Here is a 123,835-nt window from a genome sequence, read left to right as displayed (position 1 = left end):
ACCTCTACAGCCAAACCCAGACCCAAAAGCTCTCTAGCTTTTTCCAAGGTCACCCTGTGCTCACAGACTACCGCGTGTCTCTTGCTTTTTTTCTCTTGCAGTCTTGTCTGTTCCTAGTTTTTTTCTGTGTTCTCTCACACCCACACATACACCCACTTGGTCATAACACCCAGTCAATCCGTCAACCCCCTTGGTACTAGTTTCTGGGCAGACTCTGAGGCATGGCCCCTTAACTGTCTCTTACAACTATCTTAAATGTAGGATTTGTTTATGCATCAACTTGGAGGTTTAAACTCAGCTCATAACATGGTTTCATCCAGCTAATAAAGCTATGTCTCGTCTTTTAAAAATTGTAATTAGATTAACTCAGATTGCACTTTAGGTTTCCCTAACTTTATATTGAATCTGCAAATTTACCCAGAAAAAATGTTTACAACCCCAGTTCATTGAGGCTCCAATACTACAAAAACTTAGCATGTGAGAAGTCCTACTGAAGCCAAAGTTACACATATGCTTAATTCTAAAGGCCTAAATTTGGCACTTGCTGGCCATTTAAGATGATTTAATTTTGTTCCTCTCCCTACAACTTACAAAAACAAAAGTAATTTAGAATACCATACAAGGAAACTAAGAATACAAGCTGATTTTCTTTTTAAACTTTATTCAGTTAGGCAGTGAAGAACCCATCTCCACACAAGCGTTTCATTTCTGGATAGCAGAGGTATAATACATGAGCCACAGGTGAGTGCATTAACCCTCCCCTCCCCCAGCTTCCAAGAAATAAAACAGCATGTATAATACAGTCTTATTACTATGGTGCTCCAATACAGATTGTTTGTAAGGTTATTTGAAAGTGGCGAAAAAGTAAAATGGACTAACAGTGTGAGTGTCTGGTTAGGCATATGAATTTTCTTTGCTTGCAACATTCAAACACTGTATTTCTTGCAATACATGTCATGGCAGAGGGTTTCGAAAGCATTGATATTGGAATGCATTTGTCATGAGTATCAATAAACATATAGCCTGTGACTTCCCTACACCTAGTCAGGCAATCAGAATGCAAAAAAGGCCATAGTTTTGCTGGAATCTCTTACACTTAAAGCGTATGTCCATGAAAGATTGGCAAAAGGAGAGTGAACGCAGGACCTACTGAGAAGGCAGAACAGGTAACACAGGTAAATATGTAAAATAATGTATGTTCTTCTGTTACTAATGCCTGTTGTTAATTTGTGTTATTTGATAATCACTACTCTAGCTAAAGGCCAAGCTCTCCATTCACATAAGTGCACCTCTAGTAACATCAATGAAAATTGTGTCAGCTCATGCAAGTGGTGAACTTGGCCCAAGATATTTAATTATGATTAAGTTCTGATTTAAAAAAAATATTTTGGGTAGCTCAGTATTTAAAGTGTGTTTTTACTCTGAAAAGTGGCTAAAATGGCACAAGTTCTAAGTGGCTAAAATGGAATTCCAAGTTTATCATCTTTCAATGGCTTTTATACCAAATTTGCTAAGTTTACAAATAGAGAAATGATTTTTACACCTGCCCGCCCTGCAAATTCATCTGGGATCAGAGAGTCAAGCAATGTGCTTTCTGTCTTGGACATCACCACTAGTAATAGATTCTGTAATTGGAACAGAATTGTGCTAATGAGCCACAAAGAGAACCAGCTCATCTCTTCCATAGTATGGCACAGTCCATATAGTCTAAAGAATAAAACAGTGGAAAAAATATTTTAGTCAACAGGCAGATATGAGACAGTACAAACTGGAAGTAGATTTGTTAAGTAGATGCCATTTTTATAGAAACTTTTCTGATCATAACCACACTGAGTGCAAAGCTGAATTTAAGAAAATCTTGATGGTAAGAAATTAACTATCAATGCATTATTGAACAACCATCTACTGAAGTCATATGGCAAAGCAAAAATTACTTTGCACAAATCTTTTCAAATGAGTTGAACAAAAATTGGATAGTCCTTCATTTTAATATTATATGTATAGGTCCTGAAAACCCCAGTAAACTGAAGCACAATAATTTACAAGTGTAAATTAAAGTATTAAGAACGTGAATTAAAAAGCATATCACTCTACCTCCACCAGAATATCACTTTATTGTTTATCTGTCATCAACAATGTAAAACTCTACTAGATACTCTATCCTGGTTTTAAAAAAGGTAAAGATTACATTGGATTAGCTACATTTTACCAAAGAAACTACAGCAATCACAGTAGAATGAGATTTGAGGGACAATTCTGAATTACAAAAAAGTGTACACTGCAAGCAGAGGGAAGTGCACATTAAATCAAATGCCTGCTAGATTCATTACTTTTAAATGCACAGTGACAATCTTGAGAAACTGTACATGATAAAAATCACAGAAATGATTTTAAAGTAACCAAAATTACATTTTGCATTTGATCACCCAACTCAGAAATAATCAATGAATGTTCAATATTTTCAGTGCTTTTGGAAAATTTCCTGTTTACCAAACAAAAATTATGTTGTTAATTTGACTAAACTGTGAAATACAAGGATTGAAATAAAAAGTATATTGGAAGTACACCTAAACTACAAGAATAAGCCAAGGGGATGGGACAAGGGGGGGAAAAAGGGGAAGACACAAAGGCTTTTTCTTCTATCTCAGAAGTTCTTCCAATGTAGTGTGTATCTGATACAGCTCTTTGTTTTCAGTCCATTTCTGAAGTTCATATCTTGTAGCCTTTTTTATACTAACTGGTCAACTCAACCAGCACTGTTGCCAACCAACAAGAGTAACAAGAATCTAAATGCATCAAATCTCCCTTTGCTGTGATTTCTTCTCGGCCCCATTTTTCTGTTTTTCTTTGAACAGGGTTTGATGTTTCCTGAATTGTTCACAGGGTCAGGTGGAATTGAGTCCCAATCACTCTGCGGTTTGTAGCATTCCGATTTCTTTTCTGCAGCTAACCCCCTGACACGTTTGCAGTTCTTCTGTAGCAGAAAGACAACCGTGTTGTTCAGGCGGTGAGCTTTCACCCTTGACCCTGGGGGGTTGCAGACCATTGTGTTTAGCATATCCCTGAGTGCAGCTATCCTGCAGGATTCACTTCCCAGTGCACCGAGATTTCCTAGGTTTCCTCAGATTAAGCCCCAGTATGCATCACCACCGGCTGTGGTGCAGCTATGGATGCCTGAGGCCGAGTTGATTCTGGTGGATGTCTGACCTTGCTGAACCAGACTGATCTGCTTTCTTCCTATTCATACCCAGGCTGTCCAACCTTCATACAGCTGAGCCAAGTTATCTAGATTAGTTGCTTCCTTAATCACAAAGTCAACCTATTAAAGAGACAAATAAATAAAAGCTATTAAAACTAGCGCAACTGAATGCATTTTCAAATCATAGTTAACTGATAAAAGTACTTGCTGACATTTAGAAACTTTTGTAGTGAATTTCTAAGTAAAAGTTAAATATTCAATTAATTTATTCATACAAATCTACATAAGAACAGCCATACAGGGTCAGACCAATGCTCCATCTAGCCCACTATCTTGTCTTCCGACAGTAGCCAATGCCAGATGCTTCGGAAGGAATTAACAGAACAGTCAATCATTGAATGATCCATCCTCTGTCGTTCACTCCCAGCTTACGGCAGTCAGAGGCTAGGGACACTCAGAGCGTGGTGTTGCATCCCTGACCACCTTGGCTAATAGTCATTGATGGACCGATCCTCCATGAACTTATCTAATTCTGTTTTGAACCCTGCTATAGCTTTGGCCTTCACAACATCCCCTGGAAACAAGTTCCTCAGATTGACTGTGTTGTGTGAAGTACTTCCTTTTGTTTGTTTTAAACCTGCTGCCTATTAAACAGTTTCAGAAAAGGAAAGACCAAGTATTCTCTTTAAAGCCCCAGTGCTGCAAACATTTAAGAACATGTTCAGCCTTTCATACATACATAAATTATATAGCCAGAAATGATCATTACAAGTATCTAGCACCTCCTGCATAGCAGGCCATAGGACTTCCTTGAATTCCTGTTTGAACTAGATAGGTGCCATTGACTTACGTGTGTAAAATTAAGCATTTCTTTGTAATGCTGAAATTCACAGGGAAATTATGCCCTTTATGTTACTTATTAAAGACAGGGAGTTGCAAAGGTATGCACAAAAGGCAACAATTCTGATGCATGAAAAAAGGAATACAATATAGTTCACACTTAGTTGTGTTGGCTCTGCAGAGCTAACAAGAATGAGAACTTTGGGTCACTAAAGTGTGTGTGTATATATATATATTTTATATATATATATATAAAATCATAGTTTTTACTGAACACCCTGCTGCCTAAATAGAATATTACAGATGCACTTTACACCAGAGCCTCCCTACTCTGCAGTGACTCTCTGCATATGTAGCTTAAATTTGCACTGGGTGCTTTTGCTCCCACATTGTCTTGCAAAGGCACGTCTAATTTGTTGTTCACTATCACATGCCCCTCTTCCTGCTCTCCCAACTAGCTCTAGTGTAGCAAAACTGCTTCCCATTCTATCCCTCCCACTGACCCTCTTTTCCATAAAACAACCAGGACCGAGCACAATATTCCAATGCGGATTAACCAATTCTGAGACCACTCACTGTAGGTTTCAGTTTTGCAATCAAGCTTTAACAAAAGATAAACAAGGAAATTGATAATTTATTGACAAGTATTGTTAACAAGGACTGTTACTTAAACTTTTACCAAGTTCAACTCACCTGTTCAGCAACAGACATTCTCCTGTTGGGATCCACATCTCGGCCCTCTAACTTGGCTTTGACTCGCTTCCACACACTAACTGCATATGAATTCCTTTCTTGCACAGCTAAAAATGCAAATTCAAACAATCAGCTACATGTAACAGTACATACAGAAGCACATTAACACATTTTACAATAATTTTTACTTCACTATTTACCCTTTCCTGTTTTAGGGTCCCTGACGGCCTTTTTAGGACTACAGGCGACACTTTTGCCAGTTCCTGGAACTGTGCTCGGAGGCGTATCTGCTGACGTAGCAAGATTTTTCTGAATTGGCTTTCTTGCATTCTGCGACATGACCTCTGGCTGGGTCTTCTGTCCTGTATTGCTACGCACTGCTGTAAAGATAATGTTTAATCATTTGAGCAACAGAATGGAGAAAAGTATTACTAAAACTGATTTGTTTTTACATTCAAATTTAAATGTAAAAATTAACATTCTAAATAAGAGGAAATATATATAAACAGGTCATTAACTTCCTAGTTCTCTAAAACAAGTTCCTGGGAGATGATTAGCAGCCAAGGTATTCCCATTAGTAACTACCATATGAATGAATAAGCAAATTCAACTCCATGGTCCTGGGATTTGGATTCCTGACATGAAATAGATTTTTTTTTTTTTTTTTTTAATTTGTACATTGGCCTTCTCATCCCACCCACAAATCCTGTCCAACTACTGAACAGCTGCATTAGCCTCGGCATATTGCTCTCTTCTGCCCCTTAAACCTCTGATTTTGCCTTCTTCATCTCCTCTCTCCAGCTACTCTGACCTTTCCCTCCTCCCCTTCTTTCTTCTGCACCCAGCCTGCAGCTACCTGTCTCTCAAGGCAGCTTCACTTTTACTAGCTAACAGAGTAGCAGCCGTGTTAGTCTGTATCCGCAAAAATAACAGGAGTACTTGTGGCACCTTAGAGACTAACAAATTTATTAGAGCATAAGCTTTCGTGGGCTACAACCCACTTCTTCGGATGCATATAGAGTGAACCATATATTGAGGAGATATATATACACACACATACAGAGAGCATGAACAGGTGGGAGTTGTCTTACCAACTCTGAGAGGCCAATTAAGTAAGAGAAAAAAAACTTTTGAAGTGATAATCAAGATGGCTCAGTACAGACAGTTTGATAAGAAGCTTCTTATCAAACTGTCTGTACTGAGCCATCTTGATTATCACTTCAAAAGTTTTTTTTCTCTTACTTAATTGGCCTCTCAGAGTTGGTAAGACAACTCCCACCTGTTCATGCTCTCTGTATGTGTGTGTATATATATCTCCTCAATATATGGTTCACTCTATATGCATCCGAAGAAGTGGGTTGTAGCCCACGAAAGCTTATGCTCTAATAAATTTGTTAGTCTCTAAGGTGCCACAAGTACTCCTGTTATTTTTACTAGCTAAGTAGATTACTGGCCTTTTGGTTTTCCATCCACCTTTTCTCCATATGCTCCTCTACCCCACAGGCCTGAGGAGAACGTGGCACTCCAGAAACTTTTCTTAACCGGACCATTTGTGTGACAGCCTGGTCTGAGTTGCTTGAGGTCACCTCCATATGCCTACAGCACACACACATGCTGTGCATGTACGTTACTATTGAACTGTGTGCGCAGAATGGACTGAAGGAAGCTATATGGTTTACAAGGCAGATCAATGTTAATGTTCAAAAAACACATCCTTTAGTATAGAATTTGTCATGCTTATTTTCAGCCCTGACTAAAATTTGGAAAGTCTGAATGAAAATTCCATCAGGTATTTTAAAAGTGTCCTTTCAGACTAACAGTTCAAACTGAGTTTGGAGACAACTAATATTTTTAATTAAAACTTGGTATATACGCACACATGTAGTCTGTGAAAAATACCTGTTTCACCAAGTTTGATTTTTTTCTCTTTGAGAAATAGGTGTAGTAAGTGTGCCAAAACAGTACACTGTAGAGATTTCATCCTTTATTTTTCTATATATGCACACACATATCTGAGAGCCACACTCAGCATTTCAATACATACACAAATGCATGATCCTACCACAGCTCTTTTCTCTTCTGCTCCCCAGACTTCCTCATTTCTGCTCCCATTTTACTTCCCCACCTCACAAAACTAAGCCAGAATATTTTTTTGTTTTGTAAACCATGTATTTATACGAAGTTAAAAGATTCCACTGCCTCAACTGTTGTGAGGAACTTATGCAAGCTATTCCTATTATCAACAGGAGTTAGAATGTAAACTCGCCCCAAGTACTGATTTTACAATAAACCCCTACATGGGAATTTGAGCTTATATGGAGAGCAATTATGGTCTCTGGGTAACTGCATTTTTACAAAGTAAGTCTTGTTGACATTTATAAATTCAGATGTTTTAAAATTAATCTCAACCCATTAAAAATTGGATTGATGAATTCAGATGTGAGGCTATTTAACAAAGCAAAGCAAAGCACCACTAACTCATTCTTTGTTCATAAGGTATCCGGAGGGTTCCAAACTAACAGGTTCTGGAGCATATACAGTATATATTTGATATGGAGCATGAAGCACAACAAGGAGTATAAAAAAAATTAATACATTTTCTGGGATTTGTGGTTTGAAGTAGAGGCTACTTTAGGTTTATATCAATTTTTCAATTTTACAGTATATTTTTATTTAAGGGACACGCTCACAAACTAACTCACTGGTTACATTTGCAGTAAATTTTATAAAGCAATTTGTGTTTTTTGCTAAAAAAAAAAAAAAAAAAGTTGCTAAAAAATCCATCATGTTTGATTTGATACTTTCCCAAATGTTACCTGCAGCAAAGGTTGGCTGATATGTAGCAGTTGATGTTGGGCTTGAACATTCATTTGATGTATCCGTGACTAAGGGTGATGCAAAACTCACTAGATTATTGTAGACACTAGGAAACATAATAAAGTCCATAAATAATTTATACATTCAGCTATAGTATGTTACTTGAAAATCCCAAATGAAAACCTGAGTAAAAATGAAGTGAAATTCTGCAAATAGATTGGAAAAGAATTAGAATGGTATGTAGGGTTACCATATTTTAGTTTTAAAAAAGGAGGACACTCCACGGGGCCCTGGCCCCGCCCCAACTCCGCCCCTTCCCCAAAGTCCCCGCCCCAACTCTGTCCCCTCCCCTGAACGCTCCGCCCCTGCTCCTCCCCCTCCCCTGCTTCCCACGAATCAAATGTTCGCGGGAAGCCTGAAACAGGGAGGCAGCAGGTAAGCTGGGGCTGGGTGCGGCGCGGCCCAGTCCGGCCCCCCTGGCCGAGCGGCTCCCTCCGGCGGCCGGCCGGCCCAGGCCAAGAGGCTCTGGCCCCGGCGTCTCCCGCCCGGCTCGGCTCGGGCCCTGGGGCGCCGGCCCCTGGCCCCGCACCGCCGGGCCCTCCCTCCCTATTTTCCCCGCACATGTCCAGCTTTTTGGGATTTCCTCCCGGACGGGGATTTGAGGCCCAAAAATCCGGACATGTCCGGGAAAATCCGGACATATGGTAACCCTAATGGTATGTGCATCTGGTTTTATTTACATATGTAAACAGAAAAGAAAATTCTCTACAACCATACAGAAGATATAGCTTTACCTTTGACTCTGTGTTTTGAGTTCTTTCAGGGTGGGAGTTATTTCCTGCAGCATTTCAACATGCTCCTGATTGCGGACCTGACCCATAGCTTGAACTAATGTAAACAAAACTGTCTGAATATTGTCTTGCCATGATTTATATTCACCCAAGAACTGCCTAACACTATTCTCATAGGGAACATCTTCACCGTCTGCAAGAGCGGCTTCTTCATCCTATAAACAAAGAAACTAGGTGTTAAGATTCATGTTTGCTTTGTTCTGTATCATAGAAAAGCTTAGCAGTTGCCCTGCTTCTACGGCCTTTGATGGGTTTTCCTATGAACACCACTTACATAAGTGACTGTAATTTCAATAGAAGAAAAATTTTCTTCGGATTTATCTAACTTGAAAAGGAAATGTCAGACATGTACAAAATTTGTAAAAGGTTTGTGTGCGCGTGTGGATTAAAACAGAAACAGAGACATGCGTACAAGAAAGGCAAGCCTTAGGTCTACCAATATCTGATCAACCTGTATCACTCGGACCTGATACCTGCACAATGTTCCAGAACCCCTTTACTCAATATACCCTTGCGTAAAATTTCTTTGATCTCAAAGTGTTAGTCAGTTCAACCCTATGTACATGAGCAGGAATCACCATTATTAAATATTTAAATTTAGGGAATACCATGAGGTAGCCTGACATGAATACCCTGGTAATTTTTTTTTTTCCTTGAACACTCGGTAGGTCTTCTATAACAAAACAATGGAAGTTTTGGGCATTACCTTTGCCATGGCTTTCAGCAGATGTTTGACGTCTCCAAGTTGTCTGTTGTGACCAGTGAGCACAGTTTTAATACTATCAACCAGATTCTGAATTGTTTCACAAACTGTTTCTATCTGTTGTTCTTTCTCTGTTTGCACGGCCCTCTGGGTAGACATGTCCTGGGTTAGTTGTTTGTGAGCTGAAAGAAGCCATTCAGAGCTACCAATAGGATGTTCAAGATTGGTGCCCTGAAAAAAGAAAATTTTAAGCTCTATCTAGATACAATAATTTACTATACAAGTACTTCCATTTTATGTTTACTGCTAAACGGATTTAACCCAATACGCTTTCCTTGCTAAAACAAGCACACAAAACTAATAAGAAGTGAAAATAAAGTGGAGAAGCCATTCATAAGTTTGGTAATTATGTTGTATTTTACAATCCATCTCCCCCATCAACTTTACTCACCACTCTCTGAAGTAAACGTAGCTCCAGGTCAGAGACTGAACTGTTAAACTGTGATGCAAATGAACACATTTGTTGACAACGTTTGATAAGTTCAAATAACGCAGTATCAAGACTCAAGGCTTCTGCTGTTCTAGTGCGTAAACTTTCAAAATGAATTATGTTACTGCAGAGGAAAGTAACCTACAAAGCAGAAAAAGTGAGAACCACCCCAATTAAATTGCATATTACATCAAATAAAAACACAATGATGCTTCTAGGCTTTTATCTGCAAGTCTACTTCTAGACAAGAGCACTCAAAGCAGGCAGTAGTAACAACTGTGTCAATTCACGGGCAATAACATTATATAAATTTTTCTAATTTAAAAGCAGTTGAGATTATTTTTGGGAATTCCAGAGCTTGTCAACTGCCCTTCCTGGCACCAGAGATTTTCCAAACCCTACCTTAGTAGGGCTGAACCAACTTTCCTAAATTCTCAAATAAACCAACACTAATCAATGAAATAGCTTTAGTACCTGACTTGCTCTTTGACTTTCTTTAAGGACAAGGTTTCTTCTTTCAGCAATAGTGGCATCAAAATCTTGTAGGACTGGGGCCAATGCAGGATTGGCACCTCCTGCCCATTTCAAACGCTGCTCAATGCTGGCTTCAAGTGCTGCTAGCTTCTCCTATATTGAGAAAATGATGCTGAATCAAAAAACTGCAAAAATCAAAGACTTTTTTTTTTTTAAACCACTCTACCCATGGGACTATCCTTCCTCTTGAAGGATAAGTGTCTCAGCCTTCAGGAGAAGGATTCTTTGTATATCTGGGTATTTAGTCATGGAGCAAATTTTCTGCCATCCCAAGCAGAGAATGCTGTGTCTGCTGAGGCAGAGGGATGAAGTAATGGAATACTACGCAAAAGGTGGGACAAAGAAAGGCAACTCAGACTAACAACTCCACATAAAAGATGTTAGCTCACAATGGCTAATATCCAGAATCATGGTGAGCAAGAGGTGGACACTTTTGGAATGTGTGGACTGCGTTAGTACAATGAGAAAGAATTCACATTTATGCATGCTGCAAAAACACACCCAAAACAAGAAAATACCTGAACTGTTCCAATTGAAGCTTCGATCTGGCTGAGCGTATGAAGTTTCTTTTTCATGCTGGCTAAAATTGCAGAACGGGGTGGAGGAGTAATGGACATGGCTTGTGGGCGACTGATAAGGAGATCTTCATGCTGCCACTTTTTCAGAAAAATATTTGTATTGAAGTTTATCATTTCTTTCAAAAATGTTAAACTTTTATAAGAAGACATTAATTCTAACATTATGGTTACATTTTATATCAAGGGTATATTTATAAAGGGTTAAACCATTAATAAATGGCAAATATGTTACAGATATAAGCAGCAGGCATCATAGATAGTTATAAACATTAGTAGAAGGTGATACAGATGGTTATAAGCCATGGATATAAATAATGTACTGCCCTGTTGGACTAAATTGATTAACCATTTATTATTAACCCTTCAGAAAATATGTATATATGTACCCTTAATCTAAAGGAAAAGGGATTACACTTTATACTTGATTTTTAACCTATCACAGGTTAACAAACAGAATATTTGAGAAGACATCTATGAAACAGTTTAGCAATTAACATTTTAATTGTTAAAAGCAACAGAGGGTCCTGTGGCACCTTTGAGACTAACAGAAGTATTGGGAGCATAAGCTTTCGTGGGTAAGAACCTCACTTCTTCAGATGCAAACTGACCCTCTGTTGCTTTTTACAGATTTAGACTAACACGGCTACCCCTCTGATATTTTAATTGTTATTGCTGATTTTTAAAAACAATTCAGTCACATTTAAAATAAAAAACAATTTCCAGCTCCACTTTTCTAAAACATACAAAACATTCCAGAAGGAAGACTTATCACAATACTACACTCAACCAAATATCTACATAGCAGAAATCATTAAGGGCTTGTCTTCACATACAGCGGTGCAGGTGTGCCATTTTAGCACTTTAGTGAAGATGCTACTATGCTGATGGGAGAGCTTCACCCATTGGCAGAGTTAATCCACCTCCCCAAGAGATGGTAGCTATGTCGATGGGAGATGCTCTCTTGTCAAGATACCGCTGTCTACACTGAGGATTGGGTTGGTATGTCACTCAGGGATGTGGATTTTTCACTGTGGGCATTGCACTAGTTCCTCCTTTCTCAGGGGGCTGGAACGGAATTTTTCCCTCATCACCAGATTGGACAAGTGGTTTTTTTCCTACCTTCCACACAGCTGGTTTGGGGTGGGGAGAGGCTTAGTTGGGCAAACAGGAAAAGGAATTAGACTATGATGTTGCAACTCATTATGGGAGCATGGGGCGGATGTCCAGTGCAGGTACTCCGTAGGGAAGGGATAGAGAGATCCGATAAAATGGATTAGTAAAGGATTTAAAGGAGATATCCTTTAAAGGAGTGGGAAAGGTGGGGGTTTGGGGCTCCCACGACTGGTACGGCAGGGAACCAAATCCCCTCCCTTTATAGCCCTCTCTTACCCCTATTCAGAGGGGGAGGTCCAAGCTGCGGGTTGGCTGAGGACCACAATGGGTAAGGGAGAGGGCTGACTGAAGCCCCCCAGGTACACACTGAAATGATTACGGCATTACCTGCACCATACACTTGTATCTGCCATGTACATTTACATAAGAATACATTTATGGCCTAATTAAACACATCCAGTGTCTCCGGTCCTCCTGGTTTATATATGTTTAGTTCCAAAACTTAAATTATAAATGGTCATGTTTGCACTCTTGAGAGCAGCTAGCTCCACAAGCTACCAGCATGCTATGCTATTCTTCCATATCTATGTATTAAATAAAATTTAAAAACTGAAAACTAAATTAAGTCTAGTAAAAACTATCAACGTTCATTATACACTCCACAAGCAATATGCATTTTATGTGCCTGCATGACACAACTGAAGCATATTTTTAGATGAACAATTTTGGAAAGAGTTTACATATGGTTTACCTGGAACATGGCAATATGCAATTGCACCCTCTGAAGGCTAGTCTTGCAAGAAGAAATACTGGTTTCAAGTCTGCGCACTAAATCATGTTTCTTCCATGCTGTGTCATATGAACTGGCCAATACTGTTGCCCTGTTCATGACCAACTGTGAGAACTTGCCAATTTGGATATTGTGTTCTACAGCTTTCTTACACAGGTCATCCACAGAAACTTTGCTTTCTGCTCCAAAGTCCTTAGCTTCTACTTGAGCAATGATATCCACACCCAGAGCACTGATGAAACTGCACAGAGTAAGCCCCAAGGCTTGATTTGGAAGGCCAATTAAAAGCTGTCTCACAAAATCTGCTGTAAATGCCTTTATAGGTTTGGCCATTTGGTCTTCACTAAAACAAGAATTTCTATAAAGGGCTTTCACATTGACAATTTGCACAGGTCCATTTACTGTGTTCTGATCTTCAAGTGAACTTGCTCCTATAAAAAATAAACAATATTTCATATAAACATTTGTATATCTAGAAAAATTTCATTTATTTTCTGTACAGACAGCAATGTTATTACATGACAGAATTTACATTTATTTTCTCGGCACTAGCATCTTAAAATATGTAAGTTACAGAAATACAGATTAGTTTCATTCTGTACTTATATCACAGGTAAAGTGGTGGAGAGCAGGGAGGTTTCCTATTGCTATGAAACAAAAATGGTTTCTTTTACATTAATGCATATTTACCTGACAAAGTTTTAGAAAATGTACCACAGAGTCTGAAAAATTCTTTAATTGTCTGTAGTCTCTTTAGAAAGAAAATCTCCTCTAGAACTTGTCGATTATCATCATCATCAAAGAAATTAACTTGAGTGCTCCGGGCTTCCCTGATTATATCAATCTTACGCCAAGCGACAGGTATTTCCATCTTGTTTAGCTGAATGAAAGTAAGGAAAGAATTATTTTCTTGTTTTATAAACATCTTATGCCTCAAAGATATTTTGAAATATAAAGCCATACCTTTTCAATTAACAAGCCAAATGCAGTTTCTACTTGGGCAAACATTCCATCAAATGCAACCAAAAGCATCTGACCAGCTGACATTTTTGGAGTTTCATCAACTGAACCATTTCTTGGCTGAATTAGTTCACCATACTGAGCATGAAGCATTCTAGGAAAAAAGATAAGGGGGGTAAAATATTTTTGGTACCAAAAATACCTATGGCCACTGGTGATTCTATCTGATCAGGAAGTCTTTTGCAGAAAACTCATTCAAACCGTGGCTGCTGCAGGAACTGCAAAAATTATGAATTCCTCACTCCAGTTCACAGCCTTCTCAGATTTTAGAGACACTTGCTCTCCTGAAATCTCCTCTCTCCATATTTTCCTAAGCTTTTCTTTTAAAATTTCTGGCTAAAAGAATGGTCTTGTGTTGCCTATAAACTTTGGGAAATACCCCAAACATCAAATGCATCGTAAGGTCTAATTTATGATGATTAAAATATAAAAGTTTTCATAATCTCACATTTATACTCATTTTACTATTAAAAACTAAGTATTATCCATTGTTAGGTGACATATGTAACAAATAATCAAATTAAAGACAAACCAAGAATTGGATACGGTGGGTTAGAATATGGCAAAACATATTGACTTTGAACTAAAGGAAACACACACAAAACTATTTACCTTGCAACATCAATGTAATGAGTATGCGTTTCTTCTTCTAGCCCCATAGCTGCATTTCTTAAATAGGCTTGAAGAGATTCAACCAGCGTTTGCAAAGGGACTCCATCAGTTGTTTGTTCAATAAGATTGTCCAGTTCATGAAGCATACTTTCTAAAGTGTACTCTCCTTTCATTAAACACCTAAGAGCTTCTGGAAAAATGATCTGCCTGAAGTTTGAGTTCAATTCCTGTCAGAAGTATGAAAGAATAAGAAAAAAAATAGCTTCCTCCCTTTTTAGGTGTCATATGCAATGCCTTATTTATGTTATTATTATGCCACCTACAGTAAAGGTTGTTTGAAGACAATAGACTATTGGCTAGCAAAAGGATCAGAAACTTGCTTAAAATATTTTATCGTATAAATTGAAAATAGGAAGCCCTTAAACTTTGAGTGTAGCTGTTTTAAACCTAAACCAATGGCATTTTACATAAACCAAAGGGTTTTAAAACATTAAGTAGTGAAGGCAGTATCTTAGAGAAAGTGTCTTGTTGCCCACCTTGTCACCTTTTCATGACTTATGCAGATTACCTAGTCTCCCACTGATGAGTGAACCACCACCCTGTAGCAAATAACCATTTTTTATATGGAAAAATAATTGGAAAACATTTAAAGTAGACTTAGATTATCTGACTGCTGTTTAGCAACTAGAAATGAGTTAAAGCACCGCAAGGACTAACTGCAAGTGCTCTGCAGATGATTGGTGGTACAGAGACTTCATTTTGAGAACCGCTATTTTCACTAAGCAGAATGCATCAGAGGGCTAAAGCAGGTTGTCCAAGGTATCAGCCAGTGCCCTCCATCTCCAAAACTAGACAAGATGCACCAAAAGGAAGGTTAGTTAGCTTAGTTTAGTAAGATTTTCAAGTCTCATCCAAGAACTCAAAAGGAAATATGGCCTTATTTGTGTGCAGTGCAATTAAGTTATATACATGCTTCTGAAACACAGGTTAATAATATAATAGCACCTTTCTCCACAGACTCTCAAAGCCCTTTATAAAGATGGGTAAAGAGTGCTTTTGAAAAGTGACTCAGGAGCACGAAAATCCTCAAAAATATAACAGTCACACCTGTCATAGTCAAATGGATGGCTGGTGAAAACCAAGTAATTGGTCCATATGATTCAGAGTTGCCTTTAAAGTCAAAAGTTTCTATCAGTGAGCACTCTTCTGTGGGTAAAATTAAGATAGTTCATTTCCCCCCTCCCATGTCTGGGAACTGAGGCCTGTAAAGTATTCCTTTCGCGTGTTTCAAACAGCTTTTTTTTTTTTTGGGGGGGGGGGGGGAATAAATTGTAGCTAGAAATAAATAGAAACGAAAAATTTTAAACACTATTTGGAAACCTTTTTGGACTCCCAGTGATAGGGAATAATATGAAATAACACCAAGACATGGAGCTGTTATTTTGACTAATTTGTTACTATCTCCATCTTCTATATCTCATTAATAAATAGTAACTTTTTTCAAAATTCTGGGTTGCATTAATAGTTTGTTTTAGTCATTTAAATATTAAGTAATTATAGTAAACGTAATAGGTTGAGAGTCAGGGAATAAATGGGATATTTAAGACCAATTCCTGATAAAAGACTTCTGGTAATAATGTAAAATAATTATAAATACTTTTTTAGGAGAATTTCTGGAACACAACAAACTATATGGCTTCACCGATGTCTTTGGAAAAAACCAATGGCATAAAAGTACACTTCACCTGAAGTGAGATGTAAACTCCATTAGCTAAGTGAACTGCTTCTGATGCTTCAATTGGGTTTGGAATGTCCAAGTCCTGTGGGACCAGATGACATTGCTTCAATAACTGCACGAGGCATGTAACATTCCCACTCATGCTACATAGCTCCTCCAAGAACCAGGCTCCATCCCTTGAAGTCAAATCGACCAGTTGCTCTCCAGCACTAGATGCGGCACCTTCCATCATTAGATTACGTCTAAATGAAGCAATATTTTTGTTAGACAAGTAAAAGCACATGTGCTAATGCATATTAAGTTTACTTTGCTACCACTTAAATTGATAAGCTAGCCATAAAAACATGGAATGGAACAGATCTTAAAAAAGGCAACATATTTTATAGTATATTCTAGGCAATATGATAATTTAGATTTCTAATACTAGTATTAAATTGACTTTAATTAGAAAATCATATTAAATTTACATATTAATATCAATAACTCAAGTGTAAAAAAATTACCTTTTTTTGGCCAAAAAATGAATATAAAGTCATCTGTGATGACCTGGGAAAATGTCTGTTATATTTCTTATGAATACTGTGTGACTGTTTCCCTGTTGTGTGACTGTTTCCCAGCAACTGTGTATTGCTGCCTGCCTAAATGCATAGAGTGAAATCAAAGGAGGCTGTAAAAGGATTTCTGAGGAGTCAGGTAAGAAAGGGAAAACAATGACACAGATAAGACAGTCTCTTAGGTAGGCAGCTGCAAGGGAATTAAGCTAACAGTGGCTGGGCCATCAAGTGTGGTGGTGTGGGGAAGGACCACCTAGCTGGATCCATCCAGGCTAGGATGTTTTACTCTTCCAAAGTTAAACGGGGATCAAAGGAGAACCTGAAAGATCAGAAAATCCTGACCAGTTTAAAAGGTGTTTCTGGCAGGAAAGTAGGGGAAGTGGTCAGAGAGGCTGGTCAGGATGTGACAGTGAAAAGGCTGACAGTGACTGACATTCAGGGACTGGGGGGAAAAGCTGCAAGCTGGACAGACTTTTCACCCAACTCAGAGATGGGGAATAAGCCAGACTCACCTGAGCCATGGATAAAGAGGTTAAACGCTTAGGGAAGGAAATATGCATGTAGGTTTCTTATTTTAAATCCACTTCTCTAAGTACTGGGTATCGCTGGGGAAAATAAATCATGCTCTTTTTTAATCAGCTGTTTCTGCATCACTGCATCACACACACACAGTCACAGGCTCCCAAAAGGGAAACCTTGCAGTATCCAACCCCAGCTGGCTCTCCTGAATTAGTCACAGTTGGTAGCCAGGGGGCTGTAACCCAGAGACAGTGGTTGGATCACAAGACCCGACCACAAAAAGAAGTAGAGGCACAGGCCTGGAACTTGAAAGGGTACACTAAGGGGGCTGGAAAAGGGTCTCATAGGGGGCACCCTATCCAGGGACCATGAGATCAACTACCTATAGTATATTTTATAACAGACTGCTCACCTTGTAAGGGTGCAAAGAGCAGATATAATAACACTTGCTAGGCTCAATGACCCCTCCTCTCCATTTTCATGTAGGAAAACCTTAATACAACGTTCAATTTCTTTCAACTGTTCCTCACAAACTGGCACAGTGACTGCTTCTTGTTTCAAACGTTCCACCTGTCTGATTAGTCTGCTGTTTATATCTGCTGCATATCTTTGAAGAGTCATTTCTGTAGCAGTTATGAATTGACACACAGTTGGAGGTGGCTGAGGAGCATACTGCATTTCATACCTGTAAAATGACAGCAAAATGACAAGTTCTCCTTTCTGAAGCTTTAACAAGCTGCATTCCATTCCCTAGGAAGAGTACTCCATATTTAAACACGAATCATCAAATATTTTGGGCCAAATTCTAGATGTGAACAAAGTGGAGGATGGCCACCCTACTTTGGCTCTTCTGTCAAATCATGGACTGATAACTCATTCAATGGCTCCTGACATGGAGTACAATAGTGCATGGATAGCTCCTGTGCAGATCATGTCTCTTGGTCAAAAAAATGATGGCAAAACATTCACAGGATTCCCCTTCCCCACCCCTTTCTGAAAATTTTAGTTCTTTCCAACCAGTTTTAGTCTGCTGATACACAAGTGCCTGGCCCAAGTCATGATGTCCATCCAAATTTCCCCTGGCACACAAAAAAATCATGAGAGTTGATCTAAGCCAGGATACAAATGCAAATTAACACTGCTTTTGTTTTGAATACATCTCCTTTTATTGAGGTGGAGAGTTTAAGTTCACTTCCCCTTCATTAGCCAGAATTCGATCCTTTGTTTCCAGAACATCTCTAATACTGTAGATACATTTGGCTAGATCAATATACTCAATGCTTATTTTAACTCAAAAGGAAAAAAAGTCTTCCTTCTTTAATGTCACCTTTCAACATTCTTTAGGGAATGAGTTGGCAATAAATTTAGAACAGCACTGATGTAAGTCAATGGACTTCCTACCTTTCTTGCCTTTTGATTATAATCCAGCATTAACACTAAAATCTATTCTCAGGATCAATTGGTGGACAACAAGCCAGGAGTCTCCTAATTTCAGAAGTACAATTAACGTTAAAAACCACTAACCATGCTAAAATATCAGTTCACTGTGCGTTAGTGTTTTTCTACCGCCCATCGTTGTAGTATTTGAGAACAATACCAAAATCCCTATTGGACCTCATGGAGTCTCTGGCACTTCTTTTTCATGACCAAAACTCCGCTTGGTGTGGTGTAGGGTTTTGTTTTGTTTTAAGCCATGAAAATCACTTTCCTAGAGCTGTGCACAGCCATTAATCACAAAATAAAGCAACAATATTTATAGTTCTGTTTTGTCACTACATGGATGAAGCTGTGAGACCACACTTTAAAAGATGTTCTCTATTTTCTTTTTAAAACGCTGCAATAGCACCTTAAAAGGAAACACTCCTTGGAAAGACTATGGCATTTTAACATAAAACAAAACTTTAGTGTTTTACATTTCCTGCTTAAAATAAAAGTATCTTGAAAGTAGCAAGGATTAAATTACTAGGGAAATCCATTGTGCTGTCAACTTACTTCCCGTAGAGATCCTGACAACGTTCTATTGTCATGTTACAGATGAGTTCTTCCATCCACGTCTTCCACTGCTCAATTCGGTGTTTCTGAAACACAGCTTTGGGATACTGAAGAGCTACTGTTGCATAGTTATGCAACTGTTCAAGACAGCCACGTAAAACAGACCGCCTCTGCTGAAGAAGAGCACCAACCTCTCCCTCTAGCTGTTCACACTGACTGATCAAATGTGCCTGGCCAGCATTCTGCAGAAAGGCTGTTGCTGGTACATAACTTGGGGGACCTTTCAAGAAAGAGATTAAATTTTAACTATTTTCCTGTAACTATTGGTGATCACATATGTAATATGACCATAATTTAAAATCACATCTTTATATGTATAAAACCAGAGTATTACACACATACTTTAAAGTCATTTGTTAAGAAAACATTTGGTTTTAAATACTAGTTCAATTACTTTTTCATGGATAAAAATACCAAGAGAAGGATACAATACTATTTATTTCATACCAAGGTCCATTTGGGTGCTAATTTCTTGAAGAAGACTTGCAAGTTGCGTTGCCTCTAAATTATTAAAGGCAGCTTGGTAATGTGTTATCCACTGCTCAAATTCATTCAGCTTCACTTGGATTGCTTCCTGAACAGCTCTTTGCTGTGATTGCAGCTGGGTGTGTTCAGAATACCTGAGTTATAGAAGTCACAGAATCTATTAACCGCCCTATGAGAAATATTTAATTACACTGATCAAAGCCGTACTAACTCAATTGATCTGAAAATCTATTTTATAATTTTCACAGATTACACATTATAAAAAGTTTAAAACGACTATATTAAACACTTCTGTAAATTGTATTTGAACTGTGAGAAGAAGTTTCTCACTGCTGTCAATCTCTGGTCCGAAGTAACCATTATAAAATTAACCAATGTGCATACAGCATCTAATTCATAAAAAGCTGCAATGTGCTAACAGTGCAATATTAAACAAAGTTTTAAGATCCTCAAATAAAAGCACTGTAGAAGCACAGGTATTTCTATACCTGTGCTGCAATGTATGAGATGGGTGATCCGCTTCTTCTGCTCCTTCTAGAAATTCAGTCTCTTCTAGTAATTTGCCTTGCAATTTTTCAATGTCCGTCAACTGTTCTTGCAAGCTTAGATACTCTTCTAAACTACTGTCCAGCTTAGGAAGCACAACCAGCATTTCATCTCTGTTCTTAAACCAGTTTACCTATAAATCAAGATATAGAAATTAGAACAATAGATGTGCTACTTATTCAAATGGATAGAGGAGGGAGTGCTTCATTTCTGTGCTGCTGCTCAGCTGTAATCCATGGGTACAGGTTTCCTCAACTCTCACAGGTTTTAAGCTTTTAAGATTGATCAAAATATCGATCTATGTCTCTAGGCTTCAGCAGGGCCGGCTCCAGCATTTCTGCCGCCCCAAGCAAAAAAAAAAAAAAGCCGCGATTGGCGGCGGCAGTTCAGCGGCAGGCCCTTCGCTCCTAGAGGGAGTGAGGGACCTGCCGCCCCCGAATTGCCGCAGGTGCCGCCCCTCTCCCTTGGCCGCCCCAAGCACCTGCTTGTTAAGCTGCTGCCTGGAGCCGGCCCTGGGCTTCAGATTTCAACCCTGTGGCACAATGCAGGAAATTACTTTAGCACATACTTAACCTTCATGTTCTTAAAAGTTAATTGTGTTCTTAAGTGTCCTCCCTAAACAGTGCTACTTTCCTAAATCTGGGCCTGAATTAGCTCAATAAAAGCTGTAAGTGTTATGCTCTTAGCAAATACTATTTTCTAACATGCAAAAACTACTTTCAAATGTGAAGAATTTCTATTCATGACATGTCTAGCATTTTAAAAATGTTTTATCTGATAGTATAATGTGACATTTTACTGTAGTGACTACTTCACCTTTATCTCAGCTACTCTTGAAGAGAAGAGGCTACGAGTGATGTCTCTTTCCATCTCTCTTTTGCTCTGTTTGTTTTCAGCCTGCTGGCCACCACCACCATACACAGCCCCAGCAAATCCTGCTTCCCCTCCTGCTGTCCAGTCCACAAGAGGATCATAAACGAAAGCCTCAAGCAACGTAAGCAAAGTCTCTCTCCCACGTCGCATAATATGTAGAACCTGCATTTTAATAAATTTAGTCAGGTTAAGCTATCCTCATAAAATAGGACAGTTTTTAAATACAATATAGACATTAATATTTGAATAGCTAAATAAAGCAATCCATAACTTTCCTGAAGGTGGATATACTGAACTATAGCTGCAAGTTCAAATAGCGCTTTCTTGAGTTACAGCTGCACCAGAGTTTGCATTCTAACCTTTCTTCACAAGCTCCTAACTCTTTGAAAAGATTTACTTTGGGGCTGAATTTTCCTATATTTGTCTCTGCCCAAAGCTGATTTTTCTTTTCTTATTTGTGCATAAAGGGTGCAGAGGTGGCAAGACAGAGAGAAGAAAAGTAGTAGCGAAAGAAGAGGAAAGATAATGACAACTAAGCAAAATCCCTTCAGTCATTAGAATTATGGTTGAGTAAAAAAATTCCCACTTCCCCCTTGTGTAACATATATATAAATAAATAAAAATCTCACCACTTTAAAAAAAAAAAAACCAAAAAACACAACAGTACACCAAAAAAAAGCTGAAGTCTGAAATGTAAGTTTGACATACATATAGTCTTCCTGGAGGGCTACTTCATTTGTTTGGTATGCAGTAATAAAGAAAAAGGTTCTTAGCGGCTGAAAGAAGTCTCTGAACATGCTCAGTAGTAAGTTACGATTTCAGTGAAACTTAATGCCTTCTTTGTCACATCACCACAAATTCTCCAGAAACACCCCCTCAATTTACTATTAGAATACAAAAACTTTTCAGGTATTAAATTCTCTAACCATCTTTTATATCCCCATAAGACATAATAGCTTCATAGAGCTTAAGGCCAGAAGATATAATCAGATCATCTAGTCTGACCTCCTGTATATCACAGGCCAGTACATTTCACACAGTTACTCCAGTACTGTGCTCAAAAACCTGTGTTTGGTCAAAGCATATCTTCTAGAAAGGCATCCAAGTCTTGATTTGAGGACATCAAGAGATGGAGAATCCACCACTTCCCTTGGTAGTCTGTTCCAATAGTTAATCACACTCATGGTTAAAGGTGTGCCTTATTTCTAATTTTAGCAGGTATGATGGGCTATGCGCTTCTTACATTGCATTTATCTCAAATTTTAAACATAGTATTCTAAACATAATACTTTATATTTCTGATCTGGAGAGCCTAATTTTTAGAAGTCAGTTAAACCTGCCAAACAATGGATCATTGTGATCATGCCAACATCTGGAGCTAAATTTTATATACTTGCACGCTTTCCCCCCCCCCCCCCCCAAAATATAAAATGTCCCCAAAATAATACTCTTATTTCCTCCATATCAAACAACATTTAAAGAATAAGAATAGAATAAGACTTTGAAAAGGCAGTAAGGAGAAGGGAAGCATTTCCAAAACAAACAACAGATGAGAGTTCCCCACACTTCTAGAAGTGTCACAGCCTACCTGTTCACAAGAAAGCCTGAAAACCCCTTCTACTCCTGTTACTCCAAGTGCTGTTTCAATATTGTGTGTCATCCGGAACGGAACTTTTTCTGGTACTCTAAGGCTTTTTCCTTCAAGAGAAAGATTCAGATTTTTAATTATTAAGAAAAAGGTTATATTTGAACATGTACAAAACAAAAAATTTTTTTTTTACCTTTTTCAAAACAAACATTGTAATCTATATGTACAACTTCTCCTGTAGTCATGTCGATAAGAACATTATCCAGATGTCTGTCTCCAAGACCAATTATATAGCCAACCATGGACATAACTGCAGTGGATCTCGCGTATGACTTTAAAGAAAATTTCAGAATCATGTTTTTGGTTTTAGGAATCTTAAAAAAAATCACTTAATTATTTTATTATTATTATTCTTTTTAGGATAATTCACAGCAGTCAGTTGCAAGTTCTCCTTTACTGATTGTCTCAGGACATCTACCAACAGAGCACTCATTTTTTTAAGAACTTCAATTAATAGGCTAATTAAGATACAGGTAATCAGGTTTTCCACTTCTTTCTAGGGCACCATTTTTTCTGCTTTTACGCCCAATCTCTCGCTCTCCCTTCTTCCAACTATCCATATTAAAGCACACACTTCTGCTAAGTGATGATTCAATAGTACTAGCTCACCTGTCCCTACAAGAGTGCCATTGCTATAAGCATCCCAAGCATCTGCTGCCCCTCCCCCAAGCCAAAAATATGGTTTTAAAAAGGAAAATAATATATGTTATAGCTTACCTGTGTAACTCTCCACCACTCATCAGGTGTAGCACATGATGACCAAAGTTCTTTAGCTAGAAGATTTGGTGGAGTTGCTTCCATAAGCTCCTCTAGAACAGCCTTCATTACGTTCAAAGGCCAGTCACGACGAGATACATCTAGACTAAGCCCAACTGCCTTCAATGCAGGTCCAATTTTACTGTAGTAAAGTTCACTGGGTCTAGGTACTATTCCAGGATTTTGAGGGGTCTGGTAAGAATCCTGAGCCTACAAGAAATTGCATTATAAAGCTCTCTTATTTATTCTAACTACAATACTGAGTTACGAAGTTATCCTGAAGTCAGTTCAGACTAAAAAAAATTGGAATCTAAATAATCCTCTCTCCGGATTATGACTTGCAGCGCCTGGACTAACTATTTCAAATTCAGGAGGGTTTTTTTTGTTTTTGTTTTTTAATTTAGGACAGTGATTTTCAAAGCACTCAGCACTATCCTACCTCAACTTCTACTGAAGTCCATGGGACTTTTACAACTGAATTCAGTAGCAGCAGGGTTAGGACAACATTTAGCACTTTTGAAAATCCCATTCTAAAGCTACAGAAGGTAAAGTGACAAAAGGAGTTAAGAATCGGAAAAGAAACTGAAATGGTTTAGAGTAACTTTAACTTTAGCCATACAAAAATGCTCCTCCCCTTGAAGTATCACACAAGAATTAAAGATATACCTAAGAAATGTTCCTCTCTCTAAAAGACAAAATTTGACTATACAGTTTTGCCTGATATCTGATCAAACCCCATGAGAGATGAACATACAGATCTACTCAGCATGAATGCATGTACAGATAAAAATCATGAAAAATATTGTAATATTTGCTTTAGGTTTTAAAGCAACTTATGAAATATTCCACTTCTGAGAGGTGCTAATTAGTTTAAAATACATTAGTTACCTTTTGTGCTTGTAAAGCAGCTTCTCGCTGCTGCCACCGCTTGTAAAGGCCAAATAAAGGAGTGGCTCCATCCACCCACTGAATTAGGCCTGATCTCGTTCCCAGTGGTGTCACAGAATAGTGCCTAGCATGAAACCGTGGTGTCTCTTGACGATTAATTGTAGCAAACATGGTGTTCACAATTGATAAAAACTGCATGATTCTCTCATCTAGATGTAAATCTTCTAAACCTGTATTATAAAATTTAAGAAAGTATTCTGTTTAAAATTTAGCTTCTACAACAAACTATAAAAGCTCTTTCCCCTTAAATGAATCCCCCAAAATAGCATTTCTGAAGTGCACATTTCATTTTAGACTTAAAACAGCTACATATCTATCCAGGCCCAGAGTGGGTTCCTAAGCAATGGGGTATTTGCTAATGGAACAGTCCTTGGGCTTGGGCTGCTGTTCTAACTCCATGGGAGAAGCATGCAAGTGGAGTGCCAGCTCTGCAGAGCACTTCCCTACCGTTCACAGGAATGTGTGAAGCCTCAGGCTGACGCTCTCTCTTCCGGCTACTGCATGAGTTTTGTGAGAGAGTTCAGCTGATAAGGAAGATCAAAACAGGCTGCAGCTGGAACTGTTTTCTGTTGCAACAACCACACGGACCCACTAGGGTTACCATACTCAAAAAATAAAAAAAAGAAGAGGACACTCCATGGGGCCCTGGCCCCACCCCTTCCCCAAAGTCCCCGCCCTAACTCCCCCTCCTCCCTCCCAGCCACGCGAAAAGGGCTGCCCGAGTGCTACCGGGTTCACGGTTTGCCAGGCAGCCCCCAGACCCTGCGCCCCTGGCCGGCGCTTCCCCAGCGCAGCTGGAGCCCGGGAGGGGAAGCGCCCAGCCGGGGGCGCAGGGTCTGGAGGCTGCCCGGCAAACCGTGAAGCCGGTAGCGCTCGGGCTTCGGGCAGCCCCCATGCCTCCGGACCCTGTGCCCCCGGCCGGGCACTTCCCCTCCCGGGCTCCGGCTGCTGTGCTCCTCCACTGACTCTTTGGCTCTGTTTAAGAGCCAAGCTGCCCGAGCGCTACCGGCTTCGGGCAGCCCCCTTGCCTCCGGACCCTGCGCTGCCAGAGCAGAGCAGCTGGAGCCCGGGAGGGGAAGTGCCCGGCCGGCGGCTGGGGTCCGGAGGCAAGGGGGCTGCCCGAAGCCGGAGCGCTCGGGCAGCTCGGCTCTTAAACAGAGCCGAAGAGTCAGGGGAGGAGCAGAGCAGCCGCGGGAGGGGAAGTGCCCGGCCGGCGGTATTTTTCCCGGACATGTTCGGCTTTTTTGGTAATTCCCCCCGGACGGGGGTTTGATTACCAAAAAGCCGGACATGTCCGGGAAAAACCGGACGTATGGTAACCCTAGGACCCACAGGCCTCTTCTTCTGCAGCTTATGTGAGTCAAAGAATTTTACAGCATTTGTGGAAAGAAAAGCCGATGGATGATCAACACTAATACATATGGACACCTACAATGTCTCTCATCCACTGTTCAGGTATAATTTTAAGGGCTGCCTGAAAGGTTTTTTGGCCAGGCTGACTATCACAATCCACACTCAATGTTCACAATACGTCTTTCCAACTTTAGAGGTGCTACTCTCTAACTTAAAGTGAGTGTAAGCCTGAATAATATACATATAAAACATGCATCTGCCCAATATTTTAGCAACCCCCCCCATACACACACAATCCTGAGGAAATTTCCAGGTCTTACCTTTGAAAAGGTATGGGTAGTTCTTCCCATCTGAACCCAGGAAAAGGAGTTTTTTGGGTTTGGTTTTAGTAGGCAGAATTGTGATAGTGCTCCCCACGCTTTGAATCGTGACTGTGTCTCTAGCGGACACTTCTCCGGGGAGTGCTATTTCAGTGTTCATCGTGGCAGCCAACCAAGGACTAATTTCTTCAAGGCGTAAGAGGTAACTGGCACGTTTCTGTGCTCTTTGTTGCAAACTTAGCATAACCTTTTAAAGAAATTGTTAAAAAGCTGAAGTTCAAGCTGATGTAGTGGTAAACATTTACAAAAACAAATAGATCTTCTACTTTTGGGGGGGAAGGAAGGAATTGCTTTCTTAAGCCATGTATTCTTCCATTTTATTGATGTACTAATCTATATTTATAATTATTGGTGACAAAACCATATCAAAGACAGTAACATTTTCACCATTTTTAATTAACAAAAGAAAAGGTTTTGGCTTAGAGAACTGTATTTACAGTAAGGGAACGCTCTTAAAAGGGGCTAGGTTCCTGTATTTTTTAAGATCTGGTACTAGGTCTGTCTTGGGAACAGAAAAAAGGGCAAAGCAGGGCACTAGAGAGTTACTTGCTACCAAGAAATCTGCACATTTCCTCACTTCTGTTTTGCAGAAAAGGCTAACTTCAAGAAAACCAATTTACATATTAAATAGCATCCATTTACCAATCCAGTTCAATTACCAGGTTGGCTCTGGCCATTTAACAGTTGGACAACGTCATTTACAACCTCTCTCTCTTTAGGCATGTCTACTCTTAAAACTCTGCCACGATTCAGTATAGACACTACCTACACTCACGGGAGGGATTCTCCTGCCAGTATATGTAAATCCACCTCTCTGAGAGGCGGCAGATTGGAAGAATTCTTCCACTGACCTCGTGCTGTCTACACTGAGGGGGTTAGGTTGGTATAGCTATGTGCTTGCCTTCACGTACAGCACTATAGTGGCACTGCTGCAGTGCTTTAGTGAAGATGCTACTACACTGACCTGAGAGCTTCTTTCATCAGCGCAGTTAATCTACCTCCCCGAGAGATGGTAGCTATGTCAACAGAAGCTCTCCTGTCGACACAGCGCTGTCTACACATGGGGATAGTTATTCTGACCTATGTTGCTCAGGCATATGGATTTTTCATACCCCTGAGCGACGTAGTTATACCGTAATAGGTCTGTAGTATAGACTTGGCCTATGTCTCTAAACTTTTCACACCCATGAGAGACATAGCTACACCAATGTAAGATCTTAGTATAGACCAGGTTTCAGTTCCCTTTTCCAGCCTGTAAGAGTATTTTTGTTGCTACAACCTTCTAAAGCATCAGCAATAAAACAGGATAGGAGATGACCAAAAAAGAGTCACAAGACATATCCTAAGACTTAGCAGGTATGAAGTGAGAGATATGTAGGTGTCAGAGCGTAGTTAGCCCCCTGAAGGAGTCAGGGGCACAGCCTACCTCTGAGAGGCTCCACAAGGGGGAATGAGACAGCTCAGGTTCACCTAGGAGAAGTTAACTCATGGAGTAACTGGGAGGCAGTTAATTTGACAGTTTAGCACCTGGACATGATAAAATGTACCTCAGTTAGAGGGTGTCAAGTATCGGGGGTAGCCGTGTTAGTCTGTATCTACAAAAACAACAAGGAGTCTGGTGGCACCTTAAAGACTAACAGATTTATTTGGGCATAAGCTTTCGTAGGTAAAAACCTCACTTCTTCAGATGCATAGAGTGAAAGTTACAGATGCAGGCATTATATACTGACACATGGAGAGCAGGGAGTTACTTCGCAAGTGGAGAACCAGTGTTGACAGGGCCAATTCAATCAGGGTGGATGTAGTCCACTCCCAATAATAGATGAGGAGGTGTCAATTCCAGGAGAGGAAAAGCTGCTTCTGTAATGAGCCAGCCACTCCCAGTCCCTATTCAAGCCCAGATTAATGGTGTTAAATTTGCAAATGAATTTTAGTTCCGCTGTTTCTCTTTGAAGTCTGTTTCTGAAGTTTGTTTGTTCAATGATAGTGACTTTTAAATCTGTAATAGAATGACCAGGGAGAATGAAGTGTTCACTTACTGGCTTTTGTATGTTACCATTCCTGATGTCCGATTTGTGTCCATTTATTCTTTTGCGGAGGGAAAAGAATAAATTATTATTGGGAGTGGACTACATCCACCCTGATTGAATTGGCCCTGTCAACACTGGTTCTCCACTTGCGAAGTAACTCCCTGCTCTCCATGTGTCAGTATATAATGCCTGCATCTGTAACTTTCACTCTATGCATCTGAAGAAGTGAGGTTTTTACCCACGAAAGCTTATGCCCAAATAAAATCTGTTAGTCTTTAAGGTGCCACCAGATTCCTTGTTGTTTCAGTTAGAGGGGGAACTCCTGAGGGAAAAGGCAGCTGCCAGAGAGCCAGAACTGCAGAGAGGATCCCAGGAAACTGGTGAGAAGCCAACGCTCCAAAAAGGGAGAAGCAGGGCAAGCCTATAGAGGAAAAAGGTAGGAGGCAGCAGGGAGCAGCAAGGGACTAAGAAGGATTGGTTCTGGATGTTCCAAACAAGGGCCCTGAGCTGGAACTCAGTGGCATAAGGGGGATGGAGTCAGGTGGTGTAGCTCCCCATCCTGCCACAAGGGACAGCTAACAGATAAAGGCCCCATATTACAGTAGGTGACCAAGATGTTCTGCCAGGTCCAGAGCTGCCAACATTGAAGACTGTCTCTACACAGTGCTGGGGTTGAGACCTTTAATGAAACCATCTAAAACAACTCCAGGATGGTAGTTCATGGAACTTGTTGAAGCTCCAAACGCAGGCTTCAACCAGTAGAAAAATATCAGCCAAATGCACTGGTGGAAGGATTATAAAAGTCTCATTACTTCATAACCCCAAAGTCACACCAAAGAAACCTTCAGAAGAGAGCTGTATTTCTTCCCTTGATCTAGCAGCCCAAGTCTTCCAGTACTTGAGATGACAAAGCCAGTACCTGGAGGAACTAGGAGAGACTGCAAGAATTGTGAGATTTTTAAGAAAGGGTGTCAGGTGCTAGAAAGCAGGTCATGTAAAGAGAACTGGAGAAGTTGAGAACTGCTGTTAAAACTGACTGGAGCACTGCTGGACTTCCAAGGGAGGGAATGTGTTCGGTAGCAGAGTCTGAGCGGACTAGGCTCATGGGGAGGGAGATGGGGAGAAGTTTGAAGAGATAGGATGGGAAAAAACAGGAAAGGAATAGCTGCTTGCTCCTATCATTTTCCAGGATCCCACAGACTAGAAGGTAGGAGGTTAAAAAAGGAAAGTACTACCAATGGCTGGAAGGTTAGTAATGGAGAGGGTAAAGATATAAGCTGTATTTGTGGCAGAGGCAAAATACTAGGATTTGGTGATCGCAGAGCTCCTATAAGGCTTGGAGAGGGCATAAAAAAAATGTGCATATGGAACATTACCCAAATTGCAAGGGATGAAGCCAACCTATAGTCGGAGGATACTGGAGGACAGATGCTTATTGATGCAGTGGTAGCTCTCACATTGCTTCAGTCTGCAGTCTACTTAATCCATGAGAAGATATTTCCTTTGTCCTAACGCACCTCTGCCTGGTTCCTGAGCATGTCATTCTGCAAACTATAATTTGAGCACCATTGCCCTAATTTGGCCCTATTATGATTTTAAACAAGTTCCCAATGTTAGCTTCCCCTCTTGAGACAAAAATATTTGCCTGTGCAATGACGACACAAAATCTGTTCTTATTAATCTTCCCAGATTCAACCAGGTATGATCTAGCCCTAAAATAATGTGACATTCAAACTCATGAAACAGAGGAAGAAACTAACAGGTACATTAGTCATTCCACTAATAAGTAAGAAATCAGTTTAATCATATGTAGCAGAAGTAGTAATCAGATTGTATATATAATTTTCTTTATTAGCATGTTGAAGATACAGTACCTCTTTAAACGGGATCCAGCTGCTTCCAGGTTTAGCAGGATTAGAAGGGTTCTTAAGTTTTTCCAAAGCATTTTCAATTGCATCTCCATAGTTGTCCTGAAACCATTTTTCATGAGGAGTTTCTGCAGGAGCTGCAGTGATGCTTTGTACATGTTCCAAAGCAAATACAATGGGCTTCATTAGAGCTGTATGCTTTTCACGCATGATTGCTATCTTTTCCTCTCTATGTAGGAAGGAGAGAAAAAATAATTCTAGATCAGCTTTAAAAATGAAGTATTTTAAAACAAAAGGCATATTTATTATAGGATACATCACACTGACTGTTACCCAGTTAAACAGAAAGACTGAAATTAAGATACCAATCTTTCAGGATAAATATAAAATAGAAGAAAATAGGTATTTTAACACCAGCAAGCAATATTTAAAAACCCACAAGTGAGCCAACCAGACGTTAATACCAGGAAGAAAAAAAAAGCTACTTATGTATGCCCAAAACACTTAACAGCATTTCTATATTATATTATAAATGTAGAAATAATTGTCAAAGAACAACCACCATAATTGTTTTAAGCTCCTGTCTTCTTCATAAAAAAAACACTGCAACACAAACCATTTGTGATGCCTTTCAGAAGAGGAGGCAATACACACTGGGAACTTGTCAATGGTTGATGTTTCAGGACAGGAGACAGATCAGTAGTACCAGAAATACTTATATCTAACATTTCAAAAATGGATACATTAGTATTGGGTACAAAATTATACCAAATAAAATGTCTTAGAATTGAAAAGACTGAATTACAGAATTGTTAATAGTTAAATTTGAGTATATTTTGCCACCTTCAATCTTGCCTACCAGTGAAGAACTTAGAATCAAACAGATATATGATAAAGGTGATCTCATACATTAATAAGAGACAACAAACTAAAAGCAGTTAAGACAGGGATATCCAATCTTTGGTCCTCAGTTCTTTTAACTGTGGCCTTTGAGGGTGGCTATGTTAAGATGAAAATTTGTATATGGGTACATATTGAAAATATGGTCCCCTGAGCTTTGGCTTCTAATTTTCTAAATGGAAGCCTCTGAATCAGCCCCATCACTATGGGGAATAAAGGCACAGCCTGTCACTTCTTCCTCTCCAGTCACAGGAGCTGCTCTGGGGTGAGCAGGGAGGGCTCTGCGCAGCTGCATGCAGCGCTGCATATGAGGAAGCAGTAATAATTTTGGCTTCTTTATTGTCTGCTTCCATGCTAGACTGCAGTAAATTACAGGGAGAGCAGGATTGAAGCTCATCTGATTCTGCCTGAGGCTAGACAAGTGCTTCAAAAGGCATCATTTCCCTCCTCCACACAGCTATCCAGGAAAACCCAGGAATGGAAAAAAGACAAGCTGAAAACTGAAAATCGATTAAAGCTTCCTGTACAAGCCTAACATGAGCTGTTAACTGTCCCTCTGCCACTGTACGCCAGAGGTGAATAGCTGGAGTATTGTGTACACAAGCCACTCCCATCTCTGCCCCTGACAAACCTCTACACAGCTGACATGAGCCTGTACTGGGGCTGTGAGAAGGGAAGAAGGAGTAGGATATGAATACCGTAGCTCTATGCCCACAGGTGTCTGCTCCATACTGAAGGAATCCACAGCAAAGAACGTGTTGGTGTATTTTGCCCCCCTTGCACCCGTTATGTGGTGCAAATGGAATGCACCAAAGTACCAGCTGTGACACCCTGACCTCTGATACAGATTTAATAGGAAAAGCATGACTGGTCAATTTAATAATTCTAGTGCACAGTGACAATCTGTCTTTTCTCACCAATTTTTACTTAGGAGTTATTCATGAAAACCTACTTCCGTAGAGTGTTGTTGTTTTGAACCCTCTTGACTTCATCTTCCAGTTGTTGAATCCGTCTGAGGACATACATGTGCTGCTGCAACAGCACTCCCAACCAAAGTTCATCCCAAAGAACTGTAACTCGGCGCAGCTCTGCTACTAGCATCTGAACCTGTATAAAATAAATTAAAATGCCCTTATTTTTAAAGTTCAAGAATTTTTTTTCTAGTTCATCTATTTAATAGCAGCTTGAATGTCTTGAAAGAATGACATCCTTACAGTAAGATTAAAGTTACACTGAAAACTTTAACAACCCTCCACCCAAAAAAAACAGTTACTAACCTTTCTGTAACTGTTGTTCTTAGAGATGTATTGCACATGTCCTTTCCAATGTAGGTGTGAGAGTGCCCAGAGCACATCTGCTGGAATTGTTTCCATTGGATCGGCTCCTGCACCCCCTGGTGCTGCATGCTAATAGCACCAGTATAAGGGTCCCCACTGTCCCCGCCCCCCTTCAGGTTCTTCTTACCGATCGCTTCAGGAGAGGGAACGGCGGGCAGGTCTTGGAATGGATATGTGCAACACATCTCGAAGAACAAGAGTTATAGAAAAGTTAGCAAACATTGGTTCTTCGAGTGCTTGCACATGTCCATTCCAATGTAGGTGACTCTCAAGCAGTTGCACAGGAGGTGGGCTCAGAGTTCAAGGACACACTGACTGCAACACTGCGCAGCCGAAGTTGGCATAGTCTCTGGCTTGTTGGGTAATGGCATAGTGCGCTGAGAATGTGTGCACCGAGGACGAGGTTGCTGCCCTGCAGATATCTTAAATAGGGACTTGAGCTAGGAAAGCGGCTGAAGAGGCCTGAGATCTTGTGGAGTGAGCAGTCAGGTTAGGTGGAGGAGGGACTCCCGCAAAGTCGTAACATGCCGATACATGAAGTAATCCAAGACTAAATCCTCTGGGCAGAGATGGGGAGCCCCTTCATTCTCACAGCTATCGCCATGAACAGTTGATCTGCGGAACGTTTTGGTCCTTTGAATATAAAATGCCAGGGCCCATCTAATATCCAAGGAGTGCAGACGCTGTTCTTCCCCATCTGCATGCAGCTTAGGGTAGAATACTGTTAGAAAAACTGCTTGGCTGCAATGGAATTGTGAAACCAATTTTGGGAGGAACTTTGGATGCAGGCACAGCTGTACTTTCTCTCTGAAGAACATCATATACAGGAGTTCCAATGTGAGGCCTCAGATTTCTGAAACTCTTCTGGCTGAAGTGAGGGCCACTTTCCAGGAGAGGTGCAACAGCGAGCCTGTTGCTAGCGGCTCGAAGGGTGGGCCTGTCAGCTTTGACAGGACAAGGTTTAGGTCCCAACGAGAGATCGGTTTCTTTACCTGAGGAAACAGCCTCTCCAGGTCTTTGAGAAAACGGATTACCATTTTGTGTGAAAAGACCAATCCGTTGTCAACTTTAGGATAGAAAGATGAAATGGCCAATTTCTTGTTTCAAGAGCAGAAGGTACTCCAAAATAAGTTGCAATGAGGACTGTATAGGTGGAACCCTGCATTGGGAAGACCAGATGGAGAATCGTTTCCATTTTGCCAGGTAAGTTGCCATGGTGGAAGATTTTCTACTGCCTAGTAGGACTCTATGAACCTGCTCCGAGCTAGCTTGCTCTTCAGGATTCAGCCATGAAGATCCCGGGCCGTCAGATGAAGAGCACTGAGGTTCAGGTGGAGCAGCTGACCATGGTCCTGGGTGATCGAGTCCAGGTGCAGTGGGAGCCGGATTGGGGGCTCCACCGAAAGGCTTAAGAGGATGGTGAACCAGTGCTATCTGAGCCATGCCAGGGCTATAAGGATGACCCGTGATCAGTCCTGCTTGATCCTCGACAGAGCCTTGTGAATTAATGGAAGGGGGGGGGACGCGCGGGGGAGTGTAATACAGGTAAGTTGTCCATGCCAACAGGAAGGCACCCATAAGAGACACAAGGCTGTGGCCCCTCAGGGAGCAAAACTGATGGCATTTCCTGTTGTCGCGGGTAGCGAACAGGTCTATAAAGGTAGTCCCCCACCTCTGGAAGATGTCCCTTGCCATGTCTGGATGAAGGGACCACTTGTGGCGAGTGGAGATGGACTTGCTGAGGTGATCTGCGAATTGGTTCTGTGTACCTGGCAGGTAAGATGCTTCTAGGTAGATTGAGTGTGTAATGCAGAACTCCCACAGCCGGATTACCTCCTGGCATAGGGAGGAAGAGAGCACTCCACCCTGCCCGTTGATGTAGTTAATGCAGTGGTGGCGATTTAGCGGGTCTGGTGAAGATGCAATTAGTTGACTTGCCACAGGAAGAGCAGGGCTTAAAGTCCGGTGACAGAGGCATGCCCTGGCACTGGCGAGCGGACAAGCCTCTCCAACTAAGTACAGAGGCATCCAAAACACACTAACTACTAAAAGTACTACTACTACTACTACCACCACCACCACCACCACCACCACCACCACCAAACTAGCTAAACTACAAGAACTATACACACAAAGAAAAGGGAGAAGGAAACCACTGGAAGAGATTGCCTGAGCAAAGAGGGAAGTTCCAGCATCCGTCATGGGTGGTAAGAAGGAACTAAAGGGATGCAGGCTCAGCAGGGCTTCATACCAGCGCTATGAGCGTGCGGCACCAGGGGGCACTGGAGCCGACCCAACAGATACCACTAAGGGAAAAAATTCTGGCAACTGTGCTCAGGGCGCATGCACACCTACATTGGAATGGACACGTGCAAGCACTCAAAGAAGAATACATAATTTCACAAACTGTATGTCTGGTTACAAGTCAGCCTGAATAAATTACAAAAAACAATTTATTTTACCTGCAACACCATGGTTGGATTTGCAGTAGACAGTTTTTCTACAATTTTGCTGTAGCAGTCCTGCATCATTGCTTGGTCTTCATTTAATCCATTTTTTGGTTCATCCTTATTACTTTCTTGAGAAGCCGGGGGACTTCCTCCTTCACATTCACCACCTAATAATTCTTCACCTTGAATGTTACCTAGCAAAGTAGGGATTGCAGAGGGCAACTTGTTCCCTACATTAGAAAAAGTGTATTGAATAATATACATATTGCACTAGCATACCAAGGCCAAATTTTGAATCTGGGCCCCATTATGCTAGGTACTGCACAAACTTATGGACATATAAAAGGCTTAGATATAATATATGAAATCATAATGAAAAAATTATGGTGTGCCAAAGGGGTCTCCATATAAGGTACTTGAATTTTAGACAGTTCACAGGTGTAGTCCATAATACTTCACGCCTTAAGGAGTGTTTTATCAAAAGATATTACCGAAGTGATGAAACTAATCAGAACAATTTTACTGTAATGGCATTTTACTGGATAAACAGTAAAAGTTCAAACATACTGCAGTCTAGCTAGCAGCACACATACATAGACTTGCTGTATTTCTCAGCAAATTGTTTAAAATGGACCTTCTGAACATTATTTCACTTTGCATTTATCAACTATTTGGCATTCAGTAATAACCCCAACGACAACAAAAAGAATCCTTCCATACCTGAAGACTGGGATTCACTGCTAAGTGAAATGGTACCCACTATTGCAGGATACAATATAAGATGAGGAGAATCTTGAGCTACTCGACACAGTAAATTGCAAATACTTTGACGAACATATACTTCAGGGTGGTTCAGGCGGGAGAAGAGCTGAGGAATAATACCTTTATAAAAAGAAGCAGAAAAGGGGCTACATTGATTTTTGTACACTCAAGCCACAGAAAGATGTTTTCAGTGGTGTGTAATTTTTGTACCAAGAAACTGAACAGTCACATTCTCATGTTATTTAAACCACAGCAAGATCTCTACCTTTTACTGTATGGGTACTAGATTATTTCCCCCCCACCATTCAAGGAGCGGAGTCAATTATATTTAGTACATAAATCTTGCAATAGAGCACTAGGAATTGAGTCCTGCACATTGGGTCTGTTAGAGTCATATAGTTTTTACGGATTGCATCACTAGAAGCTCCAAAAACAAATGTGATTTTGTGACAGTGTGGAAGGTGGAATAAGAAGAGACCCATTTCCACTCAGTATCACTCTTTTATGGTCAGGTCACTGCATCTTGCTGACTAATCCTAGCACTTGAAAGAAGGGGTAGGAATTCACCCATTCCTGGAAGGGCTGCCACTGTCCAGCAGTTACCACTGTAATTCAGGGATATATGGTCCATCCCTCTGGCCCAGCTGGGAAGGGGTCATTCACCTTCCTACAAGAAACTTAAAATAGTCTTTCAAATTTGAATACAGGTTAGTCTTTGCAAAAGTCTTGGGAAATACCAAAAACTTTTTAGAAGTGAAGTTTTGTTAGATGAAGAGTACACAATAATCTGCTTATTAGGTGGGAGACAAACTATTGTGTATAATTAGAGTTTACAAGGGTTGAAAGACAAAGGTTTGGAAAGACAAGTTTCATAAGAAGTTTTCTGTTTATTTATATTTAGCAAAAAAGTTTGTCAAAATTCAGTTTAATAATTCAGCTAAAACCATCTTACCTCTCCATGGAGCAGTAGGGGTTGTTTCTAGTCCCTGCTCTAGATATTGTCGAAGTTCTCCAGCATGTTTCACAAGTAACCTCAACAATCTCAAGGTTGCCATCACAATAACATCATCAGTACTTTGTTCAGAAGTGTTTCTTAACAGTAGTCTGGGATCATCTTCATCAAGAGGAACCTACATATTATACAAAGAAATAGCACTCTCAACTGACCATACTGTTTTTGTCATGGGTCTTGAGCTTTAAAAATGTTTAGGAACTAGCTTTCATCACCACAGCAGACAGTAATGCATACCTGACCAGCATTGAGTTTAAGGAAGGTAAAATATGCACTGCAGGACAGTTTATAGAGACTGAAGATTCTGTCTACTACTTTTCTCCACACTTTAATTAACCCCTCTGTTGCATTTTCATCAAGATCTGAAAGCCAGGGGCAACTAGTCAACAACTGACGCCATATAACATCCACCATGTCATCTTCTTCATTGTCTTCATTTTCTGTGATCTGTAGGGTCATGTCTTCATCCTAAACTCAGATTATGCAAGAATATTAAGAGGAAAGAATGAGATAATTGTTTTGAACAAGACCACAAAACTTTTCCACAATGTATATTAATTGCTGATCCTGGAAAGGGTAGCCAGGAATTTGAAATGTGTACACACACAGTTTTCCGTTGCCTCATTCCATAACATAGCCATAATCTCCCAGAGCAGACATAATGCCATACACGTATAATCACTAACATAGCTTATTTCTTTGGGAATTTCTGCATTTTTTGTGCAGAATGCTCTTTTGGTAGAAGTTTGATTTAAGGCATTATATAAATATTGTAGTCCGCTACACAATCAGGGAGGAAAGCTAAAGTGGCAAACTGAATGAATTGGAACATTTTTCAAGAATGCAAGTTTCCACTTACCTGAATTCCAGCTGGACGACATACTGCCTGTCCAAGAATGCCATAGATTTTCTCTCTGTCTTCCTCTGCAATGTTGTCAGGAAGCAAGCTTTGAACCTCAGATTTCTCTTTTGGCAGAAGACGGACACCTCCCTGACTGTAACATTTAATAAGTCATCAACCCCAAAACCACAATTAATGTAAATATTTAAAGAGCTACTTACCTTTTTAAATACTGTATATTTAAGGCTTCATCTTAGGGTGAAATTCACCCCTATTCGGAGGGCCAGCAATCAAAACAGAACACAAGTGGCACATCCCTCTTGTTTTGTCTCTGCACCGCACAGGGGTGAATTACACTTATTGAGAGCTAAGATATACTCAACAAATGTGAAATTAAAAATTTTTTTTAATAAGGATAATAGATTTACCTGGCATTATCAACTACCTTCCGGCCCCATCTGTAAGCCCAACTAGCCAGTGCTGCCCATGACTTGGCTACTTCAGGTGCCTGTACTGAAGACAGGTGATACAGCTGCCCCAAAATGAAGTCAGGTTCTCCAACGCCAATATTTACTGTGGTGGTGGAAATAGAGCAACAGAGGTTTACACACAAAAATAAACACATCTGATTCACATTTATGAGAATCCAGATCTCCAAAATACCAGAATACTGTGCTTCAGAGACTGAGACTTCTATATATCACTTTAAAGAGAGTGGAGATATAGGAAGGGTAAAGAGAAGAGAATATAGATTCAAGTCAGGTAGAGAGCATGTGCTGAACAGGCCTAAATTAGATAGGAAGTCCAGATTCAAACAAAGAAAAATTTAATTGTGACACTTGGAGAAGTCTCCTAAAAACAAACAACTTTACTAACTGCAAAACACATCACAATTGTAAGAGAAATAAAAGTTGTTTAGAAAGAAGATCAGTTACCCCTCGAGGAAAAAAACTTTAAACACAGTTATAAGTTTTATTAAAAATATTTAAATATAGATCTTTTATATTCACAGTCTGGGTGCTAGATCTTAAGTGAGAGTTTAAAGTTATCACAAAAGCATAACAAAGCATAGTGCTGCCCTTAGAGAATTCATTCCAAGTTCCTGTATTTCCCATTAGTATTTAAATTCTACAAAACACCGAAATATGAATGTTATGTAAAATCTTACCCTAAGTCTGAAAATCATTTTTTTTTTAAATAGCAAAGCAGTTGTACCACATTAAACTTTACCAGTGCAACTGGCTCCGCCCCTTATTGGAACCATCACATGTGAGTAACCATATAGCCCGGCAAAGCATAAACTAGAAGGAGGAACTTTTACCTGTAGATTCACTTTCAATCCTAGGATATTCCTCTTCTATTGTATTAACAGCCGGCAGGTCAATCAAAGTATATACGTTTTTAGACAATGTAGAAAGGCCAGTGAGATTCTGTTGCTGTCGTGCTCTGTATACTTGCTTTAGTTGTCCTGAAATCTCTTTCCATTCAGCTTGAATCCATTTAGCCAGTGTAAGAATAGACTTAGCTACTGCATATTCGGCTTTGGCAGATTTGCAGAAGGATATGGCACAAGAACTCAGCATTTCCATAGCGTGTGTTGACTGACCTATATATCAAGACACACAGTAAATTTTTACTAGAGATGTTAGTTTTATTCAAAGCACTTCCCTGTAATCTCAAATTCCACAAATTTCAGATGCAGCTTTAACAAATTATGAACAGAAATGAGAGACTGCCTTTTTCTATCTGCTAATGTTACTGGGGTATTATAAGTCTATACTACCGGGCCAAATATTTGTAAGAGTTAAACTTATAATATAGAAACAATTATATACTCTCAGCAATTTGTAATAAAGGGAGTTTCTCCTCCTTCAAATCTAAACAGCTGAAGAGAAAACTCAGACATTAGTTACTGGGCTGAAAGCAATTTCTAGCTTTACTGTACCATTATGATTTTTTGGAAAACACAACCTGGCAAGAAGTACCATAAGCCATAGTATCTGTGTGAGGTTATCAAACACTAACCAGCTGTGTATAACAATTTTGTTTTCTCAATATCAAGTTCAGGACTCCATTTTTCATCTATTTGACCTGGTGCTGACAATTTTTTGAAGTGCTGAACTAAATCTTGAGCAGTAGTGGTTTTTCCCAGCTGAACTTCACTGCATTGAGCAAGCAATCGTGTGGCTAGGGCCACATTCCCCCGTTTTCTAGCAAATTTTGCTGCCGTTAGACCCAGTTCCATTAGATGACTTCTAACAGAGACAGTTTGTTCTGAAAAAGAAAGCAAATTTTTGTTAACAAAACTTTGTTTTAAAGCAATAATTGCATTTGGAACACATAGTAGATGATTGCCTCACCATGCCAGCCATACACAGAATGCAATTACCAACAGAGGAAAAAAACTGCACTCACTCTTGGTCTTTTCTTAGTCCATATAAATTCTAATATTCGCTGTATGCCTGCTAGAGTTTTATCTGGAATGATTATAGAAAGATTTTGAAGCAAGATAGATATCCTGGGCAACAATATTAATTTTGATCATGGCTATTCTTACCAACCAAGAAATTGCATACTTCCCCCAGCACCCCAAATGTTTTTTCATCTGCTAAAATAATAGTTTGAAATTTAAATCATATAGCTCTTGGCTGTTTTGAGATTTTAATTCCCCAGTATCTTACAGAATTTGTTGCCTATTTGAACCCAAATGTTTTCTGGAGGGATAACTTCTCAAAGTCTAGCAAATTTATAGCTAGTATTACAGATTTATAATTGCACACAAAAACACTATAATTTGTTTCAAGCCTCATGTTTTCCTGACATCATGGATTTCTTTAGATACTAATTTTAAGGAAATGTTCAGGTTAGATACTATTACATCATTAGCATATAAAGCTATTTTCTGAGGTGTTGTCGTTCTTACTGTGATAAATTTGTTATTCTTTATCCTCTGTATAAAGGCCATGGAAATGTAAAAAGTAAAGGAAACAATGGATATCCTTGCCTAGCTCCCCTGTGTAATTTAAACAGGGGAGCTTTAACTCCAAAAGGCACAGCTGCTTTTGGGCCAGTATAAAGAGCAGTTATCCATTTAAGGAATTGGGGGTCAAAGTCAATATGATAGGACTACATAGACAGAAAGTTCCACTCTATTCTACCAAAAGCTTTCTCTGTATCAAATTCTAACAAAAGAAATGGCCCTCTTTTGGATTTGGCACCTGGGAAAACTTCCTAAATAAGTATTTTAAAAAACTGGTATGCTGGCTTAAGTCTATGTATACTACTTGCTTTCTCTTCAAAGAAATGAGAGCTGCTCAAATATTTCTAATTGGTTTGCCAGAACCCACATTTGTACTGAGCTTCAGATCATACTAAACCTTCATTATTCTCCCAGGCACTTTTTTTTTTTTTTAAATGACCATTAAGTGGGAGTTTTCTTTTCTGAAGATAGAAGAATGACTTAAGGGTTTTTAGATTCTCGACAATGGTCCAAATTCATTATTGTGCGATTTTACTGATACATGTTTTTTTCAGAAGACAGATAAAATCCAGAGTATTAGATGGGTGATTCACAGCAAAAAAAAAAAATATCACTGACAACTAGTGAAGAGTCTGTTAGGTCAAGTGATATATGAGATGGCTTTGGAGCAGAAGGTTGTGGGCTCTCTCCCCTCTAATATGCATGCAATTTAACAGATGGCTGATGTCAGAGGCCACAAAACTAGTTACATAAGCAAAGCAATATTTTTGCAATTTGTTTTTCCATTTTACGATTCTATTAGACAATATAAAAGTAAAAAACACCTGTTTGGAGCCAATTTAAAAAACATTAATCACTCTTCCATAGTACGCTCTCGTCTCATGTAGCTACTTTTAATTCCAGTTTGACATTTAAAATTTGAGACTCATGGATTACCAAAAGAAGAAAAAAAATAGGGCAGAGATTTTACCCGTACCCTGCTTCTTTACACACCACAAGCATACTTGAATGACTGTAAAGGAGCTTGTTTTTGAAAACACACTAATGACAGTACAAGATATGTCTAAGAATACAATGGACATGTTTAAAAACTTGAGGATGAGTGAATTGCATTATAGCAACGTTTCCTGAATATTTTATAACATACATAAGCATTTGCCAAATAAAACATGTTTATTTCATATTTCTAAGCAAATTATTTGAACCATGAAAATGCAGGTGCTTCTACCAAAACAAAGATCTAAGTTACTAATTCTGTATAGACACTTCAGAACGTTAAAGTAAAATTTAGATACCTTTAAGTTTTTCCAGCAATTGATTCTGGTACACAGTATATCTTAGGGCATGTATCCATGGTCTTACATCATGCTGTTTGCATGACCGTAAAGCATCACTAAAAAGAGGGATAAGACAGTCCTGCGGAAGGCATAAAAAATTTCATGTTTGTCATGGAATAATGTAGAGCCTGTAGTTTTCAATACCTAAAGAATATTTTAGAGTGGAGTAAGCTGTAATTTACTAATTTAAGTTTATATAGCAAAATAACACCAAAAATATTTGGTTAGTTGGACTGTTTGAGTAGGAATGTTACTGCATGAGACAGGTGTCTAAAGTAAGGTCTGAAGAGTCCTGCAATGAAGCCCTTTTTACTGTGGGATTACAAAGGTGCAGATGGAAGTGGTGTTAAATAGTCAGAAATTTTACTAACAGATTAAAAACAATTATTTTCAAGTGCAACTATGTTAGGAAATTCAACATGTTCTCAACTTAGTTTGAATAAGAATGAGCCCATCTCTGCAACAGTGTTCGTGCAATAACAGTTCAGTAGAAAGATATTATTTAAAAAATGTATACACAAGAAAATATACCTCTGATGAAAGCCTGCTTGATACTGTATTTTCCAAAGCAGATGAACAATATAACTGCAGAGTGCTCAACACTGGCAATGACTGAGACACAGTCAACGTGGAAAGTCTTAAAGGTCCAACGGCTATTCGTGACGTCTGCTTCAGGTATTTTACAACATTTCTGAAATAAAGATTTAGTGTTAGAAACTAGAACAGTCCATTCTATTAGCTACTAATTGTCCTTGTCTTAATTAATAGATATTGATATTTATTAACATAAAAAAATTATGAACAGGCAACAGGCAGCAAAATTCAGCCTCTTCATATGGAAGAAAGGTTATGCAAGATCTGATCCTATCATTTATCATGCACAGTAAATTCCACAGATTGTCTGTTTCAAAGCATTGTTTACTGTCAACTGCCCAGGTGAACAAAGCATTAGATCTCTAAAATTAAAATCCCTCCTCATTCTTTCTCCTAGCGGTTTATACTCCTAATCCATGAAACACAACTTCATGTACTCTCAGAAAGGCAGCCAAACAAAAGCTTGATACTTAAACACAACGAAGACTACAGTTACTAGAAAGTGGTATTTAACGGGTTACAACTTCTCACACACACAAATTATACAAGGTCACTGTATTCACTCAAAGGTTCTTTAAACTTACTCAGTTATCAATTGCCACTTTTGTTCCTGTTCTGTGTGGTTTATAGCTGTTGCCAGACATACTGAACTTCTCAACAACTGTACTTCAATTGCTTTCTGAAATTCTCTTGGATCAGGACTTAGCATGTTAGGAAGCAGCTTCTTCATGTCTACAAAGATTATACATACATTCCACAAATGGTTAAAAATTACCAACCATTACCATAATTCTTTTAATGAGAAAATTACATATCTAAGTCCAAATTCTTTTCTCAAAACACACACACACACACACACACGCACACACGCACACACGCACACACACAAATATAAAAAAAAATACAACAGCATTTAGGATTATGATTGCCAATTATTTCTCAACTTGGTAAATAAAGTTACAGTCGTTCTGCTGAACTCTGGAATCCATATCCAGAAAGTCTCCAAGTATCATTTCTATATTGATCTGGTACAGTATTTTAAGCTTATAATACGTGTTTAGGAATTACTTTGTTTATTATGAATTTTGATTTTATTTTTACCTATTTTTTCTTTGGATCCTCCAGTAAGTAGGTTGATGTTTTCTCCAGGTAGCAGTTCTAGCTGTTCTGTACAGTCAGTAAGTTCTCCACATTCAAAGCTGCTTAAAGATCTGCAATTCAATTTTTATAGTTTTATTTCCATACTTCTACTTCACCCTAGTTGGTGAATATCCTACAACTTAACAGCAATGAAAAGCCAGAAGGAGCACTACTAATAAACCAATTTTCTTTTAACACGTTTCTTCCATGTAGCCTTACGATATGTCTACACTTCGAGCAGGGGGTGTGATTCCCAGTTTGAAGAGATATTCACGCTAGCTCTGACTGGCTATATTCTATTGTTAACATGCTAGCTCACAGCAGCACAAGCATCATGAAGGGCTAGCCACCCAGAATGTGTGTCAAAAACATTCGACAGGCAATCAGGGCAGCTAGCCCACTTGCGCTGCTGCAACTACATTCCATTTTTCGCATGCTTGCTCAGTCAGAGCTACTGTAGGTCTCCTCCAGCTGTGAATTATGCCACCAGCTTCAAGTGCAGACATACCTTTAATTCAAAGCCCTGAGGTTTTTACACAGCACTTTAGAAGGTGGAATTCAGAGCACATTCACATAACTTTAAAACAAAGATTTCAATCTTAATATACAATCATAATTTGTAAAATGAAGGTAACGTAGCAGAAAACAGTTAATTCAATTTCTGCCATTCATGACAATTTAGAAGCTATCAGACTATCAAAATTAAAGAATAAACATTTCAAAGTTTCATATTTATAGAAAAATCAGCAATTAGTGCAAACACTTAGTGCTCTTCCACTAGGTGTAGGGATGAAGGAAGAAAAAGAATAAGTACTGGCAAATTAAAGTACGATCCTTTCAGGGGAACAAAATTAAAAAGAGCTTTCCTTTATGTCCAAGGGGGGGAATCCTGGTTCCATCCAGGCCAATGAGAGTTTTACCATTGACTTGTATAGGGCCAACAAAGAGGCCCCAATTTTTTTTGAAATTGAACTGCTTGGTGCACATGGCAAGAGACATAGGGCTTGTCTACACAGGGACACTCAGAAAAAATAATCCAAATTAAATTTTAAAGGGGATTAGTTAAACTGCATTAAACCACTACATGAACCTTCTTATTCAGAATTAAAGTGAATTAAGGCCACTTTAATAATAGTAGCATCCACAAAGGGGTTTAAACTTGATTTAACTAATCCACTTTAAATTTACACCTTCAGTTAATTTTCTTGAGTGTCCTTCCATAGACAAGCTCCGAGAGCAGTGGCTCTCAACCTATTTACCATTATGGGCCACAATGTGTTATGTGGGCCACATCCAATACTACCTGTATATGGCCCTGAGGATGTCACATGGGTTGCAGCTGTGTCCTGATTGGGCCGCAAGCGGCCCATGAGCCGCAGGTTGAGAACCACTGCCCTAGAGTCCTGTGTAGGGCCTTGTTTACACAGGAGTATGCCGATAGCCTGCAACAACCAAAATCTAACTCCTCACCCAACCCTTCTACCCTGTTGACAGCATATCAGTTGAGCATTTCAGGAGACTAGATTCTTCTAGAACAGTATCAGTCAGCCAACTGAGATAAGACATTGAAGATTGAGCCCACAAGCCCCTTAACAGAGAATGTCATGATTCAAATGTTCAAGTGTTCTGTTACCATCTGCTGGCAGAAAGGAAATATGAAGTGTCTGGACTGACAAAGAAAAAAAAAATCCATGTTCACTATGAAAATGTTTATATTCCCATTACTACTGCAGATTTGTTTGATTAAAAATTTCTCTCTAAATACAGAGTTTCTCCCTTTTGCTTGATTCTGCAGTGAAGTCATAATCTTAAATGGGTATAGAGCAACCCTAAAAAGCTTTTTAGAGGGTGTACAAATTTGGTGCCTAAAAACCAGGAAAATATGTAGATTTGACAGACTATCTGGATAAAACTACACCTGCCCCACACAACTCAAAATGATCAAATCTCTGCACCTGCAAACAAACTATTTGTGGATGCTGAACATTGAAAATCTCTGCCTGCACAGACAAATGTATCTAAAAAGGATAAGGATATGAAGTATTCATAACTATTTCTAAACAAAATATTTTCAGACACATCGTAAAGACTTGCCCACATTATGGATTAACTACATGGCAACTTTTAAAAACAAACCATTTGTTATGTTTATATGAGGAAGGCCACCAGTTTTACTAACAGAAAAAAAAGGCACACACTATCCTTAGAAACTCAAACTTCTTGACAGACTATATTTAAACTTTTCCCCCCAAGAATTTATTTTTAGGCCAAGTCTGCATGTGAGAAACTTCAGTCAAAAGATTTTTTTTATGAAGTTTACTGGATCTTCAAAAATAGATCTTCAAATGGAATGGCTACAGAAGTCTTATCTATTGCAATTCCAACTTAATTTTAATTAGAGCAGTGGTTTTGGACCCCTAGACCACAGATGACGTCTAAGGTGTTCGTAAAAGACTGTCATGACCGTAGAACAGTGGTTTTCAACCTGTGGTCCTGGGTGTCCACAGACTATGTGTAATATTTCCAAAGGGGTCTGCACCTCCATTTGAAAATTTTTAGGGGTTCACAAATGAAAAAAGGCTGAAACCCACTTGAGTAACAAGTCAAGTGTCTGCTAGAATCCTAGGTGCGCTTTTTTTATATTTAGTTCAAAAAACCTAAAGACTATCATGATTCATTAGATATATGCAGGGTTGTTGTAGCTGTGTTGGCCCTAGGACATTAGAGACACAAGTTGGTGAAGGTGAAAACATTATCTTTTATTGCACCAACTTCTGTTGATGAGAGAGACAAGCTTTCAAATTTACACAGAGATCCTGAAGAACACCACTGTGTAAGCTTGAAAGTTTCTCTCTTGTCAACAGATGGTGATTCAATAAAATATATTACCTCACGATCACCTTGTATCTCTAACGAATCATTAGATATCAACCAACATAATCTTCTTTAATTTCTGAAGAAAGCTTTAGAGTCAAAATATTTTAATTCACAAATCTAAAGAATAAAAAAAGATACAAGTGAAAGACAAGATATTTTAAAAATTATTCTAATTGAGAGAATGGATGAATCCCCTTACAATTAAAAAAATAACAAACAAATCCATTATCTTCTGCAGCCAAATAAACAATTTAAGAGGCCTTACCTAATCTTAAGAATCATGAAAGCCCCAAAGGCTTATTTAGGATGGTGTCAATTCACTACTTATCTGTTATAGCTACTATACATCAAGGAGGTTTTCCTACTAAATCATTATAGATTTTGCATCACAGAAGATAAAGATCTTGGAAACCACATGGTACTGATATGATGAGACTAAGAGAAGCTTTCATGTAACAGTTTACTGCTTTCAGAGATATTATTGAATAAATTAATGAGAACCTTACTTTATGTAGTTAAAGTCTGCTTTTAAATTGACTGAGGTATTACTTGTGCTTTTTTTCAAGTCATGGACAGCATTCTGCCATTCTTGTACAGCAGACCAATCAGCAATTGCAATGTAACATTCACATGCTTTGTTACCCAAGTAATTTATAACTTCAGGTGAAGAATCACTTGGTTTAGTCAGAACAGTTTTTCTAGCTTCACCTGTGAAATTAAGGAAATCAATATTTAAGAAAAATAAGTCTCATTACTTGACAAAACATTTGGAAATTATGTTTAAGGCAAAAAGTTTCATCTGCTTTAGATAAAATTAGTTACACAATATTTACAGTGCCTAACTTCTCATCTATAGCATATTTTATCACCTGTAAAACTGAAATACTTATGCAAGAGGCTTTGGAAGAATTTAGTTAATATTTATAAAGAAACTGGAAGATAGAAAATTATCTGATCCGTATAGAAGAACTAAACTAATATGTGCACCTGATAATACACACAAAAAAAGTGTACAAAATACTCCTTCCCACTTCTCAAGATTTTAATAGAGTGCTGTGGCAAGGTCTCATTTAAGGCTTCTTTTTATACTATAGTACATTCATGAAGTATACAAATAACTGGAAGTAATGGCGTATTATTCAAGTCTAAATAATTAGAACTGAACTGCTTAAAATACAAAGTACATTTTACTGTGTGTTATCCTTGCTTTTAACCATCTCTTCACTAGGCCCCAAATCTGCAAACATCTATGCATGTGCTTATCTTTACATATGTGAGTAGCCCCAATATCTTCAACTGGATTTTTCACTTAAACTTGTACGTAAGTGTTTACAATGTAAATTACTAAGGTAATTTAACAAAGCTTTACTGTTGACTATATTACCTGTAAACCACAACAATGTATGTACATATTCAGTACATGGAGTTTGTGGCCATTTAAAAAAGCAATTAATAATACTTACCATTCAAAGAATGCTTTGGGCTGGCATTATTGCCACTATTTGAATTGGCCAACTTCAGGACAGATTTATCAAAACCAGCTATGGAGCAATCCACTCCTGTCATGGAACTCAAGTGCTCCTGGTATTCAACAGTTGCTTTTTCAAACCTTAAATATTTAAGATTTAATGTTTAGTCAACATTTCACAGCAATGATTTTCTACTTTTTGTATATGGAGTTTGTATTAAAATTTCCTATAAAAGAAAATGAATGATCCCTGCAATGCTACAAGAATAAAACAAAGAAAGACTACAGAGGATTTCTCCCTATGGTAAAACGTGGAAAACAGAAGTGGTGGGGGGAAAAGCTACTGAAGGTGGGTGATGTAGTTACTGATCTCTTTTATTCTTGGAACTTTCTTTATCCTTCAATCCAAAACATCAAACTGGGATCTTTAAAAAATAAGGTTGAATAAGATGGAAATCAATTAAGGTTGTCAGTTAATAGTTTCATATATGTGAAATTATCTCTATGTATCAGCTTTTCATGCCAACTTCAAATTACTATGAACTGAAGCAAAATTTACTTGCTGGCACTGTTCTAGATGAATAGCTTTAATATGATTTTCACGTGAGACGTCTGCCAGAAACTTCCCTCCCTCACAGGAGACAGAAGCAACAACACAGCAGGGTGAGGACGAGCAGAGCTCCCTCAGCTATGTTGGTTTGGGGAGACAGAACGGAAGCCATGGTTAGTGGAACAAGCTTCACAGCCTCTAGGCCTAGTGATGTCAGCAGCTGGCATTTTACAATTTGAATTCTAGACTTGTTTTTTTGCTGACTGTTTGCTCCCCCTAACCTCATTCTCACCCCTCCATTGCCAGTGTCACTCTTCCTGAACTCCTGCCTCTCAATGACCTTCCCTCAACCCTTGTTCCTCATATCTCCCTTGCTCCCCTGCCACTGTCCCCATAACAAAATGTTTTTTTAAAACAAAGGAAAAACAGAACACACGCTAACTGCCATGGCCTCTTTGCTTGTATGTGTACCTCTTTCCCAGCCTGATGTTTTCTCCATTTTTGACTCTAAAGCCCTTGCAACAAGGCTCTCTCTCTCTCGCCTGTTTGGAAAGCACTTAGCATACTGGGAGTACTTCCACAGATGAAAGATGACTAGACGAACAGCTTTGTTATATTCACATAGGTTTGCTACTCATGACTAACTGAGAAAGGCAAATATTGGATTCTTTCTTTCTCTGCTTACAGGAACCACAAGCAGGAGACAGGGAGCTGTAATCTGGCAAGGTTACCTAACTGAGGCTGGTATGGTAGGAGTGCTTATCAGACACTGCTGGTCTTGTGGAGGAAGCTGAAGTTGTTTGAAGGAGAAGAGCCATGAAGTTCCCATTTCCCTCACTCAATAGAGCAGGAGAAGAGAAGATCACCGGTGTGATCTGCAGGCCTGATTTGCATCCACTCTGCCACTGACTCTTCATGCCTCTGACCAGATCCTATTTAAGGTATGTCGACACTTCAGGCAGCGTGTCTATGAGCCCTGACTGGTGGCAGAGGAAGGAAGTGGTAAAATGTTGGAGGTAGAGAGACAAAGAAGCTAGTCCTGCAAGAAGATGCTTCAACACAGGCCAAACCAAGCAGTTAAGAAAGGGGGGACAGGAAGCACCTGTGACAGAGGCAGAGGTGGGAAGAGAGATTAGGAGTGTTGTTTCTTTCAGTATGCCAGCAGGATGAGATGTATACATGTATACAGAATGTGTGTGTGTATGTTTTTCCCTCAGGTGAATTTTAGTCTAATATGTAAGACAAAAGTACTTTGGTATGGGTGGAAAGGGTGCTTTTCCCTATGTGTTCAAAAATCAGAAGACTGCCCACATTAAAACTATACAACATAATCTCTCTTCTATAAAATTATTAGCTCTGTGGGTTGGCAGTAGTGCTAAGTATATAACCCATGAGGACCTTTAAAAAAAACCAGTGTTTTATTTTAGTTTATTGTATACAGCTAACAGCACAAATCCCAAATTTAGGTGTCTTTGCCCTAAATTAAAACACAGTCAAACAAAACTAGTCACTTTTCAACATCCCGAAGAGCATATAATGACGGCTAGTTTAAGTAGCAGTTGGGAATAATTCTTACTTTATTCATATCAAAAAATGTAAAGGTGTATATATACATATATATATATATATATATATATACATATACATATACATATACATATATATATAAAAAAATAATAATTGTATCTGACTTTTTCCTTCTACCCGCTAGTCTTTGTATATTGCATATTTTCTTAGACTGTAAGACGGGGCAGGGACTGTCATCCTATGCCTTTGTGCAGCACTTAACAGAATGAGATCACCATCATCATGATAGAGAGGCTCTGAGTACTACTGCAAAACAAATGTTAAACCAAACAATGTAAACCAACATTTCCCTTTTCACTGCTAATCTTCCTTTCAGAAATGTCCCATTAATTTCCTTTTTCACTGTGGCCTGTTGTACTAGTCATATCCCAACATCTCATTAATCTGAAAGGATGTTGCATAACAACAGATTTGCAAGCTTTGACTATTCAAATAGTTGAATAATATATCAAATATTATTTTGCTTATTCAGTCACACATGTAATAACTGTCTCGACACAGTGCCACTGGATGTCCATTAGCTAAACAATGTTTAGTACAGTGGATTTTAGGACTGAAGGTTTTCTGTAAGTCTTGGTACAGCAACAGTTCACATTACTAACAAAGTATTTCTGAAGAACGCTCTTTGTATCTTACAAAGATATGCATTATTTGAAGGACCTAACAAAAGAAAACAGACATCACTAATCCTTATAAAAATTCTATAGATTTTTTGCCTAAGTTTTGTTTGTCCGCACATGTACCTAAGAATTAACAGGGTATATCTCCGCTTTCCTTTCTGGGATTCAGTAAGTGCCTTCCACAGTGAAAAGGTGAGTTGTTTCCCCAAAAGTGGATGAAAAATTCAGTATGTTTCAATGTATTTTGACCCACTTTTTAAAATCTACCACACTGACCTACAGATTCTTAGGGCATGTCTAAACTATAAACAAGTCGACCTATGTTAGGTTGACTTACAGCCACAGCAGTAATTACTGCAGTAGTTCAGGTCCACTCTGTCCTTCATCTGTTGGTGGTGTGTGTCCTCACCAGGAGCGCTTCCACTCACTTAAGAGGGGCAGTGTTGGGGGTTGAGAGCCAGGGCTCTAAGCTCTGTGCACAGCTCCCTGCCAATAACCCAGCTCCCCACTGGGAACCCAGGTGCCCCTCCCCACCTTGGCTCCACACCAGGAACGGGGCAGTCACACTGGGCTTCTCAGATCCCCGCTCCCCCCCGGGAATGGAGCAGCCAACCAAACTGTGGGTGCGGAGCTGCCCGCCAGGCGCAGAGCTGCCTGCCAGGCGCAGCCGTGCTCCGAGTTGCAAGCAGAGAGCACCGGGGGGGAGTGGGGGGGGGGGAGGAAACACGACAGCTGGGCTCCTGGTGGGGAGTCTGGGGGAGATTGGAGCAGGGTGGCAGCTCAGCTGGGAGCAGAGATCAAGCAGTAGCTCAGCTGGGGAGCTGTGAACCAGCTTTCTTGTAAATTTCACAGCTTCAGCACAGCCGTGAAACTGACAAGAATGACAGCCAATAGATGTAAGTAACACAATGTCTACAGGGACACTGTGTCGTCCTAATTACACCGACACAAGCACTACGCCTCTCAAGGAGGTGAAGTTATGTCAGTGTTGTAGGGCACTTACATCGGTGAGAGCAAAGCTGTAGTGTGCACACTGACATAATTAGATCGACATAAGATGCTTTATGTCAACCTAACACTGTAGTGTAGACCAGTGTTTATCTGCAATTTAAGATACTACCTCAGTGGTGATCAACACTCATAACACAAAAAAAGGGTTAAAAGCCAGGTCTGAAAAGTACATCTGGATATCCTTAAAGAACCTTCAGATTACTACCTCTGGCCAGGAAACCGGGTAAAAAAAATTCAGATTAAACAATAATTTGCAACATAAACCTGGCTAAATAATGCTGCTACACTACAGAGAATTTTTGAAAATGTAACACAGCACAGCTGATCCTGGAACACTGACAACTTAGTGATGTCCTTATGCATCTGTTTTTAAAAAATTCTAGGACATGCTAACCATCTCCCAAAGACATGTTAAAAGTGAACTTCTTGTTCAGATAAGGAAACCAGAAGAGCAGCTTTGATCCATGAAGCAACTTACATTAATTGAGATAAAAATATTGGCCCTTCATGTATTTAGAAAATAAGCTCACATTTAGACCAGTTCTCCAGTCATTTGTGCCAACTTACCGTCCTTCTGCTTGCTGAGCTACAGAATTAATCCAAGACAGACTCTTCCCAACTATAGCAGAAGACCAGACAGCTAGTCCTTGTATAGCTTCAGGGCAATGAAGCTCACATAGCGCTTCCACCAACATCATAATTGTCACTTCTAGTTCACTTCCCTAGAAATGAAGTTTAAGCTTAATTTAACAGATCTTGTTTGAAGAGAAAAGCTACGTGCATTGTTAAATGTTTTAAATATGTTATGCAATATTTCATGTTTATATTTAATAAAGTATTCTCAATGGTCACAGTTACCCCACTCCCACAAAGAGTAGAGCAAAGAATCTTTGAAAACCAGACGCTGTACACTACCCTCTGAAAAACACATCCAGCTCATGGCCTATACTTATGTAAAGACATTACTTTTTCACAAATCCCCAGAAATTCATCAGCAGACAAAATTACTACCTAGGCATAAATCTAGAAAGCCTTCTCTGCTAAAACACACACATTTTAAGAAGGTCAAATAACATTATTGAACAAGTTATCAGTACCCTTCAGCTTTTATACAAAGTGTTCTAAACACAGTGGTTTTTCCAACTCATTGTGCCAACATTTCGTAGAAAGATCCTCTCCTGGACCACATCCTCTTCCAGTCCTCATCCCAGACCTTGGTCAGAAAAGGGTTGCTTTTCACAATACCAGGAAGGGCTCCACAGACAAAGTTTGAAAAATACTGGTCTAGTGGAAGTTTTTGATACTTTTGCAAGTTTTAAACAGAGGCTCCTTACTTAAACAGTGGGAATTATATAGTTCAAAATATGAGCTAGCTCCAGCATCTGTTTACTATTAAATCTTTGACTAAATGTGTAACACACAGCATTTCCAAATTTTAAATTATTTTGCTAGAAAAAACTCCACCCCCGCAAAAATAGATAAGTAAAAGTTCAAAACTGTTGCTCGAGAATACAGTTTTTAACAGGCCTATTGCTTTTAGTTTACATACAATACTATGGAAATGTTTTTTTCTACAGCCTACTAAATTTTGAAAAACACAGTACCTGAGAGATATTATTGGTCTTCATTTCTGTGAGTAAATCAAAACCATGTCTGACTGTCACAGCAGGTTGACCAGCCAACAATCCAACCCGCATGATAGAAAGTCTAATCCGAGTTAGCCAATCTTGGCAGGTCTGGCGGTTAGTATAGAAGAATGTCCTGATAACCTTTACAATAGGAAAAAAAAAATAAAGAGAGAGATCCTGAGTTTTATAAAACAATACTTTTAATTTTTGTATAAATTAAAATAGATGCATTATAATATTTAATAATATGTAGAACAGCATAATCTTTATCGGGAAGGGTTCCCCTCTCTGACTAAATTTTCAAGTGGTGTAATTTAACTATAGAATGATTAAAAATGTAACAACATCGTCGTGGGAAGATTTCTGTCAGCAAGTCCATTACAAGAAGTTAGATTTAAATGTGTTTTAACTTGTCCTTTCAAATTTTCTTTCCCCCATACCTAAGAAGCCCTACTTACAATGGATGCTTTCTTAGAAATATTTTTGCTTTATTCAACCCTCTGTCAATACCTGCCTCTTGGAGGACCACATTTCCATGTGAAAGAGGCTGGAAGTTGGGGGAAAAGAAGGGATGAAAAGAGAGAAATTCTGCCTCATCAGTGACTTGCTGCTTCTTGCCAGCCTGGGAGAAAAGAATTCAGCTTGATCCTTAAAATTTGATCCCCTGCACAGTAGCAAAATACACTAATTCTAGACTACTTCCAAATTCAGTTTGACCTGACATTGGGAAATTACAACATACATTATAATTATAGAGATTCTGAGGCAAACACACAAGTGGTGCAATAACTTTCTACCAAATATTATAATCAATCAGATTTGGATGGATTTGTTCTCAACAAACAGAAATGGTTTCTTTGGAACCCTTCCAATTACATATCTGGACAGGCAAAATAGCAAACAAATAAATAATTCTTGCAAAAACTCATTGCAATTACGACATGATTTACAATGTTAACAGCTTGGCCATTTTACAGATTGTTTAAGCAGAAATGGGAAAATAGCAAAGTGGTCCTTTCAAATTTTTAAAGCTATTTGCTTCTATGAAGGCCAATACTTCATAGATTCAACTGTAAATACATCAATTTTTATTTCATATCCAACAAATGGCACCTTGAACCCATCACAACTGAATACATTTCGTAAGTAATGTTGATAACAGCTTAACAGAGCAGTGGCTACTGTACCTTAAATTCACATTCAGTAGTTATTCATTTTATCATCTGCAACCTGTTTGATATTGTGCTGTTGTGTAAACAGTTACTCAAGAAAATGATGTTCCCTTTTCAGTTGTTTAATAGTAAAGAACATGAAATCAAGTAAGGCAAAACAAATTGAAGGAATATATCATGTTTGTTTTAAAAGAAATTAGACAAACAAGGTTAAATGAAAATCAGAACACAGGCCTAAAATATTTGGAAACAAAGTTGTCTGCAGCTGATCTTTTTCAAAAACAATGTAAGTTCCACCAATAGGGAGAACAGCTAGGCAATCCTGAACTTTTTTATTTTTTAAAGTGGAAAAATTGTTGGCTTATAATCAAGGTAGTATATCGGACATTTCTATAGAAAAGTTATTACAAGGAATCATTCAGAATGGCATATGATTCTTGATAAGCATCAAGTGACATACAGTGAAATATTCCCACTTTTGTGGGACAGTTTGCAGTACTGTCAGCATTGAAAGACACAAACCTTGGGTGGAGAAGTGAGTGCATTAGCACATCCTTCATAAGCATTGTACATCAGTTTCTCCAGATTCTCCAAGTACTGTAGAAGGAGAACAAGTCTAAGCTGATTACTGCTGTGTCCTTCATCATTGTCTGCTGTAGTCCACTGGCTAACATCTTGATCAGGGTTTAACGTGTGGGCTGCAAGACTTCTAATGATACCTATAAACATTTGGTCAGAACATTTCAACACACTGGTTATCAAATAATCAGGTATTTACATCTTTATAGAATATAAAAATAGCTGTGAAAATTGAGTCTAAAATCATTAACATGTACTTCAACAAATAAAAAACTACATAAAGTGTCTCCAAAATTATTATATAACTCTTGATTTCTTGACATTTAAGAAATGTCTAAAAAAGCAGCAAATTGCTGAAAAAGAACGTAATTTTTTCCTATCTTGAACATAATTTACGAAAATAGCTCACTGCTTTATTTCTTAAACCAAATATACCATAAAAAATATACATTCTTTACATTACCTTCAATTGTCTGGAACGTATCTTGAGCTCTACCTAGAGGGGTTCTCAATTTAGAAAGGACTGTAAACTGAGCTGCTTCCCAAACAGCCCACTGCCAAAGTACAGCATCCATCTTCAATAGATTGCGAGGAATGGTTGATTGATCACGCTTATCTAATCTCTGGCAGCTGTAGAACAATCTTTCTAACCAATTGTCCTTCCTGAAAAAAAGTTAAGACAAATACAGCAATGCATATATCTACATACATAGCTGTAAATGTATTTTAGCTTGTAGTTGATTACTCTTGTAATCAAACCTCTAATGGACCTATGTTTCCTAGGGTCATGCACACATGTGTATATACACACACAGGATTACTCTGCAGGAACTAATACAGAGCTCAAGAACATTGCAAAAAAATGACTTAAAGGCAGAAGAAATGGAGATAAAGGGTTTGCTAGCCGAAAGTAAAGAAAACACAGTGCAGAAGACAAATTTGAAAAAGAGGCATACACTTTTGGTTAAAAATGAAAATGAGCAAAGAGAAATAAGATATTCAAAATTCAGAGAGAGAAAAATAGATGTGAATAGAAATTAATGAAGATGGTGAGGATTTAGCAGCATAAAATATTCCATCCCAAAAACTGGAATGGTAAATAGTTTCAGCTGGTGACAAAAACTGGAAAAAGGATTTCAGACATTCTCTTCCAGGTGTACAAAATGACGGAGAAGGCCCACAAGTTAGAAAGACCGCAGTGAAGCCAACTGCAAGTAGTACAACTCAATATCTGTTCCAACATGGTCTCCTCTTCTAACATGCACCACCACCACCAAAACATGCCTCATTGTCAGTTTGCATTGAGTCTGCAGTCTCAGAATGCAGATGATATCAGTATAACTTCTCAGTGTATCATATGTCAAATACATGAGAAGGAGATAGGCATCCTACAGAAGTAGTATAAAGACATCTGTATTGACTATCTATACATTGAGCTCATTGGGGGGCGGAGGGGGAGGAAGGGGCATGTATAACTATATGGAACATATGGTTCCTGGCAAGAAGGTCGATGGCATCTGGAGTACCTGAGGAAGCAGTGTGCTATACACCAGTCAACATTAATTTGTAGCATCTTTTGTGCACAATGGGACTAGCTGTATAGAGGGACTGGGTGCATCAAGCTAAGGAAATCCACTATGACGATGGTGCGATTAAGACAAGAAAAAGAAGTTACTCAAATTCACCTATCACACCAAGCTGACAAAGCTATCAGAAAAAAAAAACTATTAAACATACCATAATTAAAAAAAATAAAATAAACATATTTGCTTACAGCTGAAAAGACCTTAATTTTAAGAGTGACTCGGCAGGGATAAAGGAGAAACAGATGGTTGAAGACTGATGTATATAGAATTTGCTCTCGGGGTTCACAAATGCTGCCTTACCAAGTCTGCTTTCAGAAACTTCTGAAATCACTGAAGGCCCTCCTAATGCCACATGACCAACCCAGTGGTAATAAAAAGTAAAAGCAAAAAACATATCCAACTCTTTCAACATGGATGTGAGCAGAGTAGTGGGTTTTAGTAGCTACATGGTGACAAAATGGGAGTATACAAAGGCTTACATAACATCTCTTCTTGTAGATTTAATACATTAAGTCTTTACATACCAAAAAGAATTAACTGAAACTTTAAATTTAATATTTACAATTTGCATTAGTAAATTATGTAATTTTAATAGTTTCTGCCTGGAAAAATACAGCAATCTTCTGTTCTTCAAGATGTGATGCAGACGTGTATTCCATGTGGGTGTGCGCACTCCATGCTCTGGAGCTGGGACATACCCGTAGCAGAGGCTCTCCACCCTATGGCTGTAGGGCCTCCCCTGGCTGTATACGGGTTGCACTGCCCCGATCCCCTCAGTTCCTTCACATAAAAGGTCAGAAGTACAGACTCCAAATGCAGAGGCCATGAAGGACAGGTCGCGGAATACACATTTGTATCACATCTGGAAGAATAACAGTTACAGGTAGGTAACTCTTTTTACTTCAAGTAGATGCAGCCACATATTCCATGTGGATGACTTGCAACCAGTACTTGCAGGACGTGGGGCTCAGAGTCTACTTAAAGAAGGCAGCAGGTCTATCTTCCCAAAGTTTGCATCTGATCTGGACACAGCTGTAATGACATAGCACATAGCAAAAGTATGCAAAGAGGACCAAGTGGCCACCCTGCAAATGTCCAATATAGAAACACCTGATAGAAATGCTGTTGACGTTGCCTGAACTTGCTTGGAATGCACTCATACCTCTTGAGGAGGTTTAGCATGGGCTACTTCATATGCTGTCACAATAAATGATGTTATCCACCTGGAGATTGTCTGTGAAGAGACCACTTGACCCTTCATTCGGTCTGCATATGAAACAGACGAAGCGAGGAATGAAAAGGTTTAGTTCTAACCACATAAAAAGCTAGACATCAACTGACATTCAAGGTGTGAAGACGCTGCTCCTTTGGGGTTGAATGCAGCTTTAGGAAGAACACTGGTAAATATACAACACTGTTCAACCACCTTTGCTTTGGGTGTGGCCTCAGGGTTACTTTGTCTTTTGAAAATTGCATGTGGTGAGGCTCCACCATCAAAGCCTGCAACTTGCACACTCTCCCTACAAATGTTATCACCACAAGAAAGGCTATTTTCTGACACAGAAGGTGGAAAGAAGAAGTTGCTAGAGGCTTAAATAGAGGTCCCATGAGAGCCACTAAAACAGTATTAAGATCCCACAAAGGAACTGGCTCTTTAACTGGTGGGTGGAGAGGAGTGTCTCCTCCTTTCAAGAATCTCACTGCCATGGAGTTTGAAAACACCAATTTCCCCTGGCTAGGTGGATGAAATGCCGAAACTGCAACCAGATGGACTCTCAATGAACTAAGCAGAAGACCAGAACACTGAAGGTATAACAGGTACTCCAAGATGTCCTGGACACAAGCCAGCTTTGATTGAACTACCTGGGCTAACAACCATACTGAGAATCTGTTCCACTTGGCCGAATAGGCTGACCTGATGGAGGGCTTCCTACTGTTAAGCAAGGCCTACCAGACTGCCTTTGAACATTGTTCCTATTCCTCATCTAACCATACAGAATTCATACTGTGAGATGCAGGAGTGGAGTACTGAATGCAACTGGACCGTGATGCTGAGTCACGAGGTTAGGATGATGAGGAAAAGATATGGGAGGGCAAACAGCTAATGTGAAGAGGTCAGAGAACTGACATTGTCTTGGCCATGCTTGATCAATAAGAATGAGCTTGGCACAATCCAATTTCAGCATACAGGAGTGCTGATTACCAGCTCAGGTGAAAAGCACCAGCCCAGGAGCCCAGATTGAGATACCCTCGGAAGCGGAACTGCTGGCATTTCCTGTTGTCTCTCCTGGCAAACAGGTTGACCATCGGGATGCCGCAAACTGCAGAGATGGACTGCACACTACTGGACTTCAGAGACCACCCCTGCCGAGGTGATCTGCCAGACGACTATGAATACCAGACAAGTGACTGGCTATGGGGATAATGTTTTCCCAATGCAAAACTGCTAGAGCCTGACTGCCTGCTGATAAAGCACATTGTAGTGTGCCTACTTGGCTCCTCACATAGTACAAATCAGTGGTATTGTCGGTGAGTATGACAACCGCTGAGCCCCTGATGTGATCTCGAAAGGTCTGACAGGCATTGTAAATGGCATGAAGCTCCAGCACACTGATATGCAAAGAAGCTTCTCATTCTGATTGCATGCCTTGAACTTTCAGCAAGTCCAGATGTGCTCCCCAATCTATAAAGGAGGCATTGATGACTTGTAGTACTGATCAGTGGGGGCCAAAAGAAAGTAACATCCTGGCACACATTGCCCTGAATTGGTGGGAGAAGTCAGACCAGCACGTCCAAGGGGTTGCGACTCAGATGACAGACCAACTTCAGCCACATCTGAAGAGGACATAGGCACAGCCTGGCATATTGAACTACCTGCGTGCATGAGGCCATATGGCCTAGGAACCTCAGGCATAAGTGGGCTGTTGTTGAGTTTGAAACTCCAGACATACATGGTGGATCGCCTGGAATCAGTAAAAATGCTCTCAAGCTTGGAGAGTCTATCAGGCCTCAATGATCTCAATTCTTTGAGTTGGAACCAATGTTGACTTCCCGCTGTTTAGGATGAGACCTAGACAAATCGAATAGGTGTAGTGTGAAGTGAACATGAATGAGGACCTTCTCTCTGGACTTGCCCTTCAGCAACCATTCATCCAGATGTAGGAAAATATGAATTCCCATATTCCTGAAGTACGCTGTTATCAGAGTCATACACTTGATATGAACCCAGGAAGCGGAAGACAGATCGAAAGACAGCACAGTGTACTGCTAGTGCTAGCCAGCCATGACAAATCAGAGATACCTCCTGTGGCTCAGGAGGACTGCTATATGGAAATAAGCATCCTGCATGTCCAGGGCAGCAAACCAATTGCTGTGATTCAAGGCGGGGACAATAGTTCTAGGGTGACCATATGGAATCTTACGTATCTGATGTATTTGAGATTGTGGAGGTTGAGGATATGTTGTCTCCTTCCCTTGGACTTGGGGATCAGGAAATACCAGGAGTAGAACCCCTTTCCCCAATGCTGCAGGGGGACCTCCTCTATGACCCCCAAAGCCAGTAAAAACGTAACCTGCTCAAGAAGCAGTGTCTCATGAGGGGTCCCTGAAAAGGGACAGGGTAGGGGTGGGGAGGATGGATGGAGAGGAACAGTATGGCATATCCCAATCTGACTCTGTTTAGGATCCAGTTATCCATTGTAATTGAGTCCCAAACACTGTACAAGTGGGCCAGCTTGTCCCTGAACTGGGGGCATGGAAAAGGAGAGGTTACACAAGTCAAAATGGGTACCTGCTAGATGCCAGGGGGGCAAATGGGTGGGAAGGGCTGGTTAAACCCAGAACCAGAGGACCTCCTCCTCTGTAATTGCTGGCTCTTTCTAGAATAATCCCACTGCCACACAGGATGGGACAACTATAAAAAAAAAAAAAAAAAAAAAAAAACAACTGCAAGTAGTATAACTGCTGCAGCTGCTTACCACGACAGTGGTGCCTCTTCACAGCCAGAGTATATACTCCCAAAGCACATCAAGTAGCTCAGGAGTCTTTTAAAAAAGAGGGCAAAATTTTGTTGGTCTTGACTGAGGCACCCGCCACGTCCAGAGCTGTCTGCAACAAAATTTTGGCCAAATGGCCTTCTGCAATGAATACCTTAAACTCTTCCCTGGAGGCTTCTGGCTATTTGTCCATGAACTTAGATATGGCTGCCCAATTGACAAAGTCATATTTAGAGAGCAACACCCGCTGGTTCATATTCTCATCTGCAGGCAGCGGCACAGACAGCCGCAGCGGCACAGAAGCCAGCAAACAGAGCTGTAAACAGGGGAGTTTGAGTGGGAGCTCTGTTGGAGGAGAAGGCATTTGTAGAGGCTGGTAGGGGCCGTGTGCTGAGAAAGAAGCTGAGCCCTGATGCCAGAGGAAATAAAATGCCGGTCAACACTCCTCCTAGAAAAGTCATTGTCATCTCCCAGAGCCCTGGAATGGGCCAACTCATTTTTTAGGACCTCTTTCTCACTGTACCAAAGACGGTGAACGACCCCTTTTTCTCTTGGGGGGAAGCACCAGAGCCCGAGCGCAGGATGGCATCATTTGCTGGATCCAAAGGCATCTGCTGAGGAGATGAGGGTGTCAAGGCCTGCTCCAGAAGGTTCTGCTTCAACTGCAAGTCTCTTGCCACCTGAGTCCTCTTGGTGAATGACTTGCAGATGGTGCACCTCTCTTTAATCAGACCCTCACTGAGACACAATAAGCTGTTGGGGATAGCCCCCCTACATGATGGACATTGCTTGAACCCTGGTGAGGGCATCACACAGGGCAGCTAACTACTCTACTAACACTAAACTAACACTTAAACTTAACCAAGGTACTATATAAAAGTACTATATTACTATATAAAAGTTCTCAGAAAACTAGGAGTGAAAGTGTGACTGCTTAATGACTACAAGCTGCATGGAATCTTTTTTAAAACATGAGAGGTTCAAATTAAATGTTTACCCCAAATTTAAAAAAAATTGTAAGAGGATCAAAAAAATGCCACCATGGCTAAACAACAGAGTAAAAAAGAGAGTCAAAAAGGCATCTTTAAAAAATTGGAAGCCAAATCCTACTAAGGAAAATAGAAAAGAGCATAAACTCTGGCAAGTCAAATGTAAAAGTATAATTAGGTAGGTGAAAAAAGAATTTGAAGAGCAACTAGCACACAACAACAAAAATGTAAGTACAATAGAAGCAGGCAGCCTTCCAATCAGTGGGGCCACTGGACAATCAAGATGCTAAAGGAGTACTCAGGGAAGACAAGTGCGCTGCAGAGAAGCTAAATGAATTTTTTGCATTGGTCTTCACTGCAGAGGATGTGAGGGAGATTCCCACAGCTAAACCATTCTTTTTAAGTAACAAATCTGAGGAACTTTCTCAGACTGAGGTGTCAGTAGAGGATGTTTAGGAACAAATTAATAAATTCAACAGTAAAAGTTACCAGGACCAGATGGTATTCATCCAAGAGTGCTGAAGGAACTCATACATGAAGTTGCAGAATTACTAAATGTGGTATGTAACCTATCACTTAAATCAGGCTCTGTCCAGATGACTGGAGTATAGCTAATGTGACACTCATTTAAAAAAAAAAAAAAAAAAAAGGCTCCAGAGGTGATCCTGGCAATTACAGACTGATATGCCTAACTTCAGTACCAGGCAAATTGGTTGAAACTACAGTAAAGAACAGAATGATCAGACACATAGATGAACACAATTTGTTGGGGGAAGAGTCAACTGGCTTTTGTAAAGGGAAATCATGCCTCACCAGTCTATTAGAATTCTTTGAGGGGGGTCAAAAAACATGTGGACAAGGGTGATCCAGTGGATACAATGTACTTGGACTTTCAGAAAACCTTTGACAAGGTCCATCACCAAATGCTCTTAAGCGAATTAAACAGTGATGGGATAAGAGGGAAGTTTTTTTCATGCATCAGTAACTGGTTAAAAGGGACGGAATAAATGGTTTGTTTTCAGAATGGATAGAGGTAAATAGTGGGGTCCCCAGAGGATCTATATTGTGACCAGCGCTGTTCAACATATTTATAAATGATCCAGAAAAAGGGGTTAGCAGTGAAGTGGCAAAGTTTGCTGATGGTAGAAAATTACTCAACATAATTAAGTCCAAAGCAGACAGCAAAGAGTTACAAAAGGATATCACAAAACTGGGTGACTGAACAACAAAAGGGCAGATGAAATTCAGTGTTGATAAACGCAAAGTAATGCATATTGAAAAAAAATAATCTCAACTATTCATACAAAATGACAGGGTCTAAATTAGCTATTGACACTCAAGAAAGATCTTGGAGTCATTGTGGATAGTTCTCTAAAAACATTCGCTTAATGTGCAGCAGCAGTCAAAAAAACCTAACAAAGTTAGGAACCATTAGAAAAGGAATAAATAATACGACAGAAAATATACCTCCACTATAGAAATTCATGGTACTCTCCCACCTTGAATACTGTGTGCAGTTCTGATAGCTCATCTCAAAAAAGATATATTAGAAATGGAAAAGGTATAGAGAAGAGCAACAAAAACAATTAAGGGTATGGAACAGCTTCCATATGAGGAGATATTAAAAGACTGGGATTGTTCATCTTGGAAAAGAGATGACTAAGGGGAGATATGACAAAGATCTGTAAAATCAAGAATGGTGTGAAGAAAGTGAATAAGGAAGTGTTATTTACTCCTTCACATAACACATGAACCAGAGTCACCCAATGAAATTAATAGGCAGCAGGTTTAAAACAAAAAAGTACTTTGTCGTACAACGCATAATCAACCTGTGGAATTTATTGCCAGAGGATGCCGTGAAGGTGAAAACTAACTGGGTTCAAAAAAGAATTAGCTAAGTTCATGGAGGATAGGTCCATCGATGGCTATTAGCCAAGGTGATCACGGATGCAACCCTATGCTCTCTGTGTTCCTAAACCTCTGATTGCCAGATGCTGGGATTGGACAACAGAATGGATCACTTAATAATTGCCCTGTTCTGTTCATTCCCTTTGAAGCATCTGGCATTGACTACTGTTGGAAGACAGGATACTGGGCTAGATGGACCGTTGGTCTGACCCAGTATGGCCGTTCTTATGAGGTGAAGATACCACATGGAGCTCCAACTCTATCCACAGGCAGTGCAAAGGAACCGAGGTGGTGAGGGCAGCACCACCTTTATGTGGCCAGGGGAAGAGCGATGGCTGCAGGGCGTAAGTGCTGCCCCTATAGATACTGTGAGGCAAAGATCTCTGGCTCACCGGTATGTAGGGTGCGCACACCCACATGGAATACATGGCTACATCTACTTCAAAGAAGAATCTTACTTTCTTTAATTCAATGGAAAAGTGATTGAGGATTAATAATATCTTAAAAGGTCAGGATATATAAAGCAATTTTCCCACAGCGACTGCATTCCTGCAATTACTGTTTATTATTTGTATTGCAGTAACATCTCAGTCTGTAACTAATCCCCCTTGGTTATAACACAGTATTGTAGGTTTTGTAGTGTGTGATGTGAGGTGCATTCATTTCAATGTCTACACAATCATATTGTGTATGCTATAAATATAATCACATTTGTGAGACTGCACACAAACAAATGTACTGGCATTTGCATTTAACTGAAAAAATAGTACATGCAGCTCACAAGGCTAAATTGTTATAATTTGGTGGCTACTTCAATCACACCCCTGTGGGATTTCTAAACTAAATTTCTTCACACGTAGCTAAAGGCTCAAGAATGAGAAGTTTCGTTTTTAAAAATAAATCCCCCAAGTTAGCCAAGTGTAAACCTATGTGCTTGGGTGGAGCAACACCAACTACAATGGGTGTCTGCTCACATGGAGTTCTTTATAGAACTGGGGCCTAAGACTAAAGATACCTTCCCACAAGCACTTCCTAGCCTGATAATTCCAACAGCTCAATGGAATTTTACCAAATTTTCCAAAATAAGTTTAGCCTTTGGGCTGAGAAAAAGAATGACAAGTTAGAGCACAAAGTACACACAGAGTTACAAATATCTGAAAAAACAAACAGTCATGTAATTAAAATGCTTGTTCAACTACATTGTCACTAGCACAACCCTATACACAGTTCTCACTAACTGAAAGGTTGAGAGGGTGAACAAAAAGCAGGGTTTTTTTAGTTGAACAGGAGTTTCTGAAAGGTGGAAGCAGTCTTTACCACCAAAGGTGACTTTCCATAACTCTTAAGAGCAAGAGGTCCAAGTTCTAAAATGAATCCAATTCTTCCAGGGTGCATTGAAAAGAGCTGCCAAAGCTATTTGGTCTTTCATATTTAATAAAAGCAGAGTCTCAAATCCCACTATAGGTAATATCTATATTATGAAGCAAAATCATTTGTAAATTAGTTACTACTTTTGAACTGGGTCTGTTGATGGGTTAATTTAATATTTCAGGATTCAAGGTAACCAATGCAAACCAAAACACATTAAACTTGTTCAATAATGATAGGCATATATTTAGTAAATAGTCAAGTGTGGATTCTACAGGATACTTTTTTTATTTTAAAGGTACAAAAAGTTCTTACCCTGTTCTGTGACAGCTCCCATACAAAATAAAACTAATGACATCAGAGAAGTCCTGTGGATGGAATGTATTACTTGGAGCTTTGCTCATGTGATTTCTTACAGCCAAAGAGATTTCTTGTATTTCTGTGTGGTTGTTGTTACTACAAACAAAAAAAACATGCAAGATATGTCTGATCCTCCTTAGACCAAATTATACTATAGAAGGAAGTTCGCAAAACAAATTTAAATTATTCCCGGTATTTACTAACTTTAGGAAAGAAACTGCAACACTATTTCAATTTTAACCAGTTTTTGCATGTACAGCAGGAAGTCCCCAGAGCTCATTGGGCCAATCTCATCCCACACAGGCCGAGAGAGAAGGTGTAAGCAAAAACTAAAGAAGTAATGTACTTCATCTCCAATTACCTGTACATTTGTAATTGTCTTTTTTACCTTTTTTCACATCAGTGACCTCAACCAAGCAGAACTACATATTTTATTTTGGAGTACAATTTGTTGAACTGCTTTTGTACCTGTTTTATGTTACTGAAAGATTTTGAGCCTTGGCTGGTTTGCTTGAAAACTTACTATACTAAATAGCTGAGAAACTCCTCAGTGAAAGTTTTGAAGTTAAGGATTATAATCAGTTTTGTAACTACAATTTTGCCAGTACGTTACTCACCCTTTGGAGTAAAGCAAGGGCTTTTTCTGTTGTGTGTGTTATTATTTAGAGATTTGGAGATGACTAGTACATTTTAAATTTTTTAATAAATGGTGTGGAATTTTATATTAGCAGGATTTCCTTGATAGAAACAACTGAGTTTCGGAAGAGCTTCTAAAGAGACAACGTTTCCAGAGAAGTCCCATCATCAAAAACCCCTCAACATATATATAAATTCTGGACTGAGAAGAATAGGGGTAAGAGTCTCTGCCACGCATACCTTTTTAATTTGCCAGGTTTTCCAAGCTATGGTAGATATAGACTTGGATAATACCACAAATTACTTAATTTTTTAAAAAAGAATTTTGTATAACATTGCCACTTGTTTTTCTCAGGCGGAAGAATACCTTAAAAAAGATGGCAATCTCTAGCAGAACAGGAGAAATTAGAGTAAGAAATTTCTAAAAATAGAGATTATTTAATTATCCAAGGATAAAAGAAAACAGGTCACAAATATATCTTAAGGTAGAATCTAAAGATTTATGTAAGGTTTGAGGGACTTGATCTGGTAAATTTATCGAAGTATACTAGAAGCATTTCTGGATTTCAAATTCTCCGCCTATACAAGTTGAATCATCTTATTGAATTACAGGATGGTCAAAACATACATACATGCATACATGCATAACTGAGAGTTGCCATACATGGTTTGGCAATGTTTGACTCTAGATAGAGGCTATTTTAGCCCAAAAGAAGAAGTTATGAAGGAAACACATTCATATGTTCCTAGATTAAGACTACAATTTGAAATATTAAAAACAGAATTTACTAGATATGCACAGAAGCAACAATCTTCTTCCCAGTCAAAATAAAAGTTATAACTGCTGGAAATAAGTATGTTCTCAGATTATGAGACTGAAAAATGCTTTTTGGAAGCCAGGAGTCTGTGTCCTGGAGACCAAGAAGAAGTTATTGTTGAAACACTAGGTGATACTGATCTTACAAAGTTCACATTTCATTAATCTCCAAGTCAATAACTGTCGTTTTATACTAAAAGTATACTGAGCACCCAGTAGAAAAAATAGTCTCACGGTACTGTCATGTTTTATATGACCTTTTAAAAAATATTAACTCTGTATAGCTAAGCTATTTGGATACATTACAGAAGTGTACTTTCTTAAAATTAAAATAAAGTTAGACTGTGAAACAAAGAAGTAAAACACTTTGTAGATACACAAATACTTAAAACAAACTATTTACCTCAGAACCACATCCAAAGGAATTGACTTTAACAGTTTTCCAAAAGCTTGTCTTATACGGGCACCACTATGGACTAGTTGAACCCGGCACACATCAACACACCTGCATGCATAAATAAATAAAATAAATAAATTGAGTCATAATAAAATGTGCGACCAGTAACATATGAACAAAATTTATTGAATTTTTGGGAAAGTACCTTTGTAAAAGGTCATCTGGTAGGGAAGATGACAGGGCATGGAGGCTACTACATGCTTGAAGACAGATATTCACATCTTCAAGAAGGGCTGCATTAAGGGTACAAATAAAGGATGCCATTTTCATTAAGATGGAAAAACTCATTCATCTCCACAGAGATATCCTGAACGTTAAAGGACATTACTGTATAAAAAAAATCATCTTTTTTTGTTGTTCCATTTTAGCTGCATGGATTTTATTAATACTAATAGAAGCCGCATGGAAATCAAAGCTGAAATTGTATCCCTACCATGTATATTTAACATAATTGTGTCATTTAAAAAAAATGTATAACCATAATTAATAATAATCCCTGGCACTTATGTAGCACTTTCTGACCTAAAACAGTGTTGACAGATTAATCCTTCTATTGCCCTATGCGATGGGGATAATACACATTTGTTTCCCCAATGCAAAATAGGCAGAGGTAAAGAAAGTAAATGAATTGCCCAAGGCCAGAAGGATATAAGAGCAGGGCTAGAATACTTGTTTCCATAACCCTGTCACCATTTAGTTTTCCAATCTCTATCTAGCACAATACAGTGGAGTCGCATCATACGCACATTTAACTTACGTGAATTCAACTATACATGCTCAGCAAAAAAAAGAAAAATAATTTAAATACAGTAGTGCGGGCGATTCCGCCCACCATTCCACTCAATGAGCGTATGCCCCACAGTGAGTGTGAGATGGGAGACGTGAATCTGCTGTTCCCTCAGTCAGTCTCAGTTCCCGCATGCCTTTCATAGTGTGAGCATCTCGCCACGCTGAGTGATTCTAGTATTTAGAGATACGTCTTTTTCGTACAACATGGCCCCTAAACGCAAGGCAACTACTTCATCTGGTGCTCAAACAAAGAAACAGCGATCCGTTCCAGCGCTGGAGGAAAAACTGGCTGTGTTGGACTTATTGAGAGACGGTATGTTGGTCTGCAACGTGGTGCGTAAATATGGCCGCAACGAATCTAGCATCCGTGCCATCAAGATTCAAGAGAGTCAAGCCGTGGCATCAAGTGCTCCAATAACTGCTAAGGTGACGAGCCAGGTGAGTGATAAGACTTTAGTGAAGACTGAAAAGGCATTAAACTTATGGCTGGAAGACATGAACCATAAATGTGTGCCTATCGATGGCAACACGTTACGAGAAAAGGCTCATAGCCTCTACGCGCTGTTCAAACCTCCCGCCAAAGAGGAACAGCCTTGTGATGAGAAGGAATTCAAAGCCAGCCAAGGTTTGCTTAACAGTTTTAGGAACCGCTTCAACCTCAAAAACGTGCAGACTACTGGTGAAGCTGCATCTGCCAATGAAGAGGCAGCAAAAGCCGACCCTGAACAATTAAAGAAAATCATAGAAGAAAAGGGCTATCTTCCGGAACAAGTTTTTAATGCTGACGAGACTGGGCTCTTCCGGAAAAAAATACCCAACCGCACTTACACTTTGAAATCAGAAAGACAAGCCCCAGGCTTCAAAGCAGCTAAAGACCATGTGACTGTGTTGTTTTATGGCAATGTGGCTGGGCATTTAATAAAGTCGGGCTTGTTCTACAGGGCTGCAAATCCCCGTGCCATAAAAGGCAAGAACAAAAGTCTCCTGCCTGTGTTCTGGCAATCAAATAAAAAGGCTTGGGTGACGGCAGCATTATTTCTGGATTGGTTCCACAAGTGTTTCATTCCGGAAGTCAAGTGGTACCTCGAAGAGAAAGGACTTGACTTTAAAGTGTTGTTGATCGCAGACAATGCTCCTGGCCACCCTGAGGCACTCCGGTTTGCGCATAACGACATTGAAGTCATCTTTCTCCCCCCCAATACCACCTCCATCCTCCAACCTCTTGACGAAGGCATGATTTGCTATTTCAAGGCCACGTACACGAGGCTTAAGTTCTCATGGATACGTAGCGCTATGGATGCTGATCCCAATCTTAATGTGATGGAGTGTTGGAAGTCCTTCAACATCGTCGATTGCATCACTTATATTAAACAGGCAATGGATGCAATCAAGCCTGAAACAATCAATGTAAGTTGGCGAAACCTATGGAAAGAATGTGAGACCATTGACAAAGAAGTGAAACGCATTGTTCAGGTGGCCAGGCAAGTGGGTGGTGATGGCTTTGTCGACATCCTTGAGGAAGAAATTGAAGAATGAATTGAGGGCCATAGAGAAACATTGACTAACGAAGAGTTAGAGGAACTGATAAAATCGTCTACAGAAGATGAAGATGACGACGACGAACAGGAAGAGCCAGCAAGTTGGAATCTTCATAAATTTGCTGAAGTGTTCCAAGCAGCGAAACACTTGAATGATTTAATTTCTGAATACGATCCCTCTATGGAACGAAGCCTCAAAATCACACGCAGTATTATGGACAATTTGAGACCATATCAAGAAATATTTGAGCAGCTCAAGAGACAACAGCGACAGTTACCGATCACCATGTTTTTCAAGAAAAAACAACCAGCAGCAGATGAGCCTACGCAATCAACTTCTCGAGCCGAACCAGAGCCAACTACTTCGTTTACGACTCACTCTCCGTCACCTCCGTCATCAAGCCCTGAGGACCACCCCCCCCATAGTGTTGTCAGGGGAAGAGGAAGACTAATCATCGGAGTGTGTACAGCGACCATCTTCATCGTCTCATCATTCATCATACGGGCGCTATACTAACCATCATCGTCATCATTCATCGTCATAGTCGTTGTATCACCATTATCGTCATCATCGTAGACTACCAAGACTATCCAGGATGAATGGTGAGTGGTTAGGTTTACTATTTTCCTTTTTTATTCTTTCATTCTTCCGTCTCTCTCTCTTTTATGTAATTAAAAATACTGTAAAATTATATCTTGCATATGTACTCTATTATATGCTGTACACTACTGTATACATTATACATTTATACATATTACTATACAGGGTTGTATACACAAAACCATGTACAGTATACTGTACTTTATGGGTGATTTAAGGGATTTTCAAGGGTAATTTTGACTATACGTGATTTTTGCCTTACGCGCTGACTTTAGAACCTAACCTCCGCGTAAGATGCGACTCCCGTGTACCTCAAATTATGGTAGGATTCCTTATCCTTTGTCAAACATATGCAATCTGACTTCCAAATATCTATCATTCCACTGAGAACCTTAATCAACCTCATGATTGTAGTCCCTTCGTGCAAGGATATTATCTTCTCCAAATAACTGACAGTTTGAGGAACAAGAGGAGAAGGCAAGGGAGTGGTTCTGCAGCTGCAACCAGAGCTCAGAAAAAAATTGCAAATCAGAAGATGACCACAGTTGTATTTATCAATCAGCTGTCTTTACCCAAGGACATATCAATACAGTTAATGGCAGCTTATAAAGGGTAACCAATAAGAAAAAACAATTTTGTGCAATCTTACTGTTTCCTAGAAGTCCTTTACAAAACTTGTGGAAAGATGGAAGAGAGAATAACGGTGCATATGTTTCTGATTTTTTCATTAGAACAGCCACTTCCAAAGCCCAGGTCATCAGTAGTTTCCTAAAAATGCATTACAGAATAGTCATTCTAAACAACTAGATAATAGGACAAAGTTACTCATAAAACATTAAATACCTTAAGTTTTCACATCAACGTGGTAATGCAAACTTGCAAATATTTGTGAAAGAAAACCATTAAATAAGTGAAAATTACCTATCAATTGAGTTTTGGAAGCTCTATATTCAATGTTTGGCCTAGAAGAGTTTCACCTTTGATGTTTTCATGAATATGAAAACATGATCAATTAATTTTTTTCAGATGTTTTAACCTGAATCCTATGAACCATTTATGTTGAGCATGAATGATCATTTTAGTTCATATGTTTTGTATGAAACAGAATTCCTCCACTTTGAAATGTTTAGTCCTCCCCCCTCCTTTTTTTTATTTTAAAGAAAAATAATGCAAACATTTTCCTGGTTCTAAATCAGAACTAAATCCTCTTGAAAAAAAAATCTCAATCTCTGATATGAAGAAAATACTATTTACCTGGTATCTTGAATAAGGTTATCCTTCTTAAGCAATAACCCCAAAAGGTTTAGTATGATAGAGAAATGTTTCTTTGTAGCTGTGGTTACAGTGCTAATCACTGCTCCATCAAACAAAGAAGGAGAGGAGGAGCTGAGGCTACTGGATATGAAGTGGTCATGCCTGAAGGAAAATTAGAAAAGAGTATTTTATTTCCTTAAACATACAACTAAATAAAAAAAAAAAAAAAAAAATCAGTGTTATACTCAGATGTGTTGCCCAGAAAGTAGTTTCAATGTTATAATCGCATGATAGTCTAAAATTTAAAAGCTCCAATGCAGTATGAACGCGTAGCTAAATAAGAATGGGTTAAATTAATTATTTTTAAATAGTTTTATGCTAACTATAGCCTCAAATCCTTTGAAGTACTGAAAATAAATGTAATTTCAACATTAAACTGAGTGACAGAAAAAAAATATAAGGTGTATAAGCAAGAAAGGAAGTTAAAGCTAGATAAGCTGAAAGGGTCTGATCCAGATTTTGCCACTACAAAATCACCACACAGTTTGTCACATCTATTAGCATCTGCTCAAAAGTGTCCCAAGTCTAGAATAATGAGAGTACTGCCTATGTCATTCAGTCCTGACCTGCAAAACTGCACGTAGATGCTTGTGTGGACCATGGTTCTAGTTTATGTCAAGGCCACTATCCCTCATCACCCTCATTAACGCTGGATTCAACCACAAGACATACCTTGCAAAATACCTCAAATAATGAGCGGCAAGGATGGTGAGGTAAATATCTTTTAATTGGACCAATTTCTTCAAGTTGTCTCTTTCACCAACAAAGGCTGATCCAATAAAAGATATTACCTCACCCACCTTGTGTCTCTAATATTCTGGGACCAACACGGCCCACATCATCACTGCAAGCATTAAATAACGAGTGACCAATCATGTACTATTAATTCCAAGGTGGCACAGGAGCAACTTGTGTCTCAGCAATCTGTTTCCCCCCAGATTTCTTCTATTTAAAGCTGGATTTTTTATTTCACCCTTGCAGTCACTTATGTTATGACTACTTGTTGATCTGAAATCTAGAAGTTTTTTATTTATAGGCATTTTATCCCTAATACAACAATTAAAATCTACTTTAATTTTTGCAGTTGCAATGTACAATGTTTCAGTTAATGTTTGCATGCAAGATGCCATACAAAATGAAGCACTGTTTAATGTGTACTGAAAAGAATACGCTAAATATCAGAGGAATCATGTAACATACCAGAGGTTAATTTTTTTCAAATAAGGAAAATCATTAGTTCACATCATAAACTGCTTGCAAAATTTTAGACACACTATAAAATAAACTTAATTCTCAATCTTAAAAATATCTAACATTATGATTTTTAGGAAACTGAGAATATGCATGGCCAATTTCAACCTAGAACCATTTTTAATGGGTGATCTCTAGTACCTATGAAAATAAAATCAATGAAAATAAGGATTTATAAGAGAAATGGTGGCAACACATTGATTACACTACCATCAGTGCTGCTATAATAAAATTCTTCCCTAAACTCAAATACGGTTTACATCTATCTATTTATCCTCTTAAATATTAATGCCTTAGTGATCTTCCTACCTGGTACAATGTGAATATAAAGTGTAGAGAACTGCATACTGGACAGCAGGAAAGTGAATGGCTATGTCACTGTGAACAATCATCAAATTCTTACTCAACAGTGCAAACACAGTTGGAGAAAGGGCCCACATCTATAAAACAATTGTAATAAAAGCACAAAAATATGTATGTAAAGGATATTGCTATTAGTCATATTTACATGTATCTGTTTTATAAAGAAATAAATGGTCCTAAATGTGCTTTAAACAAAAAATGTAATGCTGAAATCACAAAAAACCTGCTAAATTAGGACATTTTTACTAATAATCTTTACTGTCGTCGTCTATCTAGAATTTCTCAAATGTGAATGCTTTCCTGCCCATAGTTGAACACACACACACACACACACACACACCAGTCTTTTCTGATGTAAAAGTTTTCTTTAAAAGGTGATGCAAGGGTACTTTGAATCAAAGTGGCACGATGTGAAAGTTGGAGACAGTGCAGCTTTCTACATTTTTCTTTCCTACTCTGTAATTTCTGTATCGGGGTGGGCAAACTACAGCCCGCGGGCCGGATCTGGCCCCTCAGGGCTTTGGATCCGGCCTGCGGGATTGCCACCCCCGTGTAGGGTGACCAGATGCTAAGTGGAAAATATCAGGACTGCCGCGGGGGGCAGAGAGGGGGGCGCGCCTTTTTAATTGTTACACTCACCCGTCCGGGTCTTCGGCGGAGGGTCCTTCAGTCACTGACAGTCTCCGGCAGCATTTCAGAGGCGGGTAATAAACCTTGCCACCAAAGACAGAAGCACCCGCCACCGAAATGCCACCGAAGACCGTCAGCGACTGAAGGACCCTCCGCCAAATTGCCACTGAAGACCCGGACAGGTGAGTGTAAAAAAAAAAAAAAAAAAAAAAAACCCGCCCGAAACAAAATATCAGGACAAATGGTGTCCCGACCGTACTTCGGTCGGGACGCGGGACAAACTCCTCAAAATCGGGACAGTCACGATTTTATCGGGACGTGTGATCACCCTACCCCCGTGGCACCGCGGGCCCTGCGCCACTCCCAGAAGCAGCCGGCACCACATCCCTGCGGCCCCTGGGGAAGGGGGGGGCAGAGGGCTCCGCGCGCTGCCCTTGCCTGTGGGTACCTCCCCCAAAGCTCCCACTGGCTGGGAAGGGAGAACCACAGCCAATGGGAGCTTTGGGGGAGGTACCCACAAGCAAGGGCAGTGATCGGAGCCCTCCGCTCTCCCTCCCACAGGGGCCGTAGCGTCAGACAGTTCTGGGAGCGTCGCGGGGCAGGGGCAGGAAGGGAGCCTGCCCTGGCCCCGGTGTGTGCCACTTCCACCCCGGAGCCGCTCCAGGTAAGCGGTGCCGGGCCGGAGCCCGCACCCCGAACCTCTCCTACACCCTGCACTCCAACCCTCTGCTGCACCCCACAGCCCTCCTGTACCCCAACCCCCTTCCCTGAGCCCCCTCGTATACTCCGCACCCTTCCTCTGCCCCAACCCCTTGCCCTGAGCCCCTTCCTACACACCACACCCCCTCCCACACCTCAACCCCCTGCGCCAGCCCTACATTCATGGCCCTGCATGCAATTTCCCCACCCAGATGTGGCCCTCGGGCCAAAAAGTTTGCCCACCCCTGTTCTATATACTGTATTCAAATACATTACCCTTTTTTTTGGTTGTTTATATTTTAAATGATTTAATGAAAATATATCCTTCATATTTCTGACCTTGTTTGCTAATCTTCTGTTTTGCTGTCCCCATTTTTTTAAAGCACCCTATACATACACTGCCCCAAAAGGTTTATATTCTACCTTGAAAAGACAGAAAACACGACATCAAATGCAAGATAGCTTTTTACTGTCAGTGAAGATCACTGCAAAAAATATGCCAAAACTACTTTAGTCTCTTTCTTGTCTCATCAAGATAGTAGAATGTCCTGACAATATCAGAAGCAATAACCATCACACCAGTAAAGTATTGTAATGTGGAAATTACATTTCATCACATCTTTAAGACTAGAAATAATTATTTCAAACAATTTTGTACCATGGAAGTTAATATTAAAACTCCCCCCTCAAAAGTAATGAAGGATCAAGAAAAAGACACCTTAAGTACATATATGCATGCATGAAATGAAGATTATGTGCATTATGTAAGTCCACAGACTTGTATCTAGCAATAAAAGCCAAACATTATATGATTTATTGAGCAAAAATTTAAAAAGTATTTATTTTTACTGCAGTTAAATACTTACCCCAATCAATGAGTTTTTAGCATTTCCAATAGTAGTTAGGGCACTGAGGTCAAATATAACTACAAACTTTGCATTAGCCACATTGAATACATGGTTCTTAAAAGCATCATGCTGGATTTCAGAACATGCCTCAGGAAGTTGTAGGCTACAAAGGAGACTATTTAGAGCACAGGTCATTTCTCCCAGAATCAACCTGTAAGCAGTCTCCAAAACAGGAATGTTCTTCAGGCTCAATACTGCTTGATAGACAGCATGGGCTGCTGCAACAACCTTGAAAACGAAAAGATTCAAAATGTTATTTAACAGTAAGATATTTCTGAAGTGAAGCTTTCTTGTTAGATGAATGAAAGACTTATGAACATGCATGGTATGACAGTGTCTCGCTCTTCAGATTATTATAATTAACTGTTTCTTTAATTCTTCTAGGCAAATTAAGCTGATCATCACTTTAGGGTACCAAAACTACACCAGTCAATAGTAAAACAAATTAGACTATTTGCCACAAGTAGCTGAACTTTCATTAAGAATCAACTGTAAAACTAAAATTAAAACTGAGTTGATCTTAAAATATATGCTAAAAGCCCTACTGAATAAACGGAGTTAAGATATATTTAGCGTGCACACAAAAAAACCCCAAGTAAACACTGGATTGTAATCCTTTTCTTTTCCACCTTCCAATTTATATTTGCTATAAATGATGCCTATGCAAATTATGAAAACAGTTTTAGAAAAGAATTCTCTTCTGTCTAGTATGTGACAAAGTATGTTTCCTCACATGCCACAACCGAATGAACAATAACCAAACCTGAATTTGGGCTTCTGTTTTCCTAATGAGTTCAGACATCTATGCAACTAACTGTTTTTCTTATGGGGCAAAATTCCATAAGGTAATATACCAGTGCTCTAAAACGGTATTAGAATTGCTGTAGCATATTGGTAGCAATCATCCATCCTTACCTCTTTCTCCTTATGGTAACGGAGTACAAGCAGTTTAGATTCTGGTATAAACAATTTCTCTACAAATGTCGATGGCAATTTTGTATTTATTTGTTCAACAATCTAGAGACAAAACATAAGCACTGATAATATACATCTTCAATGTAATAATTCTTTATTCAGACACACACATTTATGGCACTAATTTATAGAATTTAATAAATCAGAACCCCTTAAAGATATTTGACTACATTAGAGTTAAGAAATCAGTTACAAAAATAACTAATCTATATCTATGTAAGTTAATGAAAAAAACGTAATTGCTCTCCCAAAATTCAATATTCAGAGGACAGGCTATTTTTATGCTATCTTATCAACCTAAGTGGAACTCAAACATATAACCAATATAGGTTGATGGATGTAAGTTCTATGGCGATGTGCTAATATGGTTATTTAGCCAACAGAAGGTTAAAATAGTTATTTAGCCAACACCTAGGTTGTTGAGATCAATATTCTGAAGTAATCCGGTATCCAAAGTGTTTAGCCATGGCAGAGTGACTGCATAAACATACTAAATCCTGGTCTCTCTGGCAGTTCATCAAAAATACTGCTACTAATTGCAGAGGAAAGTTAACCTATTGGTTAAAGAATAGGCACTATCCAAAGGTCAAAGGAAAATTATTTTGGATAAACTGGAAACTACTCAGTAACGGGACTAAGTAGGAGGGCTATCAGCACAAGTTCTACCAGCTTTTCGAAATGATTACCAACATTTGATAGGTTGTTTGTTTGTTTATTTTGTGGTGTGTTTTTTTCGGGGGGGGGGGGGAGGGGGAGAATACAAGACATTGAAGTAGACGAAAAGGAAGCAAATATCATGATTTACTGTTAAAGCAGTTTGTTATTCAGGTGCCTGAATGAGATATGATAAATAATTTTTTCTAATTAAAAAGCCCGACAAAAATGAGGATTTGTATGTACCAGTGTCAATAAATTCAAGACCGAGATGATATAATCGGTACCACAAGTCTGGCAATTCTCCAGTTGATCTAAGCCATATGTGATGACCATGTCACAGTGTATAGTCATACTCGGGTCCAGACTACCAAGTAAAACCCCAACACACTCATTGGCAGCCGTCAGTACAGCCTCAGAGAAGAACACTTGGTTCGCTGTAGTCACACATCTCATTACTCTGTACAGAACCTGGAAAAGAAGGAAAGTGAATTCAAGTCAGTTTAACTAGTATTAGATGTTATTTAAGCATAGGGAAAAACCCACATCCATTTGAAACTACATAGAATCATAGAAATGCAGGGCTAGAAGGGACATCAAGAGGTCATCTAATCCACCCATACCCCCATCAGGCAGCAAGATTAAGTACATCTAGAACATCCCCGCCAGATAGCTGTCTAATCTTTTCTTTAAAAACCACCAAGAATGGGGATTCCACAACCTCCTTAGGAAACCTGTTTCAGTGCTTAACTATCCTTAGAGTTAGAAAGTTTTTCTTAATATCTAACCTAAAACTCTTGTGCTGCAAACTAAGCTGATTACTTCTTGTCCTACCCTTGATGGGTAGGAAAACAACTGATCACCACACTCCTTGTAACAATCTTTTACATATTTGAAGGACCATTATGTCCCCCCCCAAGTCTTCTCTCCTATAGACTAAACATGTCCAGGCTTTTTAACCTTTCCTCACAGGTCATGTTTTCTAAACCTCTTATTTTTGTTGCTCTCCTCTAGAGACTCTCAAATTTGTCCACATTTTTCTTAAAGTGTGATGTCCAAAACTGGACAAAGTACTCCATCTGAGGCTTCACCAGTGCTGAGTAGAGTGGAATAATTGCCTTCCATGTCTTACATATGACATTCCTGTTAATCATCTCAGAATCCAGCACTGCTATGCACTGGAGCAAGTTCTTTGAACATTTTTAATATTTATTTTGACAATGTGCATTTATATTTTTATTAAATACAAAAAATGCAACAACCCCAAATTTAGAATAATTTTAAAGACAACGAATTAAAAGCAGCACTGAAACACAGAGTTAAAGTAATTACTCTGGGTCCTATCCAGCTTGAAACTGAAGTCAATGGTAGAACTTCTATTGTGTTCAGTGAGAAAAGAACTGGGCTTCTTTTCTTAACTTGTCCAACAAGGGTCTCATATTTAAGTGCCTGTGCACATGTCAATCAAATACAACCTTAGACCCCAATAATGAAATCTGTGCAGGTGGACCCTTATGCCTGCAAGGAGTCCCAGATTTATCAATGGGATTTGGTACAGGCATAGGTCCACCCACTCAGATCCAACTGCAGGATCAGGACCTTAATACTGAGTTTCCTTCTTTTGATGAAATTGCATCTTTGTTGCCTTAATTGTGATTGTAACCCATTAATTATTTTTGTATTACAAATGTAAGAACAAAAGTCACCTTCTCATACTGTGCAATACTACCTATTCCAAAAGATACTCTAAAATGAAAGAACTTCTTATATATCAGATTTCAACTAGATGAAAATTAGAAAGGGATGAAATACAAACCTCTAGCTGGCTATAATTACACTCCAGTTTTTTTAAAGCACCATGATAACTTGCACAAATGGTTACATGAACAGATCATAACAACAAATGTCTATAGCCAGGTCAGACTGAAAAACCTTTGCAAAAATACTTACATCAAATACACTGTGGTTTCTGGTATATATGGCTATCACAGGCCTAAGTCACAATCATTACTAAATATTAAATCAGATTCTGTTAGCTGTCAAACAAATCTAGTCCTTGAATAAAGTTGATCATGAGTACATTTGTATGCTGCCAAATTTTGCAAAAATATGGAAGTTGGGTTTCATTATTATTTACAATAAATTTACCAGCAAATATTTCTTAATAAGTAGCATGGAACAGGTACGGAAATCTTACATCAGTTACATATGCTTCAGTAATTGGTTGTCCTCTAATTGGGCTGAAGCGTTCCCCAATACTCCTCACCACAGTGCTGAAAACCCGAAGAAGTGCAGCTAATTTAGGTAGTGATACTGAAGGAGGGGGAATATCTTCATCCACTGATTCTCCAGAGGCCACATGGCTGAGGTCCTAGATAGGAAAATGTATGTCATTAGGTAATAAGTACAAGCAGTACTAATATAGACAAAGTATATATAAAATTCAGTTTTAATATCAGACATATCCATGTGTATCACAATAAATATGACAACACTAAGAAGCCCAGCATTTCCTCGCATAGCTTCAGCAAGCTGTAATTATACTTGTTAATTAAAGATTACAAGCAACACAATGTCTGGAAAACTGTATTTACATTAGCCCTGTGTATATAGTCACCACAAATTTTGAGATAGATTACTGGTGTACAAATTACAGATGCATTATTGTTGTGATTTATAGCAAAATAAAACCAGTTACCATATTAAATAAGATTTAAGAAGCAACTTTCTTTTTTATGTTGTCTTTTCAATTATTGTGAACATCTCAATTTCATCTTATCTGTTTTAACAGGAAATCATGATGGCGACAAGATTACAAACTAGCGGAAAATGCTAAGAAAAGCTTGTCTTTCTCACCAACAGAAGCTGGTTGGTTCAATAAAAGACATTACCTCACCTACCTCGTCTCTAAGAAAATGCAGTATTGTACCCCTGTGTTTCAATACGCGTGTCTTAAACACATCCCAGAGCTACTGACTAATCTCTTACAAAAGATCATTGTTACTTCTCTATTCCCATCCTCAAAATTACAGACCTCCTAAAAACAAGAGGGGCTGACTTTAATGGGGCTAGGATTTAATCCAAGAAGTACATCAGTAAGCAAGCATCTTTATTTTATATTCTACAAGTGTATGCAGCATTTGAATCCCCTCCCATCAACCCCACACCTTTATTTCAACATACATTCTATAAACTTGACAAAACAAGGTAATATGAACAGACCTACACAAGGTGGGTGAGGTAATACCTTTTATTGGATAAACTTATGATGGAGAGAGACGAGCTTTCAAGCTTACACAGAGCTCTTCAAACAGGCCTTTATGGCTATATTATAACTCTTAATACTGCTGCACAATAAACTTTGCTTACCTCAGCATATGCCTCCATATCCTCTAGAAACTGACCCAAAAGTGTGGTGGAAAAAGCAAGATCAGCTACCCAAAATGGCTCCAAGCTCTGTAGCCATCCTGTAGAAGTCAGACCAAGTGAAATAGATTGTTACAGGTATAAAATTTCAGATACATATTACTGAAGGACGAAAAAGATTACTTATTTACTTTTTTTTTTTTTTTTTAAACAAAATTATTTTTATTTATAATTATCTGTATTACAGTAACACAAAAAGCCTCAAGGAGATTGGGGTCCTACTGAGCTATACACTGCTTAAGTATATTGTAAGAAAGTCTACAGTTTAAACAGACAAAGGAAACATTAGTCCCCTTTTACAGATGAGCACCTGAGGCATAGAGAGATTAAGTGACATGCCCAAAGTCACCACAGGAAGTCTGTGGTAAAGCCAGGAAATTAACTTCAGTCTCCTGAATCCCAATCCATCCTTCCTTTTTTCCAACACATTATTTTTAAAGGTGCTCAAGAAGGAGGTTATGTTTTCAGAAGTTCACTTGAGGGTTGATAACTGTAAGAATGATTTAATTTTCTCTAATAGAGAAAGCAAATGGTGTTTAAATGTAGACTGGCTAAAATGTCCTTTAATTAAATTTTAACTGACTGACATATAGGGTATATGACAATAGGTTTTTTGGTTCTGAGTTCTATGAATACATTAAGTCTCCCATATATCCAGACATTTTTATTTTGGTTTTATGTAAACTCCTTTACCCTATGTGGGGAGGAACTGCATTGGACTTTTACTAATTAATGAATGCTACTTACTTGGAGGGGTTGCCAATGAGTGACAAGAGGTATCCTCTGTCTGGGGATCAGGCAGATTGCCTCCACAGCAGTGTGCGCGCAGTGGCAGTGAGCAACACTTAGAAATAAATCCTCATCCTCCACAAGGTGGAGCAGAACACTAATAGGTCACCACATGTAACAATTTTATAGGCCAGACTTACCAGACACCTGCTGTGTCAGAGAAGGTTTCTGAGTGTGATCTATATGCCACCCAACCAATATGTCAACTGTGTCCTTGAAAGCAAAGAAAAAGGTAAGTGACCTATGTGATGTGCTATGTCAATGTTTTATACAATAAGAGGGGGCAGAAGAATGTCAGGCACACGCTTACCCTAAAATTGGTGCTGAAAATATGTGGGTAACATCGGGACACCAGAAGGATGCACTTAACACATTTGCACAGTAACTCTGGTGTATCCACATTTTCTAGAATGGACTGCAGGCTGGTCATTACAAGCTTAAAAAGAGTCACAAATAAAAAAAATTACTAGTCTTTTTAATATTTTTGAATAAGCTGAAATGTCATGAATGTTGTTAAATCGACTGTAACCTTGACTGGCATAAGAAAGGTCTGCTACAAAACAGATGGCTGCTCATTGTTAAGATTCAAGCAACAAGTATTTGTATAGTATTTTGATGTATAGTATATATTTTCTGCCTTCCTATGAAACATGGAAATGCCAAGATGTGAAAGGGTGGAAAATGATAGGTTAACAATGACAAACTTATTTAAGCTTACTAGGAATTACAGAGACTAATAAGGGTACCAGGGGAGAGGGGTTGCATGGTGTTAGGGTTTCCATGGTGTTAGGGTCTCCAACCAACTACAAAAAGACTTGAAGGTTCCCCTAACAATCGTTCTAACACTTGCATGGGCTGAACATATGGATGGATCTTCCAAAATACCTGAGGTTCACAAAGGGCTTGTCTTCACTAGACTTTTTACATCCAGTTAGGAGATATTTAACATTCATAAAGACTATGTGGTCACTCCTCACTTTGATCCAGGCTACAAGCATTCATGCTTTAGCCTAGGGAGAGAAGCCTTGTCTTTCCTAAGGCCTGGCCTACACACTCACAAGTTAGGTCTACATAGCTACACTGATCAGCGGTGTGAAGAAAAAAAACAACAACGTATCCCTGATCAACACAGCTATGCTGACCTTCCCTCCCCCGTGTAGATGCAACTATGTTGACGGTAGGGTGACCAGAAGAGGGGAAGAAAATATCGGGACACATGGGGGGGGGGGGGGGGCACACACACACAAAAAAGCCAAGTCCTGCCGGCTGAGGGGGAAAGAAAAAAAAGTGCTGCCGGCGGATATCGGAACAAATTGTGTCCCGACCAAAGATTTTATCGGGACGTCTGGTCAACGTATCTAATTTCATTCGTGGAGGTAGTGTTCCTACACGGATGGAAAAACACCTTCCAATGTCAGCGTAGCTATGCCAGCATAGCCCTGGAGCACAGACATGTCAATAGAAGGGATTTTTTCATCCGTGTAGAAACACCACCACCCAAACTAAGGGTATGTCTACACTACACAAACTACAATGGCACAGCTATAGCACTGCAGCTCAGTGGTACCTAGGTTGATGGAAGAACTATTCCATCGACCTAGCCACATCTACGCCAGGGTTAGGTCAACCTAATTACAGTGTTCAAGGGGCGAAATTGTTCACAGCCTTGAATGATGTAGCTATGTCAACCTAATTTTTAAGTGCAGACCAAGTCTCCAGACTGTAGACACAATCTAAAGGTAAAGCATAAACTCATGCCTTGTTTCTCTAGAGTTTATCTTGTCTTAACTGACTGACAATTAACACCTTTTAAAAGACAGTTTGAATACTTTTTACCCAAACATTTGGGATTTAATGTAGGCTCACCTCCAGGGTAAATCACAAATATTTTTAGCTTGGAGCGACTGTCTGGAGAAGGGGAGTGTGGCGCTATAGCCACTCCATAACAAAACATTTAAGAGATGGAAAAAAGTGTAAGGTACCTTAGGCCAAAGGCTAACTGAAGTGACCACTAAATAAAATGAGTTCCTTGACTATAATTAGCATTTTTCCTACAGACTTCTTCCACTGAAGGAATCCTCATAAGTGAGGGTGACAAAAAAGTTTAGCGTTTCAAAATGAGCGTAGCAACTGTGCTACAGGTGTGGACCTGGTCTACACTTAAAACTTTTGTCAGCGTAGTTATATCAGTAAGGTGTGTGATTTTTCTCCAACCTTGATTGACATAGCTATGCCAGCTAAAGCCCTAGTATAGATGCAGTTAAACTGGCAAGAGTCCTTTTGCCGGTATAGCTTAGGCCTGGTCTACACTACAAAAGGTTTGCCAGTATAGTTATACCACTTTAACTATTCTAGCATACTCTTCTAATATAGATGCAACTTATACTGGCAAAACAGTTTTACTGCCAGTATAACTCTTACCAGTTCCCTGAACAAAATAAGCTATACTGGCAAGATGACTTTTCTGCCAGTGTAACTGCTTCTATACTATGGCTTTTGCCAGCATAGCTGTCGGTCAAGGATAGGAGGAGAAAAAAAACCCTAGTGTAGACACAGCTATACTGGCAAAAGAGTCCTTTTGCCAGTAAAGTTTATTTGGGAAATGGCGTAAGCTATATTGGCAATAGAACTCTTTTACTAATATAATTTCTGTCTACACTAGAAGGTTTGCCAGAATGGCTATCTATACTAGGGCTTTTGCCAGCATAACTATGTCAGTCATAATTATGCTAGCAAAAAACTTTTAAATACAGACCAAGCCTTACTCCATTTTAGAAACTGGTTTAAGCTATACTAGCAAAAGAACATCTCCAACTATGGCAGTTTGCCAACATAACTCTACCAGCAAACCAGCTCTACCAGCATATCTATACCAGCAAACCCTTTTAAGCGTAGGCAGGTCTCCCTATCAAAAACAACCCAGGAAACTGATGAAGTCATGAATACTCACAAGAACAAAACGGGATGAAGAGTAAAAAGGTGCAAATTAAAATACAAGGCAAACACAAGCTAGTGCTCTGGTGGACCTTCCAGCCACCAGGCTGATTTTAAATACTTCACCGCCCTCATTCTGGACAGATGATATTTCAGATGTCCTTATGACTGAAAATAAAAAAATTCAAGGAGAGGGAAGGTCTGGCAAGTTTTGCTGCCAAGTCTTCCTGTTTAATCAAGTAAAAAGGTGGAAAAAATTGCTATAATAACCAAGAGCAGGCAGCAATGTCACAAGAAGTGAGCTAAAATAGTAGTTTTAGTTCTAAAATACTTACAGACTAGATATTAACCAAGAACAGAAGAAGGACATTTCATACATCCTTACTATGTAAAGATTTTTCAAACTATAACCCAGTTATCACATTTTTAAAGGAAAATTAAATTTAAATCTCAAAATATTAAAAACTTTTTTATTCCAAAGTGTAAAATGTGTTTTTCACAGGGTTATGTATCTCTATTATTCTAACACCCTGACTGCTTACTCTCTTCATGTGTTCATTTTAGTAAAAGCAATGATTTGATTCAAGCTGTGCATCAATACAATACCGGAAAAGCAATAATGCCCCAATTTTAACTTTTATTCTTACCTGCATTACAGATGAAAAGGCTTTCTTTTCTCCCACAGTCTCTAGTGCTTTGTAGGTTGCACGCAAGTAAAGAAGTTTAACTTCATCTTTAGTGGATGAGCTAAATTTGCTAAAAATCCATTTAAAGATCTTCTCAGCCTCGTAGCTCAAAGAAGCACAAAGAAGGCCAAGACAGCAAGCTCCCTCTTGTCTCAGTTCTTGAAGCAATTTGCTACTGTATTTATACAAAAAAGTTAATTTAAGCTTTCAGAAGGTAAAAGCAGTTAGACCTTTTACACAGGGAACAAGTACAAGAAAAAATCTTGAACATATTCAGTAAAAAAGTTTTGCACAAGCAATCTTTTCTAAAGCAAAAAAAAACCATGTATATATGAAGCTATTGTATTCCTTCCATTAAAAGCTGCACCCGCCATTTAGATGAGTTATATAAAAATGAATAATATGAAATGGATTTCCACTAAACAAGTCTATATAAATATGGAAATACTACAGTTAGATTGGCAAAACTATTTTAGATCTGCCATCTGATGAACAAATCTCCCCTTGTAAACAGACAGTTGACTTTAGACACAATAATATATAGCAGGGGCAAAGTTCAGGACCTGGCTCTCTCAGACACCACCTCCCATGCTCCACTTGCAAGAGATTCTATCTGCTCATGTGCTCTTCTGGCAACCCTACAAAATGACCTCATTATTGCCTATGGCAATGCACTCTTAATGGGAGATCCTCCAGAACTAACTCCCTCTCACACTACATGAGAACTTATGTCTGGCCATTTTCTAGAAACCATGTAAAACAGTTTTCATTTAGTTTTTAGTTGGATTGTGTTTCTTTGCTTGTATGAAGTTTGTCTATTGGCCAATGGGGAGGCTTAAGAAAATACTAGTTTTTCTTTCTTTCTTTCATGTCTAACATTAATATTAGTTTTATTTTAATTTAAGTTATAGCACATAGGTACCAAGGTTGCATTTGGCACAAAATTTCTGTAATCTGTACACTCCTATAATTAGATATTCAAATGAGTAAATCTTGGGTCCTCTTGTTCCCCAATCCCCCGAGGATAACTTACTTCCTTTACATTATAATAAAGCTCCAGTATTCTATCTATAACATTTAAAAACTTGAAGAGTCCAACTATTTAATTCAGCCAGCAGAAAACACAGCAAAATAAAACTGACAGATTCAGAAGCTACTGTAGTGAAAATGAACTTTCAGGTTAAGTTAAAAAGTTAAAAAATGCTAATGCTTAAGGTATGAATTATTTTCATTATTTAGGAACCTAGGAATTACGTACAATACCAGATCAAATCAGCAGTCTGTGTAGATCAGTATCCTGTTTAGCAGTTGCACTAGATATTTCAAAGAAGGGTGCAAAAAACCCCATAGCAGACAATGATGGAATAACCTGCTCACAAAAGAAGCTTCCTTCTAACCCTTGTCACTTAGTGGGTTTGCTTATGGATGTTATGGATGTTCTTATTTACCCATACAAATTAATCACTCTCTTTTGAGTGCTACTTAAATTCTTAGTCCCAATGATTTCTAGCTGCATTTAGTTCCAAAGGTTAGTTATGTGTTGTGTAAAATTTTACTTCCTTGTAACCAGATTTTATGTCCCCTTCATTATATGTATAGCGACAGAGACAAGAGGTGGATTTGGGTGTCTGTAGAAATTTTGGAAAAAGGCTACTATATAAACAAATGAGTAGGAAACTATTATGGAGAGATGCAAATTGAAGATGGATATAATATCAAACAGCTTTTAAAAAACAAGCTAAAGTTAATTTTTTTTTAATTTTGTAGAATTTGTTCATATTGAAAGATCTCCTGAATTTGAAAAAAAAAAAAAAAATGTCAACTGAAGGATTATTTTAAAAACTCACTCTGAACAGGGATATTAGTGACTTTTACTAAACAGTGGCCAGCTCAATACACATCGTGAAACAGGACCAGTAGCTTTGTGAAAGTATCCTTGGCAACTTGACAGGATTAGAAAGCTGATCGTAATACAATACATATAATGTATCATGTTGGATGAAAGCCAAGAGGGGCTTTCTGCTGCAATGACCACCAAATAAAAGTTTGTCAAAATACCTATGGCTACTAATGAGCATTTATACTAATCTTACATACTAATCTACATTTTAATTATAGCAACTGAGAATAAACAAGTGTCAATGATGTTATTCAACCTGTCAGTTACAGCGATATCATAACCCCTTGCAAATAACAATCACTTTTCTACATGAAAATTCTGTACATGTTATTGTTAAAAGCAGCATCTAAGATTTTTAAAAAAAAGTAAACATCTCAGAAATATAAGGCACGTGTCATTTTTGCACTTCAGCAATGTGGGTGGGATTTTCTGACATGCCTAAGAGTTGGAACCCCAACTCCCTTAAGGATTTTTTAAAATCCCACCCTACTCATATAACTTGTCATGTCTATGACTTCATAGACAGTTGGAGAAAAATGTCTTTTTGCACTGTGTTTACTTTGTGAAACTGACTCTACATACTTCCAACAGTCAGTTTCATCCTTGCCGCTAACACAGGAGCAGAAAAGCACTTAAAAATGTTTAAAAGGATTTTTTATTTTAAGTCAGGGCACAATATTTGAAAAGGTACTCTATAAGAAAATGGACATTTTAGAAATTAGTCAATTTGCAAAAATTTAAGTGGACAGTTTCCCTTTAAAACTTTTGGACTGCTTCGTTTTTCTAGCTTATTGCAGCTTACCTTTCATTAAGCACATCATGTATGGCAGTCAGGATATTATCCAGTTGTTTAACTAGTACCTGCAATAGTTAAAGGATATACACTTAAAACTGTCATAATTGCTACTGCAATAAAGAGCCTTCCTACACTCACATTAAAACATTATTAGCAACAGTGGACTGCTATTATATCTTCCCTGAACATCATACACAGCTATGAATTATTTTAAATAGATTTGTAATACTGTGCTACAGATTATTTTTCATACCTATCTGCACTTGCTAGGAAAGCTTACTAACATACCACGATTAAGCCTAAATGCAGTTCTCACTAATACTGTTGCATCACAAACATGAAGAGAGCCTTATCTCCAGTACAGTAGAACTTTAGAGTTACAAACACCAGAATTACGAATTGACCAGTCAACCAGACACCTCATTTGGAACCGGAAGTACACAATCACGCAGCAGCAGAGACCAAAAAAATCCAAAAACACAGTACAGTATTGTGTTCACATAAACTACTTTAAAAAAAAAAAAAAAAAAAAAAAAAGGAAAGCAGCATTTTTCTTCTGCATAGTAAAATTTCAAAACTGTATTAAGTCAATGTTCAGTTGTAAACTTTTAAAAGAACCACCATAACGTTTTGTTCAGAGTTACGAACATTTCGAACAACCTCCATCCCTGAGGTGTTCGTAACTCTGAGGTTCTACTGTAATGTCTTCAACAGGTACACACTTTTGTGTTGACCGTCAGGTATATCAGCAGAATAACCCTTTAACTGATGAGTTAAGGCTGTGGGGTATTAAAAACAAAAAAACAAAAAACATGTTTTGTTAGGTGATCCTAACTTTGGAAAACAGTAACATCTCTTATTCTGCAAAGGTAATTATTGCTGAAGCTAGAGGAATAGTTATTTGCATGGTGTATACTGCAGTGCATAGTCAAACAAAAATACATTAATTGCAATAGTATTAGGCACTATGTAGCAAAAAACATGACATGTTTTCAAAATGACTTCTCCTACTTTTATGTTTTCTTTATTTATAAAACATGTTTACCTTCTAATGTGCTTTGGGGGAAAAGTGTGTGGCCACTTCAAAAATCTTACATTCTGATAAATACTGATCCACTTCAGAAAACAATGGCAAAATAAGAGGGTCTGTGTGCTCAACTCCCTCAGAATTCCATGGTGTCATTGTAAAGGATCCCCAACTTGTTTTATTTCTGGGAAAGAAAGTATGAAAAGGCATAGGATACCATGGAACAAGGAGGGGGGAGTCTTATGCAGGCTTTGCGAGACAGAATGCAAAAACGGTGGTGGCATCTAGTGCTTACAAACATTTTGGGCTTGTCTACACTATGCAGCTTTTAGCGACAAGGCTGTGTCGACACAGCCTTGTCGCTAAAAGTCAGTGTGTGTGAACCCTCTCTGTCAGTATTTTGTCGGCACTTTTGCCAACAAAATACTTCCAGCCCTGCGAGCAGCATTAGCTTTGTTGGCAGGACAAAGCCGCGTTCACACTGCCACTTGCATTGGCAAAACTTTTGTCTTTCGCAGGGGCGGGGAGCGGCTTTTTAAAGTACCCTTGAAAGACAAAAGTTTTGTCGACAACATCGCAGTGTAGACAAGCCCTACGGCTCACTAAAAAGCTTTGTCTTGAGTATGTTTTAAAGTTTTGGCTCAAGATTATGTAAGGAACATTATCTGCTCATAACTAAACATTTTAGTCATGAAAAGTGTAGTTCCTGGAATTGTCTAAGTTAAAGAAAATATTTTCTTTATAAAAATATTAATGGTTTGACACTGTTGAGAGGCTTTGACAGTGTTCTGATAGGTAACGTGTGAAAAGTATGATACTTAGTGTTCTAATTGTTTGTAGGTCTACTCTCAAACTTTCTTCACTGTTGAGTTAAGGACAAGTTAGATGGCCATTGCCACTATGTTCTGAGAAATACAGCTGCAAGTCTACTGTATCTTCCCTAGTGTTATGAAAAGTCTAAATTAAAAAGGTTATGAAAAACTGAGGTTGGATTGAGGATGGAGAAGGGCATGGGGGAAGAGGTTGACAAATAATGGGAGCCTGAGCCAAGGTCCTACAAGTAAAATGATATGAAGAGATTTTTAGCAAGTGCTCATAATTTCAGCTAGGCTAACCCTTAATTTTGAAGTCCTGTCGTCATGCTAGCATACTAAAATGACAGTGCTCTCAACTGTCCCATTTTGAGGAATCTTAACTTCTCCCACATTAAAAAACAAAACACTTATACTCCACCCCAAAATAAACAACATGAAGAGCTCAGATGCCCATCAGTATTTTTTTCCTGAGCATACTTGTGAAAAATCCCAAGGCCATTGGAGAGCTTGAGAGAGATAACTAAGCCTAAAACATGAAAGATCCACAAGGGGTAGGGGGTGGAATAGGCCTATGTTAGATTCCAAAAACATGTTTATAAATACATGTGAACTAAAATTCACATGTAAAAGTAGTCTGGCCTCCCAGCTACTTATGCTTAATTTTTATTCCAATTAGCATCAGATAAGACTTTTTATGAGTAATGGGTTCCTTCAGAAGTTTTAACAGCATTGTGGCTATGAAAAGCATAAAACAGGCATGCACTTCACTGGGAGTATTCTTATGCCTTAGTCCTTCCAAAAAAACAAAAATTGATTGATATATATATATAATATATATATATCAATCAGCTCCTCTCACATGCCTGACAGATAATAGGAATCCTTAATGGAATATGCATTTTCTGGTATTTAAATTATCAAGACCAAACAAGATTTATTCAATAAAAAAAAAGATACTCAGTATGATGCAGAAATCAACACCACACTGATTTTCAGAAGGAAACTTTACAGTTACTGTTAAATAAGCTAAAGGAGAGTAACTGATGTAGGTCTCATTTGCATGAGAAAAGTGCACTGGTTTAAACTTTAAAAGGGAAAAACATTTATATGATCTTCAAAAGAAGCTTCTGATGTTGATAGCAAGACTGCTGAACTCAGCATCAATTGCTGCAGAACAGGAGATTTGTAAATATCCCATGTAGATGTTTTATATGCAATAGATTCATTTTCTCGCCAATATGTAAATACTGGCAAATTTGCTCTTTGCTTCTCACACCTCAGGTCTATAATGCCAAATCTTTGTAAATTGCAGAATGGGATTAGAAGACTCTTATTGTGTCTAACAGTGATTCAGAGGAGGTAAAACACTTTCTTCCAGAACAAGGAAACCAGAATTTCTTTGAGGTGTATACTGTCTACTGAATCAAGACTGCCTTCTCCAAAAAACAGTAATATTTCTGTTGTGGCCAGACTGGATGCCTTCATGGTAGCAAATTTGTATTTAGAGGAGACAAATGCGATGTCTTCTCTGTTTCAGTTCAGTTTTAAAATACTAGATGGGCTCACAAAGCTTTGACTTCCAACTTGGAAACTGGACTATTGCTAAGATATCAATTAACAACTTCAGTGCAGTCTCATGTAGAGGCCTGCAGCCAGGGTTTCATTGTGAGGACTGCCTTCCGTGCCCTCTTGCAGCCTAAGGTCAGTCAACAGGCAAGCTTGCCTCAATTTCCCCACTGCAAGGGGCTCCTTACATAACACCCCTTCTCCTAGGATCTAATTTATTGGCATGAAACGCAAAACTATTCTCAGTCCTGGGACTTCTCTTCTCCCCCCAGCTGTTCCCTGTCTTGGCAAGCCACTCTCAGCCCTAGCCTCCTCCCATGGAATCTGCTCTGCCTGGCCATCAGCCTTGTTCTCGGTCTTCCAGGCCCAAACCCTTCTGCCTGGACAAAGGTCTCCTGTGCACAACCAGCTCTTCTGCAGTCTCTGTCACAGCTTCTTCCGGTTCTCTCTCCCTGAGCATCCCCTCTCTCTGCAGCTTCCTGCTGCTCTTATAGGGGACTAACCTGATCCCTGCTAAGGTGTGCCTACTTACCTAAGATTGGCTTGCCCCAGGCCTCTCACCTTTAAAAGGTGCAAGCTATCCTGTTACATAGGGTCCGGGATGAAGAAAGTCAGAGGACTCCAGGCGGAACCAAAGCTATTTTGCCACAATCTTTCCTATTTGGGCAAAGATATTAAGACGGCTATAGCCATGTGGAGCCCTCTTATGACCGTGCCCCTTTTAACTGGCTTTAAGTCTGGTTTGCAACACAGAGACTGCCCTTTAATCATTAAATATCAATCAAATCCTGGTAATGAACAGGATTCAGATTTACTATATTATACAGTTAACTATGAGATTTTGCTAACTTGGCAGTGATCCCTGGGCAGGAGTAGAAGGTTCACGCTTCAGTGGTTCTATTTTGCCCTTCAGAGAGATCGGTGTTGAGGAAATGTTCATTTTTCTGAAATAATCTATCATGCAGGTTTCACAGGATTCTAATCACCCATCCCTGTTCAACAGCTGGGAAGCTACTGGTGAGACAGTGATATCTGCATCAAGCTAGCTCATAATTAAAGTGGGGATGGATGGGGAGCTTCTGGCTCCCCAAGACCATTGTAGGAAGTTCTTCCCCCTTCCCTCCCTGTCCATCTGTATTTTCTAGAAAATTGCATTTCCCTCAGACGTGAACCTTGTCACAGTAATCCATGATTTATAGATGTATTCAATTTTCATTGAAAATATTCAAGTTAATTATAATTTTGAATATAAGAAAACAATTTAAATGCAAGTAAAAATGCACTTAGTGCATTAAGAAAACATTTCCAGGAGCAGTCAGAAGAAAAAGAACAGACTGACTGTTGTACAATGGATGTCATATTTACATCTTGGGCTCACACATATTTTGTGGTTTTGCTTCGAGGCAAACGTCTTAAGTAATCAGGCTATAAATCATTTCCTGAACGCTACAGAAAGGGCACATGGCCCAGAAATGTTTATCCTTTAAAAAAAAAAAAAAAAAAAAAAAAAAAAAAAAGTGCATTAAACCAGCCTCACACTTCAATAATAAAACTTTTATAAAATTGATTTAGAAAATTAACAAACATATTATACATTTTAATGATACATGGAACAGCATGTTAACATTACTAACCAGTTTGTTTTCTGGTTGCTGAATAAATTCTTTCAACTGCTTTACAGTAGCCAGTCTTCGGTCTCTGTCGTCTTCCCGAGTAATCCTCCGAAGAAGATTTGACAGTCGAGACTCGTCAGAATAAGACAACGATCGCTCTGAAAAATAATATTTTATTCTCTATAATATATGTGGTGCATCAGTATTTACTAAGAAAGCTGAACTTAAACTCATGGGTATATTTTAGTAGCACAGCCATTCCTTGAGAAAAAACAAAACCCAGTTTTATTTTTGTTTTTACCTTAGCCTTCAAACTTAAAAAAATGAAATAGGAAAATAGGTTCAGATACCTGAAAATTTCTTCTTTTCTGGTAAATAGGAGACACCCTATAATGTCTCTTCTGTCTCCTTGTTGCTCTGAGGCAGAACAAAACCTTTGGCTACAGCATTAGGCTAACCCTGCCTGTTGAAGAGCCTATCAGTGCAAGAACTTCAAAACTGAAATAAATTTAATTTTACGATGGATTAACAATAAGAACAGATTAACTGTTTTGTTTTATAAGTAGAAGACCCTGCTGCAGAGGCAGGAAAACAGAGCTGTTCAAAACAGAATACCTTTACTGTAATTATGTCTCCACTTCTTATAGACTCACTAATCCTATTCGCTCTAACTATTAAGAGAAAGAAAGTTTTCAGGTGAATATAACTTTCCTAATCTCCAGTATATTCAGGTCCAAATGAAATCTTAGCAGCTGGTGTCCCAAGCAGGAGCGATTTTAACTGGAATGGAATGATAATACATTTTCAGAAATTCAGAACAGCAGAACACGGATTTGACATTCCTTTTTTATTAGTTTTAATAAAGAAACAACAAAAAAATACAAAAAAAGTAAATAATTTACAGCTTGTATATGTTACGAAATACCACCCATTTCACAGGCTATTCAATAAAATTATGCAATTTTACAGCTTGTCAAAGCTGCAAGACTAGATAATACAAAAATAAAACAATATTACACAGAGACAACATGTTAGGGTTGGGGTAACAATAAAAATACACACAGTCAAAAAAGGGAAGGAGAAAACTGGGGGGATGAAGGGAGAGAAAAAAAAAGCAGAGGGGTCAGATGGAATGGAAGTCTGTATTCCTTGAGCGGTCTGCATTCTTTATCCAAATGTATCAAGAAACAGGGTCCAAATTTCTTCCAATTCATATAAGTGCTTTCTACATCGGTAAGATATTCTCTCTTTCGCTGCTCACTCAGACAGGTCCGAATACCACTGCTCTATTCTGGGCATAAGCCTACTCCATTTTTTGTAAAATCATGAGCTTCGTAATTATGGCAACCCTCAAGAATCAAAGTCTTGTGGTGGAGTTAAACCTAGCACAGCAGGTACATAACCTAGGAAATAATTTTAAGCTGAGGTCTGGTTGTAGAAGCATAGCACCAGTATCACTTGCGTCCACCTCTTTCCACAACTGCCTGACTGTTCGACAGTCCCATAGCATGCAGAAGGGTTCCTTTTTCTCTATTACAGCATCAACATAGATCAGAGGACAAGGCCCCCCATCTTGCAAAACCTCCGTGGAGTCCAATACATTTTTAATAGAACTTTTGCTGTATATCAGGCATAGCCTGAGATCCACAGAAGCATTTGTAACATTCTCCAATATGCTCTGCCACTGAGATTCTTTTAAGGGCTGTGATAACTCACCTTCCTATGCTTACACAAAGAACTCCAGACTAAAGGAGTTCTTCATTAGTAAAGTATATATAGCAGACATGGACTTGGGGAGTTTATGAGGCATTTCCAAGGTTTCCTGTAGCGCTGGGGCCTCTGGCAGGCCTAGGGCATCCACACCCTAGGAAAGATTAGCAACGGTTTTCATTTTAAGTACTGCCACTCCACTGAGGGTGGCAGGTCATATTGTTGTTTTAATGTTAGAAGAGAGACAAATACAGAATTTTTAATCTGTAAAATAGGCATCATACTTATTTTTTCCATCCTCTCTACGTCAAGCTCTTCTGGGCAGGGACTGTTTATAATATATGTGTATGTACAGAACAATGAGGCCCTGATCTCAGTCGGGGCTTCTTTTGTGCCACAGTAATATAAAATAAAAGTTAACAAGTTACTACTATATGCAAAACTTTCCGTCCAAATGTTGTGTTGAGTATGGACTCCACATAAGTTTTGTATTGTTTAGTGAGTGATCGATCAATTTACTACCTGACCAGTACCTTCATTTGAGATGTACCATCCCATGGTCCAGAAGGTTATTACTGATAGGTGAGTTGGAGCCCTAAATAAGATGGTAACCTACTAGGCTTCAGGAATCTTGAGGACTCTGCAGTTGTCTAAAATTTGTCAGATTTATTTTACATGGAGAGAATCTTACCAAATGACGTCAGAATTACTGCAGAACTATGGAAAGTTTGGTTTACTTTGGAAATAGAATCTATGTTTGGTACCTGTTTGTCTAAGTAGAACATACAGAAGTGAGTTTCCCCGAGATTCCTCACTACAAATCAGGTCATGAGGAAGTGAAGAGACTCTGATAAATAAAACGTACAGTGAAACTTTAGGGAAACCTAAATCAATTTTCAGTAAATACTTTTAATATCAGATAAAAGAATTGAGGTGAATGAACTGCTCATCTATCAGAAGTAATAGAGAGTCTGCTTTCAGATATATCTTGACATCTGGATGCAAGGAAAATCATAGTCTTATTACTATGAGGACAAACAAGGATAGAGGAAACATGCACTCCACATGGATTCATCTTTATCCATACCATAGTGGTGAAAATCCCAACTTGTACAATCTTATGTGAATGATGAGTGATTTGTCTGACCTTGCTCTAGTGTGTGAACACCAACTGGCATGCATAGACTTTATTCATAATTCTCTCTTTGATGAGAAAGGCATGTTAACACTGGGGAAAAAAGAATAATTAGATGACCTAAACAACCAGTCAGCCAACTTCCACCTGGTAGGATCTTGATATGGTATTAATTCCCATGCTAGCAGATTCTTCCTGTGTGGAACAAACAGATTATTTCCCAGAGACTTGTTGATCCCCAAATACATGGTATCCTACATCAGGAGAAAGACTATTGCTCTTCTTCTTCTGATCTTCAATAGGATCTCTGGTTCTGAAGAAAAAAGTAAACGTGGACAAGAGTTCCCTTGGTCCTAACTGTGAGTGGCTACTGCTCCATGTTTTGGTCTAGTGCATAAAAATACAAAAAGAAGAATTGTAGTTTTGCTTGGAAGCCCTTAGGTCTGACTAAAGCCGACCAATATTACTACTAATACCAAGACAGGAGGTAGCAACTCCAATCCATAAATTCATCCGTTCTTTGCTTAGCCAGCCAACTGTGATGGTGTTCTCTTGAATGGAGGAGTTCAGATGGATAGTAGTTTTTCTTCCTCTGTTTAAAGGAGAATGTAGGACTCCTTCTGGAAGATTGGTTGACTAGATTTTCCCTGCTGTTTAAGAGATATAGAGCATGAGAAAGATTATGGTTAGTCATCACTGACTACTAGATCAATGGTTTGAGACCATTGTGGATTGTCACTCTTTGTTCTGGTAAATATTAATTCGTTATTTCACCCTAGGAGACCATGCTCCTTGTACTATTCTGGTTGGCAAAGGTGCTTCCCAACCTTCCAGACAGGTATCAATTATTGTAACTGCCCTGCCTGGTTTAAAAAAAAAAATTAAAAGGCATTTGAGAATCTGTTTCTCATCGGCCATTAATTCAGAGTCTCAAAACTTGGAGGAAGTTTGACCTTACAGGTGATTGGGCATCTTTATGAAAAGGAAATGGCAAGGAAAACTTGATGTAGTCTAATGTACATCTTGTTTCTGGCCAGCATGTCTATACATCCCCAAAAGCTCAAAGAATTTCACAAAGGCCTATGGAGAACATCTTACTTCCTCATTGTAATTTCTTCCTTGGAACTGAGCACAATGTATTCAACCTTACTGATTACTATAGCCATGTAGATAGAATTCATTTTCCTTTTCTCTTGGCTTATCTGGAAGTCATACTCTTAAGAAATGGGATAGCACACCATACATCCAGTGAAGAGTGTTGAAGGAACCACAGTCAGCCCCTGGTGTTCATAAGGCAAGAGCTGGAATTTCTTCCATGAAGTTCCCACTCTAGGAACTGGAATCCCTGCTACAAGGAGATCACTCTAATTTGAGAAGCCTTTGGCTGCTGGACTGATTTGGCAGCTGCTCTGCAAAGATTACCTGCCAATGTTCCATACATGGCTGAGCTATAGAGATAGAAGAGCAGGGTGCAAAGGCACTGCAGTGACTCATCTGAAAACAGAAAATCACCAATCTCTGACCCACTGTGGAAGAAAGGAGAGGAACAGGATGAGTAGTTTTGCCCAAAGTTTTCTTTTGCCTTGTCAGCCAATTTCTGTAGCATTCAGGGCAACAGGTCACCAGAGCCTTAGAGAGAAACTACTTTTCTGAAACGCACTCTGTACTAGTTATACTATAGTTAGGAGCAAAATCAGATAGCAATAAGAATATAAGTACTCTTTAGTAAGTAATTTAGAAATTTCTTGAATAAGGCGGTGCTTAACCTGCGCAGAGGGATTTCTATCACCAATTGCAGCTCTGGAGGTAGAGCAAACTGGCAGGCTCTTCAGTTTTAACTTGTAGATCTAAAGTTAACAGAAATAACTAACCCTGTAGTAGTTAAATCTTCATCTCTTGACTTCCTGGTGTCTCATCTTCTGTGTGTCTATCCTTTTGTTTGTAATCTCTTTAGAGCAAGAACCCTACATTTCTCAATTAAAATGCAGCTGTGCTGTTTTATATACAAAAAGAAACAACAATATGAAACTGTAAAAAAATAAAAGACAGTTTACTGGTATAGACAGATGTACTTCATTTCTCCATGAAAAAGTCTTCCAGTTTATAATTCTGTTAAAAACAGCTTTGTTTTGATTTGATTAATAAATGAAACATTGATCTTTATTACATAATAAACGTTGAGACTGGCAGTTAGTTGAGCCTAAATCATAGGCTGAAAACCAAGTCAGAAGGTCAAAATGAACACCCAGCAACATGAATGAAGTTTTGCAAAACAATGCACTAAACACAGGACATCTGCAAAAGACTTTGTTTGCAAAATAGGGAAGTTTCTGCAACATGCTAATTACCCCTCATACTAAGACAACCTCCATATTTAAGCAACTGTAAAGAAACCACATTCAGATCATGGCAACAAAGAAATTAAAAATTAAATCCTACTGCAACAAAATTATTCTATATGTCAAAGGAGACACCAAGTTTCAACATAACTTGCTAAGAGACGACACCACCCATTACATTAGTGAACTCTCCTCAACTAAAAAGATGCCCTCAAACTGCTGAGTCCAAAGACAGATGAAATATGAACAGATGTGTACTAGTCACAGATGACTACTTTTAAATTTCATTCTTCAAAGACTGTCGTTTTTGCACTTTAAGAAGCAAATTAGAGATGTGGCTAGCTCAAAGGAATATTAAGAATATTCTGCTAATACTGAAAAATATTCTCTCCTCTCACCCCCAAATTCTATTACTAGAGACATGAGACTTAAAACAGGGATAGCTATTAGTCATTCATCCACTTCACCTGCTTATGGCTCATTTGAAGAGATCAGAAAGACAGGACATTCTTGTTGTTAAGAAACTAGATTGGGACTCAGGAGGTCTAGGTTTAATTCCTGGCTCTGCCACAAAATCTCTATTTGAATAAGTCAGTCTGTGTGTCAGTTTTCTGATCTGTAAAATGGAGATAATATTCTTCTCTCACAGCCTTTGTCTGTCTTGCCTAAAGTATACTGAACTATCTGGCACAAGGACTGTCTGTTACTATTCGTTTATAAATTGCATAGCACAGTCAATTTTGGTGGAGACCTTTAGGACAGGGGTGGGCAAATTTTTTGGCCTGAGGGCCACATCGGGGTTCCGAAACTGTATGGAGGGCCAGGTAGGAAAGGCTGTGCCTCCCCAAAAAGCCTAGCCCCCACCTCCTATCTGCCCCCTCCCACTTCCCACCCCCTGACTGCCCCCCTCAGAATCCCCAACCCATCCAACCCCCCCATCTCCTTGTCCCCTGCCCCCTCCCGGGACCCCCCACCCCTAACCGCCCCCCGGGAGCCCACCCCCTATCCAACCGCCCCCCATCCCGCTCCCTGTCTCCTGACTGCCCCGACCCCTATCAGGCCCCCCAGGACTCCCACGCCTATCCAACCACCCCCTGCTCCCTGTCCCCTGACTGCCCCCCAGGACCTTCTAGCAGCCACGCCGCTTGGCCGGAGCCAGCCATGCCACTGCGCGGCCTGGCAGGAGCTCGCAGCCCCGCTGCCCAGAGCACTGGCGGCACGGCGAGCTGAGGCCACGGGGGAGAGGGGACAGCAGGGGAGGGGCCGGGGGCTAGCCTCCGCAGCCAGGAGCTCAAGGGCTGGGCAGGGCAGGGCAGGACAGGACAGTCCCACGGACCAGATGTGGCCCGCAGGCCATAATTTGCCCACCTCTGCTTTAGGAACTACTAGTTAATTATAACAATCAGCTGTTGTTGGAATAATTAAGTAACACAACTGTAGTTAGTGTTTATGACTTCATTTAGACATAAAACAAATCCTATTTTCATGCAAACGCAGTTCGAATTAAACCATCATAAAAAATAAGGCTGAAGATCTGTTCAACTTCACATAGGAAGTCTCTGATGCAGCAGAGCCCATGACTGATTCCCATCTTGCTCTTATCACTAAGTAGACCACGCTCCTCACTTTAGAAGATAAATTGAGTTGTCAAATTAGAGAGTCATATTTTGATGTTCTCTTTTCCCCATGAAACAATATAGCCAAAACATTTGTTTTTAAATTGCGTATTTTTTCCCAAATATTTTTTATCCACAGTCAACCTATCTTTGGAGGTTTACAATTTTAGACTTCAAAATAATTGAAAAATATGTACACAATGCCTAGTCAAAAAACTTCTGCTCCTTTCATTCATTGAATATATGACAGAGGTTGGCCAAAAAATTTTTTTTATTGTTATTCTTCCTGTAAACACACAGCATTCTTACCCTGTGATTTCCTCATGTCTTTTGTGGCTAAAGCACGATTTCCATGCTGAACACTGGTAAAATCAGGGTTGGTCACATTGTTAACTCTCAGCTCTTGCCCCACCGACTTCCGACCATAAGTATTTTCCCCAGATCCTCCATTGACATTGTAGCCACCTGGGAAAAAATTGGTTTGAAATCAGAATGTTATTGCCTTGTCTATTTAGTAGCGCGTTATACCTATGTAATAAAGTGTTTCAATTTTATTCATAATTAAAACTGGAAACCTTTTAATTATTTTAATTTGTTATTTGGCTTGATTTTAGACTTTCATATGCAAAAGCGTTTGTTTAGGCCCGTTGAGTTTCTGGGTCCCTTGTTCAGATTAAAGGGACACTATCAATTTGAATTTTTTTTTTTTAACTCTAATTTCAAAGAGTTCAATTTTCAAAATAATACATATGTTTGATTTGTTTTAAATACCTTTAAAAGATTAAGGGTGTTTTGCTCTTATTTATACTTAGAGAGGTCTTCAGGGTGGACTTAGGGCCCACCCATCCTCTATGCACATGCCCACCTGTTCCTTGCTGCCTGCTTATTTCCAATTCCAGATCTGCTGCTGCTATTAACAGGTAAACATTATCTTGTACACTCTGGGAAATGGTGAAAAAAACTGAGAGGAAGTTCTCTAGTTTCAGTTATAAAGATGTTAGGGGTCATTTGTAACAATAGCCAGTAAAAAAATTCCAGGTAAAAATGCAATTTTTCGAATTGACAATGTCCCTTTTAAGCATGTGTCAACAAATATCCTCACTCACACATGGTGTACTAACAAGTCTATTATTTGGAAAAACATTTTTAAATATGAAACAGTCTATTCCGGGGTTCTCAAATTGGGGGTCATGACCCCTCAGGGGGTCACAAGGTAATGTGGGGGTCACAAGCTGTCAGCCTCCACCCCCAAACACAGCTTCACGTCCAGCATTTATAACAGCATTAAATATTTTTTAAGTGTTTTTAATTTGTATGGGGGGGGTCGCACTCAGAGGCTTACTTGTGAAGGGGGTCACCAACAAAAATTTGAGAACCACTGGTCCATTCTAAGTGCACAATGTATACTTAAACTGGGAACACTACCACTAACAGTAAAATACAATCTAAAATGCTGTCATTGCCTTAAATTCTAAAACCCTTTTTGAACTAACACATTTTTCCCTAATGGATCATGTTCCTTAAAAGCCTGCACATTTCTAGGCTATACAAGCCCTGGAAGTTAATTAGATGCTGATTCACTATTGACCAGCCAACCCAGAAGAAAGGATGGTCTCTTGTACATGACCTTCCCAATGTCCTGCAGCGCCTCTTCATAGTACTCCACAGCCCAGTGGTGTTCATACTATCCTATGGTGACAGCCAAATGTCACTGCCATCCTGAAAGAACCAGTTCTCTGAGAATTTACATAGTGAATAGAAGAAACCATCTGCTCCATCATGTTTGCTGCAGCACTTTGTGTGCTGGACTTCCCTCTGCCCATCTTTCCACAGGATTGCCAATTTGTACACGGCAAAGAATAGTCTATTGGGCCTTCACAATCCTTTGGCTGACTGGCAAGAACTCAAACTCTAAACTCAAACATGGAAAGAAAGTTTCAAGCCATGCAGGCAGCCTTTTAAAATTTCTTCCCTACCTGACCCCTACAGTTAGCCAGGGAAGAACTCATCGTGTCAAAAAAAATCTAAATCACCAATGGTCGCTAGGCCCTCTCTCAGCAACACCACTTCCAAAAGCCAAACCGCCTAAGAAATATGACTATTACGTAGACCATCTTCTAGCAGCCATAGCAGCTGCTTGGAACAGGGCTGTCTTTTAAGGCGGCAGGAATTAGGAAATTTAAAAACTGAAGTCCAAATGATGTTGAGATACAGTGGGCCCAAAGAGCAATTATAAAGCTTCTCTCCAAAAGCAGCGAATCTGAGATGTTAATAGAAATTTCACCATTCCCTCAGGACCCCACAAAATTCTGTACAGAGTCCTATAACATCCTTACTTTGAAACTATGTACAGTATATTATGTAATTAACTGGAAAATTATAGTAAAGGATAATCTTTTATGTATTTTTATTTGATCTGCAACATTTCTCCCACATTTTTTTTTGCTCAAACAGAAAGCATATAGGTCATCAAGGCCTTTTTGCCACAAGTAAAGCAACACTCTACTCTGGTGGAGTTTCCTTGTTTGGTGAAGGCAGTTTTAAGAGAAATAACAGATACAAAACCTGCAGATGTATCTCCACTGGATTTATGGCTCATTACAACAATCTGTAAACTACTAACCCTCCTTTGTCCTATGGCTCTAGAGATGTTAACTGCTCACTTCACCTTGAATGGTCTCTTTCACCATAGGTTAACTCCTTATCTGTCCCCCCTTCTATTTAGCTGTGACACTGCATACCTTCCCCAGATCTGAATAAGAGCTGTGTACAAGCTTGAAAGTTTGTCTCTTTCACCAACAAAAGTTGATCTAATAAGAGATATTACCTTGTCTGTCTAATATCCTGGGACCAACATGGCTACAACACCACTTCTTTTAATTGTTATGTTTATAATATATTTTATGGTTAAAGGACAGAATACCACACTAAAATTCAAGACTAAACGCATGTAATTTAATTGAAGGTGTCAGGTAACATTTGAATTCACACTAAACCGAAGCCACATTTAAATATGCACTTTCCAAAATATCCACGTTGTCATACAGATAAGGAGGAACGGCACATGGAGCTGCTGGGGGGGGGGGGGTTTGTTACACAGACTGGGGTTCAGAAGGACTAGTGGGGGGGGGAAGACTGGAGCGGGGGCACAGGAGCTAGTGGGGTGACAGTATTGAGTCTGGGGCTGAAGGAGAGTGGGGGTGCAGGGACACACGGGGACAGGGGTGGAGGGGTGGCTGAGTGGGGGTGCAGGAACACATGGGACGGGGGCAGATGTGCCGGACTGAATGGGAGAGGCTAGGGGCCAACCAGGGCTCACCGACTCCCTTACACCCCTCCCCCCCCCCCAAAAAAACAAAACAAAACACTGTTCCATTCGTCTCCCACACACACCCAACAACCCTCCAAGTTCACACCCAGGTTCCTTCCCAGCAATTATTTCCCGCTCCCTCAGCTCCTCTGTTACCCCTGACTCCCCCAAGCCTTTGCACTGCTTCTGAGGGGTACAGGAAATATGTTCCTGTACTGTAGTTTAAATGAATTATTACTCAACGTTCTATGTTAATATGCCTAGTAAGGAATCTATTTGTCAAAAAATATTTCCTGAATCTTTTTTGTCATCTGTATTGTTACAGACATACTTGCTGACAGGTATTTTGAAATAAATTACCAAAATAATTGACACTCGTGTGATTATATTGTGTTATTTTGATAAATAAAAGATGTAGAATTTTACAATATTGTGCACATAATTTGTAATATTTTGGTGCAGAATTCCACCAGGAGTAATTCAATATGTTAATATTACAGTGTTGTTCATTTTAGCAGAAACATGCAGACAACATTGTGTGCAATGGTGGAAACTGAGGCAATATACAGGGGGATAGCTGGCTCTTGTGAAAGGTTGTGGAATGAACTTCCAGTACCCTCACAATCAAATTTAATGTTACCTGCCTACAACAGGGAGGAAAAGAGGAAATGTACTCTCCCCTCCTTGCAAAACACCACCTCCTGGACTGTTGCTCAAGAGCGGTGTAACCTCTCAAATCTCTTGTTACGGGGTTGAACGTTCCACCAATGGCAGTCCAATCATCACTACTGAGTCAAAATTGTGAATGAAGAGAAAATCTATTTGTGACAATTATCTGTCTACAGGCTATTAGCCTGACTATTCCCTGGACAAAACATGACAACTTATTCTGATCAGGTTAAATATACATGTCCTAGTTCACACACAAGCAGCCACAAGTACCTGGACCTTTATAAGCAGACTCAGTGGAGAGAAGTCTGTAACGTAGACATACTCAAAAACACCACTAGTGCAAAGACCAGAGCAAAAAACAAAGCTAGACAGTAGTACGGATTTCTTGTCATCATAAAATGCAAGTTTCTTTAGTGGATAAGATAAAAATTGAGATATCCTCTCTCCTAGAACTGGAAGGGACCTTGAAAGGTCATCGAGTCCAGCCCCCTGCCTTCACTAGCAGGACCAAGTACTGATTTTTGCCCCAGATCCCTAAGTGGCCCCCTCAAGGATTGAACTCACAACCCTGGGTTTAGCAGGCCAATGCTCAAACCACTGAGCTATCCCTCCCCCCCAATGCGGAGGTATTGTATCCTTTAAGTCTACTAGAATTAAATACACTGATTTTGGTAATCAGGCTTGGGAAGTATTTGGTCATTTCCACAGTACAGACTTTCCGCAATGAAAACAGCAAAACTGATTTTTCAGAACTTGGGGGGGGGGGGGGGGGGGGGGAGGAGATCATGGACTTTTCTAACTCAGACCCTTTCCTACTAGGGAATTTTTAGTGCACACAGCAGAGTCTACACATGCTAGTTACTGCACAACACTGGTGGGTTTTAGAATTCAAACTACTCTAGTGCACATTGCTGTGCTGTGTAGACAAGCTGTTAGAATCTAGAGAACTTTCCCAACCAGAAAATAGCTATAAAGTTGAAGTAGACAATGTCACTTTCAGAGATATATATATATATATACATATATACACACACACACACACACACACACCAATTTTATAATAAAGGTAAGCAGAGGCAGAAAAGTTAAACAATTGCTCAAGATTACAGCGAGCAGCAAAGTACAGACTAGATCCCAGAAGTAAATTCCAAATCCACTGCTATGATCACTAGAAAAATAGTGATTAATATAAATAGGATATCGCCATTAATTTTTATAATTTATCTCCTAGAACTGGAAGGGACCTCAAAAGGTCATCATGTCCAGCCCCCTACCTTCACTAGCAGGACCAAATACTGATTTTGCCCCAGATCCCTAGGTGGCCCCCTCAAGGATTGAACTCACAACCCTGGGTTTAGCAGGCCAATGCTCAAACCACTGAGCTATCCCTCCCCCCCAAACATTCCCATAACAGATCAGACCTATGGTCCATCTAGTTCAGTAACCTACTACCAACAGCAACCAGTAGCAGGTATTTCAGAGGAAGGTGCCAGAAAGCCATAGCAGACAATTATGGAATAACAGGACCACAGCAAAGTTTCTTTCTAATCAGTCAATTAATATCTGTTTTTTTATTTTATATAATGTAACTCTGGATTTTCTCATTATCCATATAAAATGTCTAATCTTTTTTGAATCCTGTTATGTTTTAGACTCAGTGATATCTTGTGGCAATGCGTTCCACAGATTAACTATGCTTTATGTAAAGACAATCCCTTTTATCAGTTTTAAGTTTTCTGCCTTTTCAAGGTCTTTTTGGATATCCCCTAGTGCTTTACACATGAAACAGCAATCCATATACCTTTTTCTTCATTCTGTATGTCAGTGTGGACTCTGATATCATCGTGTCTTTGTCGAGACACCACAGCTGAATTTGAGGGTTGTAATCCATAGGAGGCAGAGCTGCCCCGGTCTCTGGATGCAGGGTATTTTAAATTGTCTTGGTCAGCTGATGCACTGTCAGTTCTACAAAAAGAAAATTATTTTTATGTAAGAGTACACTAAAAGAGGAATTCACATTTATGAACACAACTCACATTTAAAAACAATCCAATAATTTTCTTAGAAAGAAAAATAAAGTTACACTGTATACCCTAGCTACTTTTAGAAGAAGCAAGCACCTTAAACTTGTGCCTTGAATCAGAACTGAGTAAGCACAGTAACAGAACATAAAGGTAATGAATGTGTTCTAGTGTGTTAATGCCCTGCTGTAAGAACTACCTGGTCAAGTGCTCAGACTTGGATGGACTGTGTGACTGCATGGACTGTTAGATCTTGATCAATTTGGCAAGAAAGAAGGAAGGGATGGACAAAAAGAGAAAAGTAGATTGATCTCTCTCTGTCACGCACTCTCTCTCTCTCTCTCTCACACACACACCCCCCCCAAAGAGAAAAGCAGATTGATCTCTCTCTCTGTCACACACACACACACACACACTCACTCTCTCTCTCTCTAGTTAACTGTGGAGGAACTTAAATCTGCTCCAAGGTAATTCCTCCTTGTAAGTAGGTATATTGTTCGTGATGAGCTGCGTAATACTGAGATGAGATTTAAAGGGAAAGTGACTGTGGGAGAGTTAAAGCTGCAAAGTAAGAGTTGTTACCCTTTTCAAGGGTCAGGAAATTACAAATGACTTTTCAGGCAATTCCTTTGCAGTATGAAGTGTAAATTGTGATGTCTCAGAATTCGAGATTTTAAAAACCAAATCATAATAAGACTATCACACTAACACGTCTCAAAATAATTATACAATATGAATTTCTACCAAATAGTTTCAGTACCTCTCAAGTACAGTGCAAAAGTATAGCAGTAAGTTTAACGTTAGGAAGTTATTTAGCACACAAGGTAACTACATAACAAGAAACTGGGGGAAAACTATAAAGGTGCATTACTTTCATTAAGTGTGTTGGATATACTTTATAAACTTATTTAACATGACTTAATGAAAAAAAAAGTGTGGGGCGGTGACAAACCGAAACCTCAACATTCATTTTCTCCCCATATGTACCAAGCGAATTTGACTTTGAATGCTGTAAAATTTAATGGATATGCAAAACCAATAACTTCAGAATATTTAAGTCCACTATCTTAAGTTATTAAGACCAGACTCTTTTAAATGCTTCCTTATAAGTAGCATTGGAGGTTTTAGGTTAAATCCAGTAAAACTATATCCAACAAAAATGATTTTTATACAACACACTGAATGATACCAGAGTTTACGTTGCTGAAAATTATTCACAGAGGGGGCTGTTCAGCAAGTCCTAACGATCTCCCATACTCATTATGAGCACGGCTTTGGAGCTGTGCTCCAGCTCCGCTCCAGCTCCAGGCAAAAACCTGCAGATCCACTGCTCCGGAGCTGCTCCACACTCCAGCTCCGGGCTCTGCTCCAAAGCCCTGATTATGAGCTTTGTTTATATTTAATAAATCAAGAAAAAAAAATGATAGTCTAATTCTTCTACTCTTAAATATAACCCCCCCAAAAAATCAGAAGAGAAAAATACTACAAATCCTCAATGGTCTTCCAATAAAAACAAAACAAAAAAGTTCACTGTGGTAAGAGCCAAGAGGCAAATACAAAACAGTGGAATTAAATACACTTTGCAGGCAAAAAGGTTACCAAACCAAGAAATATTAAAAGACTTATTTCTTCAACCATTTCTTAAAGACCTGGTGCTCTCAAAGATCAGCTTCCCAATCTACAAAACAGAATAACAATCCTGAGGGTTAGTGCTTGTCAAGCACTTTGCATGTGAAAAACCACTAAAAATATTACTGGGGATTAAAAAAAAAAAAAGAATATATCTGTTTTCCTGAATTCCCCAATGCCCACCCCAAATTACAATTTTGTCCCCAGTCTACAGACTCAAGTAGATAAATGTCCCAATTAATACTTTCATATTAAAGTATATTGCAATACTGCAATAAAGACAGATGTCCCTTAGGCCCAAATCCTGATCCAGCAGGGAAAGCCTGAATAAAAGACTTTGCTCAAGAGAACTAACTGGGGGCTGTGAAGATGTCCACACAACTGGACTACAGTCACTACTACAGCATAAGGTATTAAGTAGCAAATTAAGCCCATTTTGTGCCACATGTATCTGTATCATACTTCAACTCCACTTACATGGCCCATGCACATTTTCTCCCTCCAGGGTGAACTGCAGAAATTTCTAGTTCATGCTCAGGGAGATGGAGAATGTCCCATATAGGGTCTCTGCCGTCTCAGCCACCCAATGCAACAGAGCAGCAGATTTTCAATTGCTATGAGCTTAAACGCCCAAAAGTTTCATAACAGTTGGCTCCTCGGATAAGCATGGCCTTCCAGTACAGTAACTCCTCACATAACATTGTAGTTACGTTCCTGAAAAGTGTGACTTTATGCGAAACGATGTTAAGCGAATCCAATTTCCCAATAAGAATTAATGTAAATGGGGGGGGGGGGGGTTGGGTTCCAGGGAAATTTTTTTTGCCAGACAAAACACATTAAAACTTGTACTGTATATGTATATAAACAATTTTCAACAAACAGTTTAATATTGTACACAGCAATGAATGATTGTGAAGCTTGGTTGAGGTGGTGGAGTAAGGGAATGCCTTGCTGCTAAATGATGAACTAGCACTCGGCTGAGCCCTCATGGGTTAATACACTGTTGTTAATGTAGCCTCACACTCTACAAGGCAGCATGGACTGAGGTAGGAGGGAGGAAACACAATAGATGCAGGGCAGTAGCTGCAAACACTTCCCTGCAAAAACTGAACATGATGATGAGCCCATGCGATCCAGCTGGAGTACACCGCCCCCTCCTCCTGACAGCACATGCAGAGCTGCACAGGTGCTGACTTTCCAAAGTGCTGGGGGGTGCAAGCATGAGTGAGAGAGAGTGACGTGCATTGCCCCTTTAAGTACACTGACATCACTTCAAGTTTGTTGCCCTTTTAAACAGATCAGCCAGTTCAGACAGGAAGCAACAGCTTCCAGCAAGCTCCCTCCGTTCTGTCCCGTAGCCCTGTCCCCCTCCTCCGCTTTGTGGAGAGGGGGTATGGGGTGGGGGGGGGCAGGAGCAGGGGCACATACTAATATCAGCACCCCTCTCCCCCCATTCCCCAGCAAGTAGGAAGCTCCCGGGAGCAGCTCCAAGGCAGAGGGCAGGGCAGGAGCAGCACAGCAGTTGGGGGAGGGCCACCTGAACTGCTGCTGGGCAGCTGCCAAGCCACATAATTTACAGGGAATTTAGGGGAGCTGATGGAGGGAGGGGCTGCAGCCCCCCCCCCCCCCCCCCGGTTCTAATCCCCACAATGAGGGGCTGCTCTTCCAGAGAATCCTGCAAAGCAGTGGACAAAGCAGGCAGCTGCCAAACGACTTTATAAGGGAGCATTGCGCAACTTTAAACAAGCTTGTTCCCTAATAGATCAGCAACGAAACAACATTAACTGGGACAATCAACAAAACTTAGTTCAGTAAAGCATTAATTGACTTGGCACATTTAAACTCTGGGGTTTTTTGTACGTCAGTTGGCCTGAGAATTGCACATGTTCTTGACTAACCTCACTTCCTGAAATGTTGCCTTCTTTTTTAAAGGTGTTTTAGAATCTTTTTATTGTGGTGAAGCCTACATGCTCTACAAACCTTTGAGAAGTAATGCTTTGAGAAGTATTATGTACTAGTGTGGTTCTGTGTTTGGGAGCAGAGTCTTGCAAACTAACAGAATCAAGAGATGCTGGGCAGCCTGGCATAACAGCCCATCAGCTGCAGAAGGAAGAGTGGCATTGTGTTTAAATAAAAAAGCTGTTTTGCCCCCACGCATCTTTCTCAAGCAGGCATTATCATCTCTTTTAAAAAGTCTGCGCCTCTCCTTTGCAATCAACATGCTCATTTCAAACAACCATCAATTTCTGATCCTCTCTCAGCAGGCACAAAAGGGCCACTTCAATACAAGTTATTGGTTTCCTGAGAAAAGACTTAATGATTCAACTATGACCGGTCGTGCTTTGAAGATGGACTCTCACACTGAAGCAAGCTTGGAATAAGAAAATTTATGCAAAAAGCAATTTTCTTAGCAGTCATTTCAGTATTACCTTGTTATTTATTCAAAAATGTGTGTTTACGTAACAGTCACACAGCCCATATTTTCTTTTTGATTTGATCTTATCAGAGTTCCATCTGTGACATCATAATATGTCACTATGGAAATTCAGCCTCTATATTTCACTGAAGGAACAAACAGCAAGATGACTGCTGAAATCATGGCTTATGCATGCTTATCCAGATATGTTTGTACAATTACTGGTAAACACTAAGAAGAAAATCATAAAAATAAACCTATTTTCAATCATTCAAAGTTTAAAAGCTTCTTTCTATATTAGAGTACATGTATTTTGGAGAGAGTGCTAAACTATTTTACCCACTTTGTAAGTATCAATATAAAGTGTGTTATGGTTTTAAATACAGAACCTTTTCAGTGACTTGCATTTAAAAGGCATACTTCCCTGACCTGTCTGCCCATTTCCTCTTTTATGATGCAATAAAACTGTGCCATCAAACATCAAGCAAATTAGATATACGAAACTTGTATTCTTGCCTTTCTAAACTCATGCCTGTATTTTAAGATGGCACTTTTCTTGTTCATAAAGTAATATTTCTATTTTGACTAGACTGTGCCAGGCAGATAAGTTTGAGTAATGAACATAACATGCCATCTCAAAGTCTTGTGGAATGCCGATTTTACATCAGTCACATATTTTGACATGACCTCATAAGAGAACACACACAGGCACGCGCACACACACACAGTGTGCTGACCAAACCATTATGCAGTGGTGCCAGTAGACCAGCTCAGTCACAAATACAAGATGAGATGTCAGAATAAAAATTGTGCAGTTGGAATGAGAAGTGAGCAACCAAATGAAGGTGGATAACCATAACTATCCATAAGGTGTTTGATGTACTTCCACAGGGCAGTGCCAATTAAATACTTTTAAGTTTTTGTTTCTATATGATAAACTCATGACTAGAGAATAGACAAAGAACACAGAGTATTATGGATAGAAGATGCACTATCAGGTAACAGAAGAGAAGCAAATCAGCATAATTGCCTACTGAGCAATTTTCTTGCCCATAGCGTGATTGTTTTTGTGCTGCACTTTTGTATTGGGAAGCTCACATTCACAAAGCAACATTCTGAACTCTCTTTCCCCACCTATCGAAAAAAAGAGCAGTCCAGTTTATTAAACACTCAAATAGTCACTGTATGTTCGCAAAAGTTACTGTACTCACGTTCTAACACACAAGTAAGGAGACAGGCAGAAATCTCTTTGGAAAAGGAGTTCATTTCATTGCCTGCCAGAAGTAGTCATTATGTCCTGACTGCACAAATTTATGATTGAAGGAATACATCATCCTGTGAAGGATCAGAGGGTCAGTGACCTTACAAATAGATTTGTTTCTTCCCTCCTAGATGAATATATTGATTATAGTTCCAAGTCAGTAAAAATAACCTGTCATCGTAGTTGAGTGGAGATACCACTTATACATTTTTAGGACAGCCAGAAGGGTTTAAGATTTCTATGGCCTTGTCTACACAGAGGAAATTCACTGGCATGGCCACTCCAGATTAACTATTCTGCTATAATTTAGCTATCCCAGAGTAACTGCCCTCTGTGGACATTACTCTGGAATAAAAGTGATTTTATAGCAGATTAGTTATTCTGGAATAGCCTTGCTGGTCAAGTGTTCCATGCAGACAAACCCCAGTACTTACGGGCCCAAAGTAGCAGGGTGGATTGATTTAAATCTCCAACCGGAAGGCCTCAATTTAAATCATCAATTTTAAGCAACTTTTCCATTTGTACTTCAGTTATTTTCTAAAGAAAGGTGCATTCTGACTGGTTGATATAACCATTAAAACATGTTGATTTACAACTAAATAGAGCCATTACACTAGATTTGGTACATCTTTTTGCACTATAACTAAGGCTGCATGTCTGTCACAGAGGTCACGGATTCCGTGACTTTCCATGACCTCCGTGACTTTTGCAGTGGCCGGTGCAGCTAGCTCAGGGGTTGCCCGAGCACTCAGGCAGCCCCTGGGCCAGCAGCAACAGCAGTCTGGGTGTGCGAGCAGGCTCAGGGCCAGGTCAGGGGGTTGGGGTGTGGAGCAATGCTTACCTCAGGGGAGGTGGGGGGCTCTCCAGAAGCAGCCAGCATGTCCCTGCAGCTCCTAGGCAGAGGGGCCAGGGGGCTCTGCACACTGCCCCTGCTTGCAGGCACCGCCCCCACAGCTCCCATTGGCTGTAGTTCCCAGCCAATGGGAGCTGCAGAGCCGGAGTTCATGGCGGGGACAGCGCACGGAGCTCCCCTGAACTTCCTTTCCCCTAGGAGCTGCAGGGACATGACGGCCACTTCCAGAGAGCTGCGCGGAGCCAGGTAGAGAGCCTGCCAGTCCCTCCAACCCCCCATCCCCCAGCACCAGTGGGGTGCCAGGCCATGCGCTGCTGCCGCCCAGTCCACCCCAGCGCCAACTGCGCTCCTGGATCCCCCCGCTGGATCCCCGGCACAGCCCGCCCCCTCACAGCACCCGCCCTGTCCCAGCCCATGTCCCCCCACCGCACCCCCGCTATGCCCGGCCCAAGTTTCAGTTAGGGATATATAGTACAATGAATTTTTGTTTACGGACCGTGACCTGTCCATGACTTTTGCTAAAAATGCCCGTGACTAAAACGTAACCTTAAACTATAGCATTTATTTAAACTATTAAAAGTTTAATATTTTCAGATTCTTATTAATTGTACATTTTTAATATATTAGAAAATGGTGACTATATTGCTTATTTACTAGATAATGAACTTTCTGCTCATGATTTGTGTCCGGATGCATTAGAACGGTAACTAGAATTTAATTAAACACACAAAACAGCATATAAATTGTTTTAAACAAAACAAGCCCTTAATACAGTACATGACCTATTGTGCCACATTCATAAAGCTTGACACCAAGTTACATGTTTTTCCCCTGATTCTTTTTTTATTTAGAAAAGCAGCCTTTAACATAGTTTGTCATAGAGGCTCATGGATTCAGCCTACTTATTTTCTATTTTAATGTTTTGAGAGATTATAATAAATTTAGGCCTAAAACAGATTTGGGACTAAATTCAGAGTTCATTTTAAACAGGCTTACTTTTTAAAAGAAAAAAAAATATTTGTTTTTAGTGGTTTTTTTTTTTTTTAGTCAGATTTGTACCCACCCTGCAAGGTAGGCATTCTGTCCAGAGGAAATGAATTATTAAAATATTCACTCTTAGCAGAGATTTTACAACCTGCAGCACAGGTGAATGACTGACTGAACATCTAGCATGTTCATTGGTTTGAATTAGCCAAGAGACTATCAATGCTTAATATTCTTCACACACTCTCTGGCATCCTGCCATTCAAACTCAATCCTCTATAACTACCCACCCACAATGGTGCTAGCCCTAGGTTTATGTGATCCTGGTCAGTTTCACACTGTGCCAACAAAAATGACAAAACCACTACTGTGCTAGAGGACAGGGTGGTCCGCCAAACTGCTTGGGGTCAACAAGACACAAATGAAGGGTAGAAAGGAGTACGGATAACAGATGAGGTGACAACAACAACTGACCTTTTTGATAATATCTACATGTTGACAATTCAAGATGGAAACACTGAAGGAGCAGAGGAGTTATACATCCATCAGGTAGTGTATTTTACCTTGAGGGAATATAGGAATTTGAAAATATGTTGAAGTTGAGGTACATTTCTAGAATGAAAAATAAATCCCTGTGGGTCACAGAACTGCTCTCCTTTCTCCAAAATACAGAGAAAGAAATTAGCACCGAAATCCAGTTTAAAAAAAAAAGGGGGGGGGAGGGTTAGGGGGGGGGTTGGCAGGCTTTGATCTGTGTTTCCTGCCCTGTTTGCCAAGGCTGTTTTTTGAAAGCAAGCTCCCACTTCCTGAAACAGAAGTCCATGCATCTGAAAAATGGGAGAAAACTTCCACTGCTATTCCACCAACCCCCATATTTTAAGGAAAATGGGAAGGAAAAATTATCCCTTTCTCCCCCAATTTTTATTTCACAGAAGTCAAAAGACAAACCTAAGCAACTGAAAGAAAAAGGGATTTTTAGTCAGAATGTTTAAAATGGTGTTTGTTGATGCCTATTTAAATACAATTAGAAATGTTGTGGTTAAAGAATCCTCCCATGACAAGAAGACAATGTCTACTTCTGTATTTGTAGTGTCTAGCACAATAAGATCTCAAAAGTGATTTGGACCTCTAGCTGTAGTAGCAGGGATGATCACAGAACATTCTGAAGAAAGGATATCTTTATTAGAAAATTCAACTCCACTGACCATTCAGTCAAGACATGGGAGATGACAGTCCATTTGCTCTGAGACCTGGAAGAGGTCTTCCAGCAAAACCAGAAAAAAACAAGATTGATATTTTAGTTATTTACCAGATTATTAAAAAGGAACAAAAAACAACATCTTCTTCCCCCACTCACATCATCTTACAGGCCACTTTTATAAAGAATTAATAATGTATACTTAAAAATCCATTGCAGGTCACCTTTAAAGACTAGGAAGATTGATGACGAAAATTATTCACAACAGTTTTCATGAATGCTTAGATAACAGTACTAATGTGGCCAACAAGGATGAAATATTACATGTCAGTCACCCAGATTTCTGTAAAGCATTCAGTGAACAACTGAACTGACTGATTTCAAGGTTAGAAAAGCATGGCTTTTGGGAAAAACTACTGAAACTGATTCAAAAAAACAAAGACAGAAATAGAATACTTGTTAAAAAACACACACACACACACTTCAAGGAGGCCAGCAGCAAAGTGTGGCGCCTGAGTCATTATAGGTAAATATTCATCATATGAAGGATATTCATGCTCTCTCACCGTAATTTTACTAATGTGATCACTGCTACCTCGTTTCCCTTTACCTTCATTTTACACATCAAGCCTATTGCTCTTTCTTGTCATATAAAATTAAAACAATCCCCAGTAAAACTGCTTGAATTAGAAAAAAGTATCTTTGGGCTCGTTATAATCTCTTCGTTCTGAGTGGAATAGGAGTCCGATACACTGCAATATTAAAAAAAGGGTTTGTGCTAGAAAAAGCATTCTACTAGAATTTTGCAGTATCTCTGTTGGCAACATGAACCACAACTATCAGTTGTTACCTCAGTAAGTTATCTTTTCAGTACAAGCTGGCACCAAAAAGGCAATAGAGCATACACACAGTAAATGGACTTGTGCAGGCAACTCTCTGTATACTACACTACATGCTTACATTATCTCTATACAAGTTTGAATCCTTGACATAATTAGCAAAAAGCACTGTATATTAGAACAAAAAGTCTTGAAATCCATGTGCCACACTTGAAAAGAAACTGAAAGTGACACACAAGAACTTTTAACGTACAGAAAAACAAACGTTTATGGGTTGCATAAAAAACTGCTCCATGAACATTACATGAAACCTACAGAACGACTTATCAAATAGGAGATGCTGATCAAATTAACTATAATATGCTTTAATTCTTTGCTACATACAACACTGAAACATTCAGAATATTCTGTGACTTCTAGTCTATCAAGGTTGATAACTTCTCATCTGCTCTCAGTCCTCACCTCCCTTTTTATCCACTGATATGGTGGATGATTCTCCATGGTTCATTCCCCTCCACACCTTGACTCTTTTGCAAGACCCATCCTGTCAATCTGCAACCTTGGCTCAGTCACAACATCCACTTCCTTCTGCTCCCACACAGCAGAGCATCTCTGGCAAAAAGCCTGTGATCAAGCTAACTTCCTTCACTTCTGCCATCTTCCTAAACAACTCTACTTCTCCAACTTAACTGAATGTCATGTCCTCCATCCCAGCCACCTTTTCAACATCTTAGCCTCAGTCCTCAAACCCTCCCTGCCTCCTGCCTTCATTTCTCTCTCTGCACAGGATGAACTTGTACAAGAAAAAGTTGACAACATGGGCAAAATATGACAACTTTCCCTCTCCCCTAGCTTCCTTCCTTTCTCAATACCCTCCTATAGCTCTCTCCTGTCAGAGACATAGAAGTTTCTTGTCCGACCTTCTCCCCTAATCCCTCCATTTGCCTCAGTGACCCCATCCCATGCCATCCCTGGGGGTACACCAACTCTTCTAGATATTTGCCTAGTTTTACAACAGGCTACATAAAAAGCACTAGCGAAGTCAGCACAAACCAAAATTTCATACAGACAATGACTTGTTTATACTGCTCTGTATACTATACACTGAAATATAAGCACAATACTTATATTCCAGTTGATTTATTTTATAATTATATGGTAAAAATGAGAAAGCAAGCAATTTGTCAGTAATATATGCTGTGATATTTTTGTATTTTTATGTCTGATTTTGTAAGCAAGTAGTTTCTAAGTGAGGTGAAACGGGGGAGTATGCAAGGCAAATCAGACTCCTGAAAGGGGTATAGTAGTCTGGAAAGGTTGAGAGCCACTGCTTTAGTCTTTCTTTTAAAAAATAAATTAATTAATTAATTAAAAAACCAAAAAAAAGCTTGACCCCACTTACCTCTCCAACCCCTTCTCCCACCCATCTGTAAATTCACTGAACACGCTGGTTACAATTGTTTTCTTTTCTCCAATTCCATCCTTGACCCTCTCTAATCTGGCTTCTGTCCCTCGCAATCCACTGAAATCCCTCTCACCAAAATCTCTAATGACCTCTTCCTAATCAAAGTTTAGAACCAGTATTCCATCCTCATCCTTCTTGACCTGTCAGCCATCTTCAACATAGTCAACCATGCTTTTCTTGAAACCTTGTCCGCCCTTGCCTTTCATGCTTCTGTCCTTTCCTGGTTCTCCTCCTACCTCCGTAACTGGTACTTCAGCATGTCTTTTGGCACATCCTCTCCATCACCCATCCAACTTTCTGTGGGGGTTCCACAGGGCTCTGTACGTGGCCCCTTCTCTTCTCTCTCTACACCTTATCTCTGGGGAATACCATCCACAAAGACAAATAGAACGATTATCTCTATGCTCACAGATCTACCTCTTCTCGCCAGATATGTCTCCTTCTGACGTGTCTTTGTGGCTGTCTGTCAGCTCAAGCTGAATACAGCTAAAGCAGAGCTGTTAATCTTTTCCACCAAACCCTCCCCACTACCCCCTTTCTCACTCACAGTGGATGACACCACCTTCCTGCCTGTAACCTGCGTGTCATTATCATCTTGGATCTCTCTCTAGGTCCTCACATCAAGTCTATGTATAAATCTTGCCGATTCTTTCTGTATAACATCTAAGATACAGACTTCTCTATCCATTCACACAGCTAAAACTCTTATGGGGTCTCATCTCAATCATGTCTACACTAGGGTTTAGGTCAACTTAACTACAGCACTCAAGGGTGTGGATTTTCTGATCCACAATTTTCTAATGTAGCTCAGGCCTAATACTTAGACTATAAGCAATTTGAGGGCAGGGACCATGTTTTTGTTCTGTATTTGTACAGCACCTACCACAAGCAGCTCCTAATTCATGACCAGGGGTTCTAGGTGCCATGGTAATACAAATGAATAATAATAATTCAGAACACTAACTTACATTGCATGAGAAGGATAACTTCCATTTTCAAGAATAAAATTCCAGGATTGAACTTGTATCTATCAGAGTAGTTTTGGAACTTTTACCAGTCAGAGCTTTTGTTTCTTACTTCTCCATATACATCCTCAGCTACCGTATTGTTTGTGTCTTTTTCTGTTCATAAAGAGAAGTTCAGTTATTCCAGAAGTAACTCCTGGTTACAGGAGCAGGCTATTTAAAATCCATCTACCCTGTCTCACCATGGCCTGAAAAGGTGAATGTTAAAACCATGGTTCTAGTCCTTACCATTATGCTGCATCAATAGACATCAGTTTGCTTAATGCTTCTGTGTTGCACAAAGCCTGCTTTCCTGTGAGTGTGAAGAAGTACTGTGTGTTGCACAGTTAATTCAGCCCAATGCTAAAGATTAATAGCAGACAAACTAGCAGGAACTCCACAGTGATATGAATTTTTAATTTTTTTCCCAAAAGCCAAAGGAAGTGGACACTTGTAAGGAAAACTAAGGAGGCAGAGGCCTGGAAGTTCAGAAAGGCAGCAATTGAGGGTCTAAATGTGATCAAGTCTCCTGATCAAAGTTCTGCCACATACACTCAGGTCTTGTCCATACACAGTTAGCTATATCCATTTAGAAACAGATATAGTTAAACTGGTACAACCCCCCTAGTGTGGATGCAGTTATTCAGGAATAAAGGAACTTATAGTATATCATATAGCTTATTCCTGTCCAATATACAGCGTTACAAAAACTGTGTGTAAACCAGCCCACACACATCTGACAGGTATTGCCGCATTCACATGGACGCGAAATTCAAATTCTGCTTCACCAACTAGACTTTATTAGAGATGGATCTGAGCTGCAAAATTGAGAATCAGATTTTTCACACCTCAAAGTTCAGGAGGTTTTGATTCTGATGATATAGTTCAGATTTCATCTCATTTATCACGTTTACAGATAATTAAACTTCAAAACACAATATCCTAATTAAAGGGATACAGTCAACTTCAAAAAATAGTATTTCCATTTGAAAGTTTTGTACATACTATCGGCCATGAAAGTGAAAAAAGTTCTATTTTCTTTTTTCTTGCATTGGAAATTTGATAGAATTTTTGCAATTTTGGTGCCTGCATACAACCTTCCTCTGCCCCTGCAAGAAGCTATTTACCACTAACCAGCAGCAACAGAGCTAGAACTGAACAGGTAGTAAACAACAGACAGGTGTATACACAGAAGGAAAAAGAAAACGGAAAAAGTCTGAGCATATTTTGTGTTGTTATCATTGTTATCCAAAAGTTCATTCTAAACATAAAACAAGGAAGCAAAAAAAATTCACAGCTACTTTTAAATTAAAAAAAATATTAGAACACACTATTTAAGGGAGCTCTATCAGAATTTTTTAAAATTAGCTGACAATATACCTTTGCAAAGATTTTTTTTCTTGTTGAAGGCTCAACTAAACAACCGTATATTGATTCATACGGTCAAAGTGATCTTTGTATTATGGTAACATTTTTAGACTTCATACATATGTAGAATTATCTCACAATTCTCATTGTGCACATTTTTATACTCTTTGGGGTGCCTGGTAGATAAACTAAGGGGTAAAGCGAATTGCTGTAGGTTCAGGTTGCTCCCAAGGACAGCTACAGATCTCACTTATTCCTTTACAAATGCTCCAATTTCATGATCCTCTGGATGCAGAGGACCAAGCCCCAGTCACATTGGGAAACTAACTTGTCAGTGACAATGGTTCATCTCCTCTCAGTCACACTTTCTGTAATACTGCTGAATACAGTTTTGTTCTTACTGTGCCAACAGTTAAACCATTTTCACCTCCTCCACTTCAATGGTTTTCAGTAAGTCAATTTCCTAGTATAGACAGGGCTTCAGCATCTGTAAAGCACATTTTCTATGCTGAAAGTAAGATGGGTCTTGTGGCAAATTAACATGTCCTATCAGGAAGCCGTTATCACAGCTGTCACCATATCAGCAGGGACACAAACTACATCTAACCCTTTCTTTTAGGGGGAAAACTCTGGGTCAAGAGCTTAAAAGTATTTGACTTCAAGTATGGAGTCCAGGACTCCTCTGCAGGTAATCATTTAGGGAATAAGGGAGGTACCAGACTGTAGGCCATTGGAAGTCCTCCATTGTTACTGAAGAAATAGGATGCCACAACAGGACATCAATATGATGGCTTGCAAATTTCTAACTTTTAAACTTGCAATTTACTACACCTCAACAACTAAAGAGAGCAGAATTTAGTGAGGTGTGACCATGTGATCATTTAAATGTTGCATGCTTATTGCAAACTTAACATCCCTAACATGTGGAGTGATGACTACTTAGTCAAAATGAACTTTTGTTTCTTTCACATATATGAAACTAATGTTCCACCCATACAATAGCAGGATCCACTTCCACATCCATTCAATCTCCCCATTCCAATGACAATCCCATCAATTTAAGAAACTACATGATACTGACAGCAAACTTCAGAACTGCAGTCCCTTTCTCTGTCAACTTAAGTTTTAGTAACATTCAAACAAAGCCAAAAAAGTTCAACATAGAAACAATAATGAAGTCGAAGGACTTAGATACTTCAGGCCAAATTACAACAGTTTTACAAAAACAACTTTAAAAATTAATACAGTAAACTAAAAAGAACAGGAGTACTTGTGGCACCTTAGAGACTAACAAATTTATTTGAGCATAAGCTTTCACATACAGAGAGCATGAAAAGGTGGGAGTTGTCTTACCAACTCTGAGAGGCCAATTAAGTAAAAGGAAAAAAACTTTTGAAGTGATAATCAAGATACTAAATCAAGAAACTAAAGCAGTTTAGCAACTACACGGGTGATACATGTTGGGAATAGTTCAGATGCAAAATACACTTTCACTTATTGAAATGTAATAACTGCAACACATCACATGCAAGTAAACTAATGGGATTTTTGTAACTCTGGACTACTTTTCCTGATTAAAGAACAAAATTTATATATACATTGTGTGTGCTTTTTTTTAAGCCCTTGAAAGACCTCCAGTATGTTTGCAGCCTCTATTCTCCTTCAAGTAATTTCCAATTAAAAAACACAAATAACAAAAATGCACTTACTGAAGGTTCCCGTAAATTCTGTTTCAATATAAGCAACTCAAAACGTCTGTTTACCACTAAAGGAAAGTGTCTCCTACTATAAAAGAAGTCACTGAGCAACAAAGTTGCTACTTACAATACTATGTGGGGTGCCAGCAACAGCTGAACTGAAATGTCTTAAAATCATCATAAACTATAAATCACCTAGGTCAAAACCCTGAAAGGGTAAGGAGAGCCTGGGCTAAATCAACATAAACCCAACCAAACTAGGATTCTAAGAAGTTACGTGTTGTGTGATACAGAAACATTTTGTTTCTCTAGCCACCAACAGATAAGGAATTGCTTATATAGCAGGAAATACCCTCCACTGTCCACACGTCCTACCCCAGCTCTTTCCAGTACCCAGCAAAGTCTGGATCCTTTATATCAGAGGCGTCCTGGCGTTTCGTTCCCCATCTGACTAGGCCACATTAGAGAGGCAGTGGCCGTTCACCCCCCAGACACCCCAATCCTGAGTGTGTAGGCCCCAATAGTCAGGGACTGGGTCACTCTCACCTCCCCCCACATCTCCCTCTAGGTCCAATAATCAGGGGGGTGGGTCACCCCCCATCTCCCTCTAGGCCCCAATAATCGGGGGTGGGTCACTCCCCCCTCCCCATTTCCCTATAGGCCCCAGCACTCAGGAAGCTGGGCCTACCTACGTAGAAAGCCGGGGGTTTCTCCTCTCCCACACACCTTCCCTCCTCCCAATCTCCACAGGCCCCAGCACAGCGGGAACAGGCCAGGCACCCCCCATGCCCCTGGAGTCCGCCTAGGCCGCGCCTCCCCCTGCCCGAGCCGAGCCCAACCCACCTGGGTTGCCAGTCATTCCAGCTCCGCGGGTGATAGTGCTGCCTGGTGCCGATGCCGCTCAGCCGAGACCCCGGGGCTCTGCGGCTCATTACCTTGCCCGAGAGGGCATGGCCGGCCGGGCAGCGGCGCAGAGCAGGGGCGGCGGCGGCAGCAGCTCCTCACTCGCTCTCCTCAAGCTGCTGCTACTGCTGTCTCACAGTGAAGGAGGAGACGACGGCGGCGGCTCCGCCTGCTGCTGCTGCTCCCTGGCCGAATGGCATGCTGGGATCGCGGGCCATGGGGCCGCCCCGCTCGCCCGCCCTCCGCGGGGCACCATGGGACAGCAGCCACCGAGCGGGGTCATCCCCGCGGGGTCACGCGGAACCCCCTCACCCCCCACTGGGCTGGCCCCCCGCACGCCGTATACTCACAACGGGCTTCCCTAACCCCTCCTCCACGCCGAGAGGGCACACGCACCTGGGGGGAGACTCCTCAAAGGGGGACTCTTCCTTCCGGCCCCCTCAGGACGGGTCTCCCCCTGGTGTAACTCTCAGTTCACCCTCCCCTGGGGGAGCCTCCTGGTCCCCACCCACACGGAGAGGGGTCTAATCCTTAGGAGGCGTCATCCTGTGCTGAGGGTGTCTCCTATCCCTATGAGGGTAGGGCAGGGTTTCCTGCCCTCCCACCCATATTGAGGGGCCTACTTCCCAAAAAGTAGTTTCCTACCTCCCCGGGTACCTTGAGGGGTCTCCTGCCTACCCAACCCAGCCCAATCCAGGGTTCACAGATTGGTGTGCTACAGAGTATTGGGGTTGGTCAGCAGGAAGCTGGCTAAACCCACTGTGCTGGTTTCTCCTTTTTACTTCCAGCTGCTAAAAAATACATGACACCTTTGTACTGGTACTTTTCTAGGGAAACAACTGCTGTAGTGGCCACAAGGATGTGACTGAAAATGGGAGGGGAGATAAATCTACAAGAAAATGCCTGCCTATTATAACGTGGTCCACACTTGAAAGAATGTGAGAACCTGTGCAGTTGGATACATTTTCAAGGAAGATACTAGGGCAGGGTCTACACTAAAAAGTTAAGTCAACCCAGCTAGGTCACTCTGGTGTGAAAAATCCACACCACATCCTACAGAGGCTATGTCTACACTTACCATTTAAAGCACAAAATGTCCCTTTTTTGCGGTAAAACCGTGGGAGCGTCTACAAGAAAACCACCCTCACGAGAGGCTGTTTACGCTGGTAGAACGTGTCTTCACTTTCACAACAGCTCTTCCCACTGTTTTTTTTGCACTGTTGTGAAAGTGAAGACACGTTCTACCAGCGTAAACACCTTTTGGCCTCCGAAGGATATCCCACAGTTCCAAAAGTGACCACTCTGGCCAGCATCGCTGCTGGTCTGACGCCAGGTAAACGGACGTCCACCCCTCCCCCTGTAAACCCCGGGAAGTTTGAAACTTCCTTTCCCTTTGCTTGTAGATATGGCAGAGGAAGCAGCCAGACAGCAGGGGGTTTTAAAAAAAAAATCCACAAAAGAAACAAGGAAGTAATGGGGCTGCTGGGACATGAAGCAGGGCAGCACGGGGCACTGAGCAGAGACCCAGAATGCCTTCAGCTCACCCTCCCTTTCCACAAGACCTATCGAGAGAGCTGCACTGTGGGATAGCTGCCCTACAGCGCTGCTCTCATCCGCGATGGAAGTGCTGCTAGTGTAAACACTCTCTTGACGCCTGAGGAATTAAGTGAGTACACAAAAGAGCACTTTTCTTTCACCAGTTCCCTATCACCGATGAAACGTACAGCGCAAAAACTCTGCAAGTGTAAACATACCCATAGTTAAGCCGACCTAACCCCCCTGTAGACAGCATTAGGTTAATGGAAGAATTCGTCTGTCGAACCATCTACCACCTCTTGAGGAGGTGGATTAACAACAGCGACAGGAGCACTTCTCCCTCACTGTAGTGAGTTTCTACGCTGAAGCGCTACAGTGGTGCAACTGACACCTGTATTTTTTTTCTCCAAGAAATGGATGCCTTGCATTGGCTTATTTGGTCACTCTGTGTTTCTGTTCTTACTGAATATTCCTCAAGTTTTCATGAAATCTAATACACTCAAGTAAAAGACTCAGTAAAGATACTCATAGGCCTAAGCTTTCATGGGTAAAAAACCCACTTCTTCAGATGCATTTGAAGAAGTGGGTTTTTTACTCACGAAAGCTTATGCCCAAATAAATCTGTTAGTCTTTAAGGTGTCACCGGACTCCTGGTTGTTTTTGTGGATACAGACTAACACGGCTACCCCTCTGATACTTGACATCATAGGCCTAACTGCTCTTACTTATTACTGTATCCGAAGTTGAACAATGGCACGACTTGGGGGCCTTGTTAATATCAGCCAATAAACTGCAGTTGTGTTGGTGAATGAGCTGAGTCAATTGGCATATTGCCACTTCTAGCTTTTTATTGGACAGCACTAACCTTATTGGTGTGGTTTTGCATCCCTCAAGCAATGCTTGCAGGACATCCACAGGTTCCAAAATAAAATTCCAGGGCTCAGAGCCATCACATCACAATGCTGAACTGCAACATAATTATATTTTAATGTGATGTGACCCAGTGTCATCATAATGCATCACAACATGCTGACAGTGTCACAAATGGTAACCTTGGGTACGCACTGTGTGTGTACTGTTTCTACCTACTAGCTTTCAAGTGCTTATCAGTTTCAGGGCAATACTATAAATCGTGTTGGTTCAATTGCAATACTTAAATACTTGAGTCAGTTTTGCAGATATAACCCATTGTACATGGCGTTATAAATCCTTTCATTTGCTGTCTTAGTTCTACTTCGTTTGGAATTTAAATTGAGAAAATTAACCAGTAGCATTTGATATTCAGCAAACTGAAGAAATAAATTTAAAACAGTAAAGTCAAAATCAGATTTTACTGGAGTGCCAGCAATATCTAGTGCAAAGATTCTCTGACTTTCACAGAAAGAATCTTGTGGATCATATCAGCACCGACTGATAATGGAGCAGATCACCTCCCCTCATATTCATGATTTCATAAAATCCTTGCAGCAACTACAGCAGTTGCCTATGGGGAAAGGAAAGGTATTATTAGGGATGTATTTTTAGCCTCTTTTTAATGTGGTTTAGCAGCTGGACTCAAGAAAGAGAATTAGCACCATGTGACCAACCTCTGTCTGTAGACCACCACAGTTTGAGCACTGCTGATTTAGTGGGTAGAGCAGGGAGCATTGTATA

The 123,835-nt window shown here is 39.6% G+C and overlaps 1 protein-coding gene across 1 annotated transcript; it reads right to left on the bottom strand.

The window, feature by feature from the left end:
- Nucleotides 1-3,241: 3,241 nt before the first annotated feature.
- SMG1 (SMG1 nonsense mediated mRNA decay associated PI3K related kinase) lies at nt 3,242-120,777 on the bottom strand. Its single transcript, XM_065412819.1, has 63 exons — nt 120,587-120,777; nt 104,810-104,973; nt 99,336-99,491; nt 92,248-92,384; nt 87,212-87,270; nt 84,471-84,684; nt 81,200-81,325; nt 81,030-81,102; nt 80,044-80,141; nt 78,872-79,045; nt 76,921-77,145; nt 75,961-76,062; nt 75,004-75,273; nt 72,755-72,885; nt 71,135-71,296; nt 70,530-70,648; nt 67,098-67,185; nt 66,899-67,000; nt 64,998-65,138; nt 55,300-55,499; nt 54,780-54,976; nt 53,062-53,226; nt 52,025-52,179; nt 47,685-47,830; nt 46,728-46,929; nt 43,306-43,415; nt 42,789-42,936; nt 42,142-42,301; nt 41,569-41,689; nt 39,319-39,567; nt 38,615-38,899; nt 37,722-37,866; nt 37,312-37,447; nt 36,690-36,920; nt 36,393-36,570; nt 35,399-35,560; nt 34,691-34,908; nt 31,844-31,998; nt 29,998-30,220; nt 26,034-26,280; nt 24,301-24,530; nt 23,374-23,622; nt 22,790-22,928; nt 22,597-22,706; nt 20,952-21,170; nt 20,078-20,268; nt 19,551-19,723; nt 19,044-19,323; nt 17,464-17,736; nt 15,986-16,220; nt 14,241-14,467; nt 13,572-13,722; nt 13,299-13,488; nt 12,570-13,039; nt 10,646-10,783; nt 10,068-10,220; nt 9,555-9,734; nt 9,107-9,334; nt 8,344-8,555; nt 7,549-7,655; nt 4,933-5,112; nt 4,733-4,839; nt 3,242-3,319 (listed from the first exon to the last, which is right to left on the bottom strand). The coding sequence occupies exons 1-63, from the start codon at nt 120,673-120,675 to the stop codon at nt 3,242-3,244; spliced, it is 10,983 nt and encodes a 3,660-aa protein (XP_065268891.1). The 5' UTR covers nt 120,676-120,777.
- Nucleotides 120,778-123,835: the final 3,058 nt, after the last annotated feature.

The sequence above is a fragment of the Emys orbicularis genome, chromosome 10, assembly GCF_028017835.1.
Source record: "Emys orbicularis isolate rEmyOrb1 chromosome 10, rEmyOrb1.hap1, whole genome shotgun sequence".
Classification (NCBI taxonomy): Eukaryota; Metazoa; Chordata; order Testudines; family Emydidae; genus Emys; species Emys orbicularis.
Note: the sequence above shows the minus strand (reverse complement) of the source record. Positions and strands in the feature narration are given on the sequence as shown.

What these genes read in the sequence shown, in the direction of transcription:
- SMG1 (XM_065412819.1), bottom strand. Translation starts at nt 120,675, where the DNA reads ATGAGCCGCAGAGCCCCGGGGTCTCGGCTGAGCGGCATCGGCACCAGG. An exon ending in AACCTTATTCAAGATACCAG is followed by an intron (nt 70,649 to 71,134) that starts GTAAATAGTATT and finishes ATGCATTTTTAG; the next exon opens with GAAACTACTGATGACCTGGG. An exon ending in TACGTTTACTTCAGAGAGTG is followed by an intron (nt 9,335 to 9,554) that starts GTGAGTAAAGTT and finishes TTCTTTTTTCAG; the next exon opens with GGCACCAATCTTGAACATCC.